General features: G+C 43.5%; 1 protein-coding gene across 1 annotated transcript; it reads left to right on the top strand.

Moving 5' to 3' along the window:
- The first annotated feature begins 64,388 nt into the window (after nucleotides 1–64,388).
- B4galt1 (beta-1,4-galactosyltransferase 1) lies at nucleotides 64,389–121,577 on the top strand. The gene is made up of 6 exons (XM_042695656.1): nucleotides 64,389–64,875; nucleotides 96,714–96,949; nucleotides 109,478–109,665; nucleotides 114,883–115,005; nucleotides 118,395–118,499; nucleotides 118,741–121,577. The coding sequence occupies exons 1-6, from the start codon at nucleotides 64,494–64,496 to the stop codon at nucleotides 118,871–118,873; spliced, it is 1,167 nt and encodes a 388-aa protein (XP_042551590.1). The 5' UTR covers nucleotides 64,389–64,493; the 3' UTR covers nucleotides 118,874–121,577.
- The last annotated feature ends 22,602 nt before the right edge of the window (nucleotides 121,578–144,179 follow it).

Raw genomic sequence — 144,179 nt, 5'->3', positions numbered from 1 at the left:
CTACTTATCTATTAGTGCTGAACTCAGGTGTTTCCTTTCCCAGGCAGTCTTTCCTGTCCCTGTCTCTGCTGTTCCATGGTACCCTGTGTTCTGTCTGAGCCTTGAGCATTCTGTGCCCTATTGACCATCATCAGCCTGGTTTCCAGTTAGGCCAGCAATGCTGACTCACTATGTTCTATTCTGTCTTCTTCCCAGCACTTAATAAACACTCACTAAATAGTTATTGGTTAGAGGGTAAAAAATGAGGTCACCTAGGGGGCAGAACAAGGAAAAGAACTCAAGGTCTCTGGACCCATCCACCCCTACTACACCCACCATCTCTGGCTTTCTGCTTAGTACAATGTGCCATCTTTGAATTTCACTTGTACTCATTTGTTTAGGGACAAATGTCAGGAGTCTTCCTAGGTCAAGTGTGTATGAAGAAAGAAGTGCAGGAACATCTGTGAGACTTATCTCCAATAAACCACTAGAAAACCGGAAGTGGTGCTGTGGCTCAAGTGGTAGAGTATTAGCCTTGAGCTGAAGAGCTCAGGGACAGCACCCAGGCCCAGAGTTCAAGCCCCATGACCAACAAAAAAAAAAAAAAAGGAAGAAGAAGTGATCAAGTCCAGCTCCTTTCAGACCTGCATGTACCAAAGATGGTGCCCAACCATGCGAGCTGGGTCGGGAGGGAGAACTTACATCCGGGTTATGCAGAGTTGGCATTCATTGTTGTATGTGACCCCATCAGTGCCACAGACCAGGTTAGGTGTCTGCTCACAATGTGGGAGCTCTGCCATGTGCTCACAAATGGGCTACGGAAAAGGAGAGAAGAGGGAGGGAACTCAGGGATGCAGGGGCAGAACTTAGACCTTCAGGCCATGTTTGAGGATCAAGACTAAGAGGGGAAGAGGGTCTTGGAACTAGGGATAGGGTGCAGGAGGCAGTGTGTAGCAGTCAAAGCCCTCTCTAGAGATTATATTGTTCTCACATAGGATTAATTGAAAGAATGTATGTGAAGCATTTGACTGTGGCATCAAGTTAAATGGGACTGGATCAATGGACGGATGGGAAAAGGCTGAGGATATTGCATGGGAAGATGGCTTGGAGACTTCATTCACCTATTTGAAGTGGCTCATTGAAGGTTCCCAGGATGCCAGCACTATTGCCTTGGAATCACTGGAGACATCAGATCCAGGGTCAAGGTAGAATCAGGGTTTGGAATGAAGAGATGAACAATAAGCTGTGGTTGGGGCTGGCTAACACCCTGCGGGGACTTTGCAGGATTCTACCAGGATCACCTTGATCTGAACCTGTGGGCTGTCTGAGCTATGCAAATTAGAGAAGGCACCCTGTCCTGCCCAGCTTGGTGGACAGAGCCCACTAAGGAAAGGGTCCTTAGAGACCAGGTTGGAGCAGATTGTGTGGGCTTTGAGGCCAGACACAGACAGGTCTTTGTCAAGGGGACTATGCCTGCTCTTCCTGGAGTGGGGTATTCTGGAGAAACACAGGCTTAGGAGACCACCCTGGACAGCTTGAGATCATTGAAGGTGACAGAAGGCATGTGGAGAAGAGTAAGGCTAGTGTTCCAGCCTGAGTGAGAAGACTCGGCTCTGCAGAGAGGCGTTACCTTACCATTCTGGAGAAAATGGTCTTTCTTGCAGACACTGGCACTTCTGCAGGACAAAAAGGAAACAAGTGATGTCAACTCTAGATTCTAGTTCCTAGGTCCAAGGGCTGTTTCTCTTTCCTTCTCTGGGGGACTTTCTCCCTTTCCCCAGGAATACTACCCAATCTGGAATTCCTCAAGGAAAGCTAATGAATCACCACCAGATTCTGGGCTGCCAGAAGACTGATGTCATGTTGGGTTACATGAGTAGAGACAGAAAGTCTAGAATTAGGGAGATGATATTCCAGCCCGATTCTCATTAGTCAGATCTCACTGGAATTGTTGTGTCTTATAAAATGTTAACATAGGGCTGGGAAGGTGGCGCAGTGGTAGAGCGCTTGCCTTGCATGCCTGAGGCCCTGGGTTCGATTCCTCAGCACCACATAAGCAAAAAGAAAAAAGCCGGAAGTGGTGCTGTGGCTCAAGTGGTAGAGCGCTAGCCTTGAGCTGAAGAGCTGAGGGACAGCGCCCAGGCCCAGAGTTCAGGCCCCACGACCGGACCAAAAAAATAAATAAATAAAATAAAATAAAATGTTAACATAGGTAATAATCCAGCAGATAACCACATACTAGGCATTGAGAATACATTTTGTGTGTATGTGTATGGCGCACATGTGTGCACGTTTGTGCGTGCACATGCACATGCCAGCATTGAAGCTTAAACTCAGGGTCCATAGCACTGTCCCTTAGCTTTTTTCTCAAGGCTGGTGCTTTACTAAAGCCATAACTCCACTTTCAGCTGTTAATTCTAGATAAGCGTAGTATCATGGACATTCCTGCCTGGGCTGGCTTCAAGCCTGGATCCTCAATCTCAGCCTTCTGAGTAGTTAGGATTACAGACATGAACCACCAACACTTGCCTGAGAATACATGTTTTCTGTGTGTGTGTGTGTGTGTGTCTGTGCACGCGCACGCGTGTGTGCATGTGAGTGTACTGGTCCCAGGGATTGAACTCTGGGCCTGGACACTGACCTTGAGCTTTTGTGTTCAAAGCTAGTGCTCTACCACTTGAGCTACAGCTCAACATCCAACTTTTTGGTGCTTTATTGGAGAAAAGAGTCTCACAGACGTTCCTGCCCAGGCTGGCTTTGACCCATGATCCTCAGATCTCTCAGCCTCCCAAGTAGCTAGGATTACAGGCGTGATCCATTGGTGCCTGTTGAGAATACATGTTTTGAACTATTCTTTATACCTCTTACTACCCTGTAACAGAGATAAAAAAAAGGAGATAGTAGTGCAGGCTGTGGTTTGTTACCTACTCCTGTGGAGGCAGGAGTGTTGGCTGCTCCTTCATAGCAACTCCCTTCCTAGGAATTGGCCAACATTGCATTCCATACCTAGGGCCAACCCACTGTCACTCTGATGTGACTTCAAAGGCACAGCCCTCTTGTCTATCTGGAACAGTAGAGGAACCACCCAACGCCACAGCAGCCTGTGCAGGTCATCTGACACTTGAGCTACACTGTGTCAGTCAACGTCCTTTACCCCTTAGGGGTGTTACTCCCAGGCATACACCCCAGTAAGCTGCCAGCAGATCTCAATGGGCTGTTTCCTGGGACACTTGACCTACCAAAGCTCAAAGAGATCAAGTAGCACTTGGATAAAGTAGAGTTAGGATTTGCACACAGGTCTCTCAAGAGCCTGGTTCTTTCTACACAACAATTACAGCCCTTAAACCTTGGCTGAGTGCCTACAGGATATACACTGTAAGCATGGAGGGAACTGGAATCATATCTAAGGGACAAGGTGGGAGAAGGTGAGTATGTACGTTCTTGTGTATATATGTGTTGGAGAAGGGCAGAATGCTTTGTGTGGTTTATTTGTGTCATCCCTCCCTCGCTCGCTCCCTCCTTCCCTTCCTTCCTTTCTTTTCTTTCCTTCTTTCCTTCCTTTTTTTTTTTCTTTTTTGTTGGTGGTGGTCAAGGGGTTTGAACTCAGGGCCTGGGCACTGTCTCTGAGCTCTTTTACTTAAAGCTAGAGCTCTATCATTTTGAACCATAGTGCCATTTCTGGTTTGTTGGTGATTAATTGGAGCTAAGAGTCTCGTAGACTTTGCTGCCTGGTCTGGCTTTGAACTGCAATCCTCAGACCTCAGCTTCCTGAGCCACCAGTGAGCCTTCAGTGCCTGGTACTTCCTGTGGCTTCTAACGGTGGTCTGGGGTCTGAGGGGGAGAGGGGCTGCTCTTAATCCTCACAGAGAAGAATCCATCTATGCATATTGTGAAGGGAGTTGGATTTGGATTCCATGTGAAGCAGAATTTTTCTCTCAGTAGCAGCTACATGATCCCAAAGGAGACTATCTCCAGAAGTAGAGTTCTCCATCATTGGAGTTGTATAAGGCAGTGTAGTTGTCACTTTTCCTGCAGGTGCTATTACACGAGATTTCTAAGAGAAGGGAGCTGGGTATCACCTCTGATGTGCTATGTAAGCCTGACAGTGTGGGGCATCGTCATGTCAGTCTAGCTTTGTCAGTGTTCTGCGCAAATTCTTCCACATCATAATTGCCCTTCACTGACAACCCAAATGTACTTCCACAGGACAGTGAAAAACTGTGATACTTTCCTACAATGGGGCAGTACTTGGCAATAAAGACAACACAACTGAATCTCAAAAACATTTTGCTGAGTGAAGGAAAACAGACACAAAAGACTACATACAGCAGGATTCTGCTTGCATGAAATTTTAGCACAGACCAATGAACCTGTGGTAGAAAAAATTTAGAGCAGCGGTTGCCTCTGGGCACTGAGCTAGGCTCTGAGTACTGCTTGACTGCCTCTGAGTAGAGGGTGAGGCCAAGACAGACTGGTGTAAGGAAAATTTCTGGGGTAGTGGAAAGAATTTGTTTGTTTTGAGGCAAGGTCTTACTAGGTAGCTCAGGATGTCCTTGAACTTGCTATGTATCCCAGGCTGACCTCAACTACTCCATCCTCCTCCATGGCCTCCCAAGTACTAGGATTATAGGTATATATCTCCATACCTGGCTCTATTCTGCTCTGTGTGTGTGTGTGTGTGTGTGTCTGTGAGAGAGAGAGAGAGAGAGAGAGAGAGAGAGAGAGAGAGAGAGAGAGAGAGAATTTGTTTTTGTTGGGGTTTAGGACATAGGATAAGAAATGTCACCTTGGGGCTTACCCTTCTCCCCAAAAAATATTTGTTCTAATCCTGATGTGTGTGTGTGTGTGTGTGTGTGTGTGTGTGTGTGTGTGTGTGTCCTGGGTCTTGAACTCAGGGCCTGGGTACTGCCCTTGAGCTTTTGTGCTCAAGGCTACCAGCACTCTGCCACCTAATCCATCAGCTGTGGCTTAAGTGGCAGAGTGCTGGCAGCCTTGAGCTACCAGCTCAAGGAGTCTCACAGACTTCCCTTCCTGGGCTGAGTTTGACCTGTGATCCTCAGATTTCAGCCTACTGAGTAGCTAGGATTACAGGTATCAGCTACCAGTGCCCAGCTTCCTTGGCTCACTTTTTAGCTCACTGTTTCACTGTTCCCATTTCTATTGAATCATACCTTCCTTTCAAGTCTCAGAAGCCTCTTTGTTGAATCCCACCCCCACCAGTTTCCTGAGCAGAGTGACATAGCTTCAGGAAACCATGTACTGCCCACCCACTAGTAATTGGTGTCTCAGCCTCCACATTGCAATGAGGTCCCTGCCCCACCGTGAGCATTCAGGAACTAATCATTGCAGTTCATTGGGGGAAGAGAGAGTTCAGAACCTGATTCTGAACTACCCTATATTGTGGGTTTCTTCCTGGAGTCTCAGGCTTCTTTGATTCAAGGTTGATTCAAGGTTCCCCCTCCTTGCTCCTTCCAGGTAGGAGTCTGAAATATGTACAAGAACCTTCTTGAAGGCAGGTTACTGTTTCCAACTGAAGAACTGCTCAGGGAATGGGGGGCCAGGCTGAGAATAGCCTGACTCTATCCAGAGCTCTGAGACCCATCCCTCATTGTTCCAGCCCCTCCCCCATCTGTGATCCTCCCCCCCTTCCAACAGAAATGAATAAGTGGTCCTGAGGTCGATCAGTGGCCCTGGGGGCCCAGGGTCCTGACGGATATTTCTTTATAACATCATAGCTTTTGTCCATGTGGTCCCAACTGGTCACTCTTCTTCCTTATTCAATTTATTCTTAATAAACCAATTAGAGAGATTTCTTTTTCTTTTTCTTTTTTAAAAATTGTTTGTTTGTCCTAGTGCTAGGGCTTGAACTCGGGACCTGGGTGTTGTCCCTTAGTGTGTTTTTGCTTAAGGTTAGTACTTTACCATTTGAACCACACAGCTCCATTCTGGCTTTTTGGAGGTTAATTGAAGATGAGTCTTAAGGACCTTTCTACTTTGGTTGACTTTGAATCTCCATCCTCAGATTTCAGCCTCTTGACTAGTTAGGATTACAGTTGTGAGCCACTGATGCTCCACTTAGAGCAATTCTTTTTTTTTTTCTTTCTTTTTTGTCAGTTGTGGGGCTTGAACTCTGGGCCTGGGTGCTATTCCTTGAGCTCTTCAGCTCAATGTGAGTGTAGAGCAATTCTTTAAAGATATAACTCTACTCAAAACTCTTTAATACACTTCATTCAGAGAAAAGTCAAGCCCTCATACTAACCCACAGGCCTTACCCAGTATAAATTTCAGTAGCTCCTCTCCTCTCTCCTACCGTCTTTCCCCATGCCCTCCTCTTTACCCACACTGACCTTGGCAGTACCTCAAATACTCCAGGCATGCTTCTACCTCATGGCCTTTGAACTGCCTGTTCCTTCTGCCTGGATTCCTCTTCTCCCAAGTATCTACATGCCTTACTTCTTTGCCTCCTTCAAACTTTACTCAAACATCAGCTTCTCAGAGTGGTCCTCCTTGATTTGAAACTGCAGTCTCTTCCCAGTCTCCATGAACTAGTCCTCTGTTTTTCCTTAGCCTTTGTTACTAACTTTATTCTAACATTGTTTAGCATACATGGAACTTATTTTCTTTATTGTCTGTTCTCCTTCTTCTCTACCCAATGGCGGTTAAGCTCTGCTTTTACTGTTTTGGTCACCACTGTGTTAAGAGTCTAGAACAATGCCTGACACAGAAGCTGTGAGATTATCAAGGTGCTCCAGGCCCAGGGAAGACCCACCCTTGATATATTTGTTTAGTCACACAAAAGGGTGACTATCCTGCATCACATGACTATCCTGCATCCCAAACCATAGCTTGTCACAGTGGACAGAAGCTCAATCACCCCGGGCCAGATCTCCTTTAGCACCTGCCACCCCACAGCCAGCATGCTTACCTGTCTTCCTGAGGCCCGAGACCCACCTGTTCCTTCTGCCTCCTAAACCTCCAGCCCAGTAATTGCTACATACAACTTTGAACTGGAACAATCTGCTTTATAGTTGGAGAAACTGAGGCTCCAAGGAGGGAGGAGGGGACTTTAGCAATTCTGGGCCCGCTCTAGTGGAGGGGGCCTATATAAAAGGAAGGCATATGCAGGCTAGCGCATCACAAGGAATTCTGGCTTTGCCTCTGTCCCTACCCCACCTCCAAAACCAACCCAAGTTTTGGGTCCAAGTTCAGTCCACTCACCCCTGTCCACAATGAGGAGGACAGTCAAGGCCAGGAGGACCTCCCACAGGCGGACAGCCATGCTTGTCCTGAGCTGGTGTGCCCTGAGCTAGCTGGGGACTGGGCTGGGAGGGAGGATGGGTCCTGTTTATAGTGCTGATCCCCACCCTTGTTTTATCTGGGGCTAGTTGGAGCTCTGAGCGTCACCCTAAGTTAATCCCTGCATCCGGGCATCTGGGAAGGGCTTGCTCAAAGCAAAGATGTTGAGTTGGTGATGATATGGGGCTGTGGCTGTTGGACTGGCAGGTTTCCAGAGTGAGCAAAGGTTTGGACAAATTGCAAAGCTGACTCCAGTCTGTGGGTTGGAACAAAGAAAGGAAAGTTGAAGTAAAAAGAGAAAAACAGAGATGAAGGCAGAGGAAAAAAAAGACAAGGCAGCAAGTGGCGGGAGCAAGAGGCAGAGAAAGAGGATGGATCCTCCCTAGGCTAGTACCTTGCCCAGCCAACTGTGATCTTGGACAAGCCACTTCTCTTAACCAGGCCTCAGTCTACCCATGCACAAGATGGAGATAAACACTTCTGGTTCTGTCTCTCTCCCAGGACTGCTGTTAGTATGATCATGGTAAGAGCATATGGGAAGATATTTTACAAAGTACGAACTAAATAGATAGAACTGATTTTTTTTTTTTGCTTAGTTTTTATTTTATCTTAGTAACATGAAGTAGACAAAAAAGACATAATAAAGAAAAAAGTAAGCTGGGAACCAGTGTCTCATGTCTGTAATCCTAGCTACTCAGAAGGCTGAGATCTGAGGATCATGGTTTGAAGTCAGCCTGGGAAAGAAAGTGTGAGACTCATCTCCAATTAAATCAGAAAAAAAAACCCAGAAATGGTGCTTTAGCTCAAGTGGTATAGTGCTAGCTTTGAGCAAAATAAGCTCAGGGACAGTGTCCAGGCCCAGAGTTCAAGGATCAACAAAAAAAAAAGAGAGAGAGAGAGAAAGAAAAAAAATGAAATTTTATTTTAACATGTTTCACATGACCTAGCCATGTCAATCTCCTGCCTCCCAAATAAAGCATAGTAAAGGAAGATGCTCTGTAGACATTATATGCTCATTTGTATTTAATAAGTTTAATACAAGATTCTTTCCAGAAAAAGCAATATCTAAATCTCTCCCATATCTACATAATACATGTAAATGGATATATTCATATGAATAGTTTTTTTCATAATACATATGAATAATTTGATTATCTGACTTGAAAAAAATCTGATTTATAAAAATAATAAAAAAACTTATACTGACATATACTTTTCTTAATTTAGATCAAGGATTATCAACTCTGTGTCAGATTAGATTTCCTTGTGGAAATTTAAAATTATAGAAGCTAGATAGTCATGGTGGCCCATTCCCATAATCCCAGCTACTCAAGAGGCTGCAGCAGAAGAATTGAAAGTTTGAGACCAGCCTGAACAATTTAGCAAGACCTCCTCAAAATTAAAGAAAGGGCTAGGGATGTAGCTCAGTTATAGAGGGCTTGTCTAGCATGCACAAGGCTCTGGTTCTATCTCTAGCATCACACAAAACAAAACATACAAAATAATCAGTGTTTAAAAATTGTTTACTGTGAGACATCTGTTTATTTTGAGAGATTTTTAAGCCTCCAGAGAAGTTATGAGAATAGCACAGTCAATGGGAGGACTCTAGTTTTAAAGAACAGCCCCACTGAGAATAGCAGACAGCTAGAGAGCCACCTCTGTAGATCCATGGACATCCCTGGATCTGCATCTGAGCCTACTCTGAGTTCTCCAGTGGTTCTTGACCCTGCTTGAAAATCCTCCTGCCCCTCCTTAGGTAACTGAACAGGCCCATAGTTATCTCTGAGGCAGGTGGCAAATACCATTTCATCACTGAGCCAGACAAATATTTAATGATGATTTCTTATCCTTAAAGCAAGAGAATTCCCTTGTGAAGGGAAGAGAACTTGAAAGGTTATCTAGGTTTAGTTTCCTGCCGTCTGCTAAAACCTTCCTACAGAATCCCTATAAGGAAGCCATTTATCCTCCAGTGATGGGGAGTTTACTACCTACCAGTTTCATTGTTGGAAGGTTTTGAACAGAGAATATCCTTCCTCACACAAGGAATCTGTGCCTGAGTCTCCTTGGGGGTACCAGTTTTGTCTCAGGACTCCAGTACCTGGATGAATTCCAGGGGGAGAATCTGCATATTGAACAAGCCCAGCTCTTTTCCTGCCTCTCCCATATCTATCTATCTATCTATCATCTATCTATCTATCTATCTGTCTGTCTATCTATCTATCTATCTATCTATCTATCTATCTATCTATCTATCTATCTATCTATCTATCTATCTATCTCCATCTATATATCTCTATCTACCTACCTACCTACCTATATTATAATATATAAAAATATATCTCATAATATCTATGAAGTTTGCATACAGTGAAGCTCCTGGTCCTCTGATTTTTCATCCAGTCCTCTGGCTTATCTGTCACCAACCCATATTAGACAAGAAAGGGTGAGCCAAAGGGTTTTGTCTCCTCCCTTATTTTAGACTTTTAGATCTCTATCATTGTGGACGGATTGGCTTCTTGTGGTTCTAGTTGCTGTAAGGGACTAGGGACTAGGAAGCTTGAGTTTTGAGTCCTTCAAAATGCAGAGTAAAGTTCAAAGACAGCTCTTGGAGAGCTAAGCTACCACCATCCCATCCTATCGAAGGCCTTTTTCAACAGACAAATGACAGACACTTTCTAGACTCATTCATACCAGAAACTTCCTAATCTGGAACTAGGAACTAGAAACTTCCTAATCCCCATGCCATCCAAGAATGAGCCTAACTCCAGTATCCAACTGCTATTGGATAATAGCCATATAAATATCAGGGCATCTAAGTTAATTTCATTCATTCATTCAACAAGTGTTTTATAAGCAAAGAAGAGTCAAGCTCCATGTAGTTCATGTCGTCAAGGAGCCTGTGGTTAAATGGAGTGCCAGGTACTAATGGAACAGCAGAGCTGTATCACCACCACTGGGACATCCCATGAATGAGACATGAGACACACTCAGTATTGTGAGAGGAACCAAGACTGAAGGTCAGAGAGAAAGCCAGGGAGCACAGCAGACTATCTTAGTGGAACAGAGAAGCCATGGGGGCAGGTAAGATAAGCAAACTAGCTGGGCACCGGTGGCTCACGCCTGTAATCCTAGCTACTCAGGAGACTGAGATCTGAGGATCTTGGTTCAAAGGCAGCTTGGGCAGGAAAGTCCATGAAATTCTTATCTCCAATAAACCTCCAGAAAACTGGAAGTGGTGTTGTAGCTCAAGTGGTAGAGTGCTTGCCTTGAGCTGAAGAGCTGAGGGACAGTGCTCAGGCCCGGAGTTCAAGCCCCACAACTTCCCCCCCACCCAGAAAAAAAAATAAGCAAACTAGGTAGAAGAATGGGATCTGCCTGGGATAGTTAATGGGGATAGGGGATCAAACCAACCTTGACCTCTGCTCCCAGATACTATATCCCAACAACTTCTAGCAGTGGAATGCCACCTAGTTTGTCTTCCCACTGACTGTATAGGTCTGCTCTTTTGAATAACTTTTGCTCATAGCTGGTGTTCTATCACTTAAGCCATGCCTCCAGTCCCTGAGTCCTTCAGTCCTGAGCCCCATCCTGGCTCCTCCACATACACTGATACTTCTTAGTCCAAGCCAGTGTTGCCTCCAATCTGTCCCTCTCAACAGTGCCCTAACTCATTTCTTTGGCTCTCTACCTGCCACTCCAAACCGCTCTGCACACAGCACTAGGATAAACTTGTAAGAGAGCAAACCTGACAAGTTACTCCTGTTCAAAATGCTGTAGTGGTACCTACTGCCAAAAAGACTTGGCCTAAGCTCTTGAGCCTGGTGTTCATTTTTTTTTAGCATGGATTTTGACCTATCTTCCCAGTTTCACCTTTGGACTTACACTTTTTCAGCTCAACTAAACTTTCTACACAATTTATTCTCTTGATTGTTATTACTGGGTCTCCCTTCTCCATTCTTCCTACCCAGGTCTTCAAGAAACAGCTCAAATATTCCTTTTTCCAATTTAGAGCCTTTTCTGGAGCCTTCCCTAATTGCCCATTGCCAACCTGAGTATGACCATCAACACCCACCCCTAAAGTCACAGCTCCTCTGTTTCCTCTCTCAGAGTTTTCCTCTGGAGATGAGGACAATGCTTCATCAATCTGTAGCTCCCTGGTATCCAGTCCTGAGTCTGGAAAACCATAAGTGCTCAATAAATGTTGAGTGACAGTTCCAACAGGAGGCAGAGGACAATAGTGCCAAGGATAGAAATGGTGCCAGCTCTGGAGAAAAGGCTCTAAATGAGAAACAAGTACAGTTCCTGCTGATTATATGCTCTTGGGTCCCCTGGTACACCAGAATTTAGGAGTATGGTGTGGATCAGAGTGTCTGATCCCCTTCCCCCATGCCACATACCCCTGTCTGAGCCTCCTCCACTGTCTCCTTCTCCTGGCTTCTCTGGGATGCAGAGAGGTATAAAGGGATAGTTCTGGTCATTCAGTTTGTTTATTCATTCAGCAAATTGTTATCAAGTGTCAATCACACACTGTTTTAGTCATCAGAAAATTTAGCTATAAATAAGAGAGGAAAAATCCCTGTCACAAGGAACTTACACTCTAGTGGGATGATGGACATAAAAAAAAAAAACATAGCATGCTGTGGAGAAGAAGAAAAAAATCAAAGGCATAAGCGGGGGGATAGTGACAAAGTGGACTGCTTTTTTCCCCCTGGATAGTAAGAGTGAGCAGAGAAAGAAGTAGCTCTGCAGAAATCTGGAGGAAGAGCCTGTCAAGCCGAGAAACCAAATATGCAAAGCCAGTGGGGGTAGGAATAAACTCAGCATACTCAAGAAGTAAATAGCAAGAGTGGCTTGAGTGAAATGAATGGCAAAGTCCATACCACCCCAACTCAGCTCTCAGAGCAGCTGTGAGGGCCTCAAAGGAAAAAAAACAACAACATAAGATGCAGAGCCATTGTGATACCAAAGAAGGGGCTTAAGTGGGGATTCTTGGAAGATAACAGACCATGACCTACACAGGTGCTGGGATGAAGAAAATGAGGACAGAGGTATCTTCAAACCAGGCTCAGCCAAGGAAGCTGAAGGTTCTTCCTTCGTCTCTTGCCCTAATCAGAGTGAAGACTATAGACACACATTTTGGCCACACCATCCATCTAGCTCACCCAGCAGTCTCCTGCCATCTGCTCAGCCTTGGACTGGGCCCAGCTCCTTCAGCAATACTGCCACTCCTTGATGACGGCAACATCGGAGCCATGAGTCCCAGGCTCCCTGATGGGTGGAGGGGGGCAGTGATCTTGTCTGGCTTAAGGTGGATTAACTGAGCTTAAGAAGCCCTGTGCCTGCCAGCTGGCATGGCCAACAAAGCCAGCTTGCTCTTGGACCACCTTCCCTGCCCCCCCCAATCCCTGCCAGCCCACATCCTGCTCCACCCTTCCTCCTGCTGCTTCCTTACCTCATCTACCTGCTGTGAGCAGTCTACGTGTCTACTCAGAGAGGCCTTGTCTGGACTCAGCAAGCTCCGAAGTTTATCCTGTCCTGATTTCCTCAGCCACCCAACTCATGTCTAAGGTCTGGAGCCCACTCGACTCATTTTGCTTCCTCAATGACAGGGCCTCTGCATGGGGCAGTAGGAGAAATATCCCCTATTAGAGGATTCCATCTACTTATTTGCACTCTGACTCCAAGGAGACTTGAGAATGGCTGACGCGCTCTTCCCCTGGGTGCATCCTCTCTCCTCAGACATTGTTCAGCATCTATATGACACCACTGTGCCAGGACTGCAGGAAATGACTGAGGCTCAGAGCCCGGTGCTTAAGGAACTTGCACTTCACAGTGGCTGCGGTGGATCGACACACAAGAAGGTGTTTAATCTTAAAATGCTGTGGTCAGAGCAGTGACAGAAATAGTGAGTTATTTCTTCCATTCCAGTATTCTACAGACCCTTGCTTAATATGTCTAGAAGTCAAAATTTGTTTTCTCTTCTCTACTCAGAGCTGACTTACCTCCTGGTCCCCTGTCTAAGTGGGAAACAGCACCATCATCCTGGTGCCTGAGGCAGAGCTGAGCATCATCTCAAACGTCTTCCTCACCTCTGCAGTGAAGGAGTGAAGGAATCAGAACTTACTGATTTCACTCTCATTTATCATCATCACCTCTATAGGTTCTCTAGTTTGGCTTCTGATCCCTCATTTCCATGGTCTCTCAACTTCTAATTTCTCCTCCTCCTCCAGCTCATCTTCCACTCTGCTTCTAGAGCAATCATTACGTATTTACGTATGTATGCATGTATTTATTTATTTTGGTAGTGGTAGTGATACTGGAGTTTGAACTCATGGTCTTGTACTTGCTAAGCACACATTCTACAACTTGAGCCATACTGTAGTTAGAGTTACCTTTCTCAAATGAGAAAATGACCATGTCATTCCTCTGCTTAATACTAATCCCTTATATTTAGTCAGCTTATTGTAATAATTCAATTGCCAGGGCAAATCTGATGCCCTGAGTTCAAACCCTAGTACTGTAAAAAGAAAGGGGCCATCAGAGACATTCAATGATCCCTAAGGGTCTCTGGGTTCATTGTAACTTTGTTGATTGTTCTTTCTGCCTTGTTGCCTTGTTACAAGACTCTAAGATCTAGGAGCAGAGACCCAGTCCAGTGCTCCTGTATGTATGGCTTCCTTTCAGGCTGATATCATGGAATGGACACTTTAAGCCTCACAAGGGGCCTTCTTGTCTCCGGGAGAGTTCAGACAGATGAATCTGAAGCCTTTTCCCTTGATGTCACTGGAATGATATGGGAAAACCATATGAAATGATAATCATATGCTGGGAGTTTATTGTTTTATACTCCATGCACTCTGTTAAAAGCTTTACATGGATTATATAATACTTACAAAAAGCCCTATGAAGTAAACTCTATATCTGTTCTACAGACAAGATAATTAAGACTCAGAGAAATTAAATGGCACACTCGCAGTTTCTAGGACTGTGAGCAGTCTTTAAACTTTAGACCCTTGTTGGGCACCGTCTGCGCATGCCTGTAAATACTAGCTACTCAAGAAGATGAGATCTGAGGACCACAATTCCAAGCCATCCCTGCTGAAAAGTCCATGAGTCTCTTATCTCTTACCACCAAAAAATAAAATATCTGGAAGTAGAGCTATGGCTCAAGTGGTAAAACACTAGCCTTGAGCTATAAAGCTAAGGAATAGTGATCAGGCCCTGAGGTCAAACACCAATGCAGGCACAGAAAATGTAATTAAAAAAAACCATAGACCCTTACCAGGTGCCCACACATAGGAGATCTACCTTTAAATGTATACACCAGTGGCTCAGCCGTGGCCTAACCCCTGAAATGGCAGGGTAGGAAGAGCTAAAGAGATTCTCTTTAGAGAATCTCTGTGGATCAGCGTTGGCAGGAAGCTGCCAAAACAGCAAGGCTTGGAGCACAAGAGGGAGCACTTTCTTCTAGGCAGGCCCTGCGAGGGTCTCTGAAAATAGAACCTTTTGGATCAATCCTTCCAGGGGTCTAGACAAAGTGTGAAAGAAGTCACTACCTTGCTCTGCAGCATTTTACAGGATTAAGTATGCATGGCCCATGTGACCCCAGAATCACATCTTCCCTGACACAATAACCTGCAGCACCCATGGCCAGGCTACGTTTGGATAATGAGGTCCTAAAAGACAGCTCCCACCCGAGCCACCTGTGCCCTTCCTGCTGTTTATGTAGCACTTACATTATCCTGGACACTGTTCTAAGCCTTTTCCACATACAAACTCATTTAATTTATTAAAAGAATCTTATGAGAGCTGGGCACTGGTGGCTCAAGCCTATAATCCTAGCTACTCAGAAGGCTGAGATCTGAGGATAATGGTTCAAAGCCAGACCAGGCAGCAAAGTCTGTGAGACTCTTACCTCCAATAAACCGCCAGAAAACCTCAAGTGGCGCTGTGGCTCAAGCGGTAGAGCATTAGCCTTGAGCTGAAGAGCTGAGAGACAGCACCCAAGCCCAGAGTTCAAACCCCACGACCAACAAAAGAAAAAAAAAGAATCTTATGAAAAGGTACTATTAGCCCTCACTTTACAAATGAGGCAATTAGAGGTGAAGAAACTTGATTGTAGCTGAGATCAGACAGAGAAAGTGTAACCAGTCTTCCGAGTGCTAGGAGCACCAGCCACCTTTGGAGGTTTCCTCAAGGAGAGGTAGAAAGAGAGGTGAGATGCTTCTTGTGTATGGTGCTTTGATGCACTGACTGTCTCCTCCTCTCCAGAAATCCTTCTGCCCAACCCTGAGGGCCATTCTTCTCGCTGCTGCTCTCCCTCTGGTGAATGTCTGGCCCTTGAACCTCCTGCCTTTCTCTTCCTTCTCAGATTTGCAGAGGAGTCCTTGGGCTCTCACATCAGCTTCTCCTCCTGGTATGTCCAGTCTTTGTTTTTTTTTCTTTTTGCCAGTCCTGAAGCTTGAACTCTGGGCCTGGACACTGTCCCTGAGCTTCTTTTGCTCAAGGATAACACTCTACCACTTGAGCCACAGAGCCACTTTTTTTTTCTGTTTATGTGGTACTAAGGAATTAAACCCAGAGCTTCATGCATGCTAGGCAAGCACTCCACCACCACATTCCCAGCCCTGTGTTTTATGTCTTCTGACATCTTTTATCTCTAGGAATCTGTGCTTGTTCAGGCCCATGGATTTGCTGAGGAGAGAAAGCTCTGAAGGAAGGGACAGTGTGGCGTAGGGAGATCACAAATTGAGGCGTGTGAAAGCACTGGGATTGGATCTTTACTTGGCCACTCACTAGTTCTTACAGACAAAATCACACTCCTCTCCCCCACTGAATCCATGCATATGTTATCTCATTTAACCAAAGGGATTTTTTTTGTAGGTCATGGGAGTTGAACTCTGGGACTGGGCGCTGTCCCTGAGCTCTTCAGCTCAAGGCTAGTTCTCTACCACTTAAGCCACAGCGCCACTTCCAGTTTTCTGGTGGCTAATTGAAGATGAGTCTCACAGACTTTCCTGCCTGGGTTGGCTTTGGACCACAATCCTCAGATCTCAGCCTCCTGAGTAGCTGGGATTACAGGCGTGGGTCACCAGTGCCCGGCTCCAAAGAGATTTTTGTGCCTGTGACTAAATTAAGGCTTTTATGGTGGAGAGATTATTTTGGATTTTCTGTGGGCTTGGACCATGAATGTGGAGGAGAGTCACAGGGCAGTCAGAAGGCATATGATGATAGATGTAGAAGTCAGAATGAGGTGGGGCCATGAGCCAAAGGAAGCCAAATGGACCTTAGAGTTTGGGAGAGACCAGAAACATCTCTTCCTCCACAGCCTTCAGAAGGAAGACAGCCTGTGGATCCACTTTAACATCTGGCCTCCAGATGGTAACATAATACATGTGTGCTATTTGAAGCCACTCAGCTTGTGGTAATTTCCTTTTTTTTCCCCATTGGTTATGGGGCTTGAACTCAGGGCCTGGGCGGCGTCCCTGAGCTCTTTTGCTCAAGGATAGTGCTGTACCACTTTGGGCTACAGCTCCACTTCTGGTTTCTGGTGGTTAATTGGAGATAAGAGTCTCATGGACTTTCCTGCCCAGGCTGGTTTTGAATCACGATGCTCAGATCTCAGCATCCTGAGTAGCTAGGATAATAGGAGTGAGCTACTAGTGCCCAGCTCTTGTGGTAATTTCTTTCAGGAGAAACAGGAAACCAGTCCACTAGCTATGTAACTTCAAACAAGTTTCTGAATCCCAAATTCTTACATCTGTGAAACAGGAATAATGTCTACCTTGAAGCATTGTGTTAGAAAAAGTATATATGTATATATATATATATATATGCAGAATATATATATATATATACACACACACATATATATATATATGTAGAGAGAGAGATTGTGTTTCCTGGAAAAACTTAATAAATGATGTGGTTATAAAAAGAAGAAAGGAAGGAAGGAGGAGTAGAAAGCAAACAAGAGGAGAAAACAAGCTGGGAGTTGGCGTTACAGTGGAATACATGGTATGGGTGCTCCCAGCTGGAACCAGGTCTCACAAAAAACCTAACCAGATCTACTCCATTAATTCACCTTGACTTCAGGACAGTCGTATCTCCCTTAGAAGGGCCAGGGGGTAGCTTCTGAAGGCTTTGCTTCCTGAATGGGAAATGGAGAAAAAGAACAAGCATAGGACCTTTCCCCTAAGTCTCTGACATCTTAGTGTGGCTCCACCCAACTGATGGAAAACACCAGGTCTGCCTTCTGACCTCTCAACTTTCCACGTATGATGAAATGAATTACAAATTCCACAGAGGATCCTGTTTTTAGAAAGGAATTGAGCTGTGGACTTTAGACAGATGTTACTGGTGTGTGTGTGTGTGTGTGTGTGTGTGTGTGTGTGTGAGAGAGAGAGAGAGAGAGAGAGAGAGAGAGAGAGAGAGATCCCTCTGCCTCCAATTTCTCTACATTCCCAACATTCTAATGGGTGTGTCTTAAACTCACAATTTAATAGAAATTAATGAGGTAGAACACTTTTTTCACATTGCAATTTTTTGCCATTTGTATCTCTTCCAATATCAGTTAAGCCTCCCTCTACTCCATTTATACAAATTGGATTATTTAACTTCATTTCTCTTGTTGATGTAAATTACCTTCCAGTGGATATATAAAATGATACAACTAGTTTGGAAACTGTTTTGGAGACTTCTTTTCCTTCCTTCCTTCCTTCCTTCCTTCCTTCCTTCCTTCCTTCCTTCCTTCCTTCCTTTCTTTCTTTCTTTCTTTCCTTCTTTCTTTCTTTCTTTTTTCTGTCGGTCATGGAGCTTGAACTCTGGGCCTGGGCACTGTCTCTGCACTCTTCAGCTCAAGGCAATCATTCTACTACTTGAACCACAACACCACTTCTGGTTTTCTGGTGGTTTATTGGAGATGAGTCTCATAGAGTTTCCTTCCCAGGCTGGCTTTGAACTGCGATCTTCAGATCTCAGCCTCCCAAGTAGTTAGGATTACAGGTGTGAGACACCGGCGCCCAGCTGTTTCTATATCTGCCCAAATGACAATTCCACCCATGATAAATAAGAAACATTTGTTCACAGAAAGGCTAACATAGTAGTTTTATTGGTAATTGTCAAAGTGGCAGCAACCCCCCCAAAAAGTCTGCCTGGTGCATAAATAACCAAATGTGGTATATTCATACAGTGGAATACACTACTCAGCAATAAAAATTAATTGGCATGTGCTACATAGGTGAATTTTCAAAGTATGATTTTTCAAAAGAAAACAAACACAAGGGCTCATACTGCATAATTTTGTGTATCTTAAGGATTCCAATGTGCAAAGCTAGTTGATAAGAATAGATCTGTGGTTGCTTTCAAGGTAGGGTGTGGGGCAGAAGGGAATTTCCTGGAATGATGGATATATATATAAAACATTTATAAATTTTATTTATTTATTTTTTATTTATTTATTTATTTTTTTGGGTCTGGTCATGGGGCCTGAACTCTGGGTCTGGGCACTGTCCCTCAGCTCTTCAGCTCAAGGCTAGTGCTCTACCACTTGAGCCACAGTGCCACTTCCGGCTTTTTTTTTTCATTTTGCTTATGTGGTGCTGAGGAATCGAACCCAGGGCCTCAGGCATGCAAGGCAAGCGCTCTACCACTGACCCATCTTCCCAGCCCCCTATTTTTTTATTTTTTGCTGGCCTTCGGCTTGAACTCAGGGCCTGGGCTGTCCCTGAGCTCTTTTGCTCTAGTGCACTAACACTTTCTGCCACAGCTTTACTTTTATTCTTTTGGTGGTTAATTGGACATAAGAGTCTCATGGACTTTTTTCTGCCTGGGCTGGCTTCAAACCGCAGACCTCAGTCTCCTGAGTAGGTAGGATTATAAATGTGAACCACTAGCACCTGGCATATATATATATACATATATACATATACATACTGTTTTGAGGGGTGATTTCACAGTTGTCAAAAATCATCGAATTAGAGCTGGAGGATATAGCTCAGTAGCACAGTACTTGCCTGGGCTTGCACATGCTTAGTAACTACTCTGGTAATTAACTCCACTCCGAGGCATTACAAAAAAGAATCAAACTAAATGCATTTCTAAGTTCCATAACCTTTCAATAGTAGTATATTAAATGGTGGTCCTATAAGATCATACTGGAGCTGAAAGGTTACTGTCACCTGAGATGGAACCTTGCCACTGTGATGTGTCACAATTCGTGAGCATGTGTTCATGGGGATGCTGGTGTATGTAAACCCACTGTGCTGTCATTCATATGTAAGCGTAGCACATACAAGTAGGATGTGGTACTTGAAAATGATGGTAAGTGAGTAGGTTACTGTTTTATGAGTTTACTAGTCTATGCTTTTTTGTTGTTTTACCTCTGAAAAAAATGTCTAAAGCAGTGTGCTCTCTCTGTTTCCTCATCTGTTCTTGAGACAGGGTATTTTCTACATACCACTGCATTTCTTGACTCATAAGGCCACATCTCATGATTGACCATCTAGGTTGGTATAAGTACACACTGAGATGTTCACACATTGAATTTGCCTAAGGACACATTTCTTCTTCCTCCTCCTCCTCCTTCTTCTTCTTGTTGCTGTTTTTGTTTTCTTTTCATCTTTTTATAGGATATATTTCTTAATGACCATATCCTGGCCATTCTACAATGCACAACTAAGTTTACGATCTGAGTATTTTATTGTATGTAACTTATGGTTCAAAACGAATTGTATGAGGTCTTAATTTGGAGCTTTTACCACCAGGTGGCAGTAGTGCTTTCTTCACAAGAATGACCTGTTCAATTGTGTGGGAACAGATTTGTAAATCATTCTGTAAGTGTTAAAAGTGTTAAAAGCAGCAGGCATATATATATATATTTCACAGGTGCATACAATTGTAAAAAATAATCAAATTAGAGTTGGAGCACGTAGCTCAGTGGCCCGAGACTTGCCTGGGCTTGCACATGCTTAGGAAGTTTGTTTGTTTTGGTTTTGGGTCCGGTCATGGGGCCTGAACTCTGGGCCTGGGCGCTGTCCCTCAGCTCTTCAGCTCAAGGCTAGCGCTCTACCACTTGAGCCACAGCGCCACTTCCAGCTTTTTTTTTCCTGCTTATGTGGTGCTGAGGAATCGAACCCAGGGCCTCATGCATGCAAGGCAAGCACTTTACCACTGAGCCACCTTCCCAGTCCAGTTTTTTTTTAGTATATGTATTTTTAATTATAATCAGTAGTGTTATGCTGGTGATCTTTTCCTAGCCCTTAGTTCATTGCTATGAACTATAATTATATACAGGGTAGGAAATTGTGAGGTCAGGTGTGGTGGTGTAAGCCTGTAATACCAGCACTGTGGAGGCTGAGACAGAGGTTCTCAAGGTTGAGGCCAGCTTGGAATATATAACAAGACCCTGCCTCAAAGGAGAGAAAAGTAAAAATTTCAAAAAAAGGGAAAAGATTGTGAAGTCTACATACGTCAGTTGAATCTTCACAAGTAGCTGGGATTATAGGCATGAGCCTCTGTATCCAGCTAGAACAATTTTTGGAGGGGGGTTGCCCAGTCAGAACAACATTTTTTTAAATGGTTCTGGGGCTTGAACTCAGAGCCTGAGTGGTAGTTAATTAGAGATAACAATCTCAAGAATTTTCTGCCCAGGGTAGCTTTGAATCACAATCCTTGGATCTCAGCCTCCTGAGTAGCTAGGATTACAGGTGTGAGCCATCAGTGCTTAGCTAGAACAACTTTTAGGGCAAGGTTTCTCAACACTATCGGTTGGGCTTGATGGTTTTTTGTAGGAGGTCCTCCTGGGCATCATAGATGTGTAGCAGCATCCCTGGTTAATATCCACCAGATGCCAATCTCACCCCTGCTTCTCAGTTGTGACCAATAACATCTCCATGGAGATATCGTTCAGTGGTGAAGCGCTTGCCTAGCAGACACAGGCTTAGATTCCATCCCTAGAACTGAAAGAAAAATGTCCCCAAATTGTCAAATGTCCATTCAAGATAAAAAACAAACTCACCTCCAGTTAGGAATGCCTGTTTTAAAGGTAAATTAAGCCTGGGGTTCATTTGGGGTCCTTTTTTGTAGACTTTTCCTTTTAATGCATTTATTTCCATCTTGATGTCAGTGACACACTTGTATTATGTGGCCCTCTGCTTCCTAGCTGAAAGAAAGCTCTTCCTGGAGGTATCTGCCCACATCTTTAGTCTTAGTCTTAGTTTTAGTCACATCCTTATCATGATGTGGGCCTCAAACAGTTTTCAAGTTCTTTTCTCTCTAGGTTTTCTAGCCTCTCTCTTGGTCAGAGGAGGAAGAGAGGATTTCTCCCTGCTCTTCTCCCACAGTAGCCTGAAAAGAGCTTTCAAATCTGAAGGCATTCTGCAAGGGAGGAATAGCCCACTCTCCTCTTCAGGTCTCACAGTAGCCATTTCTGTCTAGAGCTCCTTCGTAACCCTTGACTTGCAGGCATGATACTTCAGAGAACACACGAATGTGGATGGTCCCTGTGTTCCTTAGCAAATGCATTTCAGAAGACAATCTCTTTGTAAAGAAAGCAGAGTGATGCTGGTACTGGATCTCCCCTTGGACATTGTTAAGAATCATTAATCCGTGAAAGGCTTTGAGAAGCACTTCATGGTTCACTTTCATCCAATGTTTCCAAGATTAAGTGATTATAGACCCTTTCCTGTACCCTACTCTTCATTTAACAAATATTTAACAACCTTTAGAATTGATGGCCTATGTAGCAATTTAGGAAATGCTGCCTCAGATATTAACTAACAACCTACACCTTTTTGTAAACCCCTTCAAAAGTCATTTGTTCATTCATTTATGCAACAAACTATTGAACATCTACCATGCTTGGGATGAAGGCTACAAAGAGTGTCTTGGTGGTCCCCAGACAAGCAGGGAGACAGGTGTGGGAAGATTCAGAAACGTCCATTTGTGGCAAGAGCCATGAAAATATATGGCAAGTCGGAACCGGATGTTTGGGAAACAGTGAGGTAGGATGATTAATTTGGACACTAGAGCTTTGCTAATTTTTACAAAACAGGCAATTCCTCACCAGAGTCTGGAAGTCAAGTCTGGACCATTTCTGTCTTTGATTATGAGAAGCTTGTCAGAAATACAGAATCTCAGGCATTGGTTAGTGTGTGTGTGGGGGGGGGAGGGTATGTGTGTCAGTTCTGAGGCTTGAATTCATGGACTAGGCACTGTCCCTGAGCTTCTATTGCTCAAGGCTAGCATTTTACCATTTGAGCCACAGTTCCATTTCTGGCTTTTTGGTAACTTATTGGAGGTAAGAATCTCACAAACATTCCTGCCCCACACTGGCTCCAGTTTGCCATCCTCAGATCTCTTAGCCAGGATTACAGGCATGAGCTACTGGTACCTGGCTGGCATTGGTTGTTATTATTGTTATTATTATTTTGCCAATCCTGGGGCTTGAACTCAGGGCCTGGGCACTGTCACTGAACTTCTTTTGCTCAAGGCTCGCACTCTACCACTTGAGCCACAGCGCCACTTCTGGCTTTTTCTGTTTATGTGGTACTGAGGAATCAAAACCAGGGCTTCATGCTTGCCAAGCAAGCACTCTACCACTAGGCCACATTCCCAGCCCTGGTTATTTTTGAGGGTATGATCTTGCTGTAGGCCATGGCCAGCCTGGACTGCAATCCTTCTACTTGTGCGTCCCCTATGTTACTGGGTGTGACAGCCCTTGTTCTTTCCCTGTAATTAGAATGAAGAGCGCATGCTACTGTGTTGTCATTGACTGAAATGGAATCTCATGAACTTCTGTGCCCAAGCTAACCTCAAATTGTGATTCCTCCATCTCTGCCTCCCAAGACTTGCGCCATGGTGTCTGGCTAGAACCTATACTTTAAAAGCTCTCCAGGTAATCCTTATGCACTTTAATGTTTAAAAGGTACTACCTTAAAATAGCCTGGTGTCTGACAAGAATGGAAACAGACCAAAATGTAATTCTGTATGGTTTCTTGGTCAAAGCTAAGCCTGAGGGCTTCTGTGTCAGGCCACGTAGACAGAACAGGAAGGTATGACAAGGGAGGAATGACAGCAGCAGTGTCTTTATCTAGTGATGGCACTTGCCTCGAGGTGAACTGATTCGGCAAGTTAGGCTGTCGGCGTGCAGGTATGCAGGAAACAAGGACAAGTAGGACGGTTGGCCAAATCTATGTCTTCCTGCCTAGATACCAGGAGCAAGAGAACGAGCAGGGCTTGCTGGGAAAAAGTTGCTTCCCTTTAGCCTCATCTAGAGACACTATCTCTGTTTTGAGTCAGGCAATAACCTGCCACCAGAGCTATAGAGCCCAGGGCTCTATATGAAAAAAAAATTTAAACTTCTTTTTCTCAATCAGTCACATTAGTCATGGAGGTGGTGCAGGGAGGTCTTGAGGCAACCCAATCCACCAAAAACCTGCATGTCCAGGGCAAATGCACCTAGAAGCTGAGAAGTTTCTTCCTCCCACCCTCCCTGGAAAGAACCATGCCCCTGTGCAGGCCTGGGCCTGAGCACTTCTTGGGGGGAAGTGTGTATGTAGGCTGGCTGGGGTTCAGGTTGGGTCCTAAGAAGGACATAAGGGAAGTTTCTTTTCTCCAGCTTAGGCCTTAGGAGTAAAGGGTGACTGGATCAGGAGGAGACTAACTAAAGGAGAAAGAAATGAGTGTATGTGCAAGTGTGTGTTTGTGTGTGCATGTGTGTATACACATATATGTGTGCTCTCTCTATGTATATGTATATGTATGTATAGATACATACACATATGTATATAATAGGCCATGGGGCAGGGAAGTACTATGTATAGTATGTGAGGCTTTTCCTCAGAACACCTCCAGACAGCCAGAATAGAGGAAGTGAGCCCCATTTCCAGAAGCCACCAGGATGTTTTCTTGCTACTGTACCTAACTAATCCAAAGGAAAGTTGGGCAGGAATCTAGCAGTAGACTGAGTTGGGGGGTGGCGGCAGCAGTACAGGTAGAGAGAAATCTCAAGTAAAAATCCAAAGATAGGACAATGTTCACCTAGAGAGAAAGAGGGGCGTCCATGAACACGTCTCTGTGCAGTCCTGACTAAGCTGGCCCTATTGTCTTTTCTACTTCCTAGGGATACTGATCATACCCTGTGTATGTTACTGGTGACAGAGTGCCATGTCTGTTCCCCAAGGACCAGCCTCGTTCTGGGTCTCCAAGCCACCCACAGTGTAGCCCAATCTGACTTTACTGGATGGGCAGTGTAAGTACTCCCTGAAGTACCACACACAGTAGGCTTTTTTTGTTTTTTTTTGGTATTGATACTGGGTGTTGAACCCAGAGCCTAGTACTCCACTGATGAAGTTATGACCCTAGTGTTTCTCTTTCTTCTCTTCCTCCCCCTTTTCTTCCTCGTCTTTCTCCTCTTTCTGCTTCTGCCCAAGCTGGATTTGAACTTCCATAAAACTGGGATTTCAGTTATGCACCACCACAGCTGATTCTGCCTACTCCTTTCTGAAAAGTGAACTTCGAAAGTTTGCTAAGCTTCTTGCCAATAGTTGGCTGAGGCAGGTATAGAAGCAGATTCCTTGGCTAAGACTTGTTAGGATCAATCTTTTTTGTTCCTGACAACAGAAACAAGCATGAGGTATATACTCTTACAGAACTCTGGCTAAAAAAAGTAACACGTGTTTATTATAGAAAACTTAGAACATTTTTTTAAAGTGAAAGAAAAAATCTTACTTCTAAACCCACCATCTACAGGCAGCGTCTGAATTTCTCACCATTTTTTTCTTGTCCATATTTAGCATACTTGAGGTCATAATGACTATACTTTTTATTTTTGTCAGTCCTGGGGCTTGAACTCAGGGCCTAGGCTCGGTCCCTGAGTCTTTTTGTGCTCAAGTAGTTTATTGGAGATATGAATCTGATGGACTTCTCTGCCTAGGCTGGTCTTGAACTGTAATTCTCAGATCTCAGCTTCCTGAGTAGCTAGGATTACAGGTATAAGCCACCAGCGCTCAACACGACCTCACATTTTATGTGGTAGTTTTTCACTTAGCAGTAAATTATAAGATCTTACTTGTTGGAATTTTCTGTAATCATAATGAACATAATTAGCACTCCATCCTATGGTTCTCTAAATTAATTAGCTACATCCCTATAGCGGGTAAGAGTTATATCACACGTTGGCAATGCACAGAGAAACTGAAACTTCTCAATTTTTCATCCCTGACTGATACAGTCTCCTTCACAATACCCCACTCCCTAGGTTCCCTAGCTAATAGGGAAAATTAACAAAGAACCCAACAAAGAAACACAACAACAACAATCCTGACTGGTTATTTCAGGATATATGGAGATTACTTCTTTGGAAGGATTAAAGCAGAGGGATCTTTCAGGTAGACTGGAATATCTTCCCCTTCCACTCCCTCGCACCCCCCTCTCCATTTGTGGTGTTGGGGTGTCTCTGGTGTTGGGCAAGTGCTTATATCCCATTTCAAGAAAGACCAGTCTCGGGGCTGGGAAGGTGGCTCAGTGGTAGAGTGCTTGCCTTGCATGCATGAGGCCCTGGGTTCAATTCCTCACCACCACATAAGCAGAAAAAGCCAGAAGTGGCGCTGTGGCTCAAGTGGTCAAGCACTTGAGCTGAAAAGCTGAGGGATAGCGCCCAGGTTGAGATCAGGCCCATGAGTGACCAAAAAAAAAAAAAAAAAAAGAAAGAAAGAAAAAGAAAGACCAGTCTGTTTGGGGGACTACCTGATTCCTTAAAGTTTTAGTTTGTGTATGTGGCATTAGCATGAGTGACTCCCTTTGGTTTGGTCTGGGACCTAGTCAGGAGCTCTGTGCAGTGTAGTTACCTTCCATAATTTTTGTATAGCACTGCTAAAGAGGGAAAGACAAAAGTAACAAGTATATTAATCATTTCCAGAAATATTATACTATTCTCTTACCCATTATTGGACTTTTAAGTCATTTCTCCTTTTCACTTTTATAAATAATATTTTCTCAAATGGGAACATCTCTCAAATTATTATTGTTCTAATTAAATAAATGGACATTCAAAGGAGACATGATATTTCCCAGAGCCAGCTTAGATTTGTTAAGTCTCTTTTAGTTAAAAATGATAGAACTAAGCCAGGCAATCGTAGGTTAATTCTGTAATCCTAGCTATTTAGGAGACTGAGATCTGAGGATTGCAGTTCAAAGCCAGCCAGGACAGGAAAGTCCATGAGACTCTTATCTCCAATTAACCACCAAAAAGCTGGAATTAGATCTGTGGTTCAAGTTATAGAGCACTAGCTTTGAGTAAAAAAATTCAGGGCTGCCGGGCGCTGGTGGCTCACGCCTGTAATCCTAGCTACTCAGGAGGCTGAGATCTGAGGATCGCGGTTCAAAGCCAGACCGGGCAGGAGAGACTGTGAGACTCCTATCTCCAATAAACCACCAGAAAACCAGAAGTGGCACTGTAGCTCAAGTGGTAGAGCGTTCGCCGTGAGCTGAAGAGCTGAGGGACAGCGCCCAGGCCCAGAGTTCAAGTCCCACGACCGACCAAAAAAAAAAAAAAATTCAGGGCTGCCCAGCTCTGCATTCCAGCCCCTGTATTGTTGTGTGCCCACGTGCACATTATAGAATCACAATAGCGTTAGCTTAAATCGAGGATAAAGAAACTAAGGGTCATTAATCAGATAGGATACTAGAGAGTTCTGTACGTTCAAAAGACCAGCTTCTATATTTTTTCCACATAACAGAAAAAGTGCCCACCTGGCACTCTCAAGTTTACTACCAAATAATTTAGTTACTCAGAGAGAAAGCCTAAATCTTACTTTTCAGTTCCTCTATCAAGGTCCACACAGTAATTTGAATAGAGAAGATTTCACATAAAGAATTATGAACTACAACAAGGGTTGAAATGACTGACCAGGAAGAAGTAAAGAAATACTAAAAGAAAGAAGAATATTGGAGCCTGGCACCAGTAAGCCTGTAATCCTAGCTACTCAGAAGGCTGAAATCTGAGGATCAGATCAGCTCAGATTCATGAGCTCAGGCAGGAAAGTCTGTGAGACTCTTGTCTCCAATAAACCATCAGAAAACCAGAAGTAGTGCTTTGGCTCAAGTGGTAAAGCATTAGCCTTCAACTGAAGAGCTGACAGTGCCCAGGCCCAGAGTTTAAGCCCCATGACCAACAAAAAAAAGAAAAAAAGAAAAGGAAACATACTCATTACCTGACTCATCTAATTGTTATCCCTCTGTGTATGACCTCTATAACAAAAGTAAAGTAAATTAATTTTTAAATTAATGGAATAACATCTCTAAGAAACAATTGCTAGGTCTAGGGCTGAGGCCAAGCACAAAAAGGCAGAAAACATACTTTTCTCCATCTCCATGGCTGAAGATCTAGACCTTGCTGGAGACAGGGTGTGTCTGGGGTGGTAGAGAAGTCATTGTAGTACTACATTGTTTGAGCTGGCTGGAAATCTACTTTGTAAGTGCTCAGGAGGTGTCTGCCCATCACTCTTCTACAAATCTGGGTAAAAAGAGTACCAGGGGAAGCCACTGGCCTTTCGATAATATTGGCCATCATAAGCTCTATGAATCAGACATTGGAGAAGCCAGTTGTCTTGAAGGAACTTAATGCTGATGAAATCGCTTACATTGAAGAAGTTAGAAGTTGTCTGTGCTGTAGGCTGAAGGCTGCAGGATCCTGCAGAACAGGGCATGCCAGAATAAGGAAGGAAAGGAGGAGAAAATATTCTTCCTGTCCACAGTATCTCTCTAGAGCAGTCAGTGAAGGCTGAATTTAGAACTGAATGGCAGTAGTTTAATAATTAGCACAATTCCAAACTCCATATGCCCAGCGAAGGGATTATGATTGGCCTATCATATCCTACTCTTGGACTGATCAGTCACCTGTGCTTAGAATGAAACTACATTAATCAAAAGAGAAGCAGTGATCATGGGAAAACAGGTGCAGAAAAGCAAACTGGTCACCCACCTGTTCCTCCCAGTGAGGTGAAACACTGGGTCAAGAGAAATGAGGTTCAGTCATTAGGGAACTTATCTCTCATAGGTCAGGGACATTCTACCAGGTCTCAACGTAGTTTGAAAAATAGTCCTCAAATCTATCCATTCATACATGCCATTCACCTGCTGGAAGACAGGACTTAGGTATTAGATACACATATTCTGCTATGTGGTTTATTGTGAATGAATAAACAGGCCTTTAGTGGCTGTATCAACTGAATAAATCTGTCCCTCAAAGACAATCTTTTTTTCTTCCAATACTGAAGTTTGAACTCCGGACCTTGCACTTGCTAGTCTAGCACTCTACCTCTTGAGCTATGCCTCTGATGCCTTTTCCTTTCGTTAGTTAGTTATTCCTTTAGTTATTTAGTTTTGTCTGGGTTAGGCCGGGACTACAATCTTCCTGGGACTATAATACTAAATAGTTGGAATTATAGATGTAAATCACCAAGCTTGGGCTTAAGATCACACTTATTTGGTACACCAGGAAAACCATTTTCTGCCCCTGAAAAGTTGAGAAAGCAGGCTTTGGACTTAAGGGACTCAATCAAAGTATTCCCTTGAAGGGTGTGGAGCCTGCACCCTAGACAACATCACTGTTAACACACTCCCCAAGGAAGAACCCTGCAGAACACCTAATTGGGCATACTGTTTGTTCTATAATTGTCTAACCAATACTCATCATCTGTTTGCTGTACTTCTAGGCTATTTCACTATTATACATGACTTTATAGTATTATATAAAAACTTTGTAATGTCAGCGATTAGTGTTCTCTGTGCTACTGTGTTGCCTAGTTTTGCATTCCAAATGATCCCCTCAGGGTAGATGATCAAAATTGGAATAAAATGATGAGATTACAGGTCTCCTTTTCATGGGGAAAAGTGACTTTTATAGACCAATGAGGCCAGTGTTCAATGATGATGGAAGAACTGTAGTAACAATTCAATCCCACTAGAGACAATTTCAGGATATTCTGGTATATACCGTGAATTAAGGTATATCTGCGTGTGTGTGTGTGTGTGTGTGTGTGTGTGTGTGTGTGTGTGTGTTTGAGAGAGAGAGACAGAGAAACAGAGAGATGCAGAAGTGAAACCTTACTTTATTTACATTTCTCTAGTCTATTGAGGATAGACATTCAATTGTTCACATTTGTTAAATCTCTAGTCCTCTTTTGAGAATCTTCTATTCAGGTCCTTCACAATTAAGAAGTATTTTATTTCAATCTCTAGGGAAATTTCATGTCCTAGATTCTTTATTTTGCCTCTTTTGGGTGGAGGAGGCTCTGCCCGTACCTCTAAATTTGAAAATTCCCTATTGGATTTGAGTTTCTTTCATAGGATGTCTCGATTTGGGTGGCTTAAGCGTGAATGAAATTGGAAACAAGTATATGGGAGTCGGAAGCAAACAAAGTCAGATGAGCTTTCATCCCCAGGGAGATCATTTCAAGAGAGAAGTCTGTGCAATTTTCTTTTCCTCCTCCTCCTCCTCCTCCTGAAGTTTGTATTCAGGGCTACTTGCTTGCCAAGCAAGTACTTTAACATGTGATTTATTCCGCCAGTTCCTCTCTTTCCATTTTTTTTTTTTTTTTTTGCCCGTCCTGGGGCTTAAACTGGGGCACTGTCCTTGAGCTTCTTTTTGCTCAAGGCTAACACTCTACCACTTGGGCCACAGCACCATTTCCAGCTTTTTCTGTTTATGTGGCACTGACCAGTTGAACCCAGGAATTCATGCATGCTAGGCAAGCTCTTTATCACTAAGCCACATCCTCAGCCTATATCCCTCCATTTTTAACACTCTAGGCTAACCTTAGTTTTCTTTATTGTGACTCAAATTGAGTCTTTAAACATTTATTAACATAAATTAATTGTACAAAGGGATTTCATTATGGTATTTACAACTTGACTATAATACACCTTGATCAAATTTATCCTGAGGTAAATTAGGCTGAAGTAGGATGATCACTTGAGTCCAGGAGTTGGAAGCCAGTCTGGCAGCATAGTGAGACCCTGACTCAAACAACAACAACAACAAACATATACCTGTAGAAATGTAGCAGTGCCCCTTCTCTCAAAAGGCTATACTTATCTAACCAACTAATCTGAAATTGATTTTTTGTGTGTGTGTGTCGTTGTAGGGCTCCACTTCTAAATCAATTTTTATTATTCTTTTTGACAATATCCTTTTTATTTCATTTCAGAGTATCGATCACTATTTGTTATTATATACTTAACGGTATGCTAATTTTCTTTTCTTTTGGTCAGTCATGGGGCTTGAACTCTGGGCCTAGGTACTATCCCTGCGCTCCTCCACTCAAGGCGAGTGCTCTACCGTTTGAGCCATAGCGTCACTTCTGGTTTTCTAGTGGTCTATTGGAGATAAAGTCTCATGGACTTTCCTGTCCTAGCTGGCTTTGAACCATGATCCTTAGATCTCGGTGTCCTGAGTAGCTAGGCTTACTGGTGTGAGCCATCAGTGCCTGGCTCAGCCTGTCCTTTGAGGGATCTAGAGGGAAATAGTTGTGGGTTAAGCAGGGAAGATACATGCATTCCACTACTCTTCCCTATGACTCTCCAGACCGGAGTCTGGCTTTCATGGGATCCCTTCTCCAACCCTGCCTTCCTGACCTCTTCCTCCTCCTTCTTTCTTCTTCTTCCCTCTGTGGGTGAGACAGCCTGGCTTCTGGGCCAGCCCTAATGGATGTCAGCTCAGCCTGTACGTGTCTGGTTTTCAGCTTTGGAGTCCGGCTGGCTACTTTGGGGAACGCCCAGAATGCTGAGGTGCTCCAAGAGAACCTAGCAGGTATACCTAGGAAAGACCATCTGGGACTTCTTCAGCTCTAGTGATAGTTCCTGACTTTGGAGACTTCCAGCTCTGAGAGAGGGCCATGGCGTCAGAGCACAGGTTTCTCGGGACCTGGACTTGCGTCACTCAGAGCCACCTCCTACAGAAGAACTGGCTTTGGCCTGAACCCTCTCCACTCGGGTGGCTCACTGAAGAACTGGTCTCCAGGGTCTATAACCTACAATCTTCCTACCTGGAAGTAGGGTGTGTGTTTATGATAACAGTCTTAATAACAATAGGTGCTATTGACTGAGCACATAGAATGCTGGCACTATGACTCATCCACATCTGTAGTTTTCACTGTTGTATAACCCAGTGCCCTTTTATTCTAATAAATATTTAGCAACACTATCTTTAGCATTCATATAACCAATCGCTATCACAGCCTCATAAAAATAAAACCATAAAATGTTACAATTGGGCTGGGTTGTAGCTCAGTGGCAAAGCGCTTGCCTAACAAGTGCAATGCCCAGAATTTATCCCCAGTTCCAGAAAAGAAAAGACAAAAAGTTTCAATTATTCTAAAAAATAAACAGAATGTGATTTATAGCCCCAAATTATATCTATGTGTGAGTACCCAGATCCCTGTGGAAGAAAAGGAATAGTCAGGACCTTGCACCTTGGACAGAATCCTTCTGATGTATAACAGTTGCAAACACAGACGGATGCAAATTTGTTATATAATTGGTTCAATTACTGTTGTCTTTTTTTTGGGTGCTAGTTTTGGGGCTTGAATTCAGGACTTCACCCTTTCTTGCTTGGCTCTTCCACTCAAGGTTGATGCTCTACTGCTTGAGTCACAACTCAGTTAGAGATAAGAGTTCAGCCCCACTTGCTTCAAACCTGAGTTGAAGCAACTCAGCCACCGGGATTACAGGCATAAGCCATTGGTCTACACTTCACCTGGCTTACTGTTGCCATTTGATTATGATTTTCTGCAGGGAAGAGCTGTCCTGCTAAAGTGCAAAATAAAGTAGCACATTATTCCCTTATTTTACATAGTGCACTGTCATCTTTTTGTTGCCCTTCCAGATACATGCTCCTTTTCTGGGAGCCTCATCCACCAATCACATGCATGCCCTCTCGTTTCCTGTTGGATTTGACCAATGATAGCCCAGGCAGGAAATGGAGAAAGGGAGGCAAAGAAGAATCCTTCAACCTAAAGTCAATACTACTGTGAAAATGAGTTCAAGTCCTAGGACCAGCTTTCTCTCTCACACAAACATACAAAATTCAGATTCCTATTCAAAGGATAGGACCTGATATTCTGCTTTTTTTTTTTTTTTTTTTTGTTGGTCATGAGGCTTGAACTCTGGGCCTGGGTGCTGTCCCTGGGCTCTTCAGCTCAAGGCAAGTGCTCTACCACTTGAGCCACAGCGCCACTTCCAGATTCTGTTTTTGTTTTTGTTTTTTTTTTAAAAAAAAAAAAACAACTTTTCTTTTTGCTTTGTTTTGCTTTGCTTTGTCTTTGCTTTGCTTCTTTTCCCTCTTTCTCTTCTCCTTCCCTCTGTATTTCTAAACAGAACCAAAGGTGATACAATGTGATTAGATATTTGAGTGGCAAGAGCCCAGGAGACCTTCCCTAGCTAAGGAAAGTAATGATTAGTGAAGAGCAGGTAAGTTGAGAAGATGGGGGGGGGGGGGTAGAGAGAGAGAGAGAGAGAAGAGAGAGAGAGAGGAGAGAGAGAGAGAAGAGCCAGGTAAGTTGAGGAAAGAGAGAGAGAGGAACTGCTGAAAATAGGCAACAAGAAGTTATTTCAAGGCCCCTCTCCAAGTGGGTTTGTTCAATCAAAACCCAGAAGCATGCACATATGACTTCATTCAATCTTGTATAACCATATGTAAAAGGAATTACCATTCTTATTTTACAATTGAGAAAGAAGCAGAGAAAAGAAGTTAAAGATAGGCCAAAGTGTCAGGGAAAGGATTGACATCCCGAGTTTTCCATCTCCAGGGTGCACATTTGGTTTTCTAAGCACTGTGCTACATTTCCAGAGGGAAGCTTGCTCTTTGTGCTAAATTAACCCAACTCCTCCGGGACATGTTGGTTGAGGAGGTAGAGGAGACCACTCTAGGAAAGCAAGCCCTGTGAATCTGCTTGATTCAGCTTTTATCTACCTAAAGGCTTTCTGTGGCATTGAGTTTTGTTTTCAAACATTGAAAGTTGTGTTTGATGGTGTACCAGATGTGGGAGGGAAAGGGGTAATGGGATGTTTGTAAGTTCTGTGGGTACTTTTCACGGGTGAGAATTTGCTTATTCGCTTCTTTTTCTTTTTCTTTTTTTTTCTGGTTGATCATGGGGCTTGAACTCTAGGACTGGGTGCTGTCCCTGGGCTCTTCAGCTCAAATCTAGTGGTCTACCACTTCTGGCCTTTTCTGTTTATGTGGTGCTGAGGAATCAAAACCAGGGCCTCATGCATGCCAGGCAAGCACTCTACTGCCGAGCCACCTCCCTAGCCCCTTATTTGCTTCTTTATTTGCTATTTTCTTATTATCCTGGGGAGAGACTCTAGGACTTTCCAGTGCTGAGCAAGTGCTCTTATCACTGAGCTCCACCCCTAACGTGTTTTCACTGGGAAGTCCAGCCTCCTCTCTGGAGGTTGCTTTTGAGTTGTAACAACATTGCCCTGCACAGCGGGAACAGCTGAAGTGAGAGCAAACACTGTTCAGACTCGGACATGGGATCCCTGCTCTCTCTCCCAGATTGCCTACGACCTCTGAGTGGCTCAAAACCCCATTATTTGGTCCACTGACTAGCTAACTGACAAGTGCCAGGCACCAATAGGAACCTCACTTCCTCTTAAGATAGGAGATAAATGGGGCATTTTGTGTCCACACAAAGAATTGGCCAATGGAGGGGGATCTTTTGCAATAGACTTACCCTTCCATTGTACTCCTGTAGCTCTGGTGTAAAGCTGAGCCATTTCCTTCTCCACTTTCCCACATGTCACCAACCTTTGTATAATTTCACCACCTTGGGGTGGTGAGAGCATTCTCAGCACAGTAAATCTTTGCCTGACAAGGCAGTTTTATCAGAAAGTTAAAGAGAAAGAGGATGGCTGGGTGCTGGTGGCTTCCACCTGTAATCCTAGCTCTCTGGAAGCTGAGATCTGAGGATTGTAGTTCAAAGCCAGCCGGGACAGGAAAGTCTGTAAGACTCTTATCTCCAACTAACCAGCAAAAAGCTGGAAGTAGAGGTGTAGCTTAAGTGGTAGAGTACCAGCCTTGAGTTGAAAAGCTAAAGGACAGTTCTGAGTTCAAGCCCCAGGACCAGTACAGAAAGAGAAAGAGCAGAAACAAAGAGAAACAGAGGAACAGAGAGAGGGAGACAGAGAGAGAGAATATGTAAGCAATTAATGTGTTTAGAGGGTGATGACAAAGGTTGTAAAAGGAAGGGTTACCCAACTGAGCACAAGGTGACAAGAGAGGAGTACTACTCTGCCTGGAAGACAGACTAGGGCTGAGGAGGTGCAGAGAGAAACTTGGGGTCACATCAGGAAAGCAAGCCCACGGCCTACATGCAGAAAAGGGAAGGATGACAGAGCTGCCAGGCTAGGAGCAAAACCAGGACACGTGGCATGGTGTTCTCTCTTCTTTAGAGAACAATCTGTGGTCTGCTATGACGTTAGCTCTGCTGATGTGCTGAGGCTGTTTGAAGGCTGGGCTCCAAGTCTGGGATCTAGCTACAGCAGATGGGGAGGGAAGGGTTAAGGAGATGGGGAGATACTTTCTAAAGGATTCTCAGAGGCACTGTGGTGTGGAGTATCTGAAAAGGAGAGAGTTAACTACACCCACTGTGGCTGAGCCTAAATCTCTCTTGGAATTTCCTATTTCCTCTTCTCCCTTCTCCTTGTTTCTGAGACACCATCAGCATTTCCAGGGCAATGAAGGCCCAAGCCACCAGATGTGCTGCAAGACTGAATACAGTTGATGACCAAGACAACCTTTACGCTGGCTGTTCTGGTCTTAGAAGCCAAGAAAATCTTTCCTAGAGCCAGATGTCTTCACTGTCTCTTGGTCACCACTCTCTTCTTTGGGGTTGCTATGAGTTTCCCCAAAAGTATGTGTTGGAAACTTAATCCCCAATATAGTAGTATTGGAATGAGGCCCCAGGGGAATATTATCATGAGGACTCCCCCATCCTGAATGGATTAATGCCATTATAAAAAGGCTTGAAGCCAGGCATTGGTGTGCATGCCTATAATGCCAGCTATAGGGGGGTAAAGGCCAACCTAGGATTCACAGGGAGACCTGGCCACAATCAAACAAACATATACCCAATCAATCAATAAAGTCAAAGAGCTTGAGAGGCTGTGAGTTGGATGTCTTGTTTTCCTTCTTGTCCTTCTCCCTTCTTCCAGGGGATGACTCCACAAAGAAGCCTTCGTTAGGTATGAGCCTCTTAACTCCCCAGACTCTAGAATTGTAAGAAATCAACCTGTGTTCTTTATAAATGACCTCGTCTCAGGTGCAGATGGTGAAGAACTTCTAGAACAGCCAGTGTGCTAATATGCATTGTACATTTCTAAGAGGGGGTAGGCAATCCCTAGAATTTTCTAAACTCATTTCACATCTGTATTTGCTACACAATGTTTCCTTAGACTTCCTCCGTTCTGCCCGATTCTGGTAGAACTCATCTGGCATTTTGCATTTCCTTAACTGCTGTGGTTGTAGCCCACTGTTAATAGTTTGGAGGCCAAGCAGCTGCGGTTAGCAGCCTCTGGCTCCTGCAGGCATTTTGCATTGTTTTGTGTGCTTTGGGTTTATGCCACCTCTTTTAAAGGCAGCAGCATACAGTTCTCACCCCAGGCTCTGTCTTCTAGGGAACTTGAGTTAGAACAAGCTTCCATAGATCTCTCCACTTTTCCTAGAGTATTCATATCTCCTGGAATTTAGGTTCCTGGAACATACTTTGGAAATGCTGCGTTGTCATCTTTCCCCGTATGTCGTAAGCACCTCAGACTCACCATGTCCAAGTCTGAATCAATTCTGTTTCCTGCACATCTGTTCCTCTTCTGGGTTTTCTTGTCTTAAGGACTGGTACCCTATTTGTCTGTCTACCACTATCTCAACCCCTTCTCTCTTTCATCCAGACTATAACCCTTCCTCTTTTTTCTCTTCCGACTAATTAACAATTATTTATTTTTTGAAAGGCAGTACTTACTCATCTTACTCTATCTCTTTGACACTCTGGTAGTTTAGTATTTTATTAGTTCTCTGGGTCCTTGGCTGTATTTTTCTTACATAATTCACCATACTTTATGGCAATAGTTTTTTTTTTTTTGATGGTGCTGATAAAACAGAGTTTTTAGGCCCCTGGCCAAAACTCCAGGAGTCCCATGTGTCACACTTGGCCATTTGGCCCTGTATGCCAAATAAAGAGACATAGTGAATGGCAGAGAAATGAGATTTATTATGTGGCAGCCATGAAAAGCTAGCATTTCAGCCATCTTCAGCTATCTTCAATGGTACAGTCATTTGCCTAAAGTTAGATAGGGAGAACTTGGGGCAAGGGAGGAGAAAGTGTGTATTGATAAAGTAGTCCCTGGTCAAAATGTGTCAGAGATGGCAGCAGGTGATCTGACAGTCCTTGTCTCAGGATTCCTCAGGAAGCCTTGTTACAATAAGAGTTATTGGTATCTGACGTTGAAACTGACACTCCCTAGACACCAAGATGGCTGTAAAGTATCTGTAGGAGAGCATGGCTCTGGACAAAGGACTTAGATACAAAGTGGAAGTTCTTGGATGGTAGCATTTGTCCTGTGTTTTGTTAATTAATGTTCCTGCAAAAGCTATGGTTTGAACTTAGAGCCTCATGCTTGTTGTCAGGCATTCTACTGCAGAACCATACATAAGGCCTTTTTATTATACTGGTTATTTTTTAAGGTAGGGTCTGGCTTCCTGCCTGGGTGCATGCTTGAACTGTGATTGGTGTCTTTTGAGCTTTATCATTGCTGTGATGACAGACACACAACACCATATCCAGCTACTCTCTTGAGATGGAGGTCTCATGGATTTTTATGTTGAGGCTGGCCTGAAACTGCAGTACTCCCAATTTCAGCTACCAAAGTGGTTAGTATGACGGAGCACATGTCACTGCACCCAACTATAGGCTGAAAAGGGGGTCTCTCAAATTTTTCTGCATTGGCTGGCCTCAAATTGTGATCCACCTCTTCTTAGCCTCCTCAATAGCTAGGATTATAGGCATAAGTCACTGGTACTCAGGTGTGTGTGTGTGTGTGTGTGTGTGTGTGTGTGTGTGTGTGTGTTACTGGTAATCAAAGTCAGGGACTCTCTGGCTTGCTCAGCAGGTGCTTCACTACTTGAGACATGCCCCCAGCCCTTTTTGCCTTCACTGTTTTGGGGATAGAATGTTGTATTTATGCCACTGCCTGCCTAGACTTTGATCCTCCTGTTTATCTTTCCCAAGTAGCTTGGATGATAGGATGGAAGAGAACAAGAAGAGAGGGAAGGAGAGAAAGAGAGAGAGAAAGAAAGAGAGAGAGAGACTCAACTTTAAAAGCTTATACCTTAAGAAAAGAGGGAGATTTCTGAGATGGTGAAAATTATTATCTGTTCTATTCTGCCTGAGTTCAGCTGATTGGGAATTACATTTTATAGCAATAAGTTTTATTTTGCTTTCATTCTTTTTTTCTTTTTCTGTTTTTTCTTTTTTTGCCAGTCCTGTTTTTTTTTTGTTTTGTTTTTCTTTTTTTTTTGTTTGTTTTTGTTTTTTTTTGTAGGTCGTAGAGCTTGAACTCTGGGCCTTGAGCTCTTCAGCTCAAGGATAACGCTGTACCACTTGAGCCACAGCACACCACTTCCGGTTTCCTGAGTGGTTTATTGGAGATAAGAGTCTCTTGGCCTTTCCTGCCCAGGCTAGCTTTGAACCATGATCCTCAGATCTCAGCCTCCTAAGTAGCTAGGATTACAGGCATGAGCCACCAGTGCCCAGCCGGTCCTGGAGCTTGAACTCAGGGCCTGGGCTCTGTCTCTGAGCCTCCCTGTGCTCAGGGCTAGCACTCTACCACTAGAGCCACAGCACCACTTCCAGCTTTTTCTGAGTGGTTTATTGTTGATAAAAGTTTCACATACTTTCCCGCCTGGGCTGGCTTTCAACCAAGAGCTTCAGATCTCAGCCTCCTGAGCAGCTAGGATTAAAGGCATGAGCCACCGGCACCTGGCTCATTGTTTTTCTTTGCAAAACATTTTATAATCAGTCAAAAAATGTTATTCACTTAAAGAAGATTTTTAGAGGAAGGATTCAATCAGGACTTTTGTATGCATTCCAACACAGTCCTAGGTGCCTCACCATTAAAGGAGTACTCAGAATTTGTATTTGCAAGAAATTAGAATGACTGCCTTGCTAAGGCATTAGCTCCAGGCATTACGCTTGCCTCACCATCATCCTGATCCTGGCAGAACTTAAGCTAGAAGTCCCCCATTGAGTCATGCTAGAAATCAGAAATTCCATGTAGTGGAGTGTATTAACCTCCTAGTGCTATCATAACAAAATATAGTCATATATCACTTAATTGACAATTCTGAGAAATGCACCCTTAGGTGTGAATTGTTGTGCAAACTTCATAGTATATATTTAACATAACTCACTCACTGTCCTTTGTGTTTGTCTGCTTTCTATTACTATCACAAATACCTCAGATAATCAACCTTAGAAAGACTCATTGTTAAGGAAGTTGAATTCATGGTCAGTTGGCCTGTTGCTTTTGGGCTTGTGGTGAGAGAGTACATCATGGTGGAAGCACATGGTGGAGAAAGCTGCTTACTTCAAGGCAGCCAGGAAGCTGCTATGAGGGAGAGAGGGAGAGGACAAGTACTAGTTTGAGGACACATCTCTAATGTCTACTTTAAGACACATCCAAAAATTTCTACCACCTCTGAATAGTGCCATAGGCTGGTAATCAATTCTTTAGCATGTATCTTTTTTGGGGAACACGTATTCAAACTATGTAACAGCATCTTAGTACAACCAGAGATATAGCGAACACAGGATGTATGAAGCTTCTGCCAGTGTAATAAGTAATATGCTTTTCTTTCTTTGAGGTGTTAGGAATTGAACCCAGGGCCTTGCACATTCTAGACAAGCACTCTTCCACTGAGTTACATCCTCAAAGACCACCCTTTTGGTTTATACACAGGTTGCTCTCAAACCCGAAATACTTTTGGCCCTCTGAGCATTAGGATTACAGGTACCAACTACTTTGTTGTTGTTGTTGTTGTTTTTACAGAAACCTTTTTTTTATAAGTAAGGAGTACACTCTAAAATAACATTAAAAATATAGTCTAGTAAATACATAAGCTAGTAACATAGCCACTTGTTATCATTATCAAATATAATGTACTCTAAATAATTATATGTACTCTATTTTATACAAGTGGCACTGCGATAGGATTTTTTACACCAGCATTGCCACAAACATGGGAGTAGTATCTCTTCACGATCATGACAGCACCAGAAGACAGGAACTGTTCATCTCATACATTCATAGTTTCTTTTTCCTTTGTAATGCTGGAATTTAACATGGAGACTTGGTAGCCAAGGCTGGTCTTCCACTCCCAATCCTCCTGCCTCATTCTCCTTAGCTGGTTTATTACTAGCATGTGCCACCAGGCAGGCTCCATTATAATTACATAGGGTCATCATTTTGTATGTAGTAGGTGGTTGACTAAATTGTTACATGAGGTGTGACTATGCCATAAATTGAGTGGCTTAAAATATCAAAAATTTATTCCCTGTGCTTGCCTAAATTCAACCTTAAGTTCCTCAATAAGATAAAACAATTTTCTCAATTTTGGAGGCTAGAAGTTAATGTCAGGGTTGGTTCCTTTTGATGATTCTGAAGGAAAACCTGTCACCTCTCCTAGCGCCCAGGCCCACAAGCCTTGGTGTTTCTTGGCTAGTAGATACAGCCCTGTCTCCATCTTCCCCTGGCATCGACCTGTGTCTCTGTCTTCACATGGCCAATCAGAGTGCCTAAGAGGCCAACCCTATTCCAGTATGACTTCACATCTACTTTAAAAGTAAGTATAATTTCAGATGAAGACATATTCTGAGTTTCTGTGAGTTAGGACTTCAACATACCATTTTTATTGCTAGACATAATGCAAGCCATAACAGGGAGAAACTAGAATTTTATTTTATAGCCGCTTCAAGATCTTTTGCCCTTGTTTTTGCTGGTACTGGTCTTGAACTCAGGGCCTGAGCATTGTTCCTAAGCTTTTTTGTTCAAGCCTAGTACTCTATCACTTGAGTCACAGCTCCATTTCCAGATTTTTGGTGGTCAATTGGAAATAAGAGTCTCATGGACTTTCCTGCCTCAATTTACAGGCATGAGCCACTGGAGCCTGGCAAGATCATTTTTTATATCAATGAGAGCAAAGCAGTTTGGTTTTTTTTGGGGGGGGCGAGCCAGTCATGGGGCCTGAACTCTGGGCCTGGGCGCTGTCTCTCAGCTCTTCAACTCAAGGCTAGCGCTCTACCACTTGAGCCACAGCGCCACTTCTGGCTTTTTTCTTTTTGCTTATGTGGTGCTGAGGAATCGAACCCAGGGCCTCAGGCATGCAAGGCAAGCGCTCTAGCACTGAGCCACCTTCCCAGCCCCGAGCAAAGCAGTTTTGATTTTTTAAAATTAATTAATTTTTTATATATGAAAATACTGTACAGAGGGGTTACAATTACATGGGCAAGATAATGAGTACATTTCTTATCAAGCACTGTAGCCTCCTCCTTTGTTTCCCCTTCCCATCCCTTCCCATCCTCCACCCGCCCCCCCTCCCAATTCTCCCCATGCCCCCCCCTTTGATTACCTTTTTTTTTAACAGAAGTAACAAGTCAAGTTCTAATTTTCTAAAAATTTTTACCTGATTCTCTGTGTGTGTGTGTGTGTGTGTGAGTATGTGTGTGTCCGTGTGCACGCGTGCATGCACACATGCTAGTACTGGGGCTTACACTCAGAATGTAGATGCTATCCCTTAGTGTTTGCACTCAAGGCTAGCACTCTACCATTTTGAGCCACAGATCCACTTACAGCCTTTTGCTGGTTAATTGAAGAGTCTCACAGACTTTTCTACCCAGCCTGGCTTCAAACCTAAATTCTCAGATCTCAGCTTCCTGAATAGCTATTTGCAAGTGAGAGCCACTAGAGTCTGGCTAGGTGTTAGTTTATATGATGGTAGTGGAGGGAGAAAAATAATTGCCTTCCTCAACCCTCCTACATTTTTTAGTTGAAATAGATTCATGTACCAAAACACAGATTGACAAGAGAACAATCTGGAGTTCACTAACATGACTATTTTATATGTACATGGAGGCACTAGGGATGAATAATTCTCAGAGGTGGTTCTAAATTCTAGCTTATGTAGCATCCTCAATAAAGACAGTAAAATTTTAGACATGTAATAAGACAAAAGAAAAGGACTGGTAATCTTTAAGGGCAGCAGATAATGGGAAGGTAAATAAATGGCATATGAAGGCTATTGATGCCATTATATAGATTCTGGTTAAGTTCCACAATTACTTGCAGTGGTTAATCTTTGCATCCTTTCTGGTAGAGAGGGAAGAGGACATCTTTGTCTTTTTTTTTGGTCCGGTCGTGGGGCCTGAACTCTGGGCCTGGGCGCTATCCCTCAGCTCTTCAGATCAAGTCTAGCCCTCTACCACTTGAGCCACAGTGCCACTTACGGCTTTTTTCTTTTTTTTTTTTTGTCGGTCGTGGGGCTTGAACTCTGGGCCTGGGCGCTGTCCCTCAGCTCTTCAGCTCAAGGCGAGTGCTCTACCACTTGAGCTACAGCACCACTTCCTGGCTTTTTTCTTATATGGTGCTGAGGAATCAAACCCAGGGCCTCAGGCATGCAAGGCAAGTGCTCTACCACTGAGCCACCTTCTCAGCCCCAACATCTTTGTCTTTATGAGCCTATGTTCTGCTCATAGGCAAACAGAGGGAAGACAGAGAAATTTTCTCATATTTGCTTCTTTTCAATTTCCTCCAGCTCAAAATAATCCACATGCCAAAGTAGCATAGTTTGTGGTGGCAAATCCTGATCTCCAACAATGGAATTTTGTGGCCTTGTTTCACCGGGTTGGTTTTATGCAGATGTTTAGTAACTCTAAACTTTTGTGTATGTATGTATGTATGTATAGTGTGTGTGTAATTGTATGTTACTAGGGATGGAACCTAGGATCTTGGGCATGCTACACAAGTGTTTAACCACTTAACCCCTGTTCACCTTGAAACTGTGATTCTGGTTCTGTTTTGTTCTGTTTACTGAGTGTGCATGTAATAGTTTTCCAAGAGGAACAGTATATTCTACTACTCTACTACTTAAATCTGGAAGAATAGAATATCTATAGCTAGACTTTTATATTTAAATACACATTTTAATTAGTGCATGTTTAAAAAATACATGTGTTTTTATGTGTATACACAATTTCCATATTCCTATTTTCACATCCACATGTATGTTTGCATGCACACACACACACACACACACACACACACACACAGAGTCTGCTTCCTGTCCTCAGCACTCCACAGCTGTGTAGTGTCACCTGAAGGTACACCAGCCTAGAGAGCACCCCTCAGGCAAGAAGTCACAAAAAAATGACTTGGGTTTTTTTCTGCCAACTCTTAGCTCACTGGTTCTCAGCTATTTCTCAACCTCAATACTCCTAAGAACTGTGGCACACCCCATGAGGAACAGTGACTCCCTGTGGGCAATGACCCTCAGTGCTGAGGACAAACACTGCTCCATCAAACTCTACCTGGAAAGCATCAGAACAGGGAGGAGAACGGGAAGGAGAGGAAAGGGAAATATAACGTAAGTAACTTGAAAAAAAAAAAAAAAAAACCAAGTTCTAAGTCTTTCTATTCTACTCCACTGGGCTCAGGACTTCACTGTAACTCAGATTGAGACCCACAGTGCAGTTGAATATGACATTTGGAATTCAATGGGCCTTGAACATAGTCCTGGCAACATTATTACCTGAACAATCCTCTACTTCATTTAACTTCTCTGAAGCTTCATTTTCCTACTCTGCAAAGCCCAGGAAATAATAGTAACTATCTAAAATAGTTATTTCAAGGATTAAGTGAGATTCCATCTTATAAACTATTCTGTACAGTGTCTAACACATAAAAATAGTGAATAGATGTTGGCTACGATTATTATGAATGACCAGCCAACCAGAACTGCACTGTCTGGTCAGCTCCCTTATAGTTAAATATTTGCCTCTAAAGACACAGAAAGCAATAAAATGTTTCAGGAAGTCAGGTGGGACACTTGTGATAGATTCAGCACTCATTGGGGTGGCAGTGCAAGGGTGTGGCTTTATTAACAAGGTATGTTCATGTCTGTGCAGGTCAGGAGAAAGGCCAGTGCACATAGGTATGTGCAGGCCTATCACCAAAACAGATAGGCAAAGTGCTTGCTTGGTGTTTGAAGCCATGGCAAGCGTTTTCTTTTCTCTCTTGAGTTTTTTTCCCTCTTTGAATTAGCATATATTAATTGTACAAAATAATGGATTTCATCATCTATGCACTTTGATCATATTTATGACCCTATTACCCTATTTTGAATTCCACCCCCCCACTCCCACTGGAACCTCTCACTTCTATTGTGTGTCTGCGTGTATGTATGTATGTATGTTTTAAGTCTAAACACGCCATATTGGGATGTGAGTCTTGAAGAAATACAATTTGTCCTATCTGGGGTATCTCAATTCTTTTCCCACTGTGGGGGTCTGTTGTTGCCTGAGCCATTCACTGGTTTGGCCTTTAATAAGTCTCTACTATAGCTGGCTGATAAATACAAGCGCCAGAGAAGGAAGAGGATGATGGCCTCAGATAGTTCAAGTACAGTTGCCCAATTCATCACCCTAAGGAATGGCCTGGGGCCCTCTTTTTCCTAGTATCTGTTATTTCTGACGAGTTCTTTCTTAACCTTTCTGAAACATTTGCAACCATCTTCTGATGCGTGGACTTTTTTTATTTTTCACTAATGTCATTTTTATTTTATTATTTGCCTTTGGCACTAACCTTAAAATAGCCTTTTGTTATTCTTTCCTTCCAATATTATAAATATCCACCTATTTCCTTTTTCTTTTTCCTTCCTTCTTTTTTTTTTCTTCCTTTCTTTCTTTTTTGCTGGTTCTGGGGCTTGAACTCAGGGCCTGGGCCCTGTCCCTGAGCCTCTTTATGATCAAGGCTAGTTCTCTACCACTTGAGTGCCAGTACCAATACTGGCTTTTTCTGAGTAGTTTTTTTGGACTTTTCTGATTGGGCTGGCTTCAAACTGTGATCCACAGATCTTAGCCTCCAAGTAGCTAGGATTACAGTCATGAGCCACCAGCACCCAGCTTTTCTTTCTTTTCTTTTCTCTTCTTTCTTTTTTTGTTAATCATGGGGCCTGAACTCTGGGCTTGGGAGCTGTCTCTCAGCTCTTCAGCTTAAGGCAAGTGCTTATGTGGTGCTGAGGAATTAAACCCATGGTCTCATGCATGCAAGTCAAGCACTTACCACTCTACCACTGAGCCACCTTCCCAGCCCCTCTTTTTTATGATTTCATTTTTTACATGCAAAAAATTTAAGCCATCTGGAATTTATTCTAATGTCAGCCATGACTTTGGGCTCTAATTTAATTTTTTTCCTTAGTGGTAAGTTTTCCATGTGTGGACTTGTTTAAATGAGCACAACCCTCAGAGCTCCATAAAAGACTAGGAATTAAGAATAGAAAAGCTAAGGCTATAACTCAGTCAGCTCCTAATTTCTGTTCCATTACTGCTTACTTTGAAACTCTGGCAAATCTCAGAGCTCCTCAGGAGCAAAGCTCTGAAGAATGATTTAAGGATGTGAGGCCTAAAGCAGAGAGGAAGATTTGTAGAGAACCCTCTAGGGGAGGTTAATAGCTGCTATATTCCTGCCACCATGCATGGCCTTGTGAGAAACAAGTTACTCAGACTTACAGGAAGCAGCAGGGCCCCTGAGCTCTACCCCTTAAACTGCTTTTTCTTCCTTCAACCCTCAGGTCCTTCCTCTCCTGGTCACTCAAAGTCTAGCTGCATTTAAGTGAGGCTTAGATGCTTTTCTTTCTGCCACTGCATTTGCACATATCTGTAGAGCAATTCTTAATATTGTTTCTTGGTAGGTCCATCATGGATAGAATACATTAGTTATAAAGTTATCAGGTATAAAAGATGCTATCAAAGGATAAAAAACACAATCAAAGGATATGGAGTTGCTATGGCTCTTGGTGTTAATGGTATGGTGGCTGGCACCACACCCTAGCTGTGACTTTGATTGGATTTCCTGGAGTTATGGAATCCTCCTCCCCATGGTCTTTGTCCTCCCCCCCCTCCCCCTTCCTTCCTCTCCCTCCCCCTCTCCCTTCTTCCTTCTCCCTTCCTCCCTCTCTCCTCTCTCTCTCTCTCTCTCTCTTTCACTTCTGGATTTTGTTGTTGGTTGTGGGGCCTGAACTCTGGGCCTGGGTGTTGTCCCTCAGCTCTTCAGCTCAAGGCTAGCGCTCTACCACTTGAGCCACAGTGCCACTTCCGGCTTTTTGTGTTTATGTAGTGCTGAGGAATTGAACCCAGGGTCTCATGCATGCAAGGCAAGCACTCTACCACTGAGCCAACTTCTGGCTTTTTCGTGGCTAACTGGAGATAAGAGTGTCCTGAACATTCCTGTCTGGGCTGGCTTTGTATTGCGATTCTCAGATCTCAGCCTCCTGAGTAGCCAGGATTACAACTGGCACCTTACTTTCTCCAGAGATATTTTATCTTGCAAAACAAAAACTCTGCACCTAATGAACAATAGCTCTCTGATTCTCCTCCTTATCACCAGCGCCTGGTTCTCCTCCCCACCCCATCCTATTTTCTCCCTTTCTGAATTCAATTGCTTTAAGTACCTCATAAAAGTAGAATTATACAAGGGTTTTTTTTTTTTAAGATTTTTATGTGACTGGCTTATTTACTTAGCATATGTTCTCAAATTTTATGCATGTGGTAGTATGCGTCAAATTCTCTTCTTTTGAAGCCTGATTAACATTACAGTCAGGTTTAGCTTTCAGCTTTTCTATTTCTTTTTAGTTTCCGTTTTTTGCTATTTTGAGTGTTAGGGGTTTTTTGTTTGTTTGTTTGTTTGTTTTTGGCAGTACTGATGTTTGACTTTGCACTAGCAAGGCAGATGCTATCTTGTTAAGATGCTCTAGCCCTTTTTGCACTAGTTATTTTTGAGATGGAGTACAATTGCCTGTTTTAGGCTTCCTATCATAGCCAGATTAACAGGTGTCTGCTACCACACCTAAGTCTCAGTTATAAGAGGGTCTTGAAAACTATCTATCTATCTATCTGACCTTGAACCATTTCATTTCCCCATTTCATCTTCTCAAGCAGCTAACATTACAGCCATGAGCCACGGGCACCCGACTAGCTTTAATTCATTTTGATCAAAGAATGCTATCTGTATTCACTTTACTGTATTCAGAGTTTCAGCATTTGTTTGTTTTAATATTTGATTGGTGTGGTCATTTGTAGATGACTCATGGATACTTACAAAAAGTATATTCTAGATTTTCAAGGTGGAGCATTTCATATATTTTAATTCAGTCCTCCTTACTAATTTACGACAAATCTTTTTTATTTTATTTTAAGTAGTCATAAAAAAGGGGTTTCATTTCAACAAGTCAGATTCTGAGTACAATGCATCTTGATCAATGTCACCCTTTCCATCTGTCTGTCCCATTCACATCCATATCCCATAGTCCAATTTTTGCATACTTTACCTTGAATATAATAACTATATTTGCATATCCTTCATTTCTCCATTTACATGACAAGTCTTTTATATATTTTTTCTTATTGATCAATCATGGGCTAAAAGAAATGAATTAAAATTTCCTATTATTATTAGGTTTCTCTTTATTTCTCCGTATAATTCCTTTTTTGCCTTATGAATTCTGATACTATATTATTTTCATGTATAAATACTTAAGACAGATCCTCATCGTAGCTCTCAGTTTTCATTATTGGTTTCATTCTTATAAAGTTATTTTTTCTGTGTCCTGCCAATCTTATCTGACATTAACACCACAACCCTTATCTTGTTGTTTCTATTTGTGTTATGATATTTGTTTCTATTTTCTATTTTTTCTTACCCTTTTCATTTTAGTCTTTCTGAGAAACATTGTTTTACAAGAATCTTTTGCACATGGCACTGGTTGAGTTTTGTTCTGTGACTCTGTGACCTATTTCTAAAGACTGAGATTACTGGGTCAAAAGTAAAGAAAGCTTTCATAACTCTTGACCCCCATAACCAAATAAATTGTTTTCACAGGTTGTACCACTGCATCCTTTCACCAGCCATTTAAAAGCAAACCATTTCCCTACCACTGCCAGCATGGCTATTAAACTACTGACTGCTTAAATTTTTAATAGGTGAAAATAGGACTTTATTGTTTTTTCATTTATTTTTCATTTATTTGGCTTCATCAAATTGTACTTTAAGATAGAAGAAAGATGAAGTCAAAATGAAACATCACGGGGCTGGGAAGGTGGCTCAGTGGTAGAGCGCTTGCCTTGCATGCATGAGGCCCTGGGTTCGATTCCTCAGCACCACATAAACAGAAAAAGCCAGAAGTGGCGCTGTGGCTCAAGTGGTAGAGCGCTAGCCTTGAGGTGAAGAGCTGAGGGACAGCGCCCAGGCCGAGAGTTCAGGCCCCACGACCGGACTCAAAAAAAAAAAAGAAAGAAAGAAAAAAAAAGAAACATCACTTCAGATATCTCCAATGAGACTGATGAGTGGTTGAGTTTCTTGGACCTGATTGGCCTGGTGATATGGATTCATTCATCACTTCCCACAGGCTTCTCAGCCATCCTTGAGATTTTTCCAAGAAGAAATTATTTACATCTCTTCCTCAGAGTCCTATACCTTTCTTTCTTTCCTTCCACAGTGAGTGAGCATAACATACATAACATAATGGGAAGACACAGGGTTTGGAGCTAGATAGAATGGATTCCAATCCTACTGCCATCTCAATCCACTTCACAACTGTGCGATCTGTGACAATTATTTAACCTTCACTGTGCCTTGGTCTACTGAGTGCAAGTCTACTTGATCATACTGAGTGCAATATCTGTACATTATTTTTGCAATAAAAAGTATTTTGAAATATTCCAATATTATTGGAGTAGTGTAAAATAATGAATATGTAAATATGCAAAGGACTTGGCTAGGGATATTACCTTGTTGGCTCTACCATAGGGAAATGCTCCTTTTTCCATTTCAACTATGAGACTTTGGTAGAAGTTATTTTCTTCTTACATAACATTGTTTCCTTCGTCACAGCAAAGGTTTGGTCTTAAGCCAGGTTAGGTTCCTTACTCAAACACAGCACACCAGTGTCTGTCCTTTCCTAGGCTTTCTGACATTGGATCATGAGAGAGGAAGATTTTGGTGTTTCTGTGGTGGAGAAACTATCCTATGGGAGACTCCCAGGCTATGTGCAGCCATATTTCCAGCCTGTAGAAGAAGCTAAGCTGCAAGAATGAGGTTGATGTGTAAAGAAGGACGAGATATCAGAGTTGGAAAGAGACTCTAGCTAGTAGTATTGAAAGTTCTGGTTCTGGCTCTTTTAAGATACATCCTATAAGCCAATGAATGTTCTATTTTTCCTGAGCTTGCTTGTATTCAGTTTCTGTCATTTGCAACCAAAAAACGAGCTGTAATGTACTCCCTAGGGCACCTTAAAAGAGCAGATTGTGGGGGTCTCTTATCTGTCTGCTCACCTCTCTGGAAAGCTCTTACAAGTCCTTACACACACACACACACACACACACACACACACACACACACACACACACACACACACACACACACACACATCATGTGCGGGCTGCAACTCCCTTCCCCCACCCATTCAACTACAGTCAGGGGTGGTTCCTTGCCTGCCTATGCTATCTGCACATGAGTCTCCACACACACCAAAAGACAGCTGTGCCAAATGCTCAGGCCTTAGGAACTGCACTTGTTAAACAGGATGTTGTCCCGGAAATCTGTACCCTTCTCTGAACGCCTCTTGTGCTCTTTATCACTGCCCTATTCAGTAACTTTGCAAATGTATAATGAGCACCTGCCAAGAACCATGTCAGGCCAGGGGGCCCCAGAGAGGCAGCAAACAGTTCCTGCTGTCAAGGAAGCCACAGGCTGGTGGAGCCGTCAAGCTGTCAAAAGACAGCTCCAAGAGACAGTGGGATGAATGTTGAACAGATGTTTTTTGCAAGTGCTGCAGCAGCTTTAGAGTAGGCTTTGTCACTTGTTGTCTGAGACGGTCATCTGGCTAATCTACCCACCTCCAGCTTCTTTCAGTCCAGCCTGACCTGCCACTGCTACTGCAATGCCTATTTTTCTTTCTCTCTTTCCTTCCTTCCTTCCTTCCTTCCCTCTCTCTCTCTCTCTTTCTTTCTTTCTTCCTGTGCTGGGCCTGTGTACTGTCCCTGAGCTTCTTTTGTTCAAGGCTAGCACTCTTCCACTTGAGCCACAGCTCTACTTTATTTGTAGCTAATTGGAGATAAAACTTTCACAGCCTTTTCTGACTTTGAGCCTCTATCCTCAGATGTCAGCCTCCTGAGTATCTAGGATTACAGGTGTGAGTCACCTGCACCCAGTCACTCAATGCCTTCCTGAACGCAGTTCTGCCTGTCTCATTGTCCCTGAAGGTCTGAGTTCAAACTCTTTAGCCTAGCAAAATTGAAACGCAGATATTTCTTCAATCTACTGTCAGAGCCACATCATCTACCTTTCCCCATTCACAAGCCTAACCAGCCCATCCCCCTCACTGTTTGCAGTTCATTTTCCCACCACCCTGCCTCTCCTCCCCCTGTTCCTTTTGCTTCCCATCCCTACAGGTCTCAATTGCACACACTTCCCAAAGTGTAAGCTAGCAGACAGGTTTCATTCATCTGGCTGGAAGGCCATGTTGAGAATTCTTTGAATATACCTGAGTTCAGTGAAAGATTATGGGGATTAGTATGCAGACTGCCATGGATATGAAATTGGGGGTACACGAGCTGCAGGTGTCGCTCAGTCATAGCGCTTGCCTGGCTTGCATTAGGTCCTGAGTTTCATCCCTAGATTCTGTGGGTGTAGGTGTCAATACACTCTTGGTGTACAAGGCAGACCTTATTCCAGTGCCAAAGTAAGGTCATGCCATCCCCATAAAGTCTTTGATTGAATGTCCTCTTTAATTTCACTTACTCCTCCAAGTGAAATTAACCTTGTCCCTTTTGAGTTTTCATACCCCACCCTTCATATCTCTACTAGAGCACAGATGGCTCCTACCATTTATGGATGGGTATTATTTTCTCCCCCACCCACTGAGAGGTAAATGGCATCCTTTGGCGTATGGAACAAACTGTTTGCTGACTAGCTGGAACCTTGAGAAACACCATTTCACCTTCCACAGGATAAGTGAACAGCTGCTTAGTTCTCTCAAGATGCCGTTACAAAGAGCTGGCTTTACTTGCAGGCCTTTGCCCATGACAGGTTCTGAGAACAGTGTTACTGTGGCCATGTTTTCATATTCCCTTCTTGTGAACCTGTGGCTACTGATGGCGGCACTTAAAGCCTGTCTCATTCCCTCTTTTATTCAGGAATCCATTTTCCATGTCTCCTCAGTGACTGGTTCCATACTGACTGTTAGACACAAGGGACGGTGTCCTGCTAGTGAGCTAATCTCTGATTTGCAGAGGACAGAAAAGAGGTGGAAAAAGGTCAGAGATAAGGAGAAATGGGATCCAAGGAAGAAGTGACATGAGTCTTAAAGGAAGAGCTGTCACATGCTAAGAGAGTACAGCAGAAAGCTTGGGGGGTATGTGTGGCAGAAATTGCTGGCACACACAGAGACACATACATACACACACACACACACATACACCAAATTCCCTCCCCCTCTACATTCTCAAGCATTCACAACTGGCTGTCTGATTGCCACAGCTATAATCTCTGTCCTCCCCAGCTCGGGGAACCTGAGCCAAAAGAATCAGAAAACACTTAGTCTTAGCATATCTTGCCACTTCCAGCCTCATCCTTCTAAAATTGACAAATAAGGAATCAGCTCAAACTGACCTCTGACATCTAGTATCTGGATGCTGGACCCCTTTGAATCTCCTTGGCTACAGATCATTCCTGGCACTCTGATTCTGGTAACCATCCAGTCTCTTGAGCTGCATGGAGCCCCTGCCTTTCCTTTTTCTAGGTCAGGTTGCCCACCATAGGCATCTCTAATTCCCCTGAGTTGTTAGGGCAGCTCTAGAAGTATTGGTCAATTCAGTGAGGCCCTTCTGTCTCTTGTGTTCCTGTACCTCTCCTAAGCACCTCTTCCATCCGCTTACCTCCCTCCCAGACATACCCCCAAACATATTTAGGCTGCCACCCTCTGCTGTAGAACTGTATAGCCCTGTTGGCAGGAGACCGGCTGGCTCCAGAGAGTTGACTGGAGACAAATGCAGTGGATCATATTTCTTTAGCTCGTGCCAAATATTATTCGGACGTAGCTTTACAGACAGACACAAATTGCTCATCCAATAGACACAGAAGGCTTAATCCCAGGACATTTATCCAAGTGAGGAAAGATGAGGAGAGGATAGTCAAAAGAGGCTTCTAAGAACTGGCCCAGAGTGGCTGGCCCAAGCAGAGATAGTGAGACCTTTGTGTACTCCTGGGGGGTTCTTCTCAGAGAGCCTGAAACCTAGCACCAGGGCTTTGGGCTTAGCTGTCATCATGTCATACAAAGTCTGTGTTGGTGCATACACTTCTTAGTGGTGACTAGCAATGAAGAAATCTACATGAGCCAGGCTGCCTTTGTGAACTGAGAGAGCCCACCCCTCCAACCCAGGCAACAGTGGTCAGGAAGGATTGCTCCCACCACACATACACACAATGTGCTCCTCTCTCTTGTCTTGTCAGCATCTTCCATCCCTTCTCACTTCTGGCTGACAGGTGTAAGAGTATGAGCTGTCAAGAAAGCAGGTTGAGGGACCAGGCTGACCAAAGTGGCAAGGGCAAAAACATGAGCAACTTTTGTCCAGGCCAGAGGGCAGGCTAACTCATTAAAGTCCTTTGCTAGCCCTTCTAGGCCCTTCTAACCATCACCAGAAGCTTTCTCCTCCAGGGACTTGGCCCAGTAACAAAAGAAACCAAGCCCTGCTCTAGGGTCCAACCAGAGAGAACAAGAACTAGGCAAGGTCTCTGGAGACAGCCTAGGTCCATTCACTGTCCTGGGGCCAGAGTTCATGTCTTGCCACTTTCAATGGTCCCCAGCAGGAGTTACCCCCCCACACACACACATCCCCTGCCTAATGCTGGGAGAAGGAAGAAATGATTAGAGCAGGGTAAGGGCATGAGAACAATCACTGGCTTATATGTTATTAGAATATGAAATTAAAGCTGACATAATGAAATTCTCTTTAGGGCCAGACTGTAACCTTAAGAGACAAAGCAGCCTCCAGGGCTGGATGAGAACAAGTGCTTCCTGCTATATAGCAGGTCCCAATATAATCGGGAAAGCTGAAAGCAATTTCCAAGCAATATTTCCCCCAAATCAAGGTTGGTAGGCTATTTCATTTCAGATAAGATACTAGAAGTTAGATAACTTGCAACCCATCATCCAGTTATTGAATGGAAAGCTTCAGAAGCTGGCTCTTTAATCAGTCTCCACTATGTCTGTATGTTATCTAGACACTTTCAGAGAGAGATGCTGGCTTAAGGTATGTTTTAAAAAATGACCAGTAAGGGGCTGGGAAGGTGGCTCAGTGGTAGAGTGCTTGCCTTGCATGCATGAGGCCCTGGGTTCGATTCCTCAGCACCACATAAGCAGAAAAAGTCAGAAGTGGCACTGTGGCTCAAGTGTAGAGTGCTAACCTTGAGCTGAAGAGCTGAGGGACAGTGCCCAGGCCCAGAATTTAGGCCTCACAACGGGCAAAAAAAAAAAAAAAAAGTCAAAAAATAACCAGTAAGCCCATGTAATTGTAACTCCTCTGTACGGTATTCTCACAAAAAAAATAAAATAAAATAACCAGTAAAAGGGGAATATTCTCTCTCTCTCTCTTTCTCGTCTTGTGGTTTGAACTCAGGGCCTGGGCACTGTCCCTGAGCTTCTTTTGTTCAAGGCTAGCACACCTGAACCAGTGTTCCACTTCCAACTTTTTAGTGGTTAACCTTAGATAGGAGTCTCCCAGACTTTCCTGCCTGGACTAGCTTCAAACTTCAACCCTCAGATCTCAGCCTCCTGAGTAGCTAAGATTATAGGTGTGAGCTATAGGATCACAGCAAAGGAGAATTCTTAAAAGAGTGAGATTTAGAATTTTGATTTCCTTGAGTATAGTACTCAGACAGGTTTCCATTAAGCTGGAGTAATCCTCCAGTTTTCCAAGGTCTGAGAGGTTTCTTTGGATGTGGGACTTCTAGCTTTGTAAGTGGGATGGTCCTGAGCAAACGAACAAGTTGGTTACCTATCTACCAGCAGCATAAAGGATAAGGTGTGAGAATTGCTAAAGACTTTAGCACTCACCAGCAGCTGACCAAGCTTCACACTCCCAGTCTGGGAATTCAGAGGGTGGTATATTGATTCAGAAGATGTGTATAGCTAACCATCAGCTGAGAATAGCTATTTCCAGATACTTAGGAGGTTAGACTATAAGTAACCTCATTTGGCAGTAAAGCAGGGATCCTGGGGCATCCCAGGACTTGATGAAAACAAGGTGCCTTGTTCTCATGGCTGGTTCTAACCCAATCAAAAAGGCTGAAGGGAATTTCCAGGTGGGGATTAGGGGTCAGCATGAACTTGATGACTTCAAAAGAGGTCCAGAGCAGAGTCCTCTCTACCTATAGGCAGGTTTGTTTTTTTTTAAATGGTGTCTGAAACTTCATTTCTGTCAGGAATGATCTACCTACTTGCTCACCTTATGAGACCCATACTGACCTGTGTTCTTAAGCATTAATTGTCTTTCTTAGACTTTCTGCCTTGAAACTTTTAAAAGATGGTGTGTGTGTGATCAAACCCAGGGCCTTACACATTCTAGGGAAGCACTGAGTTACATTCCCAGCCAGGAAGGAGATTGGTTTCTGAGACACAAAATTTATGGGCTGAAGTGTTTATGGGCCTCAAGAAGGGCCAGAAGAGAGATAAGGAAGCCTCAGGAATGTAGTTAGTGCTCTCTCTTCCTTTCTAGCTTCAATTTTCTGTGGTCTGGTTCATTTTCTCAGCTTTCTTTCCTTCTCTGTGGCATCCAGGGGCCAGCCATACCCAAAGAACAACTGGCTATCTTGAATTTCAAATCCATATACTGAGGAGAAACCATCTAATTGGCTCAGCTTGAGTCAGATGCTCACTCCTAGTCCAATCTGTGGTGGTTATTTTTTTGAACTTTTTTTTTTTTGCCAGTCCTGGGGCTTGAACTCAGGGTATGGGCACTTTCTTGAGCTTCTTTTTTTGCTCAAGGCTAGCACTCTATCACTTGAGCCATAGCACCACTTCTGGCTCTTTCTACATGATGGATGAAGGTTTGGATAATGTACTACCAAAACTTATGTCTATTCCAGACCTCAGAATTGAACTTATTTGGGAATACAACATTTGCAGGTGCAATTAATTAGGTCAATATGAGGTCATAGACAGGTGTGATGGTACACAGCTATAATCTCAATACCTGGGAGGCTAAGGAAAGCAGAAGGAGGCCAATCTGGGATATATCAACCTACCCATAAACCATACACAGAAAGAAGACCATGCAAAGACAGAGGCAGAGGTAGAGATTAGAGATTAAGTGCAGTACAGATATAAATCAAGGAATGTCAAGGTTGGCTAAGAGCCACCAGAAACTGAAAGAGGCAAGGAGGGATTTTTTTTTTTTCCTTAGAGATTGCAGAAGGCAATTACTCTATGGACACCTTTATTTATCTATTGTTATTGTTGTTTTGTTTTGCTTTGTCAGTCGTGGTGGCTGAACTCTGGGCCTGGGTGCTGTGCCTCAGCTCTTCAGCTCAAGGCTAGCGCTCTACCACTTGAGCCACAGTGCCACTTCCTGCTTTTTTTCTGTTTATGTGGTGCTCAGGAATCGAACCCAGGGCCTCATGAATACGAGGCAAGCACTCTACCACTGAGCCACCTTCCCAGCCTTTGGATACCTTTATTTCTGACTACAAGTCTGAAATAATTTTGAGATCCTCCAGAACTATGGAAAAAATTTAGTCGTTTAAACCAAGTCAGTGGCAATTTGTGTTGGGAATCCTAGAAACCCACATGATAGTCATTCCAGGCTGGTAACTGCAATGGAAATCAAAACACTTTTTTCTTGGGGTTGGAGGCATGGCTCAGGTGGTAGGGCCCCTGCCAATGAGCAGAAAGCAAGTTCCAATTTGAGTCCTGTCTTGGTCCAAAGAGAAAAAAAAAAGGCCTGTTTCTCAACACATGCATAAGTTCTCAGAAGAGAGTAACATTGCTCATTAGCCCTCCTTGGGCCTGTGTCAATCACCGTGGGTAGACATAAACAGTGCTCTGATGTGTTCTCTCTCTCTCTCTCTCTCCCCCCCCCCCCCCCACCATGGTTAGCATAAGCAAATATATGTGGGATATTGTGAATCCAGCTGGATTCAGTTCAGTCATCCCAGCATGAGGAAGGCAGAGGCAGGAGGATCCCAAGTTCGATGCCAGCCTTAGCTACACATCTTGGGCTTTTGTACTTGTTTCAACAAAACAAAATTAAAAAAAAAAAAAAATAACCCAAACAGAGCACAACCAAAAGTGCAGAAGTCGGGGCTGGGAAGGTGGCTCAGTGGTAGAGTGCTTGCCTCACATGCAGGAAGCCCTGGGTTCAATTCCTCAGCACCACATAAACAGAAAAGGCTGGAAGTGGCACTGTGGCTCAAGTGGTAGAGCTCTAGCCTTGAGCTGAAGAGCTAAGGGACAACGCCCAGGCCCAGAATTCAAGCCCCACGATCGACCAAAAAACAAAAGAGCAGAAGTCCTACAAGAAGGAGTAATGAACTCAAGGCAGACAAAATCAATATATGTCCATCACAGGGAGCATGTAAGCCATCTCTCCACCACTATAACAAATACCAGATATAATCAACTTATAAAGGAAAAGGGTTTATTTCAACCCACAAATTTGGAGGCTTCAATTGGGCTCATTCTTTTGGGCCTGTGTCAAGGCAGCAAATCATGACAGAAGTGTATGGGGCAGGGGGTGGGGAGCAAAAACAATTTGCCTCCTGGCCAAGAGTGAAAAAGAATAAAAGGAGACCAAGGTCCTATAATCCCTTCAAAGGACATCAGTTTGTACACCTCCTGGTAACACCAAGTTGGGGCCAAACCTTTAACACTTGGGCCTTTGAGTGGCACTCAAAAACCAAACTATAGTAGGGAGAAAAAGTTGATTCCACAAACTACATTCTTATTGCAAATTAGGGTTTTGAAAGATATAAAGCAATTAAAGATTTCTCAGAACAAGCTAAGCTAGGATAATCAAATTTTCTTTCCTGACAGGTCCCTGAACTGACAGGTCACAGAGATGCATTTCTTTTTTATAGCCTCATAAATATGCAATAAAACTTTTTTATGCTGGTTCTGGGGCTTGAACTTAGGGCCTGGGCTCTATAGAGCCCTGGGCTTTTGTGCTCAAGGATGGTGCACAGAACTGCATTTTGATAGTCCGTTGGCAAATTTGGCCTTCAGTAAAGCCTCCCTGATATATTCTTATGGATAAAGTGGGAAATGTAGGTTGGGCAATACTACAATTGAGAGGAAAACAACCTGTTAAATGATTAAACCTTTGTTATTTTGCCTACTGAACATGCAATCCCCGTCTAATTTTGAAAGAATTTTTCCAAAGAATAGTATTGCAGGGCTTACTATTCTCTCAGTTCTACCATGGAAACAGAAAGGGAAAGATTTCTTTTTGGCCAAGCATGTGAATTGGGAGCCTTTAAAACTCCCAATTCCTGTATGGGGAGTGGGACATGTTTATCTCTCTTTTCCATTTCTGTACTTTAACCTTGTGTACTAAAATGAATTCTTGCTAAAACTTTATCTTTTGGGAGGCAGGGGGATAGTGGGGCTTGAATTTATGGCCTGGGCATTGTCCCTTAGCTCTTTCACTCAAGGCTGGGCTACTCTACCTCTTGACCCACAGTTGTTCTGTTTTTGTTTTGTTTTTGGTGGTTCATTGGAGATAAGGGCTGGCTTCAATTGTGGACCTCAGATCTCAGCCTCCAGAGTAGCTAGGATTACAGGTGTGACCACAAGCCCCGAACTCTTTGCCAAAATTAAAACAAAACACAATATGTACATTGGGCTCAGTCACACCACTGAGGAGTCTTTTTTTTTTTTTGCCAGTCCTGGGGCTTGAACTCAGGGCTTGGGCACTGTTGCTGAGCTTCTTTTGCTCTAGGATAGCACTCGTGGCCACAGCGCCACTTCTGGCTTTTTCTGTTTATGTGATACTGAGGAATTGAACTCAGGGCTCTGTGCATGCTAGACAAGCACTCTACCACTAAGCTACATTCTCAGCTCAACCACTAAGGATTTTGAATTCTTTTTTTTTCACCCCACTATGTAACTCAGGTTGGCTTCAAACTGCCTCAGCCTTCCAAATGCTGAGCTTATAGGTGTGTCACAACACCCAGTGCTAATGGGACCTTGTATGGGTTGAAAAAGAGGGTAAGAGGAAGAAACAGACCTCATTTCATTTCCTGGAAGAAGTACAGCTGGGCATGAAGAACAAGGTGTGGATGGATGGGGATAGCATCTCCCTCAACCCTGCCAGGATTGAATTTAGGGCTTTGTACTTGCTAGCAAGTGTGCACATCCCCAGTCCTATTGCTTTCAGTTTCTATTTCAGATTGTCCTAGCCCTAACTTTGCCTAGCTTGCTTCTGTGATCCTTCTGTTTCTACATTCTGAGTACAGTAGCTAGGATTATAGAGCTGTTCTACCATGCCCAGCAAGGGGAGAGTATCTTGACAGGCAGTTATTTATGTTGTGACGGGTTACAGATGTTCACAAATTCTTTGCTAGATCTCATCAACATGTGGTGTCTGTGTTCTCTCCTCTTGAATCTGGACTGATCCTGTGATTTATGCTGGCCAACAGAATGTGATAGAGGTATCACTACATAATTTCCAACACTTGGTCTTGAGTTCTTCCCCTCCTCATTATGCATTTAGAATGCTCCTTCTTAATACTCAGTAGCCATTCTGTGAAGGACCCAAGCAACTATGTGGGGGCCCGCATGGGGAAGAATTGACACCTGTCTAACACCAGCTGGATTCCTAACTAGCCACCAGCAGCACTTTCTAGCTACGTGAATGAGGTGATTTGTACCTACAGCAATTCCATCATGCCAGCCACTACTATGTAAAGCACAGAATTGTAACAAATAGTAAAATGCTATGTTCTTAAAAGTTCATGTTTGGCAGGCATAGTATAAGGTGGAATAAGCCAGGCTTTTCTTATCCTAGCTTCTGGAGGACTTTGGGCCTGCACTTGCCAAAGACTGTGATTCAGCTGATTCAGTGACCCATGGGACCTTGTGTCATGTAGGCATACAATACCTTAGATAAACTCCACCTCTAGCCTTGAGACAGGGCATGTGTGCATGGCCTTGTGTGGCCATCCTTGGCCAAATACCACATTTGTGTAGAAAGGATATAAACAGATACCATTGAAAGACAGGAAAAAAGCAATAAAGTGATAGGATATTGGACAGTGTGCTGCTGCTGGGGTATAGGATGTGGGGTGGGCGTGTGGTTAACGAAGGCTAGAATGTAAAGGTGCTGCAAGTGGGTAGCGTGTGAACCTGTGAACAAAATGAGGCTGGTGCTGCTGGGCTGTCTTTGAGTCTGTCCTGTGCTGGCCAGTAAACAGCAGGCTCTGCTATTACTGTCCATGATGATGTCTATGGGCAATGAATTTATGGACAAAAAGCTTTGAATAAAGCATGACCACTATCCCTACCATGCCTGTATCTTCTTCTGACTGCCTGAATCTCATTTCAATCTATCTGGAGCTGACAACTTTGACAATACATGGTGGTACATGCCAGTGATTCCAGGAAAGCTCAGGCAGGAGCATGAATTTAAGACTAGTACAGGATACTCTCTCTCTCTCTCTCTCTTTCTCCCTCCCTCCCTCCCTCCCTCTCTCAGAAAAAAACAAAATCACTTTTCAATATGATCCCCCTCCTCCCATAGCAATAAATCAGGGGTTAAAAAACATTTTTTTCTATAAAAGATCAGCTAGTAAATACTTTAGATTTTGCAGTCATATGGTCTCTATTACAACAAACCCAGCCTGGGCTACATAGTGAGACCTTGTATAAAAAGACAAAACAAAAAAAAGAAAAGAAGAAAAAGAAAAACTTGCAATAAAAATACCTCAGAAAGATGCAAGGTGTGCCTCCCATCCTAATTTAGACAAAAGTACTTCTGAGGATCTTAGGAAGAACGGCTCAGAGGAAAAATTCTACCCTCTGAGCCCTACTCTCTTAGCCTAGTTCAGAGGGTAGAGATAGGAGCCATAGAAAATCATACTTCCTGCCCTTGGAGCTGTGGGGCCTAGGGAATTGTCCACAGTATGTGATTGCTTTTCAGATCTCCTAATGGTTGTACTATGCCTCTTAATAACCTCCTTTCTAAATAGGAGTGTCTACTGTGGTTTTCCTGTCCCTTATTTTCCATTATGTATTGGATGTCAGGAAAACAACTTGCAGAAAAGCTGCAGTGTAGAACAAATAAATTTTTGACTACTTAGGAATAAGTTTGACATGATACCATATTGTCCTCAGATCTCTTAGTGCCTATTTCTAATATAACTACAATACAACCATTAAAACCAGGAAATTAACATCCGCAGATGATATCATCCTACCCTCAATGCTAGTTCCTGTTCAACAATACTATCCCAACAATATTGTCTATAGCAGAGGATTCCCAAGAAACACATGTTGTACTTAGTTGTCATTTCTCTTTAGTCTCTAGTTGGAATTGGAACAGTTTGCCTGTTTTCCCTTGACTACTATAATGCTAACATCTGACAATTTGTATTTCTCTGGTGCTTCCAATTGAAACATTAGTAAAACATTAGTATTTCATAGAGTGGTATGAAATTATTTATAATCTGTGTACTCATTAAACTTCAATTATTTATGTCACTATTGACTCACAATTTCCTTACATTTCAATGGATCATAAGCTATTCCTACCTATATTTCTTCTTTTTCCCTTTCCTTTTTTTCTTTCCTTCCTTCCTTCCTTTTCATTCTTTCTTTTCTCCCTTCTTTTCTTTTTGTGCTGGTGCTATGGCTTGAACTCAGGGCCTGGCTACTGTTCCTGAGCTTCTTTGCATAGGCTAGTGTGCTACCAGATCCACTTCTGGCATTTTTGGTGCTTAGTTGAAGAATCTCATGGACTTTCTTGCCTGGGTCGGCTTTGGATCCCTCCTCCTCTCCCACAAACCCCACCTCTGCCCCAGGCTTCCAATCTTGATCCTTAGATCTGAGACTCCCCAGTAGCTAGGGTTATAGGAATGAGCCACTGGTGCCCAGTCATATTTATTTTCATGTTTCTTGTTGCATATTTGACCAATGGGAGCCCTTCAAATTGGATTCCGTGTCCTGTCCTTTTCACAAGTCATCATCCTTTGAGCTCTTCCCCTTACGTTCCAGCATAAGACATTCCAGGTTCATGTTGTAATACTCCACAGTTAGGCTTTCTCCAAGAATTCTCAGGTCCTTTTATTGTTGAATGGTGTTTAGAAACCAAGGTCTGGGTGCTAAATGCGCTCATTACACTGGGAAATTTCTGCTCCCAGACACACATTCTCTTATGTCTGTATTCATGTCATTAGCTGTCTGTAAATTGAGCAACTGACTGGTGTAGTTCAGTGACAGAGTCCCTGCCAAGTATGCATAAGTTTTTGGGTTCAATCACCAGCAATGCAAAAGTAAATAATAAATGGGAAATATCTCTAAGTTAAAAATAAATTCAAACTTTTTCTCAAATTTGAATAAAGTACTAAATGATTTTAGCTTTCTTATACACATACATATGTGTGTGTGTGTATATATATATATATATATATATACACATATATATTTGTCTAACTCTCCCTGACACAGAGTCAGAGACTTGGATAATTCTCCTTATCCACATATATGTGGCTATCCACAAATGTAGTTCTTAATCTATTTTTAACAATCTCCTTATTTGGGCTCAACAACTTGTCCTAGGGTGCTCTATTTCATAAAAGCCCCAGCATCAAGCTCAGGTTCTGATTACTTCCTGAATGCCTCCACCGTGTGTGTGTGTGTGTGTGTGTGTGTGTGTGTGTGTGTGTGTACAGGGACTTGAACTCAGGGCCTTACACTTTAGCTTGGCATTCTTGCTCAAGGCTGGTGCTCTACCACTTGAGCCACACCTCCAATCCAGCATTTCTTGCTGTTTAGAGTCTTGAGACTTTTCTGCCCTGGTTGGCTTTGAAATGGGATCCTCAAATATCAGCCTCCTGAGTAGCAGATGTACAGATGTAAACGACTTGTATCTGGCACAGGTCTCCTTTTGATTGTGCTTAGGTATTCTCTAGGTTGGGTTGCTATTCTTCCCACCCCATCTCTACCCTTCCTTCTCACTCTAGTTGGCTTTGCTTTCCATAGCTTTTAGACTATTTACCTTGTTCACCCTGACTCTTGAATTCAATTGCTCAGGAATAGGGAGAAGAGAAAGAGGAAAAGGTAATTTTTTATATAATGTATAGGTCCCTGAACTTGAGGGATCATACTTGGTGCTGATTTATATGATCAGATTCTAGTGCTGGAACTCTGGGCCTGGGCTCTGTCTCTGTGCTCTTCAGCTCAAGGCTAACACTCTACCACTGGAGCCACCCACTTCTGGTTTTCTGATGTTTTACTGGAGATAAGTGTCTCATGGACTTTCCTGCCAGGGCTGGCTTTGAACTGCAATCCTAAAATCTCGGTCTCCTGAGTAGCTAGGATTACAGGTGTGAATTACCAGTACCTGGCTGTGCTGAAGTCTTAACAGGATTAATCTTCAAGAAGGTCTTGGGAGGAGAGCTGTGGTATGTGTGTGTGTTCCAATTCTGGGGCTTGAACTCAGGACATAGGCTCTGTCCCTGAGCTTTTTTGCTCAAAACTAGTGTTCTACCATTTGAGCTAAAGCTTCACTTCCAGCTTTTTGGTACTTAATTGGAAATAGAATTTCATGGACTTTCCTGCTTGAGCTGGCTTTGAACCTCAATACTTAGATCTCAGTATCCTAAATAGCCTAGGATTACAGTTTGACAGTGTTCAAACTATAGTGGATTAAAGACCCCTGTCAATTCTTTGCCTCTTTTCTCATCAAGAGATGGAGTCTGCTGGGCACCAGTGGCTCACACCTGTAATTCTAGCTACTCAGGAGGCTGAGATAGGAGGATCGTGGTTTAAAGCCAGCCTGGGAAGGGGAAGTCCATGAGACTCTTATTTCCAATTAAGCACCAGAAAACTGGAAGTGGTGCTATGGCTCAAGTGGTAGAGCGCTCGCCTTGAGCTGAAGGGCTGAGGGACAGTGCCCAGGCCCAGATTTCAAGCCCCACGACCACCACTACCACCATCACCAACAAAGATGAAGTCTGTTTTCACTTCACTTAAATCTACACTGCCCTGTAACTTGCTTTAACCAAAAATAATGCCTTAAGAAATCTGTATCCTTTTTTGCCTTGTTCTTCAAATGGTTTTTTTTGGAACACATCCCTCATTTTGAAGAAATTCAAGTAGCCACATTAAAAGGCCTTTGGGAAGAGTCCAATATGGAGAATGGAGGCCCATGATCCACAATCCATTCTGAGCTCTAAGCTCCCAGCCTTCAGCCAGAAACAATGACCAGCCACATGAGGCCATTTTGGAACTACCAACTGTACCAATGCTTCACAGCTGATACCATGTGAAGCAGAACTGCCCAGTTAACTATACAACTGTGAAAAGCTGTTTCCGTTCTTTTTTTGAACCAGGGTCTCATCCTGTAGCCTCAGGCTGGCTTGGAACTCTGGATTCCTCTGCTTCCACCTCCAAAGTATGGGATTACAGGAATGTGCCACTTCACCAGGCTTCTTGAACTCTTTTACCTGCGGATGGGGTTTACTACTTCATGGCATTGTGATGCCGGGTAGTGCTAACAGAAAACAAGCAGGCGTCCCGACTCAGAGCCTGTATCTTCACCCCGTGCCCTGCGCTACAGGCGTCCTCTGCACTGAAAACCGAGCTGCACTGACTGGCCTTTGACTCCCTAGCCAGGCGTACTCCACAGCGGGGCGAGAGAAGCTACCGCGCATCCACTTTCCTCGCCGCCGGGGATCCCTGCAGGCCGGGTTTGCGCGCAGGCCTCCACGCACCGCCCCCACCGCCCGCCCCGCCCGCCCGGGCCAGGGTGAGACAGCGGAGTTTCAAACATCCCGGACAAGTCCTCGGCCACCGCCCCAGTTCTCGCCGGGCATCGACGCCAGTTTCCGGGACAACTGGCTCTCCACTGGGCAGCTCACCCGCCAGGCCTACTGGAAGCTCACCGGCGTGCGAGGCGCCCCAACCCCTTCCAAAGTCAAACTTCTCGGTTCACCGCCCTCGTGCCAGGCCTGTACCCCAGGAAGTGCTGGGGCCGGCCGAGGGCGGCTTGTTGGAGCAGGAGGCAGCGGCTCCTCACCGTGCACGCTCAGGAAGAAGAGTTAGGCGGGGTGCGGCTGGGCGTGAGACCCTCGAGGTTCCACCCCGGACAGTCCCACGCCGCGCCGCGCCGCGCCCCCTCCGAGCAAGCGGTTCCGGTCCCCGCAGCGCATCCTCTCAAGGAGGCGCCGTCCATGCGGTCCCGCCCCATTAGGCCTCGCCCACCGACGGCTCCGCACCAAGGAGGCCCCGCCCTCCTCTCACCCTCTCGTCCCGAAAAGGCCCCGCCCCTGGCGGCGGCCCCCGCAGCCCAGCCTCCGCGGAGGAGGTGCTGTCGGTGCGGTCCCGCCCCAGGAGGCCCCGCCCGCCGGCGGCCCCGCGCCCAATGAGGCTCCGCCCCCGCCGGCGGCCCCGCCCCGCCCGCGCCCACGCCTCCGGCGCCCTTCTGGTGGCTGCGGAGCCTAAGCCGGGAGTGTCGGCTTTCGGCCGGCTCGGCGCTCGCTCCCTCCCTCCCCCCCCTCCCCCCTTCCCTTCGCCCCTCCCCCGGTCGCCGTGGTCGCTTAGCGTCCGGCGGGCGGGCGGCCGGCCGGGCGGGCGGTCCTCTCTGCCCGTAGCCCACCCCCCCTCTTAAAGCCGCGGCGGGAAGATGAGGTTTCGGGAGCCGCTCCTGGGCGGCAGCGCGGCGATGCCCGGCGCGACGCTGCAGCGGGCCTGCCGCCTGCTCGTGGCCGTCTGCGCGCTGCACCTCGGCGTCACCCTCGTCTACTACCTGGCCGGCCGCGACCTGAGCCGCCTGCCCCAGCTGGTCGGGGTCTCCACGTCGCCGCAGGGCGGCTCGAACGGCGCCCCCGTCGGCGCGCAGCCCTCCGGGGAGCCCCGCTCCCGGGGGCCCCGGCCGCCGCCGCCTCTAGGCGTCTCCTCAGAGCCTCGGTCGAGCCGCGACTCCAGCCCCGCCAGCAACTTGACTTCGGGGTCCCCCGCCGCTGCGCGGTCGCTGCCCGCTTGCCCCGAGGAGTCTCCGCTGCTCAGTAAGAACTTGGGTCGGGGACTCCCCCCGGATTTCCCGGCCGGGGTCCGCCGGACTTTCCCCCACGCCTTCTCTTCTACGACTGCCAGTTTCCCCCGGATCCCTAGTCTGAGGATCCGGGCCGGGTCGAGCAGAGAGGGGCCGTTGGGGAAGCCAGCAGGCCGAGGCTCGGCGAGTTTGGGAGTCGGCTCAGTGTGGGTGAGAACAGCCTGGCCAGGCAAACCCTGAGTTGGAACCTTCAGGAACTCCGAGTAACCCGCTCGACTTTGGGGACCTTGAGGAAGAGCGTTCACCTTTCGGGGTCTTCTCATAGAGTCGCTCTGCTAAGAATGGGTTAACTTCCCCCCCCTTTCCCTGAGCCTTTGGGCAAAGTGACTTAGCTTCTCGAAAGTTTGTGTTGGATACGCAGAGATAACAAATGATAAGATGTTTGGAGGAGGGGGGAGAGAGTTGTTTTGGGAGAGAAAATGGAATCATGTAAATGAGGATTTAATTAGTGAGGGTAAACTCTCAGTTAAGTTTTTTCCGCCTTCGTGTGCATTTCTGCCTCTGGGTAGATCCCTGACCTGAGGCCCTCATGTCCCCTCCCCCCTCCCTCCCCAGCCCCAACTTCCTACTCCTGAAAGTTCCCCAAAACAGAGCGAGCTGGAAGATCCTCTCAGGGACAGAGGGCTTGTGCACTCTGGAGGTTGGAGAACTAAAATGTAACTAGTTATCAAGGGATTGATTGATTTTTTTTTTTTCTCTCTTTGACACTACTTGTCCATATATGCTCTGAATGAACCCCTGCAGGTTTCAGCCTACCTAAGGGGCTTCAGTGAGTGGATTTGCATTCGTGTCTGGTCAAGGCTGAGCCCCAGTCTGGATCTCTTCTTGACCTGTAATCCATGCCCAAAGTAGCCACAGGTTGCTCCCAGTGTTACCAAACAGGTGGCTGCTCATTTCTAAGGGCAGGTTTTAAAGAATGTTGTTCTGAGTAAGGGGCCCTGGCTGGCTGGCAGGCATCCTGCCAGTAGCACTGTCACGTTCCCGGAGAGCCCTGGCAGAACAGGCCTTCCTGCATGCTCTTGCTCAATTTCTTCAATAATTACTTCAATATTTTCATATCAAGTTTGGAAGGAACTTCTTGGAATTGGTCAAATGTGAACTGTTGCTATGAGGAGGACTTTTCATCAAGCAGAAAGTTGAATTCCTTAGGACAGGGTGGTTAGTCTGGGAAGCAGAGTTATCCTATACAACAAGGAAGTTGAATTTCTGTCCTATAGATGAATGTCTGGTTTCACTAATATTACATAGAGTTTCTTCCATGTGTTAATGGGCTTGTTGAAGCTTACCTGATAGAATTACTTTTAGGATTAAATGAGATTGTGTACTTTAGATACAAGGCTCACGGTAGGTACCAGGTACACAATCTGATATGATAGTAATACAATTTGTTTGCGACCTTGAAGTTTCATTTTCTCAGAGTGCCATGGAAATGGCTTTGAACAACGGAGAAGGAAGAGTTCAAGTCTATAGGCCACAGAGAGACCAGGGTTTTGTTTTTGTTTTTGATTGTTGCCTGGGCATTATGCAGAATGGAAGAAAAATCAATTAGCCAATTAAAGTACACTAACATTCATCCAGATTGGTGTTTGAGCCATAGGGTCTTTTTGCAAAAATAGGAAAAGACACAATGGTCATCTGAGCTGTTTTGTTTTGTAAAATGCTGTCCCTGTTAACTTGTCACCAGTTAGCGGTGTTGCTAAGTAGATTCTGAGATTGACTGCTCAAAAGGACTTCCTGGAAGCCAACATTTTGGAGAGAGGCGAGAGAGATCGCAGACCCCAGACATTTTCTCTGTGAACTGTAGTCCCATGACTTTCATGGGACTGTGACATTTAGGTGGTTGCTGAGATCCCACCCCCAGAAATGAGGGTAGAGGTCTTTCCATGATTTTGCAATAGAGTCCTTTGGTTTGAATGGTTGGGCACAGCTCCTGGAGTGGAAGTTCCTGGTTGCAGGAGAGGGGAGGATGCTTGAGAAACCTGCAAGTCTACTTGGAAGTGTGTAAGTAGCGGGGGCTGAGTCTAGCAGTTCAACTGGGCAGGTGTCAGCCAGAGCCCTTGCCCGGTGGTTTTGAGGTTGGAAGGAGAAAGCGTCCGTGGGGTTTAGAGTTGTGGCCTTTTCACTACTTACAGTTCCTTTTGCCAATTTGACTCTGCTTTGTTGTGTCTAGGGATCAGAGAGAGATGTTTTGATCCATGTCAGCTGATAGCTGGTGATAAGCACCAGAGAGGACTGCTAATAGGTCACTGTTCTGTTGCTGGGCTGTCAGAACATTGGAAAAGACTTTGATAGGCTTGGGTTATAATCCTTTGTTTGTGTGTACCTTGTGTGTACTATCTGTGTGACTTGAGGGCAGATTGTAGTGTTGGGAGTCATGGTAGTCTTCTCTGCTCTCTTCCATTAGCTAGTGTGAGCCCCATTCCCCAAAAATGTTGGCTGCCGTGGGGAAACTAGGAGAGAGCCTTCCCTGATGAGTCCTATAACTTCCCAAGAATTCTCCCCGGGAGTTCAGGCCTTTTCCCCTTGCCCTGTATCAGGCCCTCTGGGGCTCATGTAGGATCTCCTCTGGCAATAAGACTCCCTTTTCTGGTCACCTGGATGTTTGCCTGAGAGGGGAGGAGCAGCAGCCTTGTGTTTCTTTTCTGGGAATGTTTATCTCTGTTCATTTGGCACAGTCCAACATAACTTGACTGGCTATGGCACAGGCAGTCCAGAGAGGGCTGGGGTGGAGTAGGTTGGGGGAGGTAAGGATGTTCTGGGGAACTCAACTAGGACCAGATCCAGTTAGTTAGTATAGTTTCCTCAAGGGAGTGGGGCATGAGTTCTAGACTACTTCAATCTGAGAGTCCCCTCTTGCCCAGCTGTGCTCTGAGGAGATTCCTCTTCATTTATTTTAAAGGGAAACTGATCTAGAGGTGGATACCAGCAAACTGCAGCTACAGGTTGCCAGGGCCCTGGGACATTTGTTCAATAAGCCAGTATTCCTGGCTTATATGGGAATGTAGCTGAGCATCTACCATAATTTGTGGGCTCTTGGCTCTGAGGCATTTCTCTCCAGCATATTGCCCCCTTCTCCCATATGCACACATGTGCACATGAGGACACAAGCTGGCTGCCCAGGACAGAGTGTGCTGTGAGGCTTATTTGGGGATGAGAAGAGGTTCAGAGGTACAGATACTCACCTATATATAATCTTAAAGCTTTTGCTTAGGTAATTGGTCCTCCTCCTCCTCCTCCTCTTCCTCCTCCTCCTCCTCCTTCTCCTCCTTCTCCTCCTTCTCCTCCTTCTCGTCCTTCTTGACCTTCTCCTCCTCCTCCTCCTCTTTCTCCTAACTCAGGGCCTGGGCTCTGTCCCTGAACTTTTTTTCCCCCCTCAAAGCTAGTGCTCTACCACTCCAGCCACAGCTCTACTTCCAGCTCATTGGTGATTAAATGGAGATGAGTTTCACATACTTTCCTTCTCAGGCTGTCTTCAAACCAAGATCCTCAGATCAGCCTCCTGAGTAGTTAGGATTATAGGCATGAGCCACCAGCTCCTAGCACTAAGTAACTTTTTTATTTTTTTTAATTGGTTGTGGGGCCTGACCTCTGGGCCTGGGCACTGTCCCTCAGCTCTTCAGCTCAAGGTTAGTGCTCTACCATTTGAGCCACAGTGCCACTTCTGGCCTTTTCTGCTTATGTGGTGCTGAGGAATCTAACCTAGGGCCTTATGCATGCAAGGCAAACACTCAACCACTGAGCCACCTTCCCAGCCCCCAAGTAACTGGATCTCTTTAAACTAGCTTTGTCTTGTTGTTTTTGTTCTGAGGGAAATAATTTACTGACATACACACAGATATACTCCTTTTATAACAATCTGAGATTCAGAAAGCCTTGACTATCTGGCTTATTTTCATAATGAAACTTGGTCCCTTTTCCTGTATAGTATACTATCAGTAGAAGTAACTTCTGCTTGTAATTTACCTGCATATTTATCCTGGGGTTGTAGCTCTGTGGTAAGATCCCTGATCCCTTGACTACTATGTACAAGGCCCTGAGTTCAATCCCTAGCACAGGGGGAAAAGATGTTTATCCAAGAGTTTGAGACACGAGCCTCTTCCTTTGTAGTAGTATAACTTCTGGTGAACCAAATAGCTCATTGGGACATATGGAACAAGAACTAAATGTTGGATTGGACTCAAACTGCACCTTCTTGGAACCATTATATTCCAGGAGGTAACGCTATTATGTTTCCCAAAGGTTACTACCCAGTAGACACCTTGTGCAGAGCCTTAGGTGTGGCCTGATACAGCCTAGAATCTGAGATTTTTGCATGGTATGTCTGTCGAATCTATCTAAAAGATCTTATATAGGTGTTCTTGATGGCTAAATCTGGAAACAATTCAATTACAGCAATTTGTATTATGATGAGTATTAGAACTATAAAGAAAGCAAAATATCTCCCCTGTACCAAGTCATAATTTAAGCAGGGAGAGATAATTAAACAGCACTAATGTCATTTAGGGAAACTGAAATTGTGTGTGTGTGTGTGTGTGTGTGTGTGTGTGTGTGTGTGTGTGTGTGTGTGTCCATGTCTTTTTTCCTGTCCTTCATATTCCCTTTTTCTTTTCTTTCAGAAACCTAGGGTTGATATGGGAAGCTTTTCAGTCTGGTTTGATTTGATTGCATAAAATTTTTCCTTTATTTCTGAAGCTATCTATTAGCTCTGCTGGATAATCTTAACTTGTTGCTTTAGAATGATGATTATGAGACATTAACAGCCACATGCCTGAGTATTATGGTCTTTGGGCAGTGGCAGGATAAAGATTTCCAGGCTGGGAGTAGGTTAATTTATGGGTTGAGAATGATGGGGGGCAGGTATTGCCAAGGCAGTTCAAGCCCTTCCACAGATTTTATCCTAGGGACTATTCAGACTTTGGAAGCAGGTCAGCAGGCTTATCCTCTTAGGCTTAGCCGGGCTGTGGGTATGAAAGAGGGTGCAGTTATTCTCTGGTCAAACTCTATTCTCTGCTTACTCAGTACCTCCTGTACCTTGTTGCTACTGTGTTTCCTGCCTGTTCTTGCCAAGAGAATTTTGCTCCAATCCACATCCATCTGGAAGTTCTAGTTTTTCTTATCCAGTAGAATGGCAAGCCAGTTTCAGGACAAATGTGCCACCCTTTTGGCTTAAATGTTTTGAGGGTCAGGTGTCTGCTATGGTTTTACATTTGGTTCAGGCACAGCCTAGTGTGGTCATGGAGCTGTGAGGTCACTGTAACAGTCAGCCAACCAGACTCTGACTTCTGGAGGAGTGAACAAGGCCCGGGACTGGACTCTGACTTCCACAGAGTCAGCTTCTCTTGTCCCTAAACTTGGTGATGGCTCCTGGGAGCTGACTGTGGCTGTTCTGTAATCTGTTGTGGGCCTCTGTGGTTATCTGGGTCTCTGCCGAGGCTGTCACTGGCTTGAGGAGAACTCTCCCGATCCTGTTCTGAAAGTCAAAGACCTCCTGTTTGGAGGCTGTGTGACCTGGGGTTGGGGGACAGGATTTGGGTGGGAACTAGTTCTGGGTGAAACGTGGCCTAAAGGGATTTGTCCTTGGAAGAGGAAGGGGTGAGTCACACTCAGTATTTCAGGTTCCACGGTTCAGCTTGGCCTCAGCCCGCCCATTTTAACACAAATGGAGGCCAGGGGCTATTTAACTGGCTGTGGCTGAATTCTTTGGCAATGATTTTTAATGTCTGCTCTTGGTATGAGTGTAGCTAACTTCTCTAGTGCTCTCCATTCCCCCCTCCAAAGCCCCTCACAGAGCCTAGGGAGAAGAGAATGATTTCACAGAGATATCAAGGTTAAGGCAGTGGTGGATCTTTGCTTTTGCCTGGTTTTATAAAAAGGCATGCACAGAATAAAAGTGTAACTCAACGATAAAGAACTTGATTAGAGTGTAGGTAAGAAAGACCCTGGGTTTGATCCCTAGCTCTGAAAAAAAAAAAAAATAGTACAGGATCAGGGAAAATAATTGGCAAGTTCAAAGAGATTTATAAAACAAACAAGTCCAAACTCCTCTATTCCTGTCATCTAAGAGAAATGTCATATATTCTGATAGTCTTTTAAAAAAAAATTTTTTAGTATATGTTAAAAAACATGACTGATACTGGGGTTTTTTTGTTGTTGTTTGTTTTTGAGATATGGTCACTCACATAGATAATTAGGAGGATGGTTTGTACTCTTGGTCATCCTGCTTCAGCCGCCTGAGAGCTGAGATCACAGACATGTCTTTATTATGCCTGGCATGACTGATATCCTTATAGGTGCACAGATAAAAACTCATGTTGATAGCTTTTTCCCTTGATTCTTTTGTTTATGTAATGTGGGTACTAGAGCTTGAATTCAGGGACTGGGTACTGGCTATCCTTTAGCTACTTGGGAGTTTGAGATGTGGGGATGACGGTTTGAAGCCACCTTTTGCAGAAAAGCCTGAAACATTTTTCTTTTCTTTTTTAAAAAGCTGATAGTGGAGTTATAACTCAAGTGGTAGAATACTAGCCTGAGTAAAAAAGCACATAACAGTACCCAGACCGTGATTATACACACACACATACACAGTCACAAAGACAGTATTATCTCTGTCAAAATTGAACATAATACAACCTTATCATTGAACTGTTATTGAACACACATTCATATGATTTTTGCTCCTTCTTCTGGTGAGACCTGTGCAAAAATAGTGCATTTTGGATTGCTTTGGTAGAAGAGTTTCTCAAATAGAAAATGGGGTGAATGTTGTTTTGAGAAGCACTAGGTTTTTGTGCCATCTTGCAAAGAGATAGGCCCATACGAAATGACAAGTTTGCTTATTGCAGGCAGATGAGTATGTTTAAAGCTGAGTGATTGTCTAAAATTCTGATGTAAAAAGGAAGTAGGTCCAGGAAGTGCCTAGTGTAGGGGCAGAGGGCCTTAGCTGAACGGGGCAGATCTTAGGATCTGGCTGAGCAGTCTGCTGTGAATACAATCAATGGGGGTGGAGGGAATGCTTTCTCAGTAACTTCTCAATTTGTTTCCTTAGCTGTCTAGTCCCTGGGTAGGCTTACGTGGCCTGCTGTGGTTCCAGGATTGAGTAGCCAGTAGGCTCTGTTGACATCACTTAGATGTGACACACCAGAGAGGTCGGAACAAGCTAGCAAATCAGATTGAAAACAGACAGCAAAGCATTTCCACTTCCACTTGTTCCTGAGTTCTGGGGAGGGGCTGTGGAATAAGAATCGTTTAAGTTTCCGGGAATTGTTTTAAGGCTTCTGCTTTGGAGACCAGCTGAGCCTGGCTCTCAGTTGGGACTTACCTGGTGGGCTAGATCAATAAAGCCTCAGGCTCCTGTACCTGGCTGTTTCCAAAGAGTATAATTTGAAGTTACTCCATTTTGAATGCTCTCTATAGAGCAAAATTGTCTTGATGAACAGTTGTATGTTGAATCTGCTGGGCAAGGATGAGGTTACACTAAGGGAAGGGGTAGGATTCCTTCTCATCAGAACCCCACCTGACTTTTATATGAAGCCTCAATTCTACTAATTCTTGGCTGGGCAGAGCCTCTGCTCAGCTGCCTGAAATACTCATCTGACCAGATAACCCCTACAGTGTGATGTCAGCCTCCTTCCTGCCCCTACCATATGAGTCTTGTCATAGGAGGGGCCCAGGCAGGAGCTTCAGTAATTGCTTGGCCCTATGACAGGGTACCGTTTAAAAATGCCTTTAACATTTTCTTTGAAAATTTCTTCCTGGCTAGGTGCTGGTGATTCATGCCTAGTCAAGAGGCTGAGATCTGAGGATCGTGGTTGGATGCCAAACTCAGTAGGAAAGTCTGTAAGACTCTTATCTTCAATAAACTACCAAAAAAGCCATAAATGGAATGGCTTAAGTGTTAAGAGTGCTGTCCTTGAGCAAAAGAAGCTCAGGGACAGCACCTAGGCTCTTAATTAAAGCCCAAGGACTGGGAAAAGTAAAGTTTTCTTCCTGTTTTATTATGTCCATTTACCTTTGACATCCTGAAACCGCAGAACTGCTGTTAGTGTGGCAGGATATCACCAACTCGGAGGGGGGGGGGGGGCGGTAGGGAGGTGGGCAGACAGGAAAGAGCTCTGAGTTAAGGGTGACTAGGAGAAGCTCGTATTTGTGTTAAAGGAACCTGGGGACTTGTTCTTAGCAAATTCAGATAAGCACTTCAGGCAGGTTGAGTAGGGGCTCTGCCTAGCTGAGAGTGGGTAGAATGAAGTCTTCATCTCAGTTATGGGGGGCTCCAAGGAAGAGATGAAGAGGGTCTCAATTGTTTGTTCACTCAGCAAATTTTTATCTGTAACTACACTATAGGAAACTTAGGGGGCTGGCTGCTGTTTTCAGGGAGCCCCTTAGCAGTAGACACATTCTTGATCAGTAAGAGGAAGCCTGGGTATTCCAAAGGCACTGAGGAGATGCATGGAGTCAAATAAGTGATCTGGGATAGGGCTGGAGTCAAAATGAGAAGCCTCCCTTCCAAACACTGCTTTGAGCATTCCAGTCTGAGCATGTTTGAACAATTGCACTTATTGGGAGGGGTACTGAGGGAGGCTCTATGCTGAAAGGAGCCTGTGATTTCCTCTTGTGGCTGTCATATAACTAAAGTCACAGCTGTCCATACTGTTACCAACAGGGTGTGAGAGGAAAGAGAGGAAGATGGAGTGAGCAGAAGGTGATAAAAGAGAAAGATGCTGTAGGTGGGACTGTTCTGGACAGTGAAAGGATAAAGGATCAGAGAGGCAGGTGAATGGGGAAAGAGCTTCATAGAAGGGTTTCATGGCCTTGGAGGGTCAAGCCTCAAATGCATTGGCTTCTGAGTTCTGGTCTTTGTACTACTCAGTATATTACATCATTTTAAGACAAGTCTAGACACCTTTGATTCATGTTGCCTTTCTGAAATATGAATGGGCTTTTGTTAGTCTTTTGCATCTTTGCTTTTCTTTCTGCTGGATTTTAGTTTGTGTGTGTGTGTGTGTGTGTGTGTGTGTGTGTGTGTGTGTGTAAATATTAGTCATATCTGTAACATAAAAAGTCTCTGAAATTCCTTCAGAAGCTCACTACTCACTGCCTGTTTCAGAACACTCGTAATGAGGCTTCAACTGAGAGGTTTTTCTTTTTCTTTTGTTTTGTTTTGTTTTGGGGGGGGTCCAGTCGTGCGGCCTGAACTCTGGGCCTGGGCACTGTCCCTCAACTCTTTAGCTTAAAGCAAGTGCTCTACCACTTGAGCCACAGTGCCACTTCCAGCTTTTTTTTCTGCTTATGTGGCGCTGAGGAATCGAACCCAGGGCCTCATGCATGCAAGGCAAGCGCTGTACCACTGAGCCACCTTCCCAGCCCCTTGTTTTGTTTTTTTTTAATCTCTGTGTAAACAGGCATAAAACTTTTAGCAAGTGGTTGGCCCTTAAAAATAACACAGGGAAGGGCTGGGGCATGGCTCAAGTTGTAGAGTGCCCCCTGAGCAAGTACACGGACCAGAACTCACATTCCATTATTGGGGAAAATGGTACAAGTAAGGCTAAGGCTGATATCATACTAGCTAGCTATCATCTTATCTGTGCCTTAATTTTCTCACTTGTAAAATGGGTCTGATGATACTGTTTACCTCAAAGATGTGAGGTGTAGGTAGTTAACTATAACCATGAAAGGGCTTAAAACAGTGCCCAACACATACAAGCTCTGAATATTTTATTTATTATTGATAGCAGTCCCCCCATTTATGGGGGGACTCATTTGAAGATATTCTAAGGATGCCTGAAACCTCATATATATATTAAGGTTATTTTTCTTATACATACAGCACAGTAAAAGAACAGCTAATAGTAAAAATAGAGCAGTATGAAATATACTGTAATAAAATTTATTTAAAATTGTGAATTGTTTATTTATGGAATTTTCCATTTAGTATTTTCAAACCTCAGTTGACAGTGGATAACTGAAACTATTGAAGTGAAATTGAATGTGAGAGGACTGTTGTAGTTCTTACTTGTGATGATTTGGGCTTTTGCTTTATAGTATTTCTTTTTCTTTAGATGAAAATACATTGTTACAGGGTAGGGAATGTGACTTAGAGGTACAGTGTTTGCCTAGCATGCACAGAGCCCTGGGTTTGATTCCTCAGTACCACATAAACAGAAAAAGTCCAAAGTTGCACTGTGGCTCAAATGGTAGAGTGCTAACCTTCAGCAAAAGAAGCTCAGGAACAGTGCCCAGGCTCTGAGTTCAAGCCTCAGTACTGGGGTGAGAAGGGGAGGGGAGGAGGAGGAGGAAGAAGAAAGAAAGAAAGGAAGGAAGGAAGGAAAGAAGAGGAGGAGGAAGCAGCAGCGGAGGAGGAGATGGGAGGAGGGGGGTGGGGAGGGAGGGAAGGAAGATGAAGGAAGGAAGAAAAAAAGAAAAGAAAAAAGAATATTGTGTTAGTCCTAATAGTGATACATGTAGAGATTTTCTTTTGTGTGCTGGTCCTGGGGCTTGAACTCAAGGCCTAGGCCCTGTCCTTGTACTTTTTTGCTTAAGACTAGTGCTCTACCACTTTGATCCACAGCACCACTTCCAGCTTTTTCTGAGTATTTTATTAGAGATAAGAGTCTCATGGATTTTCCTGCCCTGGCTGGTTTTGAATGTGGTCCTCAGATTTCAGCTTCCTGAGTAGTTAGGATTACAGGTGTGAGACACTGGCACTTAGGTTTTTTGTTTGTTTTATTTTTGCTTTTTGTCAGTCTTGGGGCTTGAACTCTGGGCCTAGGTGCTGTTCCTGAGCTCCTCAGCTAAAGGCAAGTGCTCTGCCAGTTGAGCCACAGTGCCACTTAATTGGAGATGAGTCTCACAGACTTTCCTGCCTTGGCTGGCCTTGAACTGTGATTCTCAGATCTCAGTCCCCTGAGTAGCTAGTATTACAGGCATGAGCCACCGGCACCCGGCTGTTTTTTTTTGTTTAAGACAGTGTCCCTTATATAGCCCAGGCTGACCTTGAACTTGTGATGTGTCTGCCTCAGCCTCATGAGTGCTGAGATTAAAGGCCTGAACATTACGCTTGGTTTGTCTAATATGCTTATAGTCTCTTAGTATTCTTTATTCCAGGTTTCTCTGCTATAGATAATCTTGCTGAACCTTTTTACAGAGTATGGCTATTTACTTCAGTTGAATTGCTTCCTTGGGATTAAATCTTGCAAAGGAAGTTGTAGGCCAGACATGGTCATCTTGACAACACTGGTTTATTCAAACTGTCTGCCATATTGCTCTCCAGGAGGTTTGGAATCATTTACATCTCTAAATTGAAAATTGCTGGCTTAAGAAAAATATGGATTCCTAGTGAGAGGTGAATGTATATGGAGCTACACATGGACATTTCCAGCCTCTCTCTCTCTTCCTCTTCCTCTCCCCTCCCCCCTCTATAAGAGAGGAAGAAGGAAAAGGAGAGGGAGGAAGTTTCCTAAGTTTTTTCCTGTGATTGCCTCTGGACAGTTCCAGCAGAGGTATTCTGTATCCATTTCTGTACATGAAAAGAGTATGATTCTCAACACACCATAGTTCCTTGCAAGAGTTTATTTATATACTGGTAAGGACTTTATTCCCTTCTTCCTTTATGTGTGTAAAGCCAAACACAGAATTGGATCCAACACTGACTATAAAATCCTGACTTAAAAATGGTGTTGATCAAATCCTTGTGAGTTGGTCACTGAAAACAGCTGCATGCCGCCATTGTAGGAACTGTGTTAGGTTTTGGTAGCATATCCTAGGTGTCCGATCACTTAACATATGTGGATGAACTCTCACATGTCAGGTCTGCTTTATGGAATCTAGAAAAACAAAGCCCAAGTGAAAAAGACTTTTAAATTATATTGGATAAGAGTAAGTTGATCCCGTTGCCCTACGTTTGCAAATGTGGGAGCCTGGTAATGACTCTGTAGCCACCTTTTTTTTTTTGCAAGTGCTGGGGATAGAACTCTGAGCCCTGCTGAATTGCATGAATAATAGAGTGACTTTAGGACTAATGATTTCAATGAAAAGTCTATAGATCCAGCATATGTATCCACACTCAACTTGTGACAACCACTCCCTTCATTTTATAGTCACTTCATATGTGACAATTCACATGTCACTCAACAGAGCACTTTGGGCCCATAGAATGTTAGAGTTGCTATTCAATATATTGTTACTAGGGACACAGAACAAGATTTTTTTCCTGTGTAAAATAAAGTCAAAGAATACTTATGAGAAGAGTCATATTATCAGTGCTCTTATCTTTTGATCAGTGCCATTTCTGTAGGCACAAAGAGCATATATTCTGTCCCCTAGGCTATACAGTAAAATCACTTACAAGAGCAGTTTGTTCACCTGTCTTGGCTAGAGTCAACTGGGAAGAGATGTGAGGCTGTAACTAGAGCTTAGGGATACGGTTGTCTGGTGTGGCTATATGGGCAGACTCCTTCACCACAGAAGGGCTTTATCTTGTTTCCACAACACTGGGAAGTTGGAACTGAGTGTTGCTGTGTGTCAGATGTGGCAAAACTTTGTAGATGCTATACAGTCTTTCCTTTCCCAGGGGACACAGTTGTCAGTGTTCAGAACACAAATAGTTGTGTGTCGTGTGGATATCAAGAGGAGCTAGAAGGGAACATTAGATATTTGTAGAGTGAGAAGATAATGTCACTAAAAATAAATATTGGAATGAAGGAGAGTAAATAATGTAGAAATACATTGTTTCTCTGAAGATGACATAAGGATTCTTACTGAAAGCTGTTGAATAATAGGGATTGGGGGGCACTAAAAATGAATTTCAAGAAAGTAAAACAGGTTCTATTAGAAGTAGTATTAGTGGAAGGGGGAAAGGGTGAATGAGGGTGAGTATAGTGAAAGTATTTTATATGTATGTATAAAAATAGAACATAGAACCTATTGGAAAAAAAATTTGTGCTGATCCTGAGGCTTGAACTCAGGACCTGAGAGCTGTCCCTCAGCTCTTTTGCTCAAGGCTAGAGTTCTACACTTGAGCCACAGTCCACTTCTGATTTTCTGGTGGTTAATTGGAGATAAGAGTCTCATGGACTTTCCTGCCTGGACTGGTCTTGAACCTGGATCCTTGGATTACAGGTGTGAGCCACTGGCATCTGAAATTGTTTTAATAAGAGCAGGAGAGGGATAAGGGAGAATGATAGAGAAGTGTGTTTGATGGGGGTACATTATATACATGTATGGAAAAGTCACAATGTGACCTCTCTTGTACAGCTAATATATATTAATTTTGAAAATCTTAAGTTAAAATATTAGAGAGTGGATGTAGGGATGTGTGCCTAATATTGTCAGTAGAAACCTAAGGTACAGGCCACCGAGGGGCTACTATTGGAATCCAAGATAACCAGTTCTAAAGTGCAGTTCTCTTATACTTGAGCCTTCTGAATTATTCTCTGCGCCCCAGTTTACCATGAAATGAGATGAAAGGTTGGCTTGAGTACTCCTGGGAGCGTTTTCCTGCCTGAGAACATTTATGTAGCTATCTATGTATTCCTATAGGAGCCACTGTAAGTGTAGAGTCCTAGGCTTCAGCAACCACCTCATCCAAACCCACATAGATCATACTTGTTCAACACTTGCTATGAATGAGGCAAGGGAAAAGTTCTTCATAGGCATATGTTCATTAACTATCACAGCAGCTTCTTTTCTTTTTTTTTATATTGTGAAAATACTATACAGAGGGGTTACTATTACATGGGCAATTACAGCTTCTTTTCTTGACCAATTGCCTGGCTACAATCTTAACACAATATTGAACAGGTATGGTCAGAGAAGACAGCCTTGTGTTCATTTTTTTTTTTTTTTTGATCTGGTCGTGGGGCCTGAACTCTGGGCCTGGGCGCTGTCCCTCAGCTCTTCAGCTCAAGGCTAGAGCTCTACCACTTGAGCCACAGAGTCACTTCTGGCTTTTTTTTTTCTGTTTATGTGGTGCTGAGGAATCGAACCCAGGCCTCATGCATGCAAGGCAAGTGCTGTACCACTGAGCTACCTTCCCAGCCCCTTGTGTTCATTTTTAAGACTAAAGGAAGCAGTGCTATTTTCTTAGATACCCTTTATCAAATCTGTTTGACCTATTTAGCAAACTATTCCTAGTTTGTTGAACATTTTTATTAAGAGTTGATGGGTTTTGTCCAGTGCTTCCTCTCATCTGTTGAGAATGATTGTGTGCTTTTGTTGTTTAGTCTGTTGATACAATGTTTTATAAATGGATATTTCAAATATTAAATTAGTCTTGCATGCCTGAGATAAAATACTATTTGGCTGTGCTTTTTATTTGTTCCAGGATCAACTTTGCTAATATTTCAATTTTTTTTAATCATAAGAGATTAGACTATAGTCTTCTTTATGTATGGTATCTTTATTTATTTGGCATTGTTATCAGAGTAATACTCAAGAGATGAGGAAGTGTTCTCTTGTGTATTTTGGGAGAGTTTGTGGTAGATTTGCATTAATTCTTTAAATAACTTGTAGAATTTGCCATTGGGGCTATCTGGGCCTAACCTTTCTTGGTGAGTATGTGTAGAAGTTGTTAGAGTTAAGAGACCCATCTCTGGTATCCTTGCTGATGAAGAAGTTTTGAATCTTTATGTTTAAGTTTGTCTTTTCCTTTATGGTTTCAGGCTATTTGCACACCTTGGAAGGTCTTCCCCATACCAAGATTATCATTTTTTTCTGTTTTTCTCTAAGTTGGTTCTTCAGCATTTTAGTTCTTGTCCCTGGCAACAAATAAAAGATGAGCTGAAAAATTCAATCTTTATGTAGCATACTTTTTATCCTATTCTTTGTCCCTTTAAGGTACTAGACTCTTCTTCCAAATTTGCCATGTATGCTAGTGGATCAGAGTTGAAATTATGTGAATATTTAGCTACTTACATTGCCAGAATGGTGGTACGTTTGTAATCTTTGAAATTCTGGGGAGTCTGGGGAGAAGGTAAAAGAACATTTATTGAACATCTATTAGTGCCAAACACTGTGATAAGTATGGGTGTGTTATTTCACTTACCACTTGAAGAGAAGGCATAATTATCCCTACTCCTTAAAGGAGGAAATTGGAGCTGGCTACACTTAAAGTGGTTCTGAAATCAAAGAGATATTGCCAGAAGTGCAGGGCTGGCGAGTTGCCCAGATGGCCCATAGGGGCATTAGGCTTTCTACAGCCTGAGGTCTGGTTCTAGATGAGGAGAGAAGGATGTACTTATAATTAGCATTGAGGATCCAGAAATTGCCTCAGAGCTCCAGAACTGATCACAGGACTAGCTGACTCAGAAATGCAACTCCCTAGGAGACTTACTTATATTCTGGGATACTAAGTTGCTGCTTTACTGGGAAGATTAGAACTGTTGTCAAGTGTCTTAGAATTCTATGGCTGCAGGCAGTCCTACATAGAAAACTCAAATGTAATCAGGAAGTAGATGAGTCAAAACCCAGAGTAGAGAAATAAATTTTCTACTGTCAGATATTGTCAGGCCGGCTTGGCTGACAAATCCATCCTCATCATATAGCAGACTTGCTTTGGTGACCTTGGTCTGACTAGGGGCCAGGCTCCCTCCTCCTCTACACATGCCTTAAGGGATATATCCAGCTCCAACTTCCATCATTTCCTGTCTTTAAAAAAAATGTGTTCTTTATTTTCCTCTTTCATCCAGCCATCAAACTTTATTTCATGGCCCCTTATAATTTGTCTACTCATGGATTCTCTTTTATTTATAGTATTTTAATACTTACTTCCACTTCCATTTCCCAACCCAATCATAGGCAACCATTATGGTATTTACAATATACATTTGTTTTTCCTTTTGCCAAGTTGAAGACATGTATATGTGTTTAAAATGCCTATTTTTATTGACATGAAGTAAGATTAAATTTTAACATGTTTGTATTTGTGTAAACGCTACTACAGTCAGTATGTAAAACAGTTTTATCACACCCCAAAATCCCCTTTATAGTCACATTCTTCTCCCCCCACCCCTAGACATGACTATTATTATTATGATCTCTCTCTTCCCCCTCTCTCCCCCCCAGCCAGAGCCTAGTACAGTACTAGGCAAGAACTCAACAGTTGAACCAAACACTGTCCCTTTTAAAAGAAAGGTGTGTGTCGGGGGTGGGGTAGTGGCAGCACTAGGACTTCAACTCAGGAATCCTATGCTCTGCTCAAAGCTGATACGCCTACTGGAGCCACACTTTCAGTCTGGTGTTTTGCTGGTTAATTGGAGTTAGTCTCCTAAACTGTTCTGTCTGCCTTGGCTTTGAACTGCAGTCCTCCAGGTTTCAGCCTTCTAAGTAGCTGGGATTACAGGTATGAATGAGCCACTGGCACCTACCTAGCCTTTTTTTTTTTTTTTTAGTTTTTCAGTTTTTAAAAAAGATTAATGAGAGGGAAAGAGGGAACAGTAACAGCTTCACTAAGCAAAAGGAGAGAAATGTGCATATCACCTGATTTGGAAGAAGTAGTTGTATTGTCAAAGCTCATAGAATTCACAAACTTTATAGCCTATTAAAATGACAGTTTGCCTTGTGAAGGTGAAAATGTATAACTTTAAGTATCACTATCCCACAATACTGTGAAATTTGTGAACAAATTTTACAATAATCACTTAATCTCAATAAAAATTACTAAAAAATAAAAGGTAAAATAGCAAAACAAAAGTTTGACATAACATGAAATATATTTTTAAAAATGTTGCCAGGCGCCTGTGGTTCACGCCTATAATCCTACTCAGGAGGCTGAGATCCGAGGATTGGGGTTCTAAGCCAGCCCAGGCAGGAGAGACCGTGAAACTCTTGTCTCCAATAAACCACCAGAAAACTGGAAGTGGTTCTGTGACTCAAGTGGTATAGTGCTAGCCTTGTGCTGAAGAGTTGAGGGACAGTGCTCAGGCCCAGAGTTCAAGCCCCATGAACAAAAAAAAAAAAATGGTTTGACTAGTTCAAAGAATTTCTCAGTATGCTCTTGATTCCTCAAATATTGGTATTTTATAATAAATATTTTTTTACCTGTAAACATTCAGAATCTTACTATATAACCATAGTATAATTAGCAGCGAGGAAATCAACCTAAAGCATTTCTGTTATCTACAGGTCTTTTGAATATTTTGTCAGTTGTCCCAATATGTCATGTGTTATACATTCAGATGTCATCTCTCTTGGTGATACATGGGAATTCCTTATACATCCTGGATATTAATCCTTTGCTTATCTTAAATATTGCATGTACCTTGTCTAAATAGATTATTTGTCAATGCTATGTTTTATAACAATATAGATTACTGTTTTGTGTAATCTTTCAAGCATACTGTTATTTTGCTGTAACTATGTGAATAACTTTTGTTCCTTCACATTTTAGGTATTATGGTATAATGAAATTACTAACTCTTCAGCAACTATATGACACTGTAGATTGTGTTGAAGTCTCTCCATTAAGAATGACTTGGGGCTGGGAAGGTGGCTCAATGGTAGAGTGCTTACCTTGCATGCATGAAGCCCTGGGTTCGATTCCTCAGCACCACGTAAGCAGAAAAAGTCAGAAGTGGTGCTGTGGCTCAAGTGGTAGAGTACTAGCCTTGAGCTAAAGAGCTGAGGGACAGTACCCAGTCCCAGAGTTCAGGCCCCACAACCGACCAAAGGAAAAAAAAAAAAGAATGACTTATCTGCCTCTTGGAGTTAAGGCCTGCCTGCAAGTGTTACTCATGTATTTGTTCAGCAAATACATGTTGTGGGGCTGTTGGGTGTTAAAATGTAATATTATCACTGACAAAGTCAAAGAGGTTCCAAAACTTACCTTTGACTTTTCAGAGATAAAACAGTGATTTGAACTTTGGTCTGTAATTTCTTCCTCCTGTGAAGCTTTCCTTGGAAATTGTACTTGGTTTCTACAGATTATGTAGATGTCTTCATTTCTTCTAATAAATGAGTCAAGGAGGTGCAGAACAAAGCTTCCTAGTGTCCTTATTTGGCATTGAGAGGTGGTCCGTTGGAGGGGTTTGAGGTATGTGTGGCTTTTGATTTTACAAGTGGCAGGCCCTGGGCCAGTAGTAACTCCAGCCTGGGAGTATGGCCAGACAAGACGAGCTTCACAGCTTGGAGTTGAAAGTCCTAAAACATTTACCCTGACAAGTTCAAACTCTCCATTCTGGATCTTGTTGTAGGGGGAGAGAGGTGGGTCTTCCAGGGGCAATGGGGGAGTTTCTAGGAGACTTTCTCAGGGGAATGAATAGTTGTGGGCAGGTACAGTTAATACAGATTCTAGCTAGGGGAGTGAGAAGCCTCTACCTTTGGGTCAAGACCAAACAAAGTAGAAATTCCTCCTAGGGCATTTTCCCTTAGAGACTAAACACTAGAGAGCTTGTAAATGGGACTTTAAAAGTTCATGACCCCTAGGCATTCTTTTTTCATTCCAGGGCCTAGCATACTCAGTGGCTTCACTGATGGTGTAAACCTCCTTTGGTCACCCCAGGTCAGAAGTGAACCAACAACCTCTGGTTCTGGAGTCATTTGGAGGTTTCCTTTCACTTTGTCCTTGCACCTGCTACCATGTTGAATTTTAGAACCAAAACCAAGAAAAATTTGGGACAGTGACAAAGCCCTTACCTAGCAAATGCAACATACTGGATTTGATCTCCGTTACCAAATGACAACAACAACAACACACACACACACAAATACAGCTAAAAAGAAAGGAAATTTTAATTTTAGAACAGTGGTATAAAATAAGATTCATTTTTATGCTGCCTTGCTTAGTTGGTTCCCTGGATCTCTAGATTGAGAAGGATTCCCTATAAGTACAGCAGGGGATAGAAGAGGCTATTAAATGCATTCAGAACATCAGAACCCTTAAGGGGTTAGTAAAATAAAAATAAATAAAAGAATTTGTAAATCTGAGATTATTCTTGAGGAATTCTGCCAGCCTGTTTGGCCTTCAGTTTTGTTCACATGAGGCAACCTGGTGTCTGTCTCCTATAGCTCTGGTCTTCAAGAATTCTTAGGTTTGAGATGGATCCCCATTCTTCATTATGATGGGATCTAGCTGACATTGTGTCCTTAGATTTAGGCCTTGGTACCTTTGGTGACAGCATCTTGGACTGAATGATCACCTGAGACTTTTTGGTGATCTCAGAACCCACATTACACTTTGAGGTTTGGACTTTTTTCTCCAAGAGTGAAGGGCATTTGGCAAAGAGCCTGTTTTGTGTGGTAAGGTGGAGAGTTGATGAGGGAACGCAGTTATTAAAAGTTTAAATCATCCATTGCCACAAATTCTTATAGTATTCTTTTCTTTTTGCTTATGTGGTGCTGAGGAATCGAACCCAGGGCCTCAGGCATGCAAGGCAAGCGCTTTACCACTGAGCCACCTTCCCAGCCCTCAAATTCTTGAATTACAGGTTTTAGTCCCCCCAAAAAAAATCTACCTTAAAATTGGGGTGGAGGTGCCTATAGCTGATGAATCAGGTGCTGTACCTGGAAACAAAAGGCATCATTAGAGTCCAGATAAGCAGTTTCACTCCTACTTTGATTGCGGATGCATAATTAGGACAAAATCTTATATTCTAAGTCATCAAAGTCAAGATGGCATCCTGTTCTGTATTTCTGTAACTTATCTATGTTATCTCTGTAACTGTCTTAAGTTGAGCAGGTGTTTGCTGTGTATGCTGATCTTGTTCTACCAGAAACCTCCAAAATGTAGAATGGGGTAGACCACGAGCTCTAACCTCAAAGAAATAAAGGAAAGGGTAAATAGATAGGTGCTCACCCTACAGGTTTGTGAAGCACAGACTGATCAGCCCCAGGGACTTGGAGAAAAATTTGAAGAGGAACTAACATTTGATTTAAAGATATCATAAAATGGAACCAAAAGTAAAATCAGAAAAAAGAAAATGATATTTAGAAAGTTAAGACTGAGGAAGAGTTAAAATGTAGATACTTAGGTCATTGGTCCCAACATTAGTGTTATATCTGTAAAAGCCAAAATGAATGACTGAAGGTAAAGTATGGCTGAGGTGGTAGAGCACTAGTGAAGAGCAAAAAAGCTAAATGAGAACTCACAGTCCTGAGTTCTAGTCCTGGCACAGAAAAAAAAGAGAAGAGAGAGAGCAAGAGATACTTAATTATTCTGAGTATCTGACCTGAAAAGCCAAAGTAAAACACATACTGGTACATCCTATACATTGTCAGAGGGGGGGAATACACAGTAGTTCTGGGTCTGAATTGTCTCCTGCTAATTCCCTCCATGTCTGTCTTTCTCTTTTTAGTGCTAGGGATCAAAAGCAAGGCCTTGCATATGATGAGCATGCCTTCTACCACTGTTAAATCCTAGCCACAAGATGTTTTTCTTAATATCTTATATTTAAAGAACCTGGCTGGGGTGGAAGGGAGATAGTGATTAATAAGTAAATGTGCAAATCAGTATTTCTCAAAATATATTATAAGAACTTACATTAAAATTATATAGAGTGCTGGGGCTGCAGAGTATGGTTCAGTGGTAGAGCACATGCATGAGGCCCTGGGTTCAATCCCCAGCACAAGTAAGTCAATAAACAAATAAGCAAACAAATTATCTAGAGTGCTATTTTTATTTATTTATTTTTTGTTGGTCATGGGGCTTGAGGGCCTGAGTACTGTCCCTTACCTCTTCAGCTCAAGGCAAACGCCCTACCACTTGAGCCACAGCGCCACTTCTGGTTTTCTGGTGGTTTATTGGAGAGGAAAGTTTCACGGTCTTCCCTGCCCTGGCTGGCTTTGCACCGTGATCCTCAGATCTCAGTCTCCTTAGTAGCTAGGATTACAGGCATGAGCCACTGGCGCCCGGCTAAAGTGCTTCTTGAACCCCAGCTCTAGGCTAATCAGAATTTCTGGTGAGGCTGGGGACTAATAGCTCTCATCTGTAATCTTACCTACTCCAGAGGCTGAGATCTGAGGATCAGGGTTTGAAGTCAGCATGGGCAGAAAACTCTGTGAGACTTACCTCCAATTAACCAGCAAGAAGCTGCAAGTAGCTCAAAGTGGTAAAACACTAGCCTTGAGCAAAAGCACTCAGGGACAGTTCCAAGGCCCAGAGTTCAAGCCCCATGACCAACAAAACCAAAATGACACATGATTAACCTGAAAATTGAGAATCCTTTCTGGTGTTCTTTTTTTTTTTTTTTTCTCACTATATTTTTTTAGTAAATTCATAGTTGGTAGACAATAGTCATTTTCAATATTTGTGTGTGTGTGTGTGTGTGTGAGTGTGTGTGTGAGTGTGCATGAATGCATATGCATACACCAGTCCTGGAGGCTTGAACTCAGGGCCTGGGCACTGTCCCTGAGCTTTTTTTTTTTTTTTTAATCAAGGCTAGTGTTTTCTGCTTAAGCCACAGTTCCACTTCTGGCTTTTTTGGTGTTTAATTGGACATAAGAGTCTCATAAGCTTTCCTGCCCAGGCTGGCTTCAAACCTCAGTCCTCAGATCTCAACGTCCTGAGTGTGAGCCCCTGGCACTTGGCCATTTTCAGTATTTTTATGTTACTGTTGCTAAAGTAATAAATGAAATCCTGACCAAGACAAAGTTGGAGACTCTTCTTAGATATTTTATTATTAATGTGATCTTGAATAAATAACCGTTAAACTCATTATTACACAGATAAAATAAGTCTAATACCTATTTTATAGATTGATCATAAGGATTGAAGATAATCCTTATTGAAGATAATTGTCTAAATCAAATAATTACCTGATCATAGTTTGAAGCCTGGCTGGGGGCAGAGGAGGAAAGTCTATAAAACTATGTCTTCAATTAGCTGGGCAAATGCTGGACTGGAGGAGTGACTCAACTGGTAGAGCACCAGCTTTGAGCAAAATGTCAAACAAGAATACAAGGTCTTGGACTGGGAAGGTGGCTCAGTGGTAGAGGGCCTGCCTTGCATGCATGAGGCCCTAGGTTCGATTCCTCAGCACCAAATAAGCAAAAAGAAAAAAAGTCAGAAGTGGTGCTGTGGCTCAAGTGGTAGAACGCTAGCCTTGAGCTGAAGAACTGAGGGACAGCGCCCAGAGTTCAGGCCCCACGACCGGACCCCAAAAAAAAAAAAAAGAAAGAAGGTCTTGAGTTCAAACTTTAGTACTGGCACAAAATAAAAACAATTTTGTTTTTGTAGGTCCTGGGGCTCTTCAGCTCAATGGGAGCCACTTTTGAGTGATTAGAGATAAGAGGGCTGGGAAGGTGGCTCAGTGGTAGAGTGCTTGCCTTGCATGCATGAGGCCCTGTTTGATTCCTCAGCACCATATAAACAGAAAAAGCTAGAAGTGGTGCTGTGGCCCAAGTGGTAGAGTGCTAGCCCTCAGCTGAAGGGCTGAGGGACAGCATCCAGGCCCAGAGTTCGAGATCCATGACTGACAAAAAAAAAAAAAGGAATGATTCATATTTGTCTGGCTTGAACCTTGATCCTCACATCTCATTCAGTCTTCCGAGTAGCTAGGATTATAGGTATAAGCCGTTAGTGCTTCACTTGTTTGTTTGTGAGTCAGGATCTGGTTATATAGCCCAGGTTGGCCTTGAACTCTTGGTCCTCTTGGCACAGGCTTCTGGATCTTATGATTTCCCAGGCATATGTTACTATATCCCTATATCCAGTTCAAAGGTTATTTTGGTTCAAATACATTTAAAAAACTCGTCTTTTTTTTTTTTTTTTGGTCAGTCGTGGGGCCTGAATTCTGGGCCTGGGCACTGTCCCTCAGCTCTTCGGCTGTAGGCTAGCGCTCTACCATGTGAGCCACAGCGCCACTTCCAACTTTTTCTGCTTATGTCGTACTGAGCAATTGAACCGAGGGCCTCATGCATGCAAGGCACGCGCTCTACCACTGAGCCACCTTCCCAGCCCCGCTCAAGTCAAATTTGAGACCATTCCAAAACCGATATTTATGTCTCCTAACAACTCTTGCTTAACTCACACAGATAACCCAAATTTCAATAACTTTTGTCCTAGTTTGAGTCAGTTCAGTACAAAGATCAATATTAAGTTATTGTTAGGTTTTTAAAAAGAGGTAGCCGAGTAAGAACAGCAGCAGCACATGGTATTCAGGTAAGGGGTAGACCTGCTGGGACCAGGGAAGGTTGGCACTCCACGTGGCTGGGAAAGGCCTGGGAAGGAGAGAGAGCTGGGAAAGAGAGGAAAGAGCTAGAAAAGAGCAGAGAGAGGGGTAAGAACAGTAGCACTCACGTGGTATTCAGGTAAGGGATAGGTTTATTCAGTGGACCTGCTGGGACCAGGCAAGGTTGGCATTCCACGTGGCTGGGAAAGAGAGGAAAGAGAGAGGAAAGAGCTAGAGCAGAGAGAGAGCTAGAAAAGAAGAGCAAGAGCAAGAGCTAGAAACGAACAGAGAGAGAGAAAGCCTTCCTGGTGTTCTTTATCCCATGGTATTCCATCAGATTTTCCTGTAGCTTACTGAAACTCTTCATTACTTGGTTCAGTGGTAGAGAGATAAGGAGAGCAGATGTGCATGTCTTCTTGAATAAGGTTATTTTGTTGCAAATATGTATGCATGTTTACCTGAATAAAGTTATTTTATTGTATTTGCCATGATAGCTCACTGGCAAGTGGACACAAATCTGCATGATGAGTCTTCAGCAGGGCTGAGGGGCCCAGCTGAAATAGCTGTTCTCTGCAAAGCTTTTCTTTTCTTTTTTATTTTGTTGGTCGTGGGGCCTGAACTCTGGGCCTGGGCACTATCCCTCAGCTTTTCAGCTCTAGGATAGTACTCTACCACTTGAGCCACAGCGCCACTTCCAAATTTTTCTGCTTATGTGGTGCTGAGGAATCGAACCCAGGGCCTCATGCTTGCAAGGTAAGCACTCTACAACTGAGCCACCTTCCCAGCCCCTGCAAAGCTTTTCTTGAATGTCTTCCCTGGCTCTAGAGTTGTTTCCCCTTTTTTTTTGTACCAGTTCAGCTTGTTCTTACTACTGTTACATTCATCACCAATGCTTTGCTGGTCTCTCTACCCACCTGAGAGCAAAGATTTCTTCTTAACCCAGCCCACACTGTCTGAATGCCTGACACCACTTGGCACATGATTAAATATGAATGGGGCATATGTTTGTGTGGATATGATATTGTGCATACTTAGGATAAGTGGCTAAGTGTAAGAGCCAACCTGAAGTGCTTTGGGAGGGCTTCTGAGGAAAGGTGATATTTGAAGCAGCTGTTGGATTTGGTGAGAGGGTTAGGGATGAACCCTGTTTGTAGGTGGTACCTCTCAATTGTAGCTTAAGGACTTACAAAGGGCACCATGAGTGAATCTGTGCCAAGCCCAAGAATTAAATGCTTGTGTCTGGTTCTACTTGTGTTTTACACCTGGCCTGTAGAATCAATACAGAGAGAAATAGGTTGTATAAATTTGTGGATCAGAGGTGCAGTTGGGCAGTTGGTTTGAAAAGATGCAGTGTACTGTCAAATCTGAAGATACTGCAGCATCCTTTCAGAGTCAGTATCTGGCCACTGCCCAGAATCACTAGCCACTGCTTTGTTAGCTCTGCAGGTTCCAAGTGTTTGCTAAATGCTGGAATTTCTTGCCTAGGAAATTTCAAGTCTGACCAAACAAGCAAGGTGCTGGTGGCTCATTACTGTAATCCTTGCTACTCAAGAGACTGAGACTTGAGGCTCATGGTTTGAATCTAGCTGGAGCAAGAAAGTCTGTGAGACTCTTAACTTCCAGTTAACCAGAAAAAAAGCCAGAAATGGAGCTGTGGTTCCAGTGGTAGAACACCAGTCTTGAATGAAAAGGCTAAGGGACAGCTCCCAGGCCCTGAATTCAGGACCTATTACTGGCACTAACTACATATTTTTAAAAATCTAATATAAAAATCCACCATGATAATTTCTTAAGAAAAAGGATACTTTAATAGCAGTTTAATTTTAAGAGCTTTTTGTCATGTGCATAAAACCCTAGCTACTCAGTAGGCTGAGATCTAATGATCACAGTTTGAAGCCAACCCCCTGGCATAAAAGTCTGTGATACACTTTATCTCCAGTTAACCAGCCAAAAACTGGAAGTGGAGATGTGGCTCAAGTGGTAGAGTACTAGCTATCCTTGAATGGAAAAAGCTAAAGGAGAGCACACTTAAGTTCAAGCTCCAGAACTTGTTAAAAAAAAAAAAAAAAAGAAAGAGAAGAAGGAATGAAGCAAGGGAGGAGTAGAGAGAGAGTCAGGAAACGGAGGGAGAAAGAAAACTTTTTAGACATTGATCTTATTAGCTTGATAAAATCGTCTACATGGGATACATGATCTTTAATAATTTCTTCTCAATTTTCGCAAAGATTTGTCAAAAGATTGCATGACACAGCCAAGGACTGAGTCCTGAACCACTTACTAGCTAATCAGTTGGAAAGCAGTGAACTAGATGTTACAGCCCATTTTGCTGGGGACTGGCTAGTAGCCCAACTAGCATGAAGGCTAGGTGGGAGCCTGTGCTGGGATTGGCTTAGATTAGCACTGCTTTTTATAGAGGAGCAAGTGTGTGTTTGGGTTTGCTGTACTGGGCAGGGGAGTTGTGGGATTTGTCTTGAGTTGAGCTCACACATTGAAGTTATTGAGCAACTTACATGTAGGGCCATGACCTGGACTCCCAGCTGAGTGGCCCACGTGGCGGGGCTTGAGCTGGGGGAGCTGAGGATAGCTCACATCTGCTCATCTGCTTATATAACCCTGCCTCCCAGCTTTCAGAGCCAAGAAAACACACAAGCCAGCCCAGCAGGGCTGAAGGCCTGTGGTAGCACATGCCATGCGCCACACAGCAAGGGTGCTTTGGCCTGGTTTAAGGATTGACCCAAAGCATTTAGCTTTCAGCCCTGTGCTTGTAGCTCCAGGCAGTGCCACTAAAACTGGCTGCTTGTCTGCATGATTCTGTTTGGTTTTTTTGGTTTTTTGGTCTGGTCGTGGGGCCTGAACTCTGGGCCTAGGCGCTGTCCCTCAGCTCTTCAGCTCAAGGCTAGTGCTCTACCACTTGAGCCACAGTGCCACTTCCAGCTTTTTTTTTTCTTTTTTTCTGCTTATGTGGTGCTGAGGAATCAAACCCAGGGCCTCATGCATGCAAGGCAAGCGCTCTACCACTGAGCCACCTTCCCAGCCCTTGTCTGCATGATTCTGAAAAGTGTTAATTGTTGCCTTCCTGGAATCTGAGTCTTCTGGGTGTTCTCAGTGTATAGATCCCTGTAGCATGGCAGGAGGTGTACAGGGCACTTGGAAAAGCCTCTAGCTGACACTGTATCCCAGAAGACATTTGACTTCAGATCTGGCACTGCTGAAGCTCTTCAGCCTCAATGGTACGATCTCAGGATACTCAAAGAGTTGTGGAGGTGTCAAGAGAGAGAAGGTACAGAAAGAATTGCCTAATTGGGCAAGGAGGATGAATTGAGGCTCAGTGCTTTTGATGTATTGGAGGCATGATAAGGGTTATGAGGGGGTTACAGATGGTAACAGCAGAATGAGAAGAGGTTGTCAGTGATAAAACTCTGCACAGAGCCAGTAGAAGATCAAGTTCCTTGGTCAGATGTGAACCAGGGCAATTTTCATTTATATGTTCATCAGGTTGCTTCTGGAAGAAACTGTCTTGTCCATCCTCTTATCTTCCCTCAGCTCACTCCTCTTAGGCTGGCATACAACTTGGCATTTATTTGGTACCTAAAAAGTGTTGGTTGATCCAATTTTAAGCACCTTGATACATCCCAGGGAGGGTTTTCTTTAAACACATTGCAGAATAAAGACTAGTTTTATGGTAGACTCTGTGCTATTGACAACGGGTGTGTGTGTGTGTGTGTGTGTGTGTGTGTGTGTGTGTGTGTGTGTGTGTGTGTGTGTTGGGTTTTGGGAAAGAGGAGTGGGAATGAAAGATAGATCAGCTCCATTTGCAGAATAAAGACTAGTTTTATGGTAGACTCTGTGCTATTGACAACGGTGTGTGTGTGTGTGTGTGTGTGTGTGTGTGTGTGTGTGTGTGTGTGTTGGGTTTTGGGAAAGAGGAGTGGGAATGAAAGATAGATCAGCTCCATTTGCAGAATAAAGACTAGTTTTATGGTAGACTCTGTGCTATTGACAACGGGTGTGTGTGTGTGTGTGTGTGTGTGTGTGTGTGTGTGTGTGTGTGTGTGTGTGTGTGTGTGTGTTGGGTTTTGGGAAAGAGGAGTGGGAATGAAAGATAGATCAGCTCCATTTGGGTGGTGAGCATTATCAGTTGCTGAAGGAACCATGGAAGGGAAGAAAGTTTGTATGTGCTGATCAATAGGAGTTCATTTGAGTCAGGTTCAGTTTAAGGTTTCATGACAGATAGCTAGCTAGCCATATTCTTTTGGCTCTGGCGTTGGAAGAAAGATGTGGCAATAGAACGATTATTGCTTAAAGCAAATACCTAAGTGAAAACAAAAAAGAATGTCTAGGGAGAGCACCAGTGAAGACTGACATCAAGAAAAGAGGCTGAGAACACATGCGTAGCAAGTTAGTGGGCACATGGGAGAATGTGATGGTAGTGATCAAAACTTATTTCTAACTCTTCCATCCACGGCACTCAGTTCTTCCTGCCTGCATGTTTATCATGCCCCCATAGGTAAGGGAAGATGAAATCTTCTGGAAGATTTCTGCAAGATATTGGTTTGGGTCCCTGTTCTCCTTCTCGTTTTTGAGCATCATTGGACATTCAGGTTTTTCTGAGAACTTAATAGTCCATCCAGTCAATCCCTGGAATTTACAAATAGGAAAAACAGTATCTTGAGAATGGGTGGTACTTGTTCAAGGCGCATCTAGCAAGTCACTAGTCGAGTTGGACCAGGGCGTAGGCATCTTTCCCTTGCCTGGGGCTTTAGACCTCAGGACTGACTCTCTACAGTCGCTGCAAGGACTATTCTAGGTTACTTTCCCATCTGTAAGTGTCTTGTCTAAAGAGTCTGGGCAGTCTGAAATGTGAAATCCTGTCTTCTGTATTGGTTTTAGAAGATGTGAACAAGTTAGTAGTCTGGCAGCCCAAATGCTTCTTGGGTTCCCAAAAATAGTGTTGTGCTTAACAGTATCTTCAGAAACAAAGGTAGGGTGGGCTGCAGATGTTGTAGGGCTCTCCTTTTCATGAGCTGGGGAGTTCAGCAGGCCAGGCTTGGGGAAGGGTAGAAGTGGAGGGAAGTCCTGAGGCCCTTCTTTGCCTGAAAGTTTCAAGGTTTGTTTTTTTGTTTGTTTGTTTTTTTGTCGTGGGGCTTGAACTCTGGGCCTGGGCGCTGTCCCTCAGCTCTTCAGCTCAAGGCGAGCGCTCTACCACTTGAGCTACAGCGCCACTTCCGGTTTTCTGGTGGTTTATTGGAGATAGGAGTCTCATGGTCTCTCCTGCCCGGGCTGGCTTTGAACCGCGATCCTCAGATCTCAGCCTCCTGAGTAGCTAGGATTACAGGCGTGAGCCACCAGCGCCTGGCTAAGTTTCAAGGTTTGTGAAGGTGAGCCACTCCGCTCCCTTATTGCCCAACTGGTCCTTGTTAATTATCCCTTCCAGATTTGCTGAGTTGGACTCTCTAGGGGAGGGGACTGAGATTCTATATTTGTACCAATTGTCTGAGGAGATTCTGATGACAGGATTTGGAAAAACTGATCCAGGGTAACCACTGACTTAGTCTTGGAGGACTGTGCTTAGGAAGCTGAGGGCATCCTGAAAAGTTTGGGATGAGTCAGTGACAGTCTTGTGAAGGATAGAGCTGTGAGGCCCTTGGCCTCCCCAAGGGTTGTCAAAGAGATTGAAAGACTGTAGTTCAATTGATGTCAGACTCTCATTTCAAAATTTGCCAGTTTGAAGAGACAGAAAAGAGCATTTCTGGCAAAAGGGAAGGTGTGGACATACATTTGTAGTTTATAATTATGCATTGGGGACAGTTGACTGGAAGGCTGTGTGGCCTAGCTAAGGCCACACAGCCCTAGAGCTATTGGAGGCTTTTAGCAGGAAGGCGGTATGACCACAGCTGTTGTATCAGAAGAAAATGAACTAATGGGGACGGATCCTGGGATGAAGAAACTGGATAAATGATGAGGGAGGGATGATGTGAGGAGTGTCCTGGGGAGGGAGAGGAGGCAGCAGCTGCTATACCATGCCTGCTGCCATGCAGCAGGTGAAGCAGGATTATTGCTTCACTTTCTCAGGCGGTTCTCATTTAAGAGAGCAAGTGGCTCTAGGGCTCCTGGAGCCACTCACCAGCGTGTTTCAGGTGAACTTTGATCTGTGCCTGTGCTTCATGTTCTCAGCTGTTCTGTAAGATCTTTTCTTCGTTCTAGTGGTCAGTGTGAAGGTAAATACACTACAGTAGCAGTTCTAAAAGTGTGTTCCCTGACAGAATGGTTTTATAACCAGTGAGTTTGGGAAATGATGAGTTAACAAAGTTAAAGGAGTTTTGGGGCTGGGAAGATGGCTCAGTGGTAAAGTGCTTGCCTTGCATACTTGAGGCCCTGGGTTCGATTCCTCAGCACCACATAAGCAGAAGAAGCTGGAAGTGTTGCTGTGGCTCAAGTGGTAGAGCTCTAGCCTTGAGCTGAAGAGCTGAGAGACAGCTCCTAGGCCCAGAGGTCAGGCCCCACAACCAATTTAAAAAAATAAAAAAGTTACTTAGTGCTAGGAGCTGGTGGCTCATGTCTATAATCTTAACTACTCAGGAAGCTGATCTGAGGATCTTGGTTTGAAGACAGCCTCACCCTCCCTCCCCCCCCCCAAAAAAAAAAAAGTAAAAGGAGTTTTGTGACCACAATCTCTCAGTGCCTTTGCTATGTGTCTCCTGTGTAAGATTGAGTATGTGGGGTTCCAGCTCTGATTTGACCAAAGGTTTTTGTTTTGTTTGTTTTTTAAGTCAGCCATGGAGCTAGACCACAGGGCCTGGCACTGTCAAGGCTAGTGCTCTACTACTTTGAGCCTCAGCTCCACTTCTGGTTTTGGGTTGGTTCATTGGAGGTAAGAGTCTTACAGGCTTTCCTGCCCCAGCTAGCTTTGAACTGAAATCCTCAGATCTCAGCAGTCTGAGTAGCTAGGATTATAGGTGTGAGCCACCTGTTCCCAGCTCAAAGGCTATGTTTTCTATTGCACATCTTGTTGAGTCTTCTGTTTCCTGGAACCATTTGGAAAAAATCTGAAGTGCAGGGAGTTCTTGGCTCTGTCCCTGACTCCCTTGTGTGTGCCTGGACTGCTCCATGTGTGCCGCATGCCCTGAATCTAGATCTTGACCATTTCTTTAAATCTACTATCCATATCTCATCAGTTTTTCTTTTTTTTTTTTTTTTTTGGGTCCGGCTGTGGGGCCTGAACTCTGGGCCTGGGCGCTGTCCCTCAGCTCTTCAGCTCAAGGCTAGCGCTCTACCACTTGAGCCACAGCGCCACTTCTGGCTTTTTTCTTTTTGCTTTATGTGGTACTGAGGAATCGAACCCAGGGCCTCATGCATGCAAGGCAAGCGCTCTACCACTAAGCCACCTTCCCAGCCCCTCTCATCAGTTTTTCTGTAAGCAAAATATTCTTACTGATTCCTTCTCCTATTTGGCTCCATGTTCTTTTAGGCCAGAAACATTGGAGCCATCCCTGACTAATTCCATCTTTATCCCTTTGTTGCTTTACCCCCTACTATATTTTTTGTGCTGGTCCTGGTGTTTGAACTCAGGGCCTGGGTGCTGTCCCTGAGGTGGTTTTTTAGGTCAAGGCTAGTGCTCTACCATTTGAGCCCGCAGATCCACTTCCAGCTTTTTGGTGGTTAATTGGAGATAAGAGTCTTGTGGAATACGGGTGGACCCATTACAACAATGAGATGTACAAGTTGTTATGTTGAAAAATGAACTTTACAAATTTGGTGGGGTGTGGGGGGGAGGATCAGGTGGGGGGAAGGGGGAGTATGGGAAGGGATGGGAAGGGGAAACAAAGAGGAGGCAACAATGCTTGATAAGAAATGTACTCATTATCTCGTCCATGTAATTGTAACTCCTTGGTACGGTATTCTCACAATTAAAAAATAAATGGAAAAAAAAAGTGTCTTGTGGACTTTTCTGCCCTGGCTGGCTTCAAACCTTGATCCTCAGATCTCAGCCTCCTAAGTAGCTAGGACTACAGGCATGAGCCACTGCCAGCTGGCACCGCTTACTTAACTATTTTTTAAAATGTTCTTTCCAGTTTCATTTCTTATCCCCAGTCCCCCAGGGTCTTATTGCTTCTATCCTTTCCACTGAAGTTTGGTTCAGTTCTGTATCAGGTCCCTACTGTTTCCCATGACTTTCTGGTTTGAAGCCCACTTCCTCCACAGTGCTAATCTCTACTTTCCACCCTCCCCCACATCCCTTTCCCCAGTTAGGATAAATTCAAAGAACTGTAACCTTTTACATCTCTGCTGGTGGCAGAGCTAGATCGCAGCCTCAGAATTTCTAAGAAAGTGCTTTATCATCTATGCTCACTGATCTTTTACAATAGCCTGTCACAAAAGCCATTTTATAGTGAGTTGGAGAGGTAGAGTCTAGGGTAGAGAGAGTTTCATATAGGAACCAGTCATTTTAGTTGGCCCAGCACTGAGGGTCTAGAATTTAGGACTTTCAACACTGTGGTGTTTCCTGATATGGTCACTTTAGTGCTGGACATGGCACCCAGTGCTGGGCCCAAATGCTTTTTGCACAGCTATGCTACCCTCCTCCTCATTACCCCTGAAAAGAAGATAGCTCCTTTGTAGCTGTGACAGTCATCTTGTGCAGACAGAGTGATGCATCCTGTGACTTCCTAACTTTTCCTTCCTTCCTTTTCTCCAGTTGGCCCCATGATGATTCAGTTTAATTTTCCTGTGGATCTGGATCTTTTGGCAAAACAGAACCCTGAGGTGAAGATGGGTGGCCGTCACAAACCCAAAGACTGCATCTCTCCTCATAAGGTGGCTATCATTATTCCATTCCGCAATCGGCAGGAGCACCTCAGATATTGGTTGTATTACTTGCACCCAATTCTGCAGCGTCAGCAGTTGGACTATGGCATCTATGTTATCAACCAGGTGAGGTCTGGGGAGATGCAATGAGGAAGGGAGAGTATACAAATTGTGGAAAGGGGAGGGGAGTGATTTCATAGATACTTGACCAACAGGGCCACCCTTATTTAAACTGTGGATGAACTAAATGCCAAACAATGTGCTTGCCTGTTACTATCTGCTATCATCCAAGGAAACTTGCTAGGGTGGGTTTTGATGTCTTTCTGTTTTGGTAGTCTTCTGGCAAAATTGAGAGAGAAAAAAAAAAAAGTCAACCCTAATTAGCCCACAGCAAAGCATGGGTTATTTCCTGACTTTTAGGTAACATCAAACAATTTGTCTTATCCTTGTCTTCTGGGGCACCACAGGAGGCCATATGCTGGTGAAATGTCTGGAAAGTTTGTTTCAGAGGCAATTTGAGAGTTGTGTATATTGAGCTGTGTCTGAGAAGAGTTTCCCACTCCATAATTATCTGATCCATGGCACATTGGGCTTTGGCTTTGCTAAGGGAACTAATGCCGGAGTCTTGCAAGCTTTCATCACTGCTCTGCAGAATCAGACTGATTTCATGAATTAACTTTGTTTATTCCAGTTTACTTGAGGGACATTGTTACTTTCCCAAGAATATAACTTTAGTATTTAGTTTATCCCAATTACTTAAATTTGGAATAAACTTAGGTACAGTGACATGTACCAAATTTCATTGACACTCATTTGAAGAGACAAAGTATGTCCTTTTGTGCATTGCTCCCAAAGTCTACTTCATTTCAAGATAGACTCTGAGTCTGCTGGAAGTAGGAAGACTATTGATAGTTTACTGCTTCCATCAGAGGCTTTTGTGTTCCTTTCATAGGTCCACAAGGCAAGTTAGAAATAGCAGTCTATCCATATAGCATTCTGAGTAGTGGTGGGGCACAATACTGCTGGAGGACCTAAAGAAATGCAAGGTCCCAGTATTATCTATTTGGAAGCTTCCAGTCAAATTAGTGCAAGTGGAACTTGCTTACATCTGGGATCATTTTCTTTTTCTTGTTTTTGGTCTCTAGAACTGAAGAACTGGGGATTGCACCCAAGGGCCTCAAACTTGCTAGGCTACTACTTAAGCTGTACCTGTTCCTTTTGTTATTTTTGTTATTATTAATCAGATAGGGTCTTGATCTTTTACCTAAGCCATCTTCCTCATATTTATGGTCCTTCTATCTCCACCTACTGAATATCTAGGATTGTGCACCACCACATCCAACCATCTTTTTTTTTTTTTCTCTTCCACAGGCTAACATTTTATCTTACCAGAATTTTTACATTTTTTTTCTTTCCTCTTCCCCAGCTAGTCTTCCATTCTAGTTTCACCAAAATTAGCCTTTTGGAAAAATAGAGTCCACATAAGTCAAGAAGCAGCTTCAAGTCTTACCTTTTCAGTAAAGAATATAATCTAACACAATAAAGTGATTGTAGGGACTTGAACCTTGAAAAGAATTGCCCCATCTCGAATACACCTTATCTACATATTAGGAACTTGGTGTGTTCTCTGCTTTGTAACCCAACTGTAGAAGACAAAGGGATTTTTATACTTGGTTTTGACTTTGTGCATAATTTGTTGAGCAAGTAAACCTTAAGAGCCACTAGCCTCAGTAGAGTTCTTCTTCCTATGCCACATATCTTGTGCTTCCCCCATTTGCAATTTGAAAGAATGCTTAAAATAATAGTGCCTTCCAAAACATCTAGTCCAGAGGTTCCAAAACAGATTTTTAGTACAGAAATATTTGTATCTCATTGAAATGCTATATACATAGTCCCAGTTTACAATAGGTCACAATGATGTTATTCTACTTAAAATGGGGGCCATGCCCCATTTCTATATTATCAGTTTCCCTGCAGCTCAATCACTAACTCCTGACTCCAAAGTGTCTCTTCACTATATCACAGTAATTCTGCTGCTTGAGGCTGTTGAGCTTCTCTCTGAGGTCTTCCACACAGTCTGACGTCCATGGCTGATGTGAGCTTTATGACCTGGCTTTTCTGTTTCCTAGTTAGTGACCTTAGGCAGGCCATATAAGCACTTCAGACTTCAGTTCCTTCCAAGGTAGAAGAGGAAGTATAATATCTCCCTTAGTGGACTTCCAAGCATCTGGTAACATGTTAACCTTGAGTAAACATTAGCTATTACTACCATTATTTAGGTCTTTCCTCTCTTACACTCCATTCTTCCTATCTTTTGCTTCTGTTCAATACTGTAATGATAAATTCTTTTTTTTTTTTTGGGAGGGGGGGTCCAGTCGTGGGGCCTGAACTCTGGGCCTGGGCGCTGTCCCTCAGCTCTTTAGCTCAAGGCTAGCACTCTACCACTTGAGTCACAGCGCCACTTCTGGCTTTTTTCTTTTTGCTTATGTGGTGCTGAGGAATCGAACCCAGGGCCTCTGGCATGCAAGGCAAGCACTTTACCACTGAGCCACGTTCCCAGCCCCTATAATGATAAATTCTTTACTGCTCTTCCTCCCTCCTGCTTCTCCCTGATTAATTTTTCTCTTTATCTCATTGTAGAGGTTGGGGGTTCCATGGAATCAGAGGATAATGAATAATGGTGTGAGCTAGATAATGGGATCTCAGAGGACTCAAGGACCATGTGTTGACTTATGAAATTCTTCTTCAGGGGGTTGTGTCTTAAGCCCCATACACAGGAGTGAACTCTCACAGGTTTTTATGGCTCATACTGTCCATAGGAAGCTGTTAACCACACTATTCAGTGTAGGCCTGGCGCCTATAACAAAATATTTCTCAATAGCTGCCATAACAGCTTTTATCTCAAAATATGTGTGCTGGAAGGGTGAGTGGAAGGGACTTTACCAGTTGAGAAGGAAAAGAGCAAGTGTGGCTTTTTGTCCTCTAGATCACCACCCTTCCTCCTACCCTAGCATATTGGTGTTTATGGATCCCATTAGGGCTCTAGTATATCCCACTTTTACAGCTAAGTGTTCTGTGTTCCAATACCCCACCTTGAGTACTAAGACCTTGGTGTAGAGGTGGATGTCAAGGTATCATAGCAAATGGGTAATGTACTTTGTACTTCCTCATACTGCAGTCCAGAAAGGAAACTGTAAAGTCACCCAAATGTCAGGAAGGCAGACTGCTACCTGTCAGCGTTAGCCCTAAATAAGGAAATGTAAAATGCTTTAAGAATTATCATAATTTCATAAATATAGAATTATCATACTATAAAACAAGGAGGCATACAGACACCGCTTGCCAAGTATAAGTGTCTCATAACCATGGTACGCCTTGAACCAGAGCCAGCCACCAATAGCTATTTCTCCATCCCAGATTTTCTGGTGCTTCTGGTCTCCTTACTTAGCTGTCTAAGATTCTTCTAATTCTGATCACATCAGTACTTCTCTTTAAACCCTTTCCCACTGCCCATGGGCAAGGACCTCAGATGCTAAGCCCTGACCTTAGTATTTGAGACCATCTGAGGTCTGATCCTGACCTACCTCCAGACATTTGCCCTTTCTGCCTGCACTCTTGCTTATGTGATCACTTCTGCCTTCTCTGTGGCTTTTTTCTGAACATCTTTTAAACCTTTTCTCCCATTTCATTAGTTCCGTAGAGCTGGAGTTGTGGAACAGAACTGAGTTTTTCTGCTGTTCCCAGATCACATAGTGCTTTCCAACAAGTAATAATTACCTGTATGCCTCATTCTGGTCCCTGAATTCCCAGCCCTTCAAGCCAGTTCCTTCCTACCTCTCGGTCCTTGCAGCTCATATATATTCACCTGATTGAAATTTTGAACTTGGGGCGTCTCTCTGTGACTCCTGTCTGTTTTATTTACACCCGCTTTCAAGACCTCTTGCTCCTGGTCCTCTGGGTGAACTTACGGCTCTTGAAAGTAAAATATTTTTTTTTTGGCCTGGCCATATGACCTTTGGGAATCTGCACATCTTCTCTTTGGGATCTCTTTGTAAAGCTTCCTGCTCAGTGTGACCAAGGTACACACTTCCTCTGACAACTTTTTCAGGGGAAAAAAGTGAATAACCAGTTTAGCCTTCTGGTTATTCATAGACATAAAACTCATTTGTGATCTTTAGATTTTGGCCAAGTCTTCCAGTGAGGACTTCTCATCATTTTTGCTGAGGGAAGGCTAGACATAAGTGCACAATGGCCAGTAACAGAGCTGGCACATAGACAGAAGTTACCTTGGCTCTCAGGAATGGTCCATTTTTCCATGTTTATTCCCAGAATGGTCCATATGCCCTTGCCTATACCATGAGTCTTACTAGGTCACAAGAGAGGAACTGTAGCTTTTGATTAATAGCCACAGAGCCCCTGGGAGCCTTGTCTGTTTGGTATGCTGCCAGGTAGACACACTGACCTAAAAGGCTGTGGGGAAGCAAAAGGAGGAACCAACCATCTGTCACCACTGTCCAGGAGTCAAGGTGAGTAGGAGAAGGGGTAACGTTTAGGTCTTGTTGCTTCATATTTTCGGAGTATTTTGTAAGCATCTGTGGAGTACAAATTTTCTGATATGGAAGTTGGACAGAAATGATACTTTCCTCCTATTTAATTAATTAAATTATATATTAACTAATTAATTTTGGTGCCTATTCAGGAGTATTTACCTGATTTAACTTTTTTTCTTTCCTTTTCATTGGTGAAGTGTTTAAGGATTATAATGTGATAGTTCCAGGCTCCTTGTTAATTGTTTTTTTGGATACAGTCCTTTGTATTCTCAGTGAACAGAAGTATCTGGCCCCACAGCTTAGATGCTCTCATTACTAGTCTAGGCAGATGGTTCCTACATGAGGTCAGGATCATTTGGAGTAAAGCAGACCAGTGGAACCACATCATTAGTGAGGATGGCTGCCTAGGCCTTTGCCCTACTGGTTGGGTTTTTCTCTGATCATCTATGTGCTACCCCTCCCACCTCTCACCCCCAACACTTTTACTTTTATTTCTTCTTTCAGCTACAGATGCGTGTGAGGATGGGGTCCGAAGGGGGTATTGTTGATCTATACTACCCTCCCCTTCCTTTGGCCATTTGGACCTTTCAGAGCCTGTGGGGGGTGGATGTTATGAGTGTGGAAGAGGAAATGGGGAGTATTCATGGCACCACTGTCTCAGTGCTGCTCCTATGCTCTTTTTTTCCCCTCTTTGGCCCTGTCTCTCTATTCTCCTGGGGAATGTGTTGAAGCACTTACTGGTACTCATCACTGATGAATTGCCTCTCTGGACATTGTTCTGGGAAATGCCTTTTTCTCTGCTCACCTTTGATTCCATGACAAGGAAATGATAACTTGCTAGGACTTTGCCTTTGCCCTAGAATAAAGGTGATCAGAATGGGCCCTTTTCCTTTTTTGTAGCCTTAACATTTGCCTCTTTTTCCCTTACTACTTTCCCTTTCTCTCTTTTTTTCTTCCTTTTAGCAGGGGCTTCTTGCCTTTACTTCTTTTCTGTTTATAGCAAAACAAACTGAAGGAGGAACTCCTCTGAGATCTGCTTCTTCCTCTTCACCTACCTTCTTCTCTGTACTCTCCGCCTCCTATAAAGAGAGGAAAGCCGACTTACCTACTGCTGCCATCCTAACTACCTCTGCCACTGCTGCTGCCACTGCTACTGCCACCGCCACCACCACTACCACCCTGGTAATGTCCTCACATCAAATGCAGAACCAGCTCCTGCTGGACACAGGGAGCTGTGTGAATACTCTTGTGAATGTGCTGTCCTCCAGCCCTGAGGTCTCTTAGACAAGTATACAGGATCACTGGAAACAATGACATTGTTGGAAGCCAGCTTATTGTACAGAGGGCTGAGAGATTTTGCTTTCTTTAAATTAAACCACAGTTGAGCTCATATGTATGTATATTTTTATCTTGCTTTTTTTTCTTAAATTCCATATCATCTGCATCTTCTCATTTTACTTCATAGCCTTCATAGTCATTACTTTCTATGCTTTGTAGTAGATCATTGATTTCTTTTTTTTTTTTTTTGGGGGGGGGGGTCCGGTCATGGGGCCTGAACTCTGGGACTGGGCACTGTCCCTCAGCTCTTCAGCTCAAGGCTAGTGCTCTACCACTTGAGCCACAGCACCACTTCCGGCTTTTTTCTTTTTGCTTATGTGGTGCTGAGGAATCGAACCCAGGGCCTTTGGCATGCAAGGCAAGTGCTCTACCACTGAGCCACCTTCCCAGCCCCGAGATCATTGATTTCTACCTCATTAACTTTTCCTCCCTCAAAAGACTGTAGATAATACAGTAGTAAATATCTTTAGGTCTGAAGTTTATACTGTATTGACTTCTTGCAGATTTAGGATCGTTTCCCTAGGCTAGATATTCAGATGTGAGAGTATGGGTGTAGAAACCATGTCGGTCTATTACACATTGTTATGGTTCTCAATGCAAATGGCCAAATTACTTTCTAACAGAGAAGCCCTTACCTGCTGAAGTACTTTCCTCCAACTTGTATTTAAACATTCTAGAAGTGTTTAGTGCCACCCTCCTGCTGTATTCTATAGAAAGTTCAGTGTTTCTGGATAGGCAAGAGGCAGACATTCACTCTGGCTTAGGTAGAGCTGGGATTTAAAACTTCTCTGTGCACCTCACCTAGAATCTCTGTTGGACCTCTCTGTAAGCTCAGTTCCTCTGACTTGTGTTCCTTTACAGCAAGGGTCAAGGATGTACTCACTCCTCTAAGTGATTACTTTGGCCAAGAGAACTGCCTTCTCACCATGGTTCATGGGTGAAAAACTTAAATCTCAGAGCCAGGTTTGATAGTGTGCTATGTCTAATCCCAGAGTTACTGTACGGTTATGGTTAAAAACCAACCCCCAACCGTTGTGAACTCACGAGTGAGTGGATATTAGGTGTGTACTTCTTTGGTGTTTGAGAGGTATAGAAAGTCACACCGGGAGTACTCAGCCAATATTAACCACTGTTAGGGGTGGGGAATGGCTTTGTGATGGGCCCAGAGCATGTAAATGGGGAACAACAGCCCATCCCATAGGAATTCTGACTCATGGAACATCTCAGAAGCAACCTTATTACTGCTGTGCTATGGGATTTTGGTGGAGGACAGACATGGTCTGGGGATATGTCTGTTGGTAATATATATGGGTCTGCTATTCAGAAAAATCAAGACAGAAAGATTGTTAGGATTTGGACAAAGTGGACTGTGGTTTTTTTTTTTTTGTTTTTTTTTTTTTGCAGTTGATCATTTATCCCCTATTAATATAGGGAATGCCTTTCTTAACTACACTAAGGATATTCCTGGTGGTTAGACCAGATTCTGATACCTGTCATGAATCATCCCCTACCCCAAATGCAGTAATGTCCCAGGGAGCAGGTAAGGCAAAAGAGGAGGAGGAGCCTGTACTTTGAGCCCAGGAAAAGGCATTCTTGCCCACTATTATTGCCTATGCTCCCATGTCTCATATGAATTATATAATAACTTCCTGTCTTTCTGCCTTCACTTGGATTGAAGCACAAATTCCTCCTTGACATGCAAAACCCAGTTTAAGGCTCCCTTTGACCTAAATAAAAACAAATCCTTTAAGCAAGCCTGCACCCCTTCTCTCTTGTCGTGATTTCACCTGCTTCTACTTTCAGGTTTCATTCAGGCTTTATCCAGTCTGAATTTCTTTCTTTCTTTCTTTTTTTTTTTTTAAATGTTATCTTGGGCTGGGAAGGTATCTCAGTACAAGGCCCTGGGTTTGACTCCTCACCACCACATAAACAGAAAAAGCCAGAAGTGGTGCTGTGTTATAGCCCTAGCCTTGAGCTGAAGAGCTCAGGGACAGTGCACAGGACCAGGCCCCATGACCGGCAAAAAAAAGTTATCTTTAAGTAGTCGTTAAAAGGAGTTGCCGTTCAACAAAGCAGTGTATGCATCTTGATCAGTGTTACTCCTTTCAATGTTTTCACCCATCCCTCCCAACCCACACTTCCGAATTTCTTAAAGTTTCCTGAATATTCTTTCTTCACAGCCTTTCATCTGCTTTCACCAAGCAGTATTTTCTCTACTCATAAAACTGTCTTCTCTCCACATTGTCCTCAAAGTCTGTTTGGTCTTTATGCTTGCAACAATCTCATTCATTTAGGGATTTTAGTTTTTTTGGTTTGTTTTTTTTTAAACCTTTCTCCTTTCTGTCTGTCTTCTCCTGTTGCCCTAGAAGGAAGAGATCATTGTAAGTCTTGTCGGCTAACATAAGGTGAAGCCTACCTTTAAAGCCTGGGTTGTCATCTGGGCGCTGGTGGCTCATGCCTATAATCCTAGCTACTCAGGAGGCTGAGATCTGAGAATCGTGGTTCAAAGCCACTACAAAAAAGCCAGAAGTAGAGCTGTGACTCAAATTGTAGATCACTAGCCTTGAGCATAAAAGCTCAGGTACAGTGACCAGGATCAGCATATACACACACACACACACACTCACACACACGCAAAAAAACAAAAACCCCAAGACTGGGTTGTCTTTAAAGGGACACCCCAGTGTAGTGTACTGGCTCCTTACTACAACATGTGACTTCCTAAAACACATTTCATAGATCTCGAAGGGTCTCTGACTTTGCTCTGCTGCTGGAGACTATAAGCATGTGAGCTCTACATACTTAAGTAACTTAAGTCTTAATCCTTTTTGAGAAATTCTCTAGCCATCAGAGAAGCAGGATTTGGGGAAGGAATCTTGACGTTGGGAAGGGCACAAACACTAAAGAAGGTGACTCCAGGTTGGATTCTTAAGAGACATTCTAGAGGTCTTGATAATTTAATGTGGATGGGGAAAACCTGTTCTTGTAACTATTATAGTATCCAATTTATTGCCAGGCAGCATGCTGAGGTCTTTTCATGCTCTGCCTCATTTAATAAACCTATCTGGCGTTACCTCCATGACACAAAGGAAGAAAGAGGCCTAAAGGTGTGATTTGCCCAAAATCACTTAGCTAATAAGTAAAGAAGCTGGCACTCCTGGGATTTAAAATGTGTCTGAGATAGAGTGTGGTAGTGCATGCCTATAATCTTAGCACTTTAGGTACAAGGCAAAAGGATAAAAGGGTACAACACCATCCTGGATTCAAAAAATTAAGAAAAAAAAAAGAAGGGGGGGGAAGCATCTGTCACAATTGTACATTTAACTGGGTATAATAGTAAATGCTTGATAAATGTTCACTTGAATGAATGAAATGCACTTGAGGAGAGGATGCTGGTGGGAGGAGTGGAAGAGAGTCTGGAGGTCTAGCCATCCTAGTGGATAATGAGTTAACTTTTGTTCATGATTTCAAATTTCCAGCTCTCCAGAGAGGAACATTGATTAATTCAGTCTGTTAGTGGGGTAGGGCTTGTTAAGCTATCTTTCTTATTTTTTTTATTTTTTATTTATTTATTTTTTTGGGGGGGGTCCAGTTGTGGGGGCTGAACTCTGGGTCTGGGCGCTGTCCCTCAGCTCTTCAGCTCAAGGCTAGCGCTCTACCACTTGAGCCACAGCGCCACTTCCGGCTTTTTTTTTTTTTTTTTTTTTGCTTATGTGGTGCTGAGGAATCGAACCCAGGGCCTCGAGCATGCAAGGCAAGCGCTCTACCACTGAGGCACCTTCCCAGCCCTCTTATTTTTTTTTTAAAGGTAAGTACTCCAACATTTTAGTCAAAAGAAGCCTAGAAAAATGTTCACTTTTCTAGAATACCAAGGGAAGAAGAGGAAGACACACTTTCTTCCCTCTGCCCATCTAGGCTTCCTAGCTAATAGATGCCCTGTATGTCTCCTCTCCTGGTTCTTATTGATGAAACCAGGCTGAAAAGCAGGATGAGAGAAGTAGTATATAGTGTAGGTTATTGGTAAATTGCCTTATTCTAAGTATAAGCCAGATTTTTTAGTTGAATGAGCTTTAGGTCACCAGCAGAGAAAGGAGATTAAAGCAGGTCTGCTTGGATTTCTCTTGCAGGCTGCTTTTATTCAGAGATGCTCATTCATGATTTCATATTTCCAATTCCCAAGAGAGGAATGGTGATGAATTCATTCTATTAGGCATCTGCTTAGATCAAACAGTTGTGACCCGCAGGTCCTGTGAGAAGAAAATGACCACTGAGAGTCCTTGTCAATTTCTTGGGGTATGTGCTAAGAGAAAGATGTGAGATGAGCAGCCATCCTTGGAGTCTACTACAGAGACATGCAAGGCTTCATGAGAATGGTTCCTGTTTACTTGTTAGAAAAGTGGTCAGTGGGTTTTCATGTTAGAAAATGTATGTCTAGTTTGGGGCAAGGGTTGTTAAAAGATAATTGAGATGATCAAATAATAGGCCATACATGTAGGTGCACTTAACTCATTCCTAGGTTATAATAACCCCCTCTATTTGGTATTATTAACAATATATTGTTACAATAATAATCCTGATAACTTCATAATTTTCATAGTCATCTCTAAAGTTTGAATTTTTTGCCCCGTGACTTATGTGGAATTAGATGAACACTGAATTCCAGATGGACTCTTTTAACTGGTGGGGCAGCCAAAGAACACAGTGTACCTTTGGATGTGACCTTCTTCTGTGTATTAGCTTTGTCAAGGGCTAAAGAAAGAAGCACTTAATGTGTAAGATGTTTTCTTAATTAATTCACTATTCTCTTGGCTGTGTTTTCTGACTTCCTGGTATCTCTCTCTCTCTAAATATATTCTTTGTTTTTAAGTCATCTGCCTGAGACTGAGCACTAGTATACTCTCTGTACTTGGGCAGCATTGTGGATTGAGTTTCCAAGTCCTTTTTCAAGCACATGCAGAGAAGACTTAGCCATTTCTGGGATGATGAATGGATTACAGGCCCCTGTAAGCCATTGTATACCCAAAATAGAGATCCTGACATATTGATTCTAAGAGCTATGGGAAACAGAGCCACAAGTGATAATTCCACAATGGTAGAGCTTCATCTCTTTGTGCCAGTGTTATCATATTGAGATGAGAACATTTGTGTGAAAGGGCTCATGAACAGCTAAGTAGACAGGGACTATGTACTAATCTAGCAGTACAGAGCAGAACACACACACACACACGGTGACTCTTAAAGTGGCTGTGTGGTTCCATCTGCCATTGTATTTTGAGATTCATTGTTTTCTCATTCATTCATCCAGCCATCTAGCAACTATTGAGCTCTTATTGTATGACATGGGGCACAGAGGTGAGTAAAACCCAAACAGTCCTAGTCTTCACTGAGTTTATTTTGGTGGGGATGCTGAAAATAAGCAACATGATAAATCAATAGACAATGAGTATTTTTTTTTTTTTGGTCGGTCGTGGGGCTTGAACTCTGGGCCTGGGCGCTGTCCCTCAGCTCTTCAGCTCAAGGCAAACCCTCTACCACTTGAGCTACAGCGCCACTTCCGGTTTTCTGGTGGTTTATTGGAGATAGGAGTTTCACGGTCTCTCCTGCCCAGGCTGGCTTTGAACCACGATCCTCAGATCTCAGCCTCCTGAGTAGCTAGGATTACAGGCGTGAGCCACCAGCGCCCGGCGACAATGAGTATTTTTATCTGCAGCCTTTGTGCTTTGGCCTCTGTAGCTAGCACCCTGAAGCAGATGCCACTTTCTCAGATACCCTGATTCTGTATGGTATGGATCAGACTACCCTACATTGTGAGGATTGAATTGTTTGCTGTTTCTGTAGCACCTAGTTTACTGCCTGACACTAAACCATAGTCAGCCTTATAAAGAGGATAGAAACAGAAAGGCACTCAACTGTCACCATTTCCTGTGTATATATCCTAGAGTTGTGTGTGTGTGTGTGTGTGTGTGAGAGAGACACATGTTGGAACACTTTTTCTTTTAGAGCATTTTATTTGGTGTAAGTGCTACTGGAGGTTGAACTCACTAATTTTTGCTCACTAGACAGTTACTCTTCTACTTCAGCCATCCCTTAACCCAAACATTCATTATAATAATTTTTCCGGGTGTTAGAGAGGACTGAGCCCCAGTTGTAGCATGCTAGGCAACCACTTTATTATTAAACTGCAATCATCAGCCCTCTTTTTGTTTTTTGAGCAAGAGTCTGGCTGTATAGCCCCCACTAGCTTCAAACTCAAGATCCTTCTACCCAAGATTCCAAGTAATTTGTTTATCTTCTTCCTCTCTTCTCACCCCTCCTTCTCTCCCTTTCCCCTCTTACCTTTTTTCTCCCCCTTTCCCTTCCTTCTTCTTTTTCTCCCCTTCCTGCCTCCCCCTTTCCTTTCCCCTTCTCCTTTCCTTTTCCTTTCCCTTTCCCTTTCCTTCCCCTTTCATACCTCTTTCTTTTCTTCCTTCTTTCCTTTATTTCCTCTAATCCATTGTATAGTTATACGTGACTTAACTAGTTGCCCAGTGTTGCTTCTGTTGTTTGCACATTTCTGCAGTGATGCTCTTTATACAGTGAATATTGTCCAAACTTATTTACATGTAGGACAGAGTCCTAGAAGTGCAGCTGCTGATTCAGAGGGTTGACAGGATTGATTTGTGAAGTAAAAGTAGAAAAATGAAGCCTAGCAGTTGACTAATGACAATGATCTCCGTGAGTTTTGCTCAAAGGCAGCTTCTAATCCCACTTTTTGTTTTTAAACCAGGCTGGAGACACCATTTTCAATCGTGCTAAGCTCCTCAATATTGGCTTTCGAGAGGCCTTGAAGGACTATGACTACAACTGCTTTGTGTTTAGTGATGTCGACCTCATTCCTATGGATGATCATAACACTTATAGGTGTTTCTCACAGCCACGGCACATTTCTGTTGCAATGGACAAATTTGGATTTAGGTAAGAGATGTTTAGCTAGAGTTTATAGTGAATGTGTTACTCTTTTATATGTGAACTAGGACATGTGCTTTTTCTACCCAGCATTGTCTCTATAGACTCCTTAAGAAAATGCCACCACTGAGCAATGGCTGCTTTTTAAGTTGCCAGTTATTATTTTAGAAGGAAAAAGGAGTCAAGAATGCCTGACATCACTGCCCATCCAGATGAGAACCATTTTTAATGTTTGGGATAGCTCTTTAGGTTCCTGTTGGTTACTATATTTCCTTGCTTGCTTCTCTTTCTTACCCCACAGTGTTCAGAAAGCAATTTCTAAGCCCTCTCACCCTCCCAACCACACTGAATTCTTGAGGCTGGATGTCTCTGAAGATCTTCCTTAGCATTTTATGTTGTTTTGTTTTGTGTTAGTCCTAGGGCTTGATCCCAGGACCTAGTTGCTGGTCCCTGAACTTTTTGCTCAAGACTAGCACTCTACCACTTGAGCCACAACTCCATTTCTAGCTTTTTGGTGGTCAGTTGGAGATAAGAGTCTCACAAATTTTCCTGCCTCAGTCCTCAGATCTGAGACTCCTGAATAGCTAGGATTACAGGTGTGAGCCACCAACACCCAACTTTCACTAGCATTTTAAAAAGTAGTATGATTCCATTTCCCAGCAGATCACAAGCTTCTGCTTAAATACAAAGTGCCCCTAGTAAAGAGGCCAGTCATACTTGCCGTCAGTAGCAAAGATACTATACTCCAAACCCTACTGACATGTGGAACACACCATTGTCCATTGTTGGATCTTAAAAGTAAATAAGTAAATAAATGTGCATTTTGTTCTATGTCATACTCTTTGTTTGTATTAACATTAAATGGCATTTAATCAAATAACACTGCTTCACTTGAAGATCCAGGAAGCTATGCTCCAGGGTACCCATTCTTTAGGAATCCCTGGTTTAAGCTAAGTACCTGTATGGCTCCTCATCCTCATTGCACACACCTTTGTATAAATACAACTACCTTTTATCAGACACATTCTCAACCTTTTTTCCTCCCCTCCTTAGTCTGAAGCATGTAGGCTGTAGGACTCTCTAGAATATGTCTTCTCCCATTTTGAATAGTCAAAGCTAACTCAGTCCCTAAACTTGCTTTCATAAGGGGGGGTGGCATTTGAATATAATAACACTTTAGACTCTTTGGAAGTCACTTTTCACCCACTTACCTTTTCTCCATCTCTCTCTGTGTCTTCTTTTCTTTGAAATACACAGTTTCATACCTTAACCCCTCTTATTCTTTGAAGCATGATGATGAACAAGAGTGAGGCACAAATGATCACCCAGTTCTTTTATCACAGCACTGTTTGTTTTATAGAAAACCACTCAGGTTTGAAGGACTGAGTAAGAGAAAGCAACAGAAGTAGCAAAGTTAAATCTTGTCAATTTAGCATGTGCATCCACTGAAGTGGCTAAGAATCTATTTCTATTTAAAAAAAATTGATATCAAAAGATCTTATTGATGCCAGTCCTGGTGAGCATGCTATAATACCTGCATTGGGGAGTCAAAGACAGGAGAGTGCAAGTTCAAAGCCAGCCTAGGGTATATATTGAATTCCAGACTAGCCTGGGATCCCTAGGGAGACTCTGTCCAAAACAAAAAAGAAACGTATTGGTTTGACCATCTCTGGTTTAAGCCCTTATATTAAGGATGTACTATAGATATAAAAGTGGGAGGTGTACCAAAAAGTGGATGATCCCTAAGTGATGATACCTAATTACAAATATGTTGCCTTAGATTAAAGCAGAATCCCAGAGATCTTATGAATGTTTGTAGTTAGAACCTGTATAAAATCTTGAAAAATAGTCATGATAAGGTGGGCACTATGGTGTGTGCCTATAATCCCAGCAATGCTGGAGGCTGAAAAGGAAGGTTCATGCATTCAAGGCCAGTTTGGGGATCATGACTAGACTCTTACCACTCTCACTCTCTCTTTTTTTTTTTTATTGTCAAGGTGATGTACAGAGGGGTTACAGTTACATAAGTAAGGTAATGAGTACATTTCTTGTCAAATTTATTACCCCTTCCCTCAGTTTTCTCTACTGTCCCTTCCCCTAACCACCCTCCCCCCCACAAGTTGTATAGATCATTTTCAACATATTGTCTTGTTCTTATCGCTGTTGGATTGGTTCCCCCTTGTCCTTTCTCTCACCATTCTGTTGTTCCCCTTCCCTTCCCTAATTCAAATAAACATATATACAATACCAGGATACCAAAATCAAATACAGTTACAATAGGGGATATACCATAGAGGGAAGAACATACAAAAGAAACCAAAAAAATCAATAATAACAAAAGAAAAGCCTCTTGTGTCCATATCTTGGAGTTCATTTCACTTAGCATCATCTTATGTGGTCATATGTACGTAGATATTGAGCTACTTTGCTTATCTGCTAAGATTATCCTAGACATACACTAATTATTGCAAATAAGGGAAACCATGAGACTGTTTCTTTGGGTCTGGCTTAGTTCACTTAATATGATTTTTTTTCCAAGTCTTTCCATTTCCTTACAAATAGGGCAATGTCATTCTTTCTTATGGAAGCATAGAATTCCATTGTGTGGGTGTATGGGTATGGGTGTGTATCACATTTTGATCCATTCATCTACTGAGGGACATCTGGGTTGTTTCCATATCTTAGCTATAGTGAACAATGCTGCAATAAACATAGCTAGCAAGATCAATAGAAAGCCCATTGATTGGGAGAAGATCATCACTAGCCATACAACAGACAAGGGCCTCATATCTGAAATATATTTAGAACTCAAAAATTAAATCCCCCCAAAACGCTCCTCAAAGAAACAACCACCTCATTAATAAGTGGGCTAAAGACTTAAAGACAATAGACACATGAAATGTTCAACCTCTCTGGCCATAAAAGAAATGCAAATCAAAACAACATTGAGATTCCACCTCACCCCAATTAGAATGTCTATAATCAAGAACTCTAATAACAACAGGTGCTGGAGGAGATATGGCAAAAAGGAACCTTACTGCACTGTTGGTGGGAGTATATACTTGTTCAATCACTCTGGAAAGCAATGTGGAGGTTCCTCAGAAGACTATGCATTGAGATCCCCTATGACCCAGCAATCCCACTTCTGGGCATTTACCCAAATGATCACAATGCAGGCCATATTAGAGCTATCTCTCTTTAAAAAACAAAAAAAGAAATAACAACAACAACAACAAAAAAAAACAGCCCTGGGCCTTGAACTCTGGGCCTGAGCACTGTCTCTTAGCTTTTCAGCCCAAGGCAAATGCTCTACCACCTGAGCCACAATGCCACTTTTGGTTTTCTGTTGGTTAATTGGAGATAAGAGTCTCACTGACTTTCTTGCCTGGACTGGCTTTGAACCGCAATCCTCAGATCTCAGCTTCCTGAGTAGCTAGGATTAGAGGTGTGAACCACTGGTGCCTGGCTTCCCTGAGATTTTTTTTGCTCAAGGCTAGCACTCTACTACTTGAGCCACAGCACCACTTCTGGCTTTTTCTGTTTATGTGGTACTAAAGAATCAAACCCAGGGCTTCATGCATGCTAGGCTAGCACTCTACAACTAAGCCACATTGCCAGCCCTAGACTCTATCTCATAAAAAGAAAGAAGAATATGGAAGCCGGGCGCCAGTGGCTCACACCTGTAATCCTAGCTACTCAGAAAGCTGAGATCTGAGGATCGAGGTTCAAAGCCAGCCCAGGCAGGAAAGTCCATGAGACTCTTATCTCCAATAAACCACTAGAAAAACTGGAAGTGGCACTGTGGCTCAAGCGGTAGAGCACTCGCCTTGAGCTGAAGAGCACAGGGACAGCACTCAAACCCAGAGTTCAAGCCCCATGACCGACAAAAAAAAAAAAGAATATGGAGAAGACTGACGTAGTGGTAACACATCTAAACTTCCAGCATATGGAAGGCTAAGGTAGGGGGATCTCAGATTTGAGGCCAGTGTAGACAACAAATCAAGATCCTCTTCCCTTACCCTAGTATTCCCACAAAAAATAAAAAGTAAATTAATATCTCTGATTTCATATTTTTATCTGGTTTGGCTGACTTCTCCTTTCCAAGTCTGAGCTAGAGTTTTGCTTAATTTATGTGATAGGCTCTAGTCTCTTTGAATCTGTAAAGAGCCTAAATGTGGTATAAAGTTATATTTAAGGTTAAAACTGAAGTCCTCGAAGTAGCCACAGAAAGGCCTTACTATTTGGAAATATGTAAAAACAGGTTCATCACTATGTATTTTACTAAGTCAAGATAAAGTAGAAATTTCCAAGAAAGTTTTACAATAGCAAATTTCCAGAAATGCTGCCTCAGCTGGTTTTTTTTTTTTTTTGGGGGGGGGGGGGGGCGGGTCTGGTCGTGGGGCCTGAACTCTGGGCCTGGGCGCTGTCCCTCAGCTCTTCAGCTCAAGGCTAGTGCTCTACTACTTGAGCCACAGCGCCACTTCCAGCTTTTTTCTTTTTTTGCTTATGTGGTGCTGAGGAATCAAACCCAGGGCCTTGAGCATGCAAGGCAAGCGCTCTACCACTGAGCCACCTTCTCAGCCCCTGCCTCAGCTGTTTTTATGTATGTCTTTTGCTAGAAAGGATGGAGAGGGAAAGGGGCCTGACAAAGTGGCACAGAGAAACCAAAGCAATCTCAGATGCAGAGTTGACTGGAAGGAGCAGTCATATAAGAAAGAGAGAGTGCTGGGCTGGGAGTGGATCAGTGGTAGAGTGCTTGCCTTGCATGCCTGAGTTCCTGGGTTCAATTCCTCAGTGCCACATAAGCAGAAAAAGCCAGAAGTGGTGCTGTGGCTCAAGTGGTAGAGTGCTAGCCCTGAGCTGAAGAGCTGAGGGACAATGCCCAGGCCAAGAGTTCAGGTCCCATTACCAACAAAAAAAAAAGAAGAAGAAAAGAAAAGAAACAGAGTCCTGAGCCACAATGGAAAAACTGATTTATGCTCCACTCTTGTCACTGCCTGGTTTTCTAGGTAATCATAGAAACAGCACTATGTTCTTGAAAAGAGAGTCTACATTTTGATAATCTGAATTTTTTCTGAGTCTGATAGAAAAGCAAACTAAACAAACAAAAGCCCTCAAAATCCCCTCTCCCCCATCAAAAATTTTCAGAGTATTCATGTATCCAGCAAGCTTTCTTTTGGAAATGACAAAATGTATTAACAATGGGTCTTCTGTTTTTTCCCCCAGCCTACCTTATGTTCAGTATTTTGGCGGTGTCTCTGCTCTAAGTAAACAACAATTTCTTACCATCAATGGATTTCCTAATAATTATTGGGGCTGGGGAGGAGAAGATGATGACATTTTTAACAGGTAATGCTCACACTTCTTTCTCTTGTGTTGACCTCCACTCTCTGTTTGACTCCGTGCTTAATTGATTATTCAGGGCTTGACCCTCAGAAGGGAAGCAGCCCCCCTTCAGCCCAGATGCTTAGATGTGTGCTCTTGTAGGCTCTATAAATGCTGACCAGGGTTTTTAGGAAAATTAGCTAAAGAGATTTTTTTTCACCATTTTTATAGAATGGTACAATGGTAAGGTCATTTTGATCTGCCACATGTCAAAGGAGTAAACCTATGTCCTTTGAAAAAATTTCAACATCTCATTGTAGTCCACTTTCATTGTGAAAGTTTTCCTAGGGAAGAATCTTAATTTTCTTCACAGAACCTTTGTGCTATAGTTTTATTTTGGAATAGTTTTATCATTCACAAAGGAAGATAGAATCCTGTTACCAGTATCTCATGCCTGTAATATGAGGCCAGGATCTAAAGGATTATAGTTTGAGGCCATCCAGGATTTTTAAAAAAGTTCACTAGACTAACTCCAAAATAACCAATTAAAAGTAGGGCTGAAGGGGCTGGGAAGGTGGCTCAGTGGTAGAGTGCTTGCCTTGCATGCATGAGGCCCTGGGTTCGATTCTCCAGCACCACATAAGCAGAAAAAGCCAGAAGTGGCACTGTGGCTCAAGTGGTAGAGCGCTAGCCTTGAGCTGAAGAGCTGAGGGACAGCACCCAGGCCCAGAGTTCAGGCCCCACAACTAACAAAAAAAAAATAAATAAATAAATTGAAGCCTTGAGTTCAAACCCAGAACTGCCACCAAAAAAAAAAAAGTAACTAAATGAACTCTTGTGGATCCACCTGACCACAACTATCATGACATAGATAATCCTGTTCCTTCACATCCTGGTAAATCTGTGTTTCATTGGTTGTCATTGCAGATGGTTTCAAAACAAAACGTGTCAGTGGCTTTTCTTCTTTTTCTTTTTTTCTTTGAGGGGGAAGGGGGTGTCGTGGGGCTTGAACTCTGGGCCTGGGTGCACTCTTTAGCTCAAGGCAAGCGTTCTACCACTTGAGCCACAGTGCCACTTCCAGTTTTCTGGTGGTTAATTAGAGATAAGAGTCTCATAGACTTTCAAGCCCAGGCTGGCTTTGAACTGCAATTTCAGATCTCAGCCTCCGGAAGTAGCTAGGATTACTGGCGTGAGCCACCAGCACCCAGCTGTCAGTGGCTCGAAGCCACATTCTGTTCTGTCCTTCCTGGCAGTTGAGTCTTCACTCCCATTAGCTGCAGATCAGAAGCACATTCTCCCTCCAGGAGCCAGTCTGGATTCATCACTGAGTTAGATTCCAGAATATACCCACATGCACCTTCCTGAATTGGAGTACATTTATTTGACAATTAACACAATGTGTCCTCTAAGAGAAATACCCGTGTCAGTGTCACTCAAGGTCACCCTTATGTGAGAACTTGACATAGCCTTAAGTCCTAATATTGGCCTTGAAGGAAACTTCAGTTTTGAGTATACAGATTGGTTATCAGTCACAAATACTGTATGCAGATACTGCATACAAAACACTGCCAGGGCCGGGCACTGGTGGCTCACGCCTGTAATCCTAGCTACTCAAGAGGCTGAGATCTGAGGATCACAGTTCAAAGCCAGTCCAGGCAGGGAACTCCATGAGACTCTTTTTTTTTTTTTTTTGGTCCGGTCGTGGGGCCTGAACTCTGGGCCAGGGCGCTGTCCTTCAGCTCTTCAGCTCAAGGCTAGTGCTCTACCACTTGAGCCACAGCGCCACTTCCGGCTTTTTTGTTTTTGCTTATGTGGTGCTAAGGAATCGAACCCAGGGCCTCATGCATGCAAGGCAAGCGCTCTACCACTGAGCCACCTTCCCAGCTTCCTCCATGAGACTCTTATCTCTAATAAACCACTCAGAAAACCAGAAATGGCGCTGTGGCTCAAGTGGTAGAACGCTAGCCTTGAGCTGAAGAGCTGAGGGACAGCGCCCAGGCCCAGAGTTCAAGCCCCACAACTGACACAAAAACAAAAAAAAAACACCAAAAACCAATAACAAAAAAACCTGCCAGGCTGGCCAGTAAGGAGAACACTGAAGACCTAGACATAAGGGTGCTGACAGAAACAAACTCACTGTAGAACTACAGTTGGGTGAGCACCCTGGAGGTGATAAGACCGTGAATGATCAGGACAGTTAGGAAGGGAGGGAAAGTGGTAGGACTAGAAGAATGGGTAGTATCTGGAGCCACTTTCTTAAAGATAGAGGTACTATGAGGTACTTACTATATGGCAGACATGAGGATAATCACCAGAAGGAAGGCAAAGCCAGAAACCTGTAGATCATCTAAGGTCAGTCAGTTTTGCCATTAACTTTCATATTCTTGCTGTCAAAGATTTGAGTTTTGATCCTCATTCCATTGCCTTGGACCAACACAGAATCTTCCACTCTGCCATGGCTGCCCCTAGTTTTGTTCTGTGCCTGTTATTTTAAAACTACTTACTAGAGAGACTTCCCCATGACCAAAACCATTTGGGAAAGCACTACACAGTATATCTCTTACAGACACTGGTGATGTTCAGAGGTTTGTCCTGAGAAGGCATCTATGATTTAGGCCTTATCCTTCTTTCCAGCCTCATCACCTGCCTCTTCTATCCCGCCCCCTTTGCATCAGTCCTCAGAAGCTGGCATTCCCCATGGGCACCATGTTTGCTTTCCTTTCCATGCCTTTGCCTGTCCTTTGGGCTGTCCTGGCTGCCAAAATACCAGATCCTTCTTTAGTCTCACAACTTGTATCTGCTCATTTTTTCTTACTCCAGCTTAAATTGTATCTCTCCTCCTACTCCACTCCACTTTCCCTTCTTACCTCCAGCCTGGTACCAAAGGCCCCATATTCTTTAGCTTTTTTTTTTTTTAAGAAATCTAATTTCATTGTTATTATTAAGGTATTGTACAGAGGGGTTACTGTTTCATAAATTAGTTAATGACTACATTTCTTTTGGGGAATGTCATCCCTTCCTTTGTTTTCCCCTATTTTCCCCCTTCGATCCCTGCCCACAAGTTTGTTTTCCATATAATTTCTATTGAGTACCATGGCTGTATTTGTTCACCCTCTCTCCCTCCATTTCTGTGCCACTGCCCTTGCCAAAGGCCCCACATTTTGAGCTCCCACATTGTAAGCTCTGTGATTGCAAACACCATAATCTGCAGGATCAATCATGAAAGGTTATGGAGGAGTCTAAGTTTTACTAATACTACACTGGACCATGTCCTGCCATGATGCTGGTGTTTGGGTTGAATGAGAAAAACCTAGCAAGTAAATGGGTGGGGTAGCAATCTTGCAACTGGAGCTACTGAACCCCCTCCTTATTGGCAGCTCTGTGATAACTACTTGTCCATTTACTCTTTGCAGATTAGTTTTTAAAGGTATGTCTATATCTCGCCCAAATGCTGTTGTTGGGAAGTGTCGTATGATCCGCCACTCAAGAGACAAGAAAAATGAACCAAATCCTCAGAGGTCTGTATGATGCTCATTCTTATTCCTTCTTCCCCTTGGCAGGCTGCAGACAGAGAAGTTCTGAAGAGGGCTCTGTACCTCCAGGGAAATGGAGGCACAGAGGGTATCCAGGCAGAGGCAGGAGTTCACATGGAGGTGGAGGCAGAGTCAGGGAGAGAAATACAAATTTTCAATGATTGCTTCTTAAGATTTCTATTTTGACACCAACCATTTGTCCTTTTTTTCCTTTCTTTTCTTGTAGGTTTGATCGAATTGCACACACAAAAGAAACCATGCGCACTGATGGTTTGAACTCACTTACCTACAAGGTGTTGGACATACAAAGATACCCATTGTATACCCAAATCACAGTGGACATCGGGACACCGAGCTAGCACTTTGGTACAAATAAGAGACCTGAAAATGGCCAGGGACCTCTGTTGTGTGTCTCTGCCAGTCTGCTGGGCTGGTCCCTCTCATTTGTACAATCTGAGTCATAGGTCCCCTCACTCATCAGCAGATACTTTTCCAGATGACCAGAAGAGTGGAATATTTTGCCCCCCACTTGGCTCGACACATGACTTAGTTCTACAGGGTGTTTGTCGGTGTGAAAACTATCCACCTTTGGAGGCCTCTTGGCATGGCATGGTATCACCCAAGGAGTTAGTATTTTACACGGCTCAAAATTTGGTGACTTGTGGAATTCATTCCCACTGTTAAGTTTCTAAATTGTGAAATGGGTAAGAAGCTGGCTTTTAATTGTATTCTTTTCAACTTCATGAAAAATTGGATAGTACTGCTGAATTTAGATTGGTATGCTGTTTTTGGTTATCCTATTTTAAACAGAAAAAAAAAACAACCCACAAAATTTCAATCAGTTTCCTGTCCCTCTCTACCGTTTTTTTCCCTAGTGGTATGCAACTATTACAATTATTGTAATAGTGTGTGTTTTCAGCAAAAGAATATCTTAAAACTTGAGCCTTGAACCTTTTGTCCTGCTAATGTATGAATTCCAAGGCAAGTTTTAGCCCTGGAGCACAAACCTAGTGTGTTTTCACTTATTGTGCCTATCTCCAGATTGATTGATTTCTGAATGTAAAGATTCTTTTTTTTAAAGAAGCAGTGTGTAGTATTTTAAAGAACAAATCAAGTTCTAATTATGATACAGCTTGATTTTGTGTTGATCCAAATTTTCATAGTTGTTTGTCATTAAGTCATGACAATTTATTTTTCTGGGCATGCTATGTAAACTTGAATTTCCTATGTATTTTTATTGTGGTATTTTAAATATGGGAAGGGGTTTGAGTTTTGTTTTTTTTTTTTTAGGGGGAAAATATAATGTATGCTGTAGTGGCCACAAGTGGGCCTCTGATTTAGCTGGCAGGCCAGGATTTATGAAGAGCAAAACCACCTTTGTGTCCCCTGGCCAGGGCAAGGCTTTCCAGTCAGCATTATCCTGCCAGATCTTTGGGGCAGAGACTTGGGAGAGAGCCTCTGTCTACCAGACATAACTACCCACCTTTCCTAGGTGGGCAGGGCAGAGGGAACCTCAGCCTCCTGGAACTGACCCTTCAGGGCTCTAGGTTGTGTGGTTCTAAATAACAGTACAGCTTGTATGTTTACCATCCCTTAGCACCTTCTGTTCTGGCTGGTACTGCCTTCCTCCCAAGAGCCTCTGAACCACCCTTCCTAGCCCATCCTGTTTTACCAGTTCTTCACCTATTCTTCTCTGGCCTGCCTGTCTGTCTGCTCCCTTCTTTCCCCACAGGTTTTGTTCTTTTGCCTCTTGGCTGTTTTCTAAAACTTGCCTGTGACACTCAGGGTAAAACTGACTATTCGTTCTCAGCCTTTTAACCAGAGATCTGGAGAGTTCAGCTAAACCAACAGCCAACTCTTCCTGAGAATTCTGGTACCTAAAGCCTCCCATCCCTCTCAGGGTTTTAGCAGGTGCTGCACCTGGTGATGGTACCCACCAACCCCCAGGGCTTTCATTCACAAACCCATTTCTGCAGGGGGATGGGTAAGCTGCCTGGGGTGAGATGGCAGGGGCACTTCTAACACAGAGGCCATTGCCAGGTCCAGCCTGGGCTGAAGGCCTAAGATTCAGCCTCTTAATCCCAAGAGTTGAACCTTTTGCTTTTGGCAGACAGGATCCCAACCACTGCCCTCATGGGTACCAGCCCTGAGTGTGCAGGCTGAATGTTACCTGGCCCTAATCCTACCCGTGCCTTTATTGCTTTGAGCATCTCCAATGCCAACTTGGTTCTGTTTCCAGAAGCCTTTGTATTGATTAGCAACTATCTTCCTCTGAAGAAACACCAATTCCAACCTTTCAACAATGCTATTAAGACAGGCTGCACTTGACAAAAGTTTTGGGAAATGCAAAGGCCTTTCTTCCTGTTCCCAGACCCTGACTGTTCCAAAGTGCCTTAAAGAAAGGAGATAAATGCCCTGAGTGATAACTTTTTGTTACCTCCTTTACTATTAAAATTCTGCCTTTCCCCCCCTCTCCCCCATAGCATTTTCTTCTGTATTTTATATAATTCATTCTCGGGACCAAGGGAAATTCTGCTTTGCCTGTATCCCCGACTTTGCAGACCCATCAAGTGCTCTCAGGGTTCTTCTTCCTCCAGGCCCAAGGCTCAACCAGGGCAGGGTTTGGTCTGGATGCTTCATCTGTGAGATGCTTTGGTCTATTTCCTCACTGGGGATTTGAGAGCTGAGGATTCAGGGAGCATTTCCTTCACCTGGAGTTACGACCAGGTGTTGTCATATGCTGTGCCTTTCTCTTTCTGTCCTGTTGCTAGTAACCTGTGTGAAGTGACCTTTTGGGAAGATCAGTGGGAGAGGTGGTGACACAGGAAAGAAAATGCTGTTCTCACCTTCAGCCTGGGAAGGGTGCTCCACACAGCCAGGATTACAAACTTTACTATTCTGAAGACCTGATATGCTGTGTATTTTGGTTTTCCATGTATGCAAATATGTGTATTTACTGGGGAGGGGGGGAGGATTCTGACCCTGGCGTTCAGAACAAACAACTGTATTTTTGCCTTTGAAATCCAGTAATCTAACGTGAATAAATGACCCTATCTTTGTAACGATGGATGGTCTTTCTTCTGATTGAAGGGAGTTTGGGTTCTTAAGTGGGGGCTGCCTGCTGGGAGGTTGTAATTAATTAGCAAAGATCTGCCTCTCCTGAGCCTGCTTTGCTTAAGGGTAGTGGATGTAGGGCCTAGAATCAGAATTTTTTGTTGTTGTTTTTGTCGGTTATGAGGCTTGAACTCTGGGCCTGAATGCTGTCCCTCAGCTTTTCAACTCAAGGCTAGCGCTCTACTACTTGAGCCACTGCTGGTTTTCTGAGTAGTTTATTGGAGATAAAAAGTCTTATGGACTTTCCTGCCCAGACTGGCTTTGAACTGTGATCCTCAGATCTCAGCCTCCTGAGTAGCTAGGATTTATAGGCATGAGCCACCAGCACCTGACAAGAAGCTTTTGATTTGAGTTGTATTTTCTTATTGTAAATGTAAATAATATCAAGTTGACCCTCCTCCTTAGAAGGCATTGAACTTTGATCCATGTCCCTAATCCTTTTGTTTTAACTTTGCTTTTGAGACAGTGTCTCTCTAGTTTTGCTTGGGCTAGCCTTGAACTTGTGACACTCCTGTCTCTGCCTTCAAAATAGCTTACAGGTATGCAACATTACGCCTGGCCTTATGTAGACACTTTTAAGGCTTAAAGAGATAATATATCTAAATATCTGATACCTCACAAATGTCATCACCAGGTGCTGATGGCTCACCTAATCCTAACTACTCAGGAAGCTGAGATCTGTTGATCACAGTTCAACCTGTCAAACAAGTCTGCAAGACTTAATCTCTAATTAACCAGCAAAAAAGCTGGAATTGGGAGCATGGCTTAAGAGGGTAGAATACCAACCATGTTTGAAAAGCCAAATGAGAGCTCATGTCCCTGAGTACAAACCCCAGTGCTGGTACCAAAAAAATGTAATTTCTAATGTGATTTCAAAATAGATTTTTCTCTAGCAGGTCTGTCTCTACACATTCTCCTGGGTTTTTTTTGGTTGTTTGTTTTGCCAGTCCTGGGCTTGAATTCAGTGCCTGGGTGCTGTCCCTGAGGTGTCTGGCTCAAGGCCAGCACTCTACCACTTGAGCCACAGCTCTACTCTCAGCTTTTTGATAGCTAATTGGAGCTAAGAGTCTCATGGACTTTCCTGCCCAGACTGTCTCCTAAGGCTACTCACAGATTTCAGCCTCCTGAGTAGCTAGGATTACAGCTGTGAGCCAAGGCTCCCAGGGACAGGCTGCTGTTTTTTGTTTGTTTTTTAACAATTGCCAGAATAGTTCAGATATAGATCTCAGAGCTATTTGCATAAGAAATTCACAGTGTAACTTAAATAAGATTTCTTATTGAAATCGAGAATTAAATCAAAGACTAAAGGATTTAATTCTTACCCACACACTTGAAACTAACCCAGGTGCCTTCTCCTAGGCCCTGGGTCAGACATCAGCAGCTTCTTGTACTGATAGTGTTGAACTTGCACTCTTGAAGAAATGACCAGGAGGAAGCCAGTGTGTGGGAGAAGCTGTCTCTGCCATCCAGAACTAACTAGGGAGCTATGGACTCTGTTAGAATGAAGAAGTAAATGTAAGCATCAGTTCAACAGAAGCCACCTCAGGGGGCACCTGGCTCTCTCTGTTGAACTGTGTGACTTCTGGAGAGATTCTTGGTAGCTTCAGGCCTGAGCAGAGGTGGCCAGGGTTCAGTTGTGGCCTTTCAGTGGTGAAGGGCAGAGAAAGATTTATTACCTGGCACAGGCAGCCATGAAAAGAAGCAAAGTACTTAAGTCCATCTTCAGCCATCTTCAGGGTATAGACATGAGGTTTAGATTTAAATAGACCTGGGACAGATGTATTAGGTAGCATAGTTAAAATAGTCCCAGCCACACATGTTATTGCCTCAGTTCTGGAAATATTGTTATTGCTGTCATCTTGTGCTCCAGACTCATTGTAGGTAATTGTCTCCATTTGTCCTGCATGGTAGTCTTGCAACAACTACCTTACAGGTATTCAGTTCCCTGCACAAAAGATGTTATCAGTTCTGTCCTTCCAGTATTCCAAAGTGACTGCAAAAGGAATGGTTTAGACTAAGACAAATACAAAATGGAGGCAGGGATGCCATGCTTTTCTCTGGCTTTTAATTAGTGGGTCCAAGTGGGAGGGCTGTGCTTCTCAGCAAGAGCAATTTAAGTTTTTGTTCAAATTTAGATTTTAAAAAATGTGAAAAGTTCAGCCTTCCCTTTCTACTCTGGTTCAAATCCAAATGCTACCTCTTTGCTAGTTTTGTCTTTTTGAATAAATGACTTAGCCTCCCTCTGCCTCGTTTTTTTAATTAAGAAGATTGACTTAAGGCAGGCATCAAACCAAATACTTGCATTTTCAAATACTCAGGAAACGAAGGGGAGAAGATTGTGAATTCAAGACCACCCTGGGATAAATTATCAATTCATTGTCTCAGAAGCAAACTATAAACAAAAGGGCTGGGGGCATGGTTTAATCGCTAGAGGTTTGCCTAGCATGCTTGAGTCCTGAGGCCCTTGGTTGAGTCCCTAGGATGTCTACCCTCCTGGGGGAACAAAGATAAATGTGGTAATACTTACAAATTATTTGAATATACCTGTTCAAAATAAGCATTATGAGGGCTGGGAATGGGGCTCAATGGTAGAGTGCTTACCTAACATCCATGAAACCCTAGGTTTGATTCCTCAGTACCACATAAACAGAAAGAGCCGGAAGTGGTGCTGTGGCTCAAGTGGTAGAGTGCTAGCTAGCCTTGAGCAAAACAGGCTCAGGGACAAGGAAAAAGGAGGAAGAAGAAGGAGGAGGAGGAGGAATAAGCATGAGTATTTTAATGCTTATTTTTTATTTTGTATGTTTATTTTTGCACAACTAGAGACTGAACCCAGGGCTTTAAACGTTCTAGACAAGTGATGTTCCAACTGAACATGTACAAAGTCCTTGTTCAATTTTTTTAAAGGTTTGTGAGCACTTACATTGAGATACACATTTACATCAGCTCAAGTGCTGGACTCTGTGCTTAGCCTCTTTAAGTACATGTCTCAAACATGGCTATATGCGTTGGGTGGTGAACAGGGGTAAGTGACTGCTCTTCTGAAGATGTCCAGGGCTGCCTAAACAGTGTTTCCCCGCCACATCCTCACCAACTGAGTGAAGGCCTTGGGAAAGGAAGACTGATGGGCTTCAAGAGACTATGAAGGGAAATCAGTAGGAGGAAGGAGATCCATGACAGGCTTCTAGACCTGCCTATTTCTTCAAGAAAAACTATCTTGGAAGCCAGGTGCTGGTGGCTCATACCTGTAATCCTAGCTACACAAGAGGCTGAGATCTGAGGATCACAGTTCAGAACGAGCCTGGGCAGGAAAGTCTGAGAGACTCTTATCTCCAATAAACAACTCAGAAAACCAGCAGTGGCACTGTGGCTCAAGTGGTAGAGTGCTGACCTTGAGCTGAAGAGCTGAGGGACAGTGCCCAGGCCCAGAGTTCAAGTCCCATGACAAACAGGGAAAAAAGAAAAGAAAAATACTATCTTGGCCAGGTGTCAGTGGCTCACAGCTGTAATCCTAGCTATTTAGGAGGCTGAGATCTGGGGATCATGGTTCAAAGCCAGCCTGGGAAAGGAAAGTCTGTGAGTCTCTTATCTCCAATAAACCACTTAGAAAACCAGAAATGGAGCCGGGGCACTGGTGGCTCACGCCTGTAATCCTAGCTACTCAGGAGGCTGAGATCTGATGATCGAGGTTCAAAGCCAGCCCGGGCAGGAGAGACCGTGAGACTCCTATCTCCAATAAACCACCAGAAAACCGGAAGTGGCGCTGTAGCTCAAGTGGTAGAGCGCTCGCCTTGAGCTGAAGAGCTGAGGGACAGCGCCCAGGCCCAGAGTTCAAGCCCCACGACCGACAAAAAAAAAGAAAACCAGAAATGGCGCTGTAGCTCAAGTGGTAGAGCGCTAGTCTTGAGCTGAAGAGCTGAGGAACATCCACCCAGGCCCAGAGTTCAAGCCCCACAACCGACAAAAAAAAGAGAGAAAATAAAAGAAATACTATCTCCTGTATCTTATTTCACCTAGGACTCAAAACCAAATCTGAGCCAGGTGGGTGAGCACTTGATCCACAGAAGAATAACCTGGGTGGTAAGTTACTGACTATAGATACTTCTGGAGGCAGGGCTAGGTGTCTAGGAAGGTGGGTGTTGGACAGGTATGAAAGGTACTTCTGCAAAGACAGTTGACTTCTCTTGACTGAGGCAGGCTCAGAATGGGGATAATAGGGCAATAAGAAGAACATACTGTTACTAATTTCCATTTGACATCCAGAAACCTTCCACCTATGTTTGGCTCTTCAGAGAAATAGGAGCTCAGACATTCCTCAGGGCTAGTTTCTGCTTGGGAATTTTTTGCCCTCTCAGAAAGGAAATGAATTGTGTTTTTTGTTTTTTGCTTTTTTTTTTCTGAGCCTGTCATGCCATACAAAGCTCATTTCCTTGTTTGGCAGAGTTCCCCAGGCAGGGAAAGTGGCTGCTACTTTCCTCTGGGCTTCAGGATCTAATTCTTCATGTGAAGCAAAGGCATCTGTATTATGGTCATTATGGATGATGGCGCCTGCAGACTGAAAATCAGAGGATCCTGATACTCCAAGACTTGTAGTTCAGCAAGATGCATGACAGGTTCACTAAGGGGTGGTGACTGTGTAGAGGGATGTCATAGTGTCTTTGCAGAAAGTGAGGGTCATGTCACCAGGCAGAGAGCCTAGGAAGGTAGCCTGAAAAAAGCCATACTCACAATGGTGGTTATCTCTGCCTCTGCCTTCCTTCTTGCTCTGTGGGTAAATAGATTCCCCTTTCAGAGCCTCCCTTCTTTCTTTCATTTTATGGTTTGCTCTCAAAATCCACCATCATTTTCCCCCTAGTTCTGCCTTTTCCTAGCAGGAAGTGTCGTGGGTTGAGATTTTCCTCTTGTCCTTGAGATTCACCTTTTCTGGGATCACAGACAGTCACAGTAGATCTGGGTTTTCATTGTAAAAACAGCAGACCCATCCCTACTCACTCCCTCTCCTGAAGGATAACAAAATAAACTAGTAAAAGTTCTTCCTGGTGAGGGAGGGCTGGGGTGATATGGCTTGTGCCAGCATCTTCTTTACACTGGATGTCCCTCTGGGATTTGGTAAATTCTATTTTGTTTCAGACAGAATCTCCCTGTGTAGGTAGGAGAAAGCGCCCCATCTGATTTCTATCCTTTAGAAATACTTCTTTGTCTCTGTTCTTTATGTCATTTGCTGTCCTTTAGTTGCTGTTTTTTTTTTTTTTTTAACAAGTCAGGCTTCTGACTTATAAATTGTCAGCTCAGGCCAGGTGCTGGTGGTTCACAACTGAAATTCTAGCTACTCAGGAAGCTGAAATCTGAGAATCATGGTTTCAAGCCAGCCTGAACAGGAAAGCTCTTAATCACCAAAAAGCCAAAAATAGAACTGTGTGCTAACCTTGAGCAAAGAAGCTCAGAGACACTGCTCAGGCCCTGAGTTCAAGCACTAGGACTAATGCACGCGCGTGCACACACACACACAGGTTAAGTTTTATGTTAAATATATTTCATCACAATATTGTTTTTTAAAAAATCAAATAAGCTGGGCGCCGGAGTAGCTCACACCTATAATCTTAGCTACTCAGAAGGCAGAGATCTGAGGATCACAGTTCAAGGCCATCCTGGGCAGGAAAGTCTTGAGACTCTTATCTCCAACTAACCACTAGAAAACCGGAAGTGGTGCTGTGGCTCAAGTGGTAGAGCGCTTGCCTTGAGCTGAAGAGCACAGGGGCAGCATCCAGGCCCAGAGTTCACGCCCCACAACTGACCAAAAAAAAGGCTTCCTATGGACAAGGCTTTACCTCATCTGTCTGTGCAAGTGGCAGAATATCATAGTTAGACCCAGTATTTACCAGGAGATTTGGACAGAGGTAGGCTGGGTCACACAGGATATGCCATATGAGGACTGACAAATTAGGAGGCCTCAGCTTGGCTACTGAACCCAGCCTGACACTTGGTTCCAGAGAACTAGCTTTTCAGTTGCTACACTTAAATCAAGACAAATACTGTCCTTTTCTAGGGAGGCTAGGTCAGGCCAAGTTATGTAAGTACAACTAGTCCTTAGGCAGATGGGGACTTGGGTAGAGGAGATGAAGCTGTGATGCAGGCAGCACTGGAGAGTTGTAGGAGCAAAAGATTGAGGATGACTTCCCTTCTTTGCACAGACTGGGGTAGGCTCTTGTTCTGGATACAGTGAAGGGATAGCATCCTTTAAAGTTTCAGGAGCTGTCCCAGGGGTGAGGCCTTTGTTCAGAATATTAGCTTCATTGAGAGGACACATTGAGGACTTAAAGTGTAGCTTAGCGGACAGAACTTACCCAGTGTGTTCAAGTCTCTGGGTTATATTCCTAGCACTACAAACTAAGTTGAGACTTGGAATGGAGAGGCTAGCTCCCATGGGGGAGGCCTGATCCCTGTTTAAAAATGGTAGAATGTGGTGTGGTTATGGGAAAAGCTGGAGAAGGCTAAACAGGAGCCCAAGGCAAGCTGGGGGCACGTGTAGTAATTCATATTTAAAACAAGTTATGCCATTTCTTGCCACTCTTTCCTGACTGCAACTGATTCCTCAGGCTTGTATAATAACATAACCACATCAAAGAACAGTAAGGGGGTGGGTGGGAAGTGCTAAGCCCTGGGCTGTGAAAGGGCAAGATTGGCTAGAGGTCTGATCAGGAGGCCTGGGAGGGGCAGAAGCCAGGGAGGAAGTGGGGAAAACCTTATTACCAGTAGAGCTTTGACCCCAGAATCCAAGAATCTGGATTCTGTTAGCAGGCCCTGACATCTGGATCCTGACACAATCTGGAGCTGTTACAAACTCATTTCCGGGCCAGATGTAAATGCTGGACAATTGGTCTGTGCTACTGGATCTGGTCCCTGCCTGTGAGGCATGTATCAAGCTGTGACCAGCTACAGTGATAAGACCCATTCTTGGGTCCTATCAGGTTGGGTGTGAGGGCTGTGTGCTGAGCTTTGACCCACCCCCACTCAGTTCCATGCAGCCTGACCAGCTAGACGCCCTGTACTGAGAGCTTGGACAGGGTAACCGTGGAGGCTAGCCAGTCAGGGCCTTTAGAGGGGATTTTGGTCTGATTTGGGCCTGATTTTTGTTTGTCTCTCCTGATGATAGTGTGGGAGGATAGCACCTCTGAGGCCTAGTCCTCTGCTTTCTAACTTCACCAAGCTGGGAGGAGATGCAGGTAGAATCTGTAAACTTCTACCCAATTATAATCCCTCACTTGCTCTGTGTTACTCATTTCAATAATCCTAGATACAAGCTCAGGAAGGACACATGACTTGCCTAGGTTCCCACAGAGTTAGTGTCTAAAGCAGATCTCCTGAGTCCCAGCACAGAATTCTGTTCCCTGGGCTAGCTGCTCATCTAGCCCTACTAGCTTTCACTATAGCTGGAGCTGGAGGCTGAAAGGCACCTTGCCCTAGGCCTTCACAAAGCCTGGCTGCGGTAGCATTGCTGAGAGAAATTCTAGATCCAGCACTGGACCCAAGTGCAATTCTCTGATAGGACTGTGTTTTGTTTTCCCTTTATAGTTTTAGAGGACTTGGAAACGTGGTAAACTTGGAGATTCTCTACACTGGGGCACCAGTGTTGCCTGTGCCTGGGAGACATGAGGAATTGGTTATGAAACTATCCATGAGGCTGAAGAGAAGCCTCACATGGGGACAATGGAGCAAGAGTCCTCTTGGGGGCTGAGGACACATGAATCTGAACAAGTGGGGCTTTCTGCCTCTGGGAGCATTCCTGTGGGCAGTAACACCAGTCCCAGCTCCCAGACAGCATACCTCCTTCATCTTCCTGGACTGTCCTTGCCTTGGGCCAGCCCCCAGTGCCCAAGAGGGCTGATCCCTCCTGAACATTTGCCCCAACACTTCAGGTGCTCAGAAGGGCAAGTGGAGAGACAGGCAGCATTGCAGGGGCCTGGGTGCCTGCTCAGCATTCCCTTTCTTCCCGGGTACCTTTCCTCTCTCATCATATACCCTCTTCTCAAAGGAGGGTAAAATGCCACTCTTCCCAGCCTCCACCTACACCACAGGCAAACACAGTTTCCTGAGTGAAGCTAGGAGCTGTGGTTTGTTTTGGTGAATTATGATGCTTAGAGAGGCTGAACCAAGATCTTGAAAGAGCAGGACAAGGGGTTTTACCTCAACTCCAGACCTCAGTCATGTACGTTTCATCTGGTTTTGTCTGAATAGGTGCTTATCTAGCCAAAGCAAGACTGTAGAATGGGGAGAGGCAGACTAGACTGTCTGCTGAGGATAGGAGTAATCACCACCACTGCTACCACCACCACCATCAATTTGTCTGTTGGGAAAGTGTCTCTGATGCCAGCCTGGTCTACCTCTGCCAGCTCTGTGTCTGACAGTGCTCCTGAGTGTGTCTTGTGAGTTTGGCTGACAGAGCTAGTCCCTGTTGGTTCTCAGCATCTGTGGATTCTCATCCTGTCTTGTATCTACTCTCTGTACAGGTTAACTGCCCACAACCTACAGGGGATTGTACTCTGGGATAATAGCACATCCTCGCACACAACATAGCTGCCTCATATTGGAAGAATATAGGCAGAAGAGAGAACAGAGAAAATCTTGGACTAGGAGATCAAGGTTGACTTCTGAGTTACCAAAGTCAGAACACCCCTCTCTGGCCCTTATCTAGAAATGAGGTGAAGGGTGTTTGTGTTGTTTGGTGGTAGACTTCTTGCCTGGCATTTGTAAGGACCTAGATTCAATCCCCAGAACTGCAACAACAACAACAAAAGCAGTTACCTGGTTATGGTGGTGCATGTCTGTAATCCTCAGCACTCAGGAGAGTGAGGCAGGGAGATCAAGAGTTCAGAGTCAGTATGGGCTATGAAACGGGAACCTGCCTTAAAAGACCAAAAAATAAAAATTTTAAAAAGGAAAGGAGAAGAAAGGAAAGGAAATGGGAGTAGAGAGCAAGGAAGGAAAGAAAGAGAGAAGGAAGGAAGGAAGGAAGGAAGGAAGGAAGGAAGGAAGGAAGGAAGGAAGGAAGAAAGGAAGGAAGGAAGGAAGGAAGGAAGGAGAGAAAAAGGCTGTGAAGGTCCTTCAGAGCTGCCAGCTAAGGAAATTCTTTGGGGCATTTTTGATCTTTATTTCTCTAGTCTTCCAGACAGTTAAAGGTTGCAGCTGGGGGACTCCTGTCCTCCTCTAAGGCTTCAAGGCCAGAATTGGGTCTACTTTGTCAAACCAGGAAACCTAGGAAGGAAGAGGGAAGAAAGGGCAGCCCCTGGAAATTCTGAGGGACCTCTAAGAGCATGGCATAGAATCTAAAGGGGACTAGGCCTTTGCACAAATTCCCCTGAAAGGGCTTGTTGCTTTGTCTTTTCCAGACTGTCTCACCCCTGCTCTGCAGCTGCAGAGACACAAAGTTGAGCTTACAAAGTGAGATATTAAATTTATCCTGTGAGCAGGTGCCGGTGGCTCATGCCTCTAATCCTAGCTACTCAGGAGGCTGAGAGCTGAGGATCGTGGGTCAAACCCCGCCCAGGCAGGAGAGTCCATCACACTTTTATCTCCAATTAACCACCAGAAAGCCAGAAGTGGTTCTGTGGCTCAAGTGGTAGAGGGCTCACCTGAAGAGCTCAGAGTTAGGCTTAGAGTTCAAGCCCCACTACCGACAAAATGAAAAAACCAAAAACAACAACAAACTTGTCCTGTGGCCAAACTCCTGCTTTCTTCCTAGATACAGCCTAAGGGAGATCCCAAGTTTTCAGCCTCCCAAATGTTTTGAAAGGGAGTCTTGTGAACTTTTCTGTCCAGGCTAGCCTCAAGCTATGATCCTATAAGCAGGAAAAAAAAAACAAAACAGGAATAAAAATTTAGAGATAGTGGGGCTGGGAAGGTAGCTCAGTGGTAGAGTGCTTGCCTTACATGAGGCCCTGGATTCGATTCATAAGTACCACATAAACAGAAAAAGCCAGAAGTGGTGCTATGGCTCAAGTGGTAGAGCGCTAGCCTTGAGCTGAAGAGTTGAAGGACAGCACCCAGGCCAAAAAAAAAGTTTAGAGATAGCTAAAATAGAGTCCCAATGAATGGCCATTAAATTATCGCAGCTATATTGAAAGTTGAAGGATTGCGGATCAGGCTGGCCTGCATAAAAAGTGTGACTATACTGAAAAAATAACTAAAGCCAAAAGGGCTGAGAACATGGCTCAGGTGGTAGAGCTCCTGGCCTATAGGGGTAAAGCCCTGAGTTCAAACTCTAATACTCCCCCCACCAAAAAAAAAAAAATGTTTGGGCAAAAGGAAAATGAAGGTTGGGGTATAACAAGTGGTAGAATCCTAGCAAGAGGGAACCACTGAGTTCAAACACACACACACACACATTCACAAATTCCAGATAGAAGTTTGGAAATGCAGAAAAGAATAAAGAGTAATAAAATAGTAAATATATGTGTAAACCTAAATTGTTTGTTGTATGGAACATCATCACCTATTATTATTATTACTACTATTATTATTGTCTTATGAGGCTTTAAATGTATGTGAAACTAAAGTGTATAAAAATAACATACAAGCCTAAAGAAAGTAAATGGAGAAAAAATGTTCCAAGATTCTTAACTTGTCCTGAAAGGAGGTAAATTCCTATCAAACTTTTATTTTTTTTTTGGTCCGGTCGTGAGGCCTGAACTCTGGGCCTGGGTGCTGTCCCTCAGCTCTTCAACTCAAGGCTAGGGCTCTACCACTTGAGCCACAGCACCACTTCCGGCTTTTTTTCTTTTTGCTTATATGGTGCTGAGGAATCGAACCCAGGGCCTCAGGCAGGCAAGGCAAGCACTCTACCATTGAACCACCTTCCCAGCCCCCTATCAGACTTTTAGTAAGTGAAAGTAGTTATTGTAAACCCTGTAATATCACTAAAAGAATGGTAAAAGGACCAGTTACTAGTGACACAAGCCTCCAATTCTAGCTACTTTGGAGGCTGAGATGGATTGAAGCCAGAAAAGTCCAAGAAATTTCATCTCCAAAATAACCAGCAAATACCTAGGTGGGAGATGTGGCTCAAGTGGTAGATCTCCAGTCAAGAATTCAAACCCCAGAACTGGCCAAAAAGTAAACACACACACACACACACATACACAACCTCAAACAAAATCATTTGATTCTTGGCTATCCATCTATTCTAGTATCAACAAATATCTGATGGGGAAATAGAGTCTCAAAATACCCATTATTTTTCATATGCCTTGAAGAACTGAACTAAGCTGAAAAAAAGTGAAGTTCTACCCTTCTGAATGTCAGCTTTTTTTTGATGAGGATTTGGCAGCATGGCAATCATCATGTGACCTTTGAGAGATGGTAGTAGGGCTGAAGGTCATATTAGACTAGGGTAAAGGAGTAGAAATAGCATTGGAGGAAACACTTTCTAGAAGTTTGGCTATGAAAGAAAGCAGAGAATTGAAGTGAAATGAAAGGAGTGGTCAATGAAGAATTTTAAGGATGATAGACATTAGAACATGTTTGTGTGCTGATATGATGAACATATTTTCAACCTCCTGGCAGGTATACAAGTTAGCTTTCCATAGCTACCCGATGGTGACATTTTAACTGACATGAGTGAGAGAAAGCTCACGGGCCCAGCTCTAGTCTTTCTTATTGAACCTCTCCAGCTACTTCTATTCCTTTCTCTTCATTCCTGTCATCCTTGACCACAGACTGAGGCTCCATCCCCTTACTTTATCCCAGTGCTCCCAACTGAACTTTCTGTCACCAGGGATACCAGGTTCCAACCCTTTTACATGAAATGCTATTCGTGCTTCTTATGTGTCAGGTACTATCCCAGGAGTTGAGATTTAAATGTGTCACTTAAAATGTGTCACCTTTCCATGTAGTAACACCTCTTGGCCCCCTCATTTTCTTCTGGCTGAATCCTCCATTTCTAAAACTCCTCCCCTTTTTGCTTTTCTCCTTCTTGACTTCCTCTTAGCCAGTTCACTGTAATGGTGTAAGTTGGCTTGTTTGAGAAAGAGATGCTTGATTGAGGAAGGAGGAGGCTCTGGGTGTCAGAGATTGTCTATTCCACTCAGGCCAGGGGTCCCTGTGGCACACAGTGCTGGAGGAAGGTTCAGTTTCCCTGGACTGAAAGTCCCTGGGGCAGCATTTGAGCTAGAATGCAAGTTCCCGGGAGACAAAGGTAAGAGCAAACATCTTACTCTGATGAGCCAGGACCAGGCTGTGCCAGAACTTTTATTTCTTACTTGGGAGAGGCTTCAGGTTTCTTCCTTTCTGAGAAGTATGTGTAGGCCACGTGGACACCACAGTGGCCAGAGTCAACAAGAAAAACAATACCCGGGGGGAAAATCCATCTCCCTGAAGTCACAGGATTGCCGTGTGTGTGTGTGTGTGTGTGTGTGTGTGTGTGTGTGTGTGTGTGTGTGTGTGTGTGTGAAAGTTTCTGTCACATGACTGCACAAGCCTCTGTCTATGTGCTTCATAGCTGTGTATGTGCATGCTCTGGGCCCCTCTCTGTGTGAACCGCTAAGTGTTTAATGCGGGGAGGGAGAAGAAGAGGCAATCTGTATTGTGCCCTGTCACCAGGAATTCCTGCATGAGTGTATGTGTTGTGGGCGTGTATGTATCTGCATGGCTATCTTAATTCTATGTCTAGAAATGAATGCTATGTGTTTGTTTGTATGCTTCTATGTTTATATGTATTTGCCCTTTTTAAATTCCATGAGGTTTCCTACATCATATCTTAAGTTGTGTCACAAGGAAGAAAGGCACCACCGCTGAAGTCTCTAAACCCAATGTTTCACACTCCAAAATATACTTCTTTCCAGTTCTTTCTTATTCACTCTCTCAGCAAACCCACTTTTCTTTTTTTTCTTCTTTTTGGTCGTGGGTCTTGAACTCTAGGCCTGGGTACTGTCCTTCAGCTCTTCAGCTCAAGGCTAGTGCTCTACCACTTGAGCTACAGCACCACTTCTGACTTTTTCTGCTTATGTGGTGCTGAGGAATCAAACCCAGGGCCTCATGCATGCAAGGCAAGCACTCTACCACTGAGCCACCTTCCCAGCCCCCAAACCCGCTTTTCACGTGCAGACGTGTGGGCCTATTTGGGTCCATAGCAAAGGCAATCATACAGGGAGTCATGGCTATAGGGAAAAATACAGACTATGTCCTCTTCTCCCTCCCAGAATACCACATATATGAGCATACACAGATATGAAGCACATACAGAAATAGGTGTATAATCATTTGACATGTCCAGTCCTCACAAAACAACAACTCTCTCTTTAGAACTCTCCATTTACTGTGCCCACAGCACAGGTAAGCCTTGCTGAGGGGGAAAAAACAAACAAAACAGCTAGGTAGATGGAGATTCCTCAACCAAATCCATCCACATTCCCTCTCCTGTTTACACTTCCTTTTCTCAGCAACACCATTTTTCACCCCCCAAGTGCTGCATTCTGAAGACAAGGACTTATCTCTGAGGGGAAGATTCTTGAGGTTAATTGGTGTGAACTTGCTTCATTTCCTAATTCCCTTTCATCTATAAATATGGCTTTAGCTTGTAAAAGCACCCATTCTCCCCTTTTTTCCTGCATTGTGAGACTCTTCCTCATAGCCAAGACTAGGTCCTCTGGAAAGACCCAGTCTCAGGCTGGGATTGTAGCTCACAGTTCATCATATCATCATACCAACATGCTCTGGTATCATACTTAAAATTCTATCATGTACAAGGAGGCCCTGTATCTGATTGCTTGCACTCGGGGAAAAAAAAAAATCCATCTAGTGCTCTTTTGTTTGTGCTCTATTGGTAAAAATGACAGAATTCCCAAGTGTAGTGGCTCAGGTCCACAATCCTAAACCTGGGAGGCTAAGGCACGTGGATTGAAAATTAGAAGCCAGTTTGTATTGCTAGAGAGTTCCAGACAGAAAAAGACAGAATACTGACCTAACTCAAAAGGTATCTTTTACCAACTTACACAGCTAGGAGACTCAAAGTTGTATCTTTTTTTAGGAATAAGATCATGGTACTACCTGGACATGGTCTTAACACTGTCATACTTTCCTCATCGATAAAATGGGATATTAATAACTATCATGTAGAATGTTTGTTCATTCAGAAACATTCAGAAATCAGACAGCATCCTAATGGCTGTCATTGTTTCTTCCTTTTTATAGTATTTTCTAGTCAAGGAATAAAACTATTTCGATTGGCTAGATTTAGAATATTTAAGCCTTGCCTTCCTATCTCCCTTCTCCATCCCTCTCTCACTTCTCTTTCTTTTTTTCTTCCCTCCCTCCTTTCTTTTTTTCTTCCTTCCTTCCTTCCTTCCTTCCTTCCTTCCTTCCTTCCTTCCTTCCTCTCTCTTCCTTTCTTCCTTCCTTCCTTCTTTCTTTCCTTCCTTCTTTCTTTCCTTCCTTCCTTCCTTCCTTCCTTCCTTCCTTCCTTTCTTTCTTTCTTTCTTTCTTTCTTTCTTTCTTTCTTTCTTTCTTCTCTCTGTTTTTCTCCCTTTCTTTCTCTCTCTCTTTCTGTTTCTGGGGCTTGACCTCAGGGTCTTGCACTTCCTAGGCTGCTGCTCTGCCTCTTGAACTATTCCCCTAGCTTTAAGCCTTTTTAATGATATTTCAGCTAGGGCTTCATATGTTTGTCTGGGGCTGGCCTCAAAACTGTGGTCCTCTTACCTATGCAACCACACCTTGCTTATTAATTAAGATGGAGGTCTCACTAACTTTCCATATAGTCTGTCCTTGAACCAAGATCCTTCTTATCTCCTTCCATCTCTTGTGTATAGATGTATGAATTGCTGTGCCTAGAGGCCCTACTTCTTTTTTTAATATATATTTTTATTGTAAAGATGCTGTACAGAGGGATTACAGTTACCTGAGTAAGGCAATGAATACATTTCCTATCAAGCATTGTTACTCCCTCCTTTGTTTTTCCCCTACTATCCCTCCCCCACCCCCCAAGCTGTAAAGTTCATTTTCAACATAGTGTCTTGTATATCTCACCTGCTATAATGTGTCAACCTGTATCCTTATTTCAGCATTTTGTTATTTCCCTTCCCCTCCCCAAATTAGAAAAATGTATATACAAACAATGTTGGTGGGGGGGGGGGAAGGGGGGAGGATTGGGTGGTGGGAGGGGTAGGGGGGAGGTAGGGAAGGGATGTGAAGGGTAAACAAAGGAGGAGGCTGCAATGCTTGATAAGAAATGTAGAGGGGATGGTAGGGGGAAAACAATGGAGGGCGTAACAATGTTCAAGAGGAAGTGCACTCATTACCTCACTCATGTAACTGTAACCCTCTGTATAGTATCTTTACAATAAAAAAAAAATGTATGCATTATCCTGCCCATGTAATTGTAATCCCTCTGTATAGTATGTTCACAAAAAAATTAAATTAAATTAAAAAAAAAAGAAAATGTGGTGTATATACACAAAAAGTCCATCTTTAATAATGCTGTTGCATAATTCTATACCAAATCTGCAAACTCTGTCATTTCTTACTATACCCATTTCCCTTAAATAAACTTTCCTCAGCAAACTAAAAAAAAAAAAAAGAAAAAAAGAAAAATGTATATACAAGATGCAGGGCACCAGAATCAAATACAGTGAAAACGGGGGTTATACCTTGAGGGAAGAACATACAAAAGAAACAAAAAAAAATCACATAGTACATTATAAGTACATTAAAACCAACAGAAAAAAAGATTAAACCTCTTCTGTCCCTATCTTGGGGTTTATTTCATTTAGCATCATCTTATATGGTCATATGTACATAGCTTTTGAACTTTTCTGCTTGTCCTAGACATATACTAGTTATTGCAAATAAGGGAAACCATGGGACCTATGTTTCTTTGGGCCTGGCTTACCTCACTTAATATAATTTTTCCAAGTCTTTCTATTTCCTAACAAATGGGACGCTGCCATTCTTTCTGATGGAGGCATAGAATTCCTATATATATATATATATATATATATATATATATATATGTATATATATACAATACATATATGTATATATATACATATGCCACATTTTCTTGACCTGTTCATCTACTGAGGGGCATCTGGCTTGGTTCCATATCTTAGCTATGGTGAATAATGCTGTGATAAACATAGTTGTGCTAGTAGCTTTAGTATGGTCTTGTTTGTGATCATTTGTGTAAATGCCCAAAAGTGGGATTGCTGGGTCATAGGGGAGCTCTATGTGGAGTCTTTTGAGGCCTTACTTCTTAATACTCAGAAGAGAGAAACCAGAAACTTATTTTGGCTTAGTGTCCACCACCGGGCTATTCAGATATGATGGGACAAGATATGGCTGATGAAATGTGGTGTTTGATAGCTCACTTCTGGGAGTGGGCATAGCATTACAGGGAGAAAGAGGAGCGGTGAGCTTATTACTCACCTTAATAATGTCATATGAAGCTGGGTGCCAGTGGCTCACACCTGTAATCCTAGTTACTCACAAGGCTGAGTTCTGAGGATCACAGTACAAGGCCAGACCTGGCAGGAAAGTCCATGTGACTCTTACCTCCACTAAGCTACCAGAAAACCAGAAGTGGTGCTGTGACTCAAGTGGTAGAGTGCTAGTCACAACTGACTGCCCCCTGCCCCCCAAAAAGTCATGTGACTAGAGAAATAGAGAATTCCTTGCTCTTCTACAGTCAAGGATAGGAAGTAAGGATGGAACTTTTCCCTGGATTTAGTTACAGAAGGGCCAGCCCCTCCCAAAGTGAAAGCTTAGAACTTATTCTGTGCCTCTGAGTCCCTGGAGGCTCTGAGAAAGTAATCTGGGGAAGGAGGTTAGAGATGCCACTTAAAAGGCCAGCAAAGCTGGGAAATCCCTGTGGGAAAGTACAGGAAGCTTCTGGGGCTTGTTGTGATCTGGCCCTGCAGATTCTGTTTGCACAAATCCAAGATCAAAGGTGTGCTAAGCAAAGCCTCTAGAAATCACAAGTACTAACAAGTCATGATGTAGAGAACTTGCCTCTCCTTTGAGCCCCAACCTTGTGGTGCAATCCCTTTCTGTGTAAACAAAAGAATATGCTGGCCACATATTCCATTGCAGCTTGTCACAGATGATGAATTGGCCAGTGGACACACACAAGGATTCTCAGGGTCCCAGACAAAGGGGAAGACCAGGAGACTAGACAGTTACCACCTGGAACACACTAGTAGAGTACACACCCAACTGTGAGGCATCTCAGTAAAGGGGAGATTATATCCTCACCCAAAATTAGCCTTTATTTTGACTTCCAAAATCAGGTAGTTTTTTTTTTTTTTTTTTAAATCAATGTAGGTATGCAAAACCAATACAAGTATTCTCTGTCAGGGATTCTTGCTTTTGCTTTGATGTGGAAAGTGAGGATTAAAAAAGAGAAGCTGGGCTCTGTTGATTTATACCTGTAATCCTAGCTCTTAGCTACTCAAGAAACTGAAATCTAGGCTGGAAAGATGGCTCAGTGGTAGAGTGCTTGTCTTGCAAGCATGAGGCCCTGGGTTTGATTCCTCAGCACCACATAAGCAGAAAAAGTCGGAAGTGGCACTGTGGCTCAAGTGGTAGAGCGCTAGCCTTGAGCTAAAGAGCTGAGGGACAGTGCCCAGGCCCAGAGTTCAGGCCCCACAATGGGGCGGGGGGAGTTGAAATCTGAGGATTGAGGTTTGAGCCAGCCCAGGAAGAATCTTATCTCACCAAAAAGCCACAAGTGGAGGTGTGGCTCAAGTGGTAGAGTGCCAGTGTTCAGCAAAAAGCTAAGGGACAAGTACCCAGGCCCTAGTTCAAGTCCAGGACACACACACACACATACACACACACACACACACACACACACACACACATGCACGCATGCATGCACGTATGCATGCACGTATGCATGTACATACACATAGAAAAAAATCATGTCCTGTTATGGTAGAATTGTGTGATGCTTTTTCTCTAACTTTGCCTTATCCTGTTAGGTGAAATTATTATAGTTTAATAGGAAGTAATTAAGTACTGTAGTTTACAAGGAAGTAAAGCTAACTTTTCATCCTACTTTGACACTCAAAATACTGACCTTGCCTTCTACCTCCTTTGTCCTTGAGACCAAGGATCTTTTTCCTTCAACCTCTCCTTAATAACCAACGTCTAGAGGGCCAGTAGTTTTTCTTTGGTTGTCCTGCCCTCTGCTGGATTAATTTGAAAGGAGATAAGCTTTGGCCACATGAACTTCTGTAAAAGGCACATTCCCTGAAAGGGGGCGTGATCGGAAAACCGGATTTCCTTTGGCTATTTTTTCTCTAAAAATCATATCCAGGAGCTCTCCAAGTATGAGATTGGAAGATTCCTGAGCAATGTTACTGTCTGGTTTAGAGGTTAGAAGTTGTCTGTGTGAAGGTCTGCTTGAGTTTCTTCTTTGCTTCCAAGACAGGATCTCTTTTGTGCCCCAGGCTGATCTGGAACTCCCAATTTTGTTCCACAGGCTCCTGAATGTCAGGATTATAGGAAAACAACACTCCACCTATACTGTTTGAGTTTCTTTATGTACATATGGTGGAGAGATGGGAAAGAGACCTTATTTTTATGGTGTTTAAAAAATTCCTAGACAACTTTTTGACGCAAAAAAAAAATTCCTAGACAAATTCATCTTTAGCAATTGACAGTTTTTTGTTTTTGTTTTTGTTTTGTCAGTCATGGGGATTGAACTCTGGGCCTGGGTGCTGTCCTTCAGCTCTTCAGCGCAAGGCGAGCACTCTACCACTTGAGCCACAGGGCCACTTCCAGTTTTCTGGTGGTTTATTGGAGATAAGAGTCTCACGGACTTTCCTGCCCGGGCTGGCTTTGAACCATGATCCTCAGATCTCAGCCTTCTGAGTAGCTAGGATTACAGGCATGAGCCACCCGGTAGCAATTGACAGTTTTATCAGTTTGTTAACAAGAGATCAGCTTATGATTTGGGTCATGGAAATGGACTAATTATATAGCTGTAATACATGTATAAGCAAGCAATTCCTTAACAAACCCCTTCTTGAGTAGGCAAAGATTGCAGTTTCAGGTCTAGGCTGTACCTCTCCTGTTCAACATGTATGAGGCCATGGATTCAATCTCCAACATCACCACCCCACAAACAAAAACAGATATACTAATCCAGTTTGTTACAGAGAAAATATGGATGAGGAAGGCAAGCCGGGGCATGGCTGTCAAACAGAGATTTTAAAAGTCTGTATTGATCTAGTGATGTGGCTCAAGTAGTAGAGTACCTGTCTAGCAAAGAGTGAGAGTCTGAATTCAAAAGTTCAGCACTGAAAAGAAAGTAAAACAAAATCTGATATGTCTAAAGCTAAGGATGAAGATGTATAGATTTCTCAAGGGCAGTGCTTGTGATCTGATTTATGTGGCTGCATAAAACACAAGCACAGCCATAAATAACAAGCTCTGACTTGAAACAGGCTGGTAGGCACCAGGGATTTTCTCAAGCAGCAAGCAATATAGATAGATTACAGCTCCTGCCCTCGTGTCTCTCTCCCTTCTTTCTTTCCTTCCTCCCTCTCTCCCTCCCTCCCTCCGACCCTCCGTCCCTCTCTTTCTTCCTCTTTCCTTTCCTTCCTTCTTTATTTCTGCAGTAGGAGGGTTTGAATTCAGGTCCTTATACTCTTATACTTGCTAGGCAGGCACTCTATCATGTGAGCCACTCCAGAAACCTTTTTGGTGTTGGTTATTTTTTGACACCTGGGCTGTCTTGGACTGTGATCCTCTTATTTGTGCTTCCCTGCACTACTGTGATGAGAAACAGTCCTCCTCCATTGGTTGGAAGGTGTCTGACCATGTTTGCCAGAGGTGGCCTCAAATTGTAATCCCTTGATCATTGCCTACCAAGTAGCTTTGGTTATAGGCTTGAACCACTGTTCCTGGACTATTGTCACATTTAATACTCTCTTTCTCTCTCCTTTCCTTTCCTTCTTCAATGTTTTAGAAAGGTTTTATTTTTGCATGTTCATAAGAAAGAGTGCTGATGATTCAGGAAAGCAAAGATTATGAATAAATATTAGTACAAATTCCATCACCAAGATGATGCTAGGTGACCATCATTGTAAATAGCTCTATGGATACATACAAATAGGAGATAAGATGGTAGCTAGATCGAACAGGTTCATAACATTTTTTATTTTATTTTTTGTAGGTATTGGGGCTTGAACTCAGGGCCTCACACTCTCCCTTGCTTTTTTTCTTCTTGAGGCAGACACGTTAACACTTAAGCCATACCTTTACTTCTAGCTTTTTGCTAGAAGTAAATTGGACTTGAGTTTCATGGACTTTTCTGCCCAGGCTGGATTCAAACTGTGATCTTCAGATCTCAGCCCCTGAGTAGCTAGGCTTACAAGTGATAATTTTTACTGAAAATCTTCAGGTCATATATATTTTGAAATTTGGAATTTTTCGTATTTTGGAAAGGTTATGGTAGTATATATTATATATTAATATATTATGTGAAATTATTATATAAGCAATATTATATATTTTATTACTACTGAAAGACTGCAGCACCTGGATCATGTCCTTTGTCTTTATGGTCTTGAATAATGAGTACACAAACAGAGGAAGAAGAAAAAAAACAAGGATTTATTGAAGAAAAAGATAAGCAGATCTCCTGCTAGACAGGAGGGGTCCCAAGGGAGACCTTGGGGGGTGTTGTGCAGGAGTTAATATGGTATCTCTAGGAGAGAGCTATATTACTCTTGAGATCATTGGACAGCCTGTGAACCATATCAGTCCCTGGAGTCAATCAGAGGCTGCATGAAGCTTGTGTGAGCTCTCCTTGCATCATTTAATCCACCCCTCTCCCCCTCGGTCTGGGTACTAAGTTTGGAGCACACCACTGAGGTCCAATCAGTCTGTTGTTCATATACAAATCTTCCAGAGGCAACAGGCCATGATGTGATGCCAAAGGGCCTGCATTCACCACTGGTCAAGGCTATAGTGATATGTTTAGGGGTCAGCATACAGGACTGTTTGGGTCCATGGTGAAGGACACAGAACCTGTATGGGAGGGGACCTTTGCACTGCTTATCAGTAATTTTTACTATCAAGCTTCTATATATGCATAAGTATCCCCCCTAATCAGAACAAAATTAATATACAACTAAGAAAAATGATTGCAAGATATGATTTATAAAGAAAATGAGAGCCAGGTGCTGGTGACTCACACCTGTAATCGTAGCTACTCAGGTGGATGAGATCTGAGGATCATGGTTCAAAGCCAGCCTGAGAAGGAAAGTCTGTGAGACTCTTATCTCCAATTAACAACCAGAAAACCACAAGTGGCCTGTGGCTCAAAGTGGTAGAGAACTAGTCTTGAGCAAAAACTGCTCAGGGACAGTGCCCAGACTCTTAAATTCAAGCTCCATGACCTACAAAACAAACAAACAGAAAAGAAACAGAAAAAAAATGAGTTGTTTCCAGCAACTCAGAAACAAAATTATTGGGTAAACATGTATCATATCTACCATATTTACCAAAATATAATGGGAACAACAAATGGAAATTTGTGAAAGGCTAGAGGAACCCCATGGATAAGAGTAAAATGCATCACGTCAGTGCCACCACTCACTGTATACTTGGGAGGCTGAGATCGGAGGATTGTGTTTCAAGATTAGCCTGAACAGAAAGTTTAACAGAACCCTTTTCAACTGAACTGGGTTCAGTGGTGTGGGCTGTAATCTCCAGCTATGTGGGAGGCTGAGACTGGATGGATCACAGTTTGACTGGCCTAGACATAAATATGAATTTGTTTCTATAGAAGGAAGCTGGATGTGGTCCTGTCATCCCAGGGACAAAGGGAAACCTAAAATTGGCAGATTGGGGCTTCCTTGGCAGAAAGATCCCCCAAGATTTTCCTATCCTTAATTCCTCAGTATGATTCTAAGGAGATTGGCAAAACCTGATGGTGGAGAGTTCAGATTTCAGGAGCTGCCAGAGATCAGTCTACATTGTCTCCTTACAAGCAGCCAGGTAAGCTGGGACTTCAATAAAACATTTTAAATGGCCTTCATTTTATTTGTCACTACTAATTTAATAATGTAAGGTTTAAAGCCTACTAAAAGAAATCTCAACACGCCTTTTATACATTTGCATATTTTTCAGTAGTTGTACCACTCCAGTGAAACTTTTTCCAACTTAATAGGTTTTACTTGGAAATGCTATAAATAATTTACCTCTTTCTAAGATGTGAGTATACAAATTCTGATTGGGTCACAAACATTTTACAGTTAGGTTGATTCAGCTGTTTTATTTATTTTATGTGCCAGTCCTGGGGCTTGAACTCAGGGCTTGGGAGTTGTCCCTGAGCCTCTTTGTGCTCAAGACTAGAGCTCTCCCACCTGAGCCACAGCGCCATCTCCAGCTTTTTCTAAGTAGTTTATTGGAGATAAGAGTTTCATGGACTTTCCTGCCTGGGCTGGCTTTGAGCCTCAGCTCTTAACTACCTGAGTAGATAGGATTACAGGCGTGAGCCATCAGCCCACGGTGTTTCAGCTATTTTAGTTTGAAATTTTAATTAATTAATTAATT

This window comes from Dipodomys spectabilis, unplaced genomic scaffold (assembly GCF_019054845.1).
Source record: "Dipodomys spectabilis isolate Male_0828 unplaced genomic scaffold, ASM1905484v1 ptg000006l, whole genome shotgun sequence".
NCBI lineage: Eukaryota > Metazoa > Chordata > Mammalia > Rodentia > Heteromyidae > Dipodomys > Dipodomys spectabilis.
The sequence above is the reverse complement of the archived record's forward strand: the minus strand, read 5'-3'. Positions and strand labels throughout refer to the sequence as shown.

Excerpts from the sequence above, each read along its gene's own strand:
- B4galt1 (XM_042695656.1), top strand. The coding sequence starts at position 64,494 with ATGAGGTTTCGGGAGCCGCTCCTGGGCGGCAGCGCGGCGATGCCCGGC. Across the intron at positions 64,876-96,713 it reads CGAGGAGTCTCCGCTGCTCA|TTGGCCCCATGATGATTCAG; the intron begins GTAAGAACTTGG and ends CCTTTTCTCCAG. Across the intron at positions 96,950-109,477 it reads GCATCTATGTTATCAACCAG|GCTGGAGACACCATTTTCAA; the intron begins GTGAGGTCTGGG and ends TTTTTAAACCAG.